This window comes from Toxotes jaculatrix, chromosome 16 (genome assembly GCF_017976425.1).
Source record: "Toxotes jaculatrix isolate fToxJac2 chromosome 16, fToxJac2.pri, whole genome shotgun sequence".
Taxonomy (NCBI): domain Eukaryota; kingdom Metazoa; phylum Chordata; class Actinopteri; family Toxotidae; genus Toxotes; species Toxotes jaculatrix.
In genome coordinates this window covers 2019166-2163344 of record NC_054409.1, presented here as the reverse complement: position 1 = coordinate 2163344, position 144179 = coordinate 2019166, and the positions used below count along the sequence as shown (strand labels likewise).

Below are 144179 nucleotides of genomic sequence, written 5' to 3'. Positions count from 1 at the left end.
TTAGTTTGTCATAGGTGCATGAAAATTGGTACACATGTTGATCATACCGAGACACACCAAAAAGTCTCTTGACACCATGACCTCAACCCAACAGGAAGTCCGCCATTGTGGTCGGAAGTTGGCGATTTTGGCGAATTACACCATTGGTATGCGGACGAACTCGTGCTAGGGATTTCACCCGATCCACTTCATATTTGGGGGACCTCACCTCAAGACCATGATGATCAAAAGTTATAACAGAGTTTTCTCTAAGTTAAAGGGCGTGGCCTCTGTGGCCCGCCAAAGTTTGGTGGCGTTTGGTGAATTTGCCATGACATTTTGAATGGCTCTCACGTCCACATACTTTATCCAAACATCTTCAAACTTTATGAGCATGATCAGGGCTCTGCCCTGAACGCCTCCATATGTCAAACTCCCGCCTTACTCGTGGCGTCCCCTGCTGGTAACAGGAAATGACCTATTTTTACTCTGAAGTGTACTGCTCCTTAATAGTTGACACCATCGGCTTGGTTTCTGCTCTACAACCTTCCCAACTACTTGGTGAAGCTACATTATAAAGGCCGTGAAGCTGGGTGCAATGGCATCTGTGTGGCGGCGCGGCAACTGACGATCCCTCGCCGTGAAATTACGTTTGGATTTGTAATGACCTTAACGACCTCCTATGATCATAAAAATTCATACACACGTTCTTGGGGGCTGGTCCTAGACTCTGATGGGGTTTTTGTAATTGGGCGGGGCAAAATGGCTCAACGGCGCCCCCTTGAAGATTTAAAATACCCCTCTCCATATGGGTTTTTTTGGAATACAAAGATGAAAATCGGTACACATAAAGAACACTTCGGGACGCACAAAAAAGTCTCTTGACACCATGACCTCAACCCAGCAGGAAGTCAGCCATTTTGTTTTTGGCGGCCAAATTTGAGTGCTTTCCACCATTGGTATGCGGACGAACTCGTGCTAGGGATTTCACCCGATCCACTTCATATTTGGTGGACCTCACCTCAAGACCATGATGATCAAAAGTTATAACAGAGTTTTCTCTAAGTTAAAGGGCGTGGCCTCTGTGGCCCGCCAAAGTTTGGTGGCGTTTGGTGAATTTGCCATGACATTTTGACTGGCTCTCACGTCCACATACTTTATCCAAACATCTTCAAACTTTATGAGCATGATCAGGGCTCTGCCCTGAACGCCTCCATATGTCAAACCCCCGCCTTACTCGTGGCGCCCCCTGCTGGTAACAGGAAATAACCTGTTTGTACTATGACGTGTACTGGGGAGAAGAGGAGAGGACATAGGATGACTCTGGTACTTGGCTGCGCTGGCTGCGACTCCCGCGGGTCGCAAGGGGTGCGAGGGCCCGTCATCGCTGCTTGCAGCTTTAATTAGGGCCCGAGCACCGAGTGGTGCGAAGGCCCTATTGTAATTCTAATGTTTATTATTATTATTATTATTATTATTATTATTATTATTATTATTTGTCCTCCCAAACAACTGCATTTTTCAACCCCTTCCCATGCTCTAAAACGCCTGAAATTTTGCACACTTATCAAGTCTGGTGAAAAATTTGATATTTTGTGGTCGTTGTAAATGGGGGGGGCAAAATGGCTCCGCAGCGCCCCCTTGAAATTTTCAAAACCCCCCTCCCATTGGGCTTAGTTTGTCGTAGGTGCATGAAAATTGGTACACATGTTGATCATACCGAGACACACCAAAAAGTCTCTTGACACCATGACCTCAACCCAACAGGAAGTCCGCCATTGTGGTCGGAATTTGGCGATTTTGGCGAATTACACCATTGGTATGCGGACGAACTCGTGCTAGGGATTTCACCTGATCCACTTCATATTTGGTGGACCTCACCTCAAGACCATGATGATCAAAAGTTATCACAGAGTTTTCTCTAAGTTAAAGGGCGTGGCCTCTGTGGCCCGCCAAAGTTTGGTGGCGTTTGGTGAATTTGCCATGACATTTTGAATGGCTCTCACGTCCACATACTTTATCCAAACATCTTCAAACTTTATGAGCATGATGAGGGCTCTGCCCTGAACGCCTCCATATGTCAAACTCCCGCCTTACTCGTGGCGTCCCCTGCTGGTAACAGGAAATGACCTATTTTTACTCTGAAGTGTACTGCTCCTTAATAGTTGACACCATCGGCTTGGTTTCTGCTCTACAACCTTCCCAACTACTTGGTGAAGCTACATTATAAAGGCCGTGAAGCTGGGTGCAATGGCATCTGTGTGGCGGAGCGGCAACTGACGATCCCTCGCCATGAAATTACGTTTGGATTTGTAATGACCTTAACCACCTCCTATGATCCTAAAAATTCATACACACGTTCTTGGGGGCTGGCCCTAGACTCTGATGGGGTTTTTGTAATTGGGCGGGGAAAAATGGCTCAACGGCGCCCCCTTGAAGATTTAAAATACCCCTCTCCATATGGGTTTTTTTGGAATACGAAGATGAAAATCAGTACACATAAAGAACACTTCGGGACGCACAAAAAAGTCTCTTGACACCATGACCTCAACCCAGCAGGAAGTCAGCCATTTTGTTTTTGGCGGCCAAATTTGAGTGCTTTCCACCATTGGTATGCGGATGAACTCGTGCTAGGGATTTCACCCGATCAGCTTCATATCTGGTGGACCTCACCTCAAGACCATGATGATCAAAAGTTATCACAGAGTTTTCTCTAAGTTACAGGGTGTGGCCTCTGTGGCCCGCCAAAGTTTGGTGGCGTTTGGTGAATTTGCCATGACATTTTGAATGGCTCTCACGTCCACATACTTTATCCAAACATCTTCAAACTTTATGAGCATGATGAGGGCTCTGCCCTGAACGGCTCCATATGTCAAACCCCCGCCTTACTCGTGGCGCCCCCTGCTGGTCACAGGAAATAACCTGTTTGTACTATGACGTGTACTGGGTAGAAGAGGAGAGGACATAGGGGGACTCTGGTACTCTTGGCTGCGCCGGCTCCGACTCCGCTGGGTCGCAAGGGGTGCGAGGGCCCGTCATCGCTGCTTGCAGCTTTAATTATTATTATTATTATTTGTCCTCCCAAACAACTGCATTTTTCAACCCCTTCCCATGCTCTAAAACGCCTGAAATTTTGCACACTCATCAGGTCTGGTGAAAAATTTGATATTTTGTGGTCGTTGTAAATGGGGGGGGCAAAATGGCTCCGCAGCGCCCCCTTGAAATTTTCAAAACCCCCCTCCCATTGGGCTTAGTTTGTCATAGGTGCATGAAAATTGGTACACATGTCGATTATACCGAGACACACCAAAAAGTCTCTTGACACCATGACCTCAACCCAACAGGAAGTCCGCCATTGTGGTCGGAAGTTGGCGATTTTGGCGAATTACACCATTGGTATGCGGACGAACTCGTGCTAGGGATTTCACCCGATCCACTTCATATTTGGTGGACCTCACCTCAAGACCATGATGATCAAAAGTTATCACAGAGTTTTCTCTAAGTTAAAGGGCGTGGCCTCTGTGGCCCGCCAAAGTTTGGTGGCGTTTGGTGAATTTTCCATGACATTTTGAATGGCTCTCACGTCCACATACTTTATCCAAACATCTTCAAACTTTATGAGCATGATCAGGGCTCGGCCCTGAACGCCTCCATGTGTCAAACTCCTGCCTTACTCGTGGCATCCCCTGCTGGTAACAGGAAATGACCTATTTTTACTCTGAAGTGTACTGCTCATTAATAGTTGACACCATCAGCTTCGTTTCTGCTCTACAACCTTCCCAACTACTTGGTGAAGCTACATTATAAAGGCCGTGAAGCTGGGTGCAATGGCATCTGTGTGGCGGCGCGGCAACTGATGATCCCTCGCCGTGAAATTACGTTTGGATTTGTAATGACCTTAACCACCTCCTATGATCATGAAAATTCATACACACGTTCTTGGGGGCTGATCCTACACTCTGATGGCGTTTTTGTAATTGGGAGGGGCAAAATGGCTCAACGGCGCCCCCTTGAAGAATTCAAATACCCCTCTCCATATGGGTTTTTTTGGATTACGAAGATGAAAATCGGTACACATAAAGAACACTTCCAGACGCACAAAAAAGTCTCTTGACACCATGACCTCAACCTAGCAGGAAGTCGGCCATTTTGTTTTTGGCTGCCAAATTTGAGTGCTTTCCACCATTGGTATGCGGATGAACTCGTGATAGGGATTTCACCCGATCAACTTCATATCTGGTGGACCTCACCTCAAGACCATGATGATCAAAAGTTATAACAGAATTTTCTCTAAGTTAAAGGGCGTGGCCTCTGTGGCTCGCCAAAGTTCGGTGGCGTTTGGTGAATTTGCCATGACATTTTGAATGGCTCTCACGTCCACATACTTTATCCAAACATCTTCAAACTTTATGAGCATGATGAGGGCTCTGCCCTGAACGCCTCCATATGTCAAACCCCCGCCTTACTCGTGGCGCCCCCTGCTGGTAACAGGAAACAACCTGTTTGTACTATGACGTGTACTGGGTAGAAGAGGAGAGGACATAGGGGGACTCTGGTACTCTTGGCTGCGCCGGCTGCGACTCCGGTGGGTCGCAAGGGGTGCGAGGGCCCGTCATCGCTGCTTGCAGCTTTAATTAGGGCCCGAGCACCGAGTGGTGCGAAGGCCCTATTGTAATTCTAATGTTTATTATTATTAGGGCCCGAGCACCGAGTGGTGCGAAGGCCCTATTGTAATTCTAATGTTTATTATTATTATTATTATTATTATTATTCCTCCCAAACAACTGCATTTTTCAACCCCTTCCCATGCTCTAAAACGCCTGAAATTTTGCACAGTCATCAGGTCTGGTGAAAAATTTGATATTTTGTGGTCGTTGTAAATGGGGGGGGCAAAATGGCTCCGCAGCGCCCCCTTGAAATTTTCAAAACCCCCCTCCCATTGGGCTTAGTTTGTCATAGGTGCATGAAAATTGGTACACATGTTGATCATACCGAGACACACCAAAAAGTCTCTTGACACCATGACCTCAACCCAACAGGAAGTCCGCCATTGTGGTCGGAAGTTGGCGATTTTGGCGAATTACACCATTGGTATGCGGACGAACTCGTGCTAGGGATTTCACCCGATCCACTTCATATTTGGTGGACCTCACCTCAAGACCATGATGATCAAAAGTTATCACAGAGTTTTCTCTAAGTTAAAGGGCGTGGCCTCTGTGGCCCGCCAAAGTTTGGTGGCGTTTGGTGAATTTGCCATGACATTTTGAATGGCTCTCACGTCCACATACTTTATCCAAACATCTTCAAACTTTATGAGCATGATCAGGGCTCTGCCCTGAACGCCTCCATATGTCAAACTCCCGCCTTACTCGTGGCGTCCCCTGCTGGTAACAGGAAATGACCTATTTTTACTCTGAAGTGTACTGCTCCTTAATAGTTGACACCATCGGCTTGGTTTCTGCTCTACAACCTTCCCAACTACTTGGTGAAGCTACATTATAAAGGCCGTGAAGCTGGGTGCAATGGCATCTGTGTGGCGGCGCGGCAACTGACGATCCCTCGCCGTGAAATTACGTTTGGATTTGTAATGACCTTAACCACCTCCTATGATCATAAAAATTCATACACACGTTCTTGGGGGCTGGTCCTAGACTCTGATGGGGTTTTTGTAATTGGGCGGGGCAAAATGGCTCAACGGCGCCCCCTTGAAGATTTAAAATACCCCTCTCCATATGGGTTTTTTTGGAATACAAAGATGAAAATCAGTACACATAAAGAACACTTCGGGACGCACAAAAAAGTCTCTTGACACCATGACCTCAACCCAGCAGGAAGTCAGCCATTTTATTTTTGGCGGCCAAATTTGAGTGCTTTCCACCATTGGTATGCGGATGAACTCGTGCTAGGGATTTCACCCGATCAACTTCATATCTGGTGGACCTCACCTCAAGACCATGATGATCAAAAGTTATAAGAGACTTTTCTCTAAGTTAAAGGGCGTGGCCTCTGTGGCTCGCCAAAGTTCGGTGGCGTTTGGTGAATTTGCCATGACATTTTGAATGGCTCTCACGTCCACATACTTTATCCAAACATCTCCAAACTTTATGAGCATGATGAGGGCTCTGCCCTGAACGGCTCCATATGTCAAACTCCCGCCTTACTCGTGGCGCCCCCTGCTGGTAACAGGAAATGACCTGTTTATACTATGACGTGTACTGGGGAGAAGAGGAGAGGACATAGGGGGACTCTGGTACTTGGCTGCGCCGGCTGCGACTCCGGCGGGTCGCAAGGGGTGCGAGGGCCCGTCATCGCTGCTTGCAGCTTTAATTATTATTATTATTATTTGTCCTCCCAAACAACTGCATTTTTCAACCCCTTCCCATGCTCTAAAACGCCTGAAATTTTGCACACTCATCAGGTCTGGTGAAAAATTTGATATTTTGTGGTCGTTGTAAATGGGGGGGGCAAAATGGCTCCGCAGCGCCCCCTTGAAATTTTCAAAACCCCCCTCCCATTGGGCTTAGTTTGTCATAGGTGCATGAAAATTGGTACACATGTTGATCATACCGAGACACACCAAAAAGTCTCTTGACACCATGACCTCAACCCAACAGGAAGTCCGCCATTGTGGTCGGAAGTTGGCGATTTTGGCGAATTACACCATTGGTATGCGGACGAACTCGTGCTAGGGATTTCACCCGATCCACTTCATATTTGGTGGACCTCACCTCAAGACCATGATGATCAAAAGTTATCACAGAGTTTTCTCTAAGTTAAAGGGCGTGGCCTCTGTGGCCCGCCAAAGTTTGGTGGCGTTTGGTGAATTTGCCATGACATTTTGAATGGCTCTCACGTCCACATACTTTATCCAAACATCTTCAAACTTTATGAGCATGATCAGGGCTCTGCCCTGAACGCCTCCATATGTCAAACTCCCGCCTTGCTCGTGGCGTCCCCTGCTGGTAACAGGAAATGACCTATTTTTACTCTGAAGTGTACTGCTCCTTAATAGTTGACACCATCGGCTTGGTTTCTGCTCTACAACCTTCCCAACTACTTGGTGAAGCTACATTATAAAGGCCGTGAAGCTGGGTGCAATGGCATCTGTGTGGCGGCGCGGCAACTGACGATCCCTCGCCGTGAAATTACGTTTGGATTTGTAATGACCTTAACCACCTCCTATGATCCTAAAAATTCATACACACGTTCTTGGGGGCTGGTCCTAGACTCTGATGGGGTTTTTGTAATTGGGCGGGGCAAAATGGCTCAACGGCGCCCCCTTGAAGATTTAAAATACCCCTCTCCATATGGGTTTTTTTGGAATACAAAGATGAAAATCAGTACACATAAAGAACACTTCGGGACGCACAAAAAAGTCTCTTGACACCATGACCTCAACCCAGCAGGAAGTCAGCCATTTTGTTTTTGGCGGCCAAATTTGAGTGCTTTCCACCATTGGTATGCGGATGAACTCGTGCTAGGGATTTCACCCGATCGATTTCATATCTGGTGGACCTCACCTCAAGACCATGATGATCAAAAGTTATAACAGACTTTTCTCTAAGTTAAAGGGCGTGGCCTCTGTGGCTCGCCAAAGTTTGGTTGCGTTTGGTGAATTTGCCATGACATTTTGAATGGCTCTCACGTCCACATACTTTATCCAAACTTCTTCAAACTTTATGAGCATGATCAGGGCTCTGCCGTGAACGCCTCCGTATGTCAAACTCCCGCCTTACTCGTGGCGTCCCCTGCTGGTAACAGGAAATGACCTATTTTTACTCTGAAGTGTACTGCTCCTTAATAGTTGACACCATCGGCTTGGTTTCTGCTCTACAACCTTCCCAACTACTTGGTGAAGCTACATTATAAAGGCCGTGAAGCTGGGTGCAATGGCATCTGTGTGGCGGTGCGGCAACTGACGATCCCTCGCCGTGAAATTACGTTTGGATTTGTAATGACCTTAACCACCTCCTATGATCATAAAAATTCATACACACGTTTTTGGGGGCTGGTCCTAGACTCTGGTGGGGTTTTTGTAATTGGGCGGGGCAAAATGGCTCAACGGCGCCCCCTTGAAGATTTAAAATACCCCTCTCCATATGGGTTTTTTTGGAATATGAAGATGAAAATCAGTACACATAAAGAACACTTCAGGACGCACAAAAAAGTCTCTTGACACCATGACCTCAACCCAGCAGGAAGTCGACCATTTTGTTTTTGGCGGCCAAATTTCACTGCTTTCCACCATTGGTATGCGGATGAACTCGTGCTAGGGATTTCACCCGATCAACTTCATATCTGGTGGACCTCACCTCAAGACCATGATGATCAAAAGTTATAACAGACTTTTCTCTAAGTTAAAGGGCGTGGCCTCTGTGGCTCGCCAAAGTTTGGTGGCGTTTGGTGAATTTGCCATGACATTTTGAATGGCTCTCACGTCCACATACTTTATCCAAACATCTTCAAACTTTATGAGCATGATGAGGGCTCTGCCCTGAATGGCTCCATATGTCAAACTCCCGCCTTACTCGTGGCGCCCCCTGCTGGTAACAGGAAATAATCTGTTTGTACTATGACGTGTACTGGGGAGAAGAGGAGAGGACATAGGATGACTCTGGTACTCTTGGCTGCGCTGGCTGCGACTCCCGTGGGTCGCAAGGGGTGCAAGGGCCCGTCATCGCTGCTTGCAGCTTTAATTATTATTATTATTATTTGTCCTCCCAAACAACTGCATTTTTCAACCCCTTCCCATGCTCTAAAACGCCTGAAATTTTGCACACTCATCAGGTCTGGTGAAAAATTTGATATTTTGTGGTCCTTGTAAATGGGGGGGGCAAAATGGCTCCGCAGCGCCCCCTTGAAATTTTCAAAACCCCCCTCCCATTGGGCTTAGTTTGTCATAGTTGCATGAAAATTGGTACACATGTTGATCATACAGAGACACACCAAAAAGTCTCTTGACACCATGACCTCAACCCAACAGGAAGTCCGCCATTGTGGTCGGAAGTTGGCGATTTTGGCGAATTACACCATTGGTATGCGGACGAACTCGTGCTAGGGATTTCACCCGATCCACTTCATATTTGGTGGACCTCACCTCAAGACCATGATGATCAAAAGTTATCACAGAGTTTTCTCTAAGTTAAAGGGCGTGGCCTCTGTGGCCCGCCAAAGTTTGGTGGCGTTTGGTGAATTTGCCATGACATTTTGAATGGCTCTCACGTCCACATACTTTATCCAAACATCTTCAAACTTTATGAGCATGATCAGGGCTCTGCCCTGAACGCCTCCATATGTCAAAGTCCCGCCTTACTCGTGGCGTCCCCTGCTGGTAACAGGAAATGACCTATTTTTACTCTGAAGTGTACTGCTCCTTAATAGTTGACACCATCGGCTTGGTTTCTGCTCTACAACCTTCCCAACTACTTGGTGAAGCTACATTATAAAGGCCGTGAAGCTGGGTGTAATGGCATCTGTGTGGCGGCGCGGCAACTGATGATCCCTCGCCGTGAAATTACGTTTGGATTTGTAATGACCTTAACCACCTCCTATGATCATAAAAACTCATACACACGTTCTTGGGGGCTGGCCCTAGACTCTGATGGGGTTTTTGTAATTGGGCGGGGAAAAATGGCTCAACGGCGCCCCCTTGAAGATTTAAAATACCCCTCTCCATATGGGTTTTTTTGGAATACGAAGATGAAAATCAGTACACATAAAGAACACTTCGGGACGCACAAAAACGTCTCTTGACACCATGACCTCAACCCAGCAGGAAGTCGGCCATTTTGTTTTTGGCGGCCAAATTTGAGTGCTTTCCACCATTGGTATGCGGATGAACTCGTGCTAGGGATTTCACCCGATCAGCTTCATATCTGGTGGACCTCACCTCAAGACCATGATGATCAAAAGTTATCACAGAGTTTTCTCTAAGTTACAGGGCGTGGCCTCTGTGGCTCGCCAAAGTTTGGTGGCGTTTGGTGAATTTGCCATGACATTTTGAATGGCTCTCACGTCCACATACTTTATCCAAACATCTTCAAACTTTATGAGCATGATGAGGGCTCTGCCCTGAACGGCTCCATATGACAAACCCCCGCCTTACTCGTGGCGCCCCCTGCTGGTAACAGGAAATAACCTGTTTGTACTATGACGTGTACTGGGTAGAAGAGGAGAGGACATAGGGGGACTCTGGTACTCTTGGCTGCGCCGGCTCCGACTCCGCTGGGTCGCAAGGGGTGCGAGGGCCCGTCATCGCTGCTTGCAGCTTTAATTAGGGCCCGAGCACCGAGTGGTGCGAAGGCCCTATTGTTTTTGTAATGTTTATTATTATTATTATTATTATTATTATTATTATTATTATTATTCCTCCCAAACAACTGCATTTTTCAACCCCTTCCCATGCTCTAAAACGCCTGAAATTTTGCACACTCATCAGGTCTGGTGAAAAATTTGATATTTTGTGGTCGTTGTAAATGGGGGGGGCAAAATGGCTCTGCAGCGCCCCCTTGAAATTTTCAAAACCCCCCTCCCATTGGGCTTAGTTTGTCATAGGTGCATGAAAATTGGTACACATGTTGATCATACCGAGACACACCAAAAAGTCTCTTGACACCATGACCTCAACCCAACAGGAAGTCCGCCATTGTGGTCGGAAGTTGGCGATTTTGGCGAATTACACCATTGGTATGCGGACGAACTCGTGCTAGGGCTTTCACCCGATCCACTTCATATTTGGTGGACCTCACCTCAAGACCATGATGATCAAAAGTTATCACAGAGTTTTCTCTAAGTTAAAGGGCGTGGCCTCTGTGGCCCGCCAAAGTTTGGTGGCGTTTGGTGAATTTGCCATGACATTTTGACTGGCTCTCACGTCCACATACTTTATCCAAACATCTTCAAACTTTATGAGCATGATCAGGGCTCTGCCCTGAACGCCTCCATATGTCAAACTCCCGCCTTACTCGTGGCGTCCCCTGCTGGTAACAGGAAATGACCTATTTTTACTCTGAAGTGTACTGCTCCTTAATAGTTGACACCATCGGCTTGGTTTCTGCTCTACAACCTTCCCAACTACTTGGTGAAGCTACATTATAAAGGCCGTGAAGCTGGGTGCAATGGCATCTGTATGGCGGCGCGGCAACTGACGATCCCTCGCCGTGAAATTACGTTTGGATTTGTAATGACCTTAACCACCTCCTATGATCCTAAAAATTCATACACACGTTCTTGGGGGCTGGTCCTAGACTCTGATGGGGTTTTTGTAATTGGGCGGGGCAAAATGGCTCAACGGCGCCCCCTTGAAGATTTAAAATACGCCTCTCCATATGGGTTTTTTTGGAATACAAAGATGAAAATCGGTACACATAAAGAACACTTCGGAACGCACAAAAAAGTCTCTTGACACCATGACCTCAACCCAGCAGGAAGTCAGCCATTTTGTTTTTGGCGGCCAAATTTGAGTGCTTTCCACCATTGGTATGCGGATGAACTCGTGCTAGGGATTTCACCCGATCAACTTAATATCTGGTGGACCTCACCTCAAGACCATGATGATCAAAAGTTATAAGAGACTTTTCTCTAAGTTAAAGGGCGTGGCCTCTGTGGCTCGCCAAAGTTCGGTGGCGTTTGGTGAATTTGCCATGACATTTTGAATGGCTCTCACGTCCACATACTTTATCCAAACATCTTCAAACTTTATGAGCATGATCAGGGCTCTGCCCTGAACGCCTCCATATGTCAAACTCCCGCCTTACTCGTGGCGTCCCCTGCTGGTAACAGGAAATGACCTATTTTTACTCTGAAGTGTACTGCTCCTTAATAGTTGACACCATCGGCTACGTTTCTGCTCTACAACCTTCCCAACTACTTGGTGAAGCTACATTATAAAGGCCGTGAAGCTGGGTGCAATGGCATCTGTGTGGCAGCGCGGCAACTGACGATCCCTCGCCGTGAAATTACGTTTGGATTTGTAATGACCTTAACGACCTCCTATGATCCTAAAAATTCATACACACGTTCTTGGGGGCTGGTCCTAGACTCTGATGGGGTTTTTGTAATTGGGCGGGGCAAAATGGCTCAACGGCGCCACCTTGAAGATTTAAAATACCCCTCTCCATATGGGTTTTTTTGGAATACGAAGATGAAAATCAGTACACATAAAGAACACTTCGGGACGCACAAAAAAGTCTCTTGACACCATGACCTCAACCCAGCAGGAAGTCAGCCATTTTGTTTTTGGCGGCCAAATTTGAGTGCTTTCCACCATTGGTATGCGGATGAACTCGTGCTAGGGATTTCACCCGATCGACTTCATATTTGGTGGACCTCACCTCAAGACCATGATGATCAAAAGTTATAACAGAGTTTTCTCTACGTTAAAGGGTGTGGCCTCTGTGGCTCGCCAAAGTTCGGTGGCGTTTGGTGAATTTGCCATGACATTTTGAATGGCTCTCACGTCCACATACTTTATCCAAACATCTTCAAACTTTATGAGCATGATGAGGGCTCTGCCCTGAACGGCTCCATATGTCAAACTCCCGCCTTACTCGTGGCGCCCCCTGCTGGTAACAGGAAATAACCTCTTTGTACTATGACGTGTACTGGGGAGAAGATGAGAGGACATAGGGGGACTCTGGTACTTGGCTGCGCCGGCTGCGACTCCGGCGGGTCGCAAGGGGTGCGAGGGCCCGTCATCGCTGCTTGCAGCTTTAATTATTATTATTATTCCTCCCAAACAACTGCATTTTTCAACCCCTTCCCATGCTCTAAAACGCCTGAAATTTTGCACACTCATCAGGTCTGGTGAAAAATTTGATATTTTGTGGTCGTTGTAAATGGGGGGGGCCAAATGGCTCCGCAGCGCCCCCTTGAAATTTTCAAAACCCCCCTCCCATTGGGCTTAGTTTGTCATAGGTGCATGAAAATTGGTACACATGTTGATCATACCGAGACACACCAAAAAGTCTCTTGACACCATGACCTCAACCCAACAGGAAGTCCGCCATTGTGGTCGGAAGTTGGCGATTTTGGCGAATTACACCATTGGTATGCGGACGAACTCGTGCTAGGGATTTCACCCGATCCACTTCATATTTGGTGGACCTCACCTCAAGACCATGATGATCAAAAGTTATCACAGAGTTTTCTCTAAGTTAAAGGGCGTGGCCTCTGTGGCCCGCCAAAGTTTGGTGGCGTTTGGTGAATTTGCCATGACATTTTGACTGGCTCTCACGTCCACATACTTTATCCAAACATCTTCAAACTTTATGAGCATGATCAGGGCTCTGCCCTGAACGCCTCCATATGTCAAACTCCCGCCTTACTCGTGGCGTCCCCTGCTGGTAACAGGAAATGACCTATTTTTACTCTGAAGTGTACTGCTCCTTAATAGTTGACACCATCGGCTTGGTTTCTGCTCTACAACCTTCCCAACTACTTGGTGAAGCTACATTATAAAGGCCGTGAAGCTGGGTGCAATGGCATCTGTATGGCGGCGCGGCAACTGACGATCCCTCGCCGTGAAATTACGTTTGGATTTGTAATGACCTTAACCACCTCCTATGATCCTAAAAATTCATACACACGTTCTTGGGGGCTGGTCCTAGACTCTGATGGGGTTTTTGTAATTGGGCGGGGCAAAATGGCTCAACGGCGCCCCCTTGAACATTTAAAATACCCCTCTCCATATGGGTTTTTTTGGAATACAAAGATGAAAATCGGTACACATAAAGAACACTTCGGAACGCACAAAAAAGTCTCTTGACACCATGACCTCAACCCAGCAGGAAGTCAGCCATTTTGTTTTTGGCGGCCAAATTTGAGTGCTTTCCACCATTGGTATGCGGATGAACTCGTGCTAGGGATTTCACCCGATCAACTTCATATCTGGTGGACCTCACCTCAAGACCATGATGATCAAAAGTTATAAGAGACTTTTCTCTAAGTTAAAGGGCGTGGCCTCTGTGGCTCGCCAAAGTTCGGTGGCGTTTGGTGAATTTGCCATGACATTTTGAATGGCTCTCACATCCACATACTTTATCCAAACATCGTCAAACTTCATGAGCATGATGAGGGCTCTGCCCTGAACGCCTCCATATGTCAAACTCCCGCCTTACTCGTGGCGCCCCCTGCTGGTAACAGGAAATAACCTGTTTGTACTATGACGTGTACTGGGGAGAAGAGGAGAGGACATAGGGGGACTCTGGTACTTGGCTGCGCCGGCTGCGACTCCGGCGGGTCGCAAGGGGTGCGAGGGCCCGTCATCGCTGCTTGCAGCTTTAATTAGGGCCCGAGCACCGAGTGGTGCGAAGGCCCTATTGTAATTCTAATGTTTATTATTATTATTATTTGTCCTCCCAAACAACTGCATTTTTCAACCCCTTCCCATGCTCTAAAACGCCTGAAATTTTGCACACTCATCAGGTCTGGTGAAAAATTTGATATTTTGTGGTCGTTGTAAATGGGGGGGGCCAAATGGCTCCGCAGCGCCCCCTTGAAATTTTCAAAACCCCCCTCCCATTGGGCTTAGTTTGTCATAGGTGCATGAAAATTGGTACACATGTTGATCATACCGAGACACACCAAAAAGTCTCTTGACACCATGACCTCAACCCAACAGGAAGACCGCCATTGTGGTCGGAAGTTGGCGATTTTGGCGAATTACACCATTGGTATGCGGACGAACTCGTGCTAGGGATTTCACCCGATCCACTTCATATTTGGTGGACCTCACCTCAAGACCATGATGATCAAAAGTTATCACAGAGTTTTCTCTAAGTTAAAGGGCGTGGCCTCTGTGGCCCGCCAAAGTTTGGTGGCGTTTGGTGAATTTGCCATGACATTTTGAATGGCTCTCACGTCCACATACTTTATCCAAACATCTTCAAACTTTATGAGCATGATCAGGGCTCTGCCCTGAACGCCTCCATATGTCAAACTCCCACCTTACTCGTGGCGTCCCCTGCTGGTAACAGGAAATGACCTATTTTTACTCTGAAGTGTACTGCTCCTTAATAGTTGACACCATCGGCTTGGTTTCTGCTCTACAACCTTCCCAACTACTTGGTGAAGCTACATTATAAAGGCCGTGAAGCTGGGTGCAATGGCATCTGTGTGGCGGCGCGGCAACTGACGATCCCTCGCCGTGAAATTACGTTTGGATTTGTAATGACCTTAACGACCTCCTATGATCATAAAAATTCATACACACGTTCTTGGGGGCTGGTCCTAGACTCTGATGGGGTTTTTGTAATTGGGCGGGGCAAAATGGCTCAACGGCGCCCCCTTGAAGATTTAAAATACCCCTCTCCATATGGGTTTTTTTGGAATACAAAGATGAAAATCAGTACACATAAAGAACACTTCGGGACGCACAAAAAAGTCTCTTGACACCATGACCTCAACCCAGCAGGAAGTCAGCCATTTTGTTTTTGGCGGCCAAATTTGAGTGCTTTCCACCATTGGTATGCAGATGAACTCGTGCTAGGGATTTCACCCGATCAACTTCATATCTGGTGGACCTCACCTCAAGACCATGATGATCAAAAGTTATAACAGACTTTTCTCTAAGTTAAAGGGCGTGGCCTCTGTGGCTCGCCAAAGTTCGGTGGCGTTTGGTGAATTTGCCATGACATTTTGAATGGCTCTCACGTCCACATACTTTATCCAAACATCTTCAAACTTTATGAGCATGATGAGGGCTCTGCCCTGAACGGCTCCATATGTCAAACCCCCGCCTTACTCGTGGCGCCCCCTGCTGGTAACAGGAAATAACCTGTTTGTACTATGACGTGTACTGCTCCTTAATAGTTGACACCATCGGCTTGGTTTCTGCTCTACAACCTTCCCAACTACTTGGTGAAGCTACATTATAAAGGCCGTGAAGCTGGGTGCAATGGCATCTGTGTGGCGGCGCGGCAACTGACGATCCCTCGCCGTGAAATTACGTTTGGATTTGTAATGACCTTAACCACCTCCTATGATCCTAAAAATTCATACACACGTTCTTGGGGGCTGGTCCTAGACTCTGATGGGGTTTTTGTAATTGGGCGGGGCAAAATGGCTCAACGGCGCCCCCTTGAACATTTAAAATACCCCTCTCCATATGGGTTTTTTTGGAATACAAAGATGAAAATCAGTACACATAAAGAACACTTCGGGACGCACAAAAAAGTCTCTTGACACCATGACCTCAACCCAGCAGGAAGTCGGCCATTTTGTTTTTGGCTGCCAAATTTGAGTGCTTTCCACCATTGGTATGCGGATGAACTCGTGCTAGGGATTTCACCCGATCAACTTCATATCTGGTGGACCTCACCTCAAGACCATGATGATCAAAAGTTATAACAGAATTTTCTCTAAGTTAAAGGGCGTGGCCTCTGTGGCTCGCCAAAGTTCGATGGCGTTTGGTGAATTTGCCATGACATTTTGAATGGCTCTCACGTCCACATACTTTATCCAAACATCTTCAAACTTTATGAGCATGATGAGGGCTCTGCCCTGAACGCCTCCATATGTCAAACCCCCGCCTTACTCGTGGCGCCCCCTGCTGGTAACAGGAAACAACCTGTTTGTACTATGACGTGTACTGGGGAGAAGAGGAGAGGACATAGGGGGACTCTGGTACTCTTGGCTGCGCCGGCTGCGACTCCGGTGGGTCGCAAGGGGTGCGAGGGCCCGTCATCGCTGCTTGCAGCTTTAATTATTATTATTATTATTATTATTATTATTATTTGTCCTCCCAAACAACTGCATTTTTCAACCCCTTCCCATGCTCTAAAACGCCTGAAATTTTGCACACTCATCAGGTCTGGTGAAAAATTTGATATTTTGTGGTCGTTGTAAATGGGGGGGGCAAAATGGCTCCGCAGCGCCCCCTTGAAATTTTCAAAACCCCCCTCCCATTGGGCTTAGTTTGTCATAGGTGCATGAAAATTGGTACACATGTTGATCATACCGAGACACACCAAAAAGTCTCTTGACACCATGACCTCAACCCAACAGGAAGTCCGCCATTGTGGTCGGAAGTTGGCCATTTTGGCGAATTACACCATTGGTATGCGGACGAACTCGTGCTAGGGATTTCACCCGATCCACTTCATATTTGGTGGACCTCACCTCAAGACCATGATGATCAAAAGTTATCACAGAGTTTTCTCTAAGTTAAAGGGCGTGGCCTCTGTGGCCCGCCAAAGTTCGGTGGCGTTTGGTGAATTTGCCATGACATTTTGAATGGCTCTCACGTCCACATACTTTATCCAAACATCTTCAAACTTTATGAGCATGATCAGGGCTCTGCCCTGAACGCCTCCATATGTCAAACTCCCGCCTTACTCGTGGCGTCCCCTGCTGGTAACAGGAAATGACCTATTTTTACTCTGAAGTGTACTGCTCCTTAGTAGTTGACACCATCGGCTTCGTTTCTGCTCTACAACCTTCCCAACTACTTGGTGAAGCTACATTATAAAGGCCATGAAGCTGGGTGCAATGGCATCTGTGTGGCGGCGCGGCAACTGACGATCCCTCGCCGTGAAATTACGTTTGGATTTGTAATGACCTTAAAAACCTCCTATGATCCTAAAAATTCATACACACGTTCTTGGGGGCTGGTCCTAGACTCTGATGGGGTTTTTGTAATTGGGCGGGGCAAAGTGGCTCAACTGCGCCCCCTTGAAAATTTAAAATACCCCTCTCCATATGGGTTTTTTTGGAGTATGAAGATGAAAATCGGTACACATAAAGAACACTTCCAGACGCACAAAAAAGTCTCTTGACACCATGACCTCAACCCAGCAGGACGTCGGCCATTTTGTTTTTGGCGGCCAAATTTCAGAGCTTTCCACCATTGGTATGCGGATGAACTCGTGCTAGGGATTTCACCCGATCAACTTCATATCTGGTGGACCTCACCTCAAGACCATGATGATCAAAAGTTATAACAGACTTTTCTCTAAGTTAAAGGGCGTGGCCTCTGTGGCTCGCCAAAGTTCGGTGGCGTTTGGTGAATTTGCCATGACATTTTGAATGGCTCTCACGTCCACATACTTTATCCAAACATCTCCAAACTTTATGAGCATGATGAGGGCTCTGCCCTGAACGGCTCCATATGTCAAACTCCCGCCTTACTCGTGGCGCCCCCTGCTGGTAACAGGAAATGACCTGTTTATACTATGACGTGTACTGGGGAGAAGAGGAGAGGACATAGGGGGACTCTGGTACTTGGCTGCGCCGGCTGCGACTCCGGCGGGTCGCAAGGGGTGCGAGGGCCCGTCATCGCTGCTTGCAGCTTTAATTTACGTTTGTTTTCGTGGAGCTGGGGCTTCTGGGAAACGCATCGGGTTGCCCTCGTTCATTTAGAGAATAAATATAAACTCATGAAACAGAGAAGTATCGTCACGTAATCCATTGATTTCAACAATGTAACTGTATTCTGAATACTATCTATTTAAACTGTAACTGTAATGGAATACAGTTACTCAGAATGTGTATTCTGAATACGTAACGCCGTTACATGTATTCCGTTACTCCCCAACACTGCGTATGGAACTGGTTTGAGTTTTCTCCAAACGACAAAGCGAAAACACAACGAACCTCTTTAACCACCTGAAGAGGCAGCATCCGAAACAATTAGCTGAGAGCCAAGCAGCGAGGCCAACCACACATCAGCCAGTGGTAACGGCTAAAGACATTACACAGAAACAACCAACTATAACACAAGCCTTTGATAAAAGCACGCTGTGTGAGAGAAGTAGCAAACGATGGAAAGAGGTGACTCTTTTATCTTTAGGGCTAAGTTTTTACATAGAGAATAGTTTGGTTCTAAATTAACTTTACTGTAAAAATGAACTGATAAAATCGTGATCGTGATTTTACAATTAAAAAAATCGTGATGTGATATTTTTGCCATATCACCCACCCCTAATTTCTCCTAAAGACAGATCACATCTCTCTGATCACATCATGTTGAAAAGAATTCAACCTTATTGGTTTGTTAATTGTGTTTGTGCTCGATCAGTTTTGTGTTGACGACAAATCATTATTCAGTCGTCTGCCACGCTCGTCTAAATATTTCATCCTTTATATTTAAATATGTGCAGCTCTGATATTGTCAGTCCATTAGTTTCATTTGTACCTTTTGGTAAAAGTCAGCCCATGTTGCAGCTAATGGACGTGAAGCTAACAGCAGCAGGTAGCTCACAGAGAGAGATCATCTTTAGCAGCTGTCACTGTTCACTGAGCTCAACTGGAGAAAAATATCCTGGAGTCAGAGAAAAATCCTGGACAGTAAAAATGTTTTTCTAATGGAGACGGCCTCATGATAACTTAGTGGAGTCAGATCAGAGTTCTCAGTTATTCCAAATGGTTTTCCTTATGGCTCCAAATAAAAGTCAAAGACTTGAGCAGGGTTTATTTAAAGGGCGACAGGAGCAGAGTCATGATGGGGACATGTTGGACAGGACAGTTTTTCAGCTTCCAGAGGTTGATGTTGTGGTCCATCAGTCAGTGAAGGTGAGGCTGTAGAGTGTGTGAGGGACATGAATTCTTCTGGAGCTTCTGGAGAGGAGAAAGGACTCTCTGTTGTAATGACTACAAAAAGAAGGCAGCTGAGACCAGTCACAGTGTTTGGGATTTAGAGCAGGTACACACTGGATATAGATGTGAAAAAGCTGCTGTTTCCTAACAAATCCCACTTTATTTAACAATCATCTGACTGTTGAATCTCTGAGAAATCAAACATGGAGTGAACGAAGAGATCTTTGGATGACAGAGTTTAGGAAAGTTTTCAAAGCTCTGTGATGAATGAAAACCACTTTGTGCTCAGTCTCTGTTGAGTTGAATGAATGTTTTCGTTGTGGATCCAGGAAATAGACTCTACACATGAGAGACATGATAGAATGTGTTGAACTGCTCCTTCCTCCACCAGCCTATGATACCAAACTGCAGTGAGGACAAGCTCAGCGGGAGTCTGTTCTCTGAGCAACTAATTCCAGTAAGAGCAGTTTCCAATGAGCAGATCTCACACACTGACAAACTACAGTCTCCATGACTGGAGCATCTGGGGTCAAAGGTCAGAACCACCCTCAGGACTTATTACAGAAGACAGTCAGTAAATGTTTACCACACTCCATGAAGATCAAACTGCAGCAAAAGCTCAGATCTTCTGCTACAGCTGCTCATTTCTACCTGTCAACAGGTGCAGAGCTCTTCAACAAACAGGTTTTACACCTGGTTAAAGTCATAGAGGTGATGATGATGAACGGCACCATCAAATCTGATGTTTGGAAAAAGGCTGGAAGCTGTTTCCAAACAGAGCTGTGAAGCTGAGAGTTGAAGGATGACACCAACAACTCCTTTAATCTGCATCTGACATCTGACTGTTGTTTTCAGATCCAGCTGTGAACATGTGGACTTCTCATTTTAACTGCACAAACCTACTGAGCTACTAAATATATTGATCCTCTAATGACAGACCTGACTGATATGAATCTGTGTTGACATGAACAGGTGTGTGAATGTTGTGGTGACATGTGGATGATGTGTGTAGAAGGCTGACATGATGATGATCCACAGCAACAGAAGGACAAAGTCACTCTGCTCATGTTAGAGAGAAGCTCATTGATTAGGACACATCTGATTGGATTATCAATGATTTTCATCTTCATCTGTTATCATTTATTCAGGTTGAGTTACTGCAGGTTTTCAGAGATCAGCTGTGCTTCTCTGGCCTCAGCTCTGAAGTCCAACCCCTCCCATCTGAGAGACCTGGACCTGAGTGAAAACGACCTGCAGGATTCAGGAGTGAAGGATCTGTGTGGTTTTCTGCAGAGTCCAGACTGTGGACTGGAGACTCTGAGGTCAGACTCCATTGTTTACTTGTGTGCTGAGATGAATATGATGTGAAAGTTGTGCTTTATTCAGTATTTATTAGGTCAAATCTCCTTCAGAATTTCTAACATTCAAAGTGTGAAATGGTTGAAAGGAAGTTGTGAAAGTGCTGACTCTGATTTTCAAAGTGATTTTTAAAGCTTTGAAAATGATTTGGATTCTGACTCTTACAGTCCACATTGACAGTGTCAGCAGTTTGACTGAGTTGAGCTTGTGTTATTCACAAAGTCTCATTGAGATCAGGATGTTTGACAAGAACTGATCTGTACAACACGTGTGAGCAGGTCTGAAGGCACAAGTGTTCATAGCTGCTCCCAATGGCCTCACTCACAGGCACAGTGAAAAGCCTGCTGTCACAGAGAGGACACGTCACCATGGTTTAAATACGGAGAGGACATTTTCACACAGTGTCTCCTGAAGACATTCATAGAGATACACTCAGCTGCTGAGCTGAACAGGGACACAAATATTTGTGGAACCAATGAAAACAGAGCAGAGAGAGAAGTTCAAACCCTGGCTCCTTTCTCAGCTCCACACAGCCGACCAATCACTGAGCCCACTGGGTGTCAACGTCCCACTGTGTCTTTGTCACAGGGACACAAACTGTGGGACGCTGACAGCCACCAGGAAGGTGGGGCCAGGAATCCCAGAATGCAATGCTGAAACAGCAGATTCAAATGTGTGAGCAGAGAGTGTTGGATGAAGCTGAACTTGCTTTGGACCAAAGACACATGACTGGAATGTGATGAAATGTCTCATTCAACACACTGCACATGTGCTGAATGTCTGCAGCTTCTCAAACTCTCAACACAAACTTCAGTCACACTCAAAACATCAAAGGCTCAAACTATTATTTCACACAATATGAAAGATTTCATTTGAAACCTTAGTGAACACTTTGAAAACTTTCTTCCAAACTGTTAAACCTGAGTGTGAATGTGGGACTTTTTGAAGGAGATTTGAGCTCAGAGATTTGATGCTGATCCACACTGAGCATCTTGTTCAGCTTCATATTTCAAACTCATTGAATGAAGATTCAAAATCCAACACTTGCTAATTGACTCTTTACTTTGGAACAATTTCATCTTCACCTTCAGTTGACTTTTATATTTCTTCACATACAACGCAAATATTCCACATTAAGACAGAAAGAAATGTTTCTTCACTCTTTGCTTTATGATCTGTGATGTTTATAGTGACTGAAGTTAATGAGAGCTGTGTTTGACTTTTAGTATCTGACTGTTTTTAAGCTGCATCCTGTTGGTTCAGGTGTTTGGAGTTTCCATTTTCCAAACTTGTACATTCTCAACCTTCTTCAGCTCTGAACAGATGATGAAACACTCAACGCTTTCAAGCAGGAACTTTGTCTCCTAAACTCACATCTTTTATTCTTTATTCAGGTTGAGTTCCTGCAGGTTGTCAGAGATCAGCTGTGCTTCTCTGGCCTCAGCTCTGAAGTCCAACCCCTCCCATCTGAGACACCTGGACCTGAGTGGAAACAACCTGCAGGATTCAGACCTGAAGGATCTGTCTGATCTTGTGCAGAGTCCAGACTGTGGACTGGAGACTCTGAGGTCAGTAGAGGGTTGGAGTCAGTCCATGCTGCTTTCATCAGTATTGTACTAAACACAGTTTGTATCAAAGCAAAGATCCAGTGTCTCCTGTAAACCTCCAACCTTCTCAGTGGCTGCTTTCCTCATTGAAGCTGTGAGAGGATAACAGGGACAGGCCTCAGGATGGGACAGAAAGACAGAGACACAGAGGACAGTCAGCCAATCACAGCAGCCACAAGCTAATTGTGATCTGTTGTTGTTGTTGTTGTTGTTGTTGTGTTCATGTCAACAGGAAATAAAGCTGGATCACAGCTGACAGCCTCACAGGATGTGTAGAGACAGTTGTCCTCATTGGTCCAACTGTCCTTCCATCACATCTAATCTGAGACTGTTTGTTGTCTCATTTCAACACTAAAGAATTGATGAGTTTGATCTTTGTCACAGCTCTGAGATCAGTCTGACTGCAGCCTGCAAATCACTGGCTCTGATTTCAGAGAAGCATCATGACATTTTGTAAGCATGTGGTCTGATACAGAGCAGAACCTCTGCTGAAGTCCAGTGATCACATCTGTATATCTGTCCATCTGTCAGATACTTTCAGTGACAGCCTCCATGTTTATTTGTCAGCTGATATTTCAGAAGCAGATCAGATGTTCATCAACACACAGAGACTCTTTCTTTAAATGGAACATGAGTTGACATGTAACAGCAGTGAATCCATCACTAAACTGTTTGTACAGTAATGAAGCTTCATGACTCAGCAGTTTATTTCCACTGTGGACTTGAGTGAAATGTTCAGAGTAAACAGACTTGATGCTAAAAGTCTCTGCAGGTGTGTGAGCTTCCAGCTCAGTGTCTTCACTCCAATACGTTAACATGAGAGCTGAGAGGAAGCTGCTACACTACACAGCTGCTCCACTTCTGCTCTGAACAGGACTGAAGTCCCTGCTGCTCTTTATACTGGATGTGCTGCATCAGTGACTGACAGCTGATGAAGTGAGTCTCTGTAAACACTGATTTATCACCTCTCTTGTCTGTCTTCTTCTCTCAACAGCTGGAGGAAGTGATCTTTCTAAAGGAGAGAGTGAAGAGGACAGTGTGTGTGTTGAGAGAGGACGAGCTGTGTCCTGATGATCCAGAGAGGTTGAAGCAGCAGCAGCTTGTGTGTAGAGAGGCTCTGATTGGTCCATGTTACTGGGAGGTAGAGTGGAGAGGAGAGCTTCATCCAGCAGTGACTGACAGAGGAACCAGAAGAAGTGGAGAAGACTCTCAGTGCTGCAGTCTGAACTGCTCTGAGAACAGCTCCACTGTCAAGTCCACCATCATCCCTGTGTGTTCCTCTGGATCTGAAAGAGAATCATCAGTGTATCTGGACTGCTCTGCTGCTGCTCTGTCCTTCTACACCGTCTCTGCAGACACACTGAGACTCCTCCACCCTCCACCTGGACTTTATTTGATCTTTTTTTCTTCATTCACAGAAGCTGAACCCAAAGTGATAAATCAGATTAATCAGCTCCATCATGTGGTGTAATGGAGCAGATCTTGCAGGTTCAGAGTTATGCAGTAAGTTGAGGCATCATTATGTGTCTGCTGTACAAAGTACACAAGACATATATTAATATTCACCATATGTCTTCTTCTTCTTTAGTCCCAATGAACGATCTGTATATGTTTCAGAAGATGTCCACATTAGTAAACACAGAGCTGTGTGTGTTCCCCCTATTGAACACACTCTGGTACTGCAGATAACATTTAATCCAATTTTCTGATTGGCTGAGGCTGGTGAATTTTGTGATTGGCCATTTCATTCATGTGAGAACATGACTGGAACTTGTACAGGATCAAATTCTCAACCTGAAGCAGGCAGAACATTTAAACTGGAAAAAACAATGGAGCCTTTCTTCAGATATAATAATTCAATTATACTACAAACTGCATTATAGTATAACATGTTATTGGAATGACATAAACAGTAATAGAGACGAATAGAGACCAAAAACAAAAGATGTACCAGGCTGTAAATATGTTTTTTTAGCCTGTAAAGTTGGTTATTTTAACATGGGGGTCAATAGAGAACTGCTCACTTCTGGAACCAGCCCCCAGCGGCAGCCGAGGAACTGCAGCTTTTTGAACGAGGAAGTGATCCTCACTGCTGAAACCTACAACTCCCCCCTTGGTAAAATGCAGAGAGTAATTTCCCCAGGAGGGATCAATAAAGTAATTAAAATATATATATATATGGCACAGCCCCAACACTGAGACAACCCATTGCGTGAGTACTTTTACTTTAAAAAATACTTTTATATTTGTGCTTTTACTTTAGTACTAAGTGTGGTGGAAAAACACTTTCCACCTGATGAGAAGTGAAATAAAATTCCCTAGACAATCTTTGTCTTTTGAGGTTTTATTACAAAATAAAATCTTCAGAGTAATCAATTTCTGCAGAAAGGACAGAGCTCACGCAGCAACACCATGCTACAGAGGTCTGACCCCGAGCTCCATGTTCCCAGGGCTTTTAATGTCTCTTTCTCACATACCAGGATTGCAGGGATGGCAGGCAAAGAATACAAGCTCGAGGTCAAGTGATAAAATTAATGAGCAACTGAGATAAAGTGTAAGTTATGCTCAGAGACACCGGACAGCAACAAAGATAAAGAATAGACAGTCTTTGTCCAAGACGTAAGCAGGTGTCCTCACAAAGCACAATGAACAGCATACTCAGCACACTAGGTCACTTCAGGTCAAGTTATATGTACTTCACACAGAATTGAATATACGAGTTTATGAGAATATACGAGTGTATGATAAGAGAATATATGGCTATATGATAAATTGGCATTACAATTCCCCCTTTGGCCATAAAATGGCCACACGAAAGTATATACAAATTTATCATATCATCAGTGACTACATTCCTTTAGGTTTAAGTAGACACATCATTAGCTGATAAATGTTAAAATATGCATTTAGCTGTTTTTGTAGGACACAGACATCCTTAAGTTGATAGCAAGCTGGGGAAAATACAAAAACTTAAAACCTAAACATCATCTTCATCATCATCATCATCATCATAAAAAGGAGGAATCCAATCAGTGGGGTTTTCAACATCTGACAGGAGATGGGTCTCAGCCAGAGAGGCCATCTGGTGTGTGATTGACCTATCAATAGACCTTACAATGAGACTTCTAATGCAGGGAATAATACAACATCCAATCAGACTGAACACACTTGCACCAATAAGTATACCAGTGATAGCAGATACGATAATTGATTTCCATTTACCAAACTTACTGTCAAACCAGTCCATCATCCATGTGTCAGTACCTGCATTGTTTTTTTTTTTTAACTCTACTGTAAGGGCTTCTAATTTGGTCAGTGCCCGTGTAAAGCTACCATTGGAGGCCGTATTGTTGGGAATGAATGTACAACAGGATTCTCCAAACATAACACAAATGCCACCTCTTTCAGCCAGCAACATGTCCAGTGCTATACGATTTTGCCAAGCTATTAGGGACGTGGCATGTAGTTGTTCTCCTAGGGCTTTAAAGGAGTCTCTAGTGTAGTTGAAAAAACGCTGTTGATTGTAATAGATATAATTGATCCAGTCGACATTTTTGTTCATCGTTACCCAGATAAAAATGGATTCAAACCCTGCGGCTATTTGATTTCTAGCCTTAAATTCATTAGGCACACCACGGGGAACGCCAATCTCATCAATGTATATGTTAGGGTCCATTCCAAATACATGGAACTGCCGGTGACGGTCAGTGGCTGCAAGGAACCTTTGTTCAGGAATGACAACAATTTCCTGTACCAGCATTACATGACTACACAAACCTGTCCAATTAAAAGGCAGGACAGAACGCAATTTATTATCTCCACAAACCCTGAAAACATCAGGAACTAGATAGATTTGCTTACCTATCCACTCGTACCATACCAGGGCTTGCAGTTGTTTTTTATTCAGGACAAAGTCGCTAGAGATGTTCTTTTGTGCCACTACAATTTGAGTACACGGCCCCGTCCAATTTCCGACGGACTGGTTACCGGTGGGGCGATAATAACAGACAATGTGTGTGTTGTTTAAAGGTGGTGGAGCTGTCCTTGTGGGCGGCGGGAGTCTTCCTGCGGTGGATCCTAGATTACATGAGGACCAAGAGGAGGCTCTAGAGCAGGCTCCTCGAGCTAGTAAACAGTTGTGCTTACACAAATTAGTACTGGTGGAAACACAATCATCTCCTTCAAAAGGAATACCTATCGTAAGCAATCTGGGTCTGCCTGCTGCACACATAAAACAGGACGTATTACCTCCATACAGTTGTTGAGCTGTGAAATTTAGCCACGATGTTCACAGATTAGTTTCATATAAATCAACAGAGCGTGGAGTGCGCATGTGCGCTCGGAATTGTGACACATTAGGATGTACAGTGGTTAGGTTATGAGCATTAGCTGGTGGTGTATGATGTGTGAAAACAATAACAAATACCACAAATACAGCTAAAAGTATAAGTAAAGCTGTTGAACCTCTGAGACCGCACCATCCTGGCCCCCTGAAGGGATGCCATGGTCTGGGCTCCATTGTTGCTCTTGTTGGTGACACGGAGCTTGTGGTCACTTCGTTGGAGCTTGGCACGCTACTGGTGGAGGAGGGCGCTTTTTCACCCCTCACTCTTATATTGCAGATGGTTCCAACGCAGCTGCAGGTTAGGGGCAGCGCACGGCGTACACCCCAGTTGTCTTCCTCAACGTCTAGATGAGTCAATTGTATTCTTAGACCATTATTCTGGGTCTAGAGGTGAATTTGTGTCAGCTCCTCAGCTTTACTCCTCTGGTGTCTAGATGTCGGCTGTTGGTTCAGGAACCTGTTTGCAGTGGCTGGCGTGTACCCATGCGGCCTTCTCCGCAACCTTTACAGCTGTCTCAGTGGTCAGCAGAACCTGGAACGGGCCCTGGAATCGCCTTTGTTTCCAGTGACGGCGTCTGTGATCTTTGATGAGAACCCAATCTCCAGGCTGTAAGTTGTGGAGGACTGCTGTGGCTGCAGATGGCAGGGCACTCTTCACCTGTGAATGCAATGCTGACAAGGTTGTAGACAAGTTGGCACAGTATCTCAACATAGCATCATCACATGCACCTGTGGTAAGGGGAGGATGCCTAACTGGACCTACACCTGTCTGAGGGGGTCTGCCAAACAAGATTTCAAATGGACTCAAGCCATATTAGTTTCTTATTCGCGTGCACATGTGGAAAAGCACCAGTGGAAGTGCTTTAACCCACGAAAGACCAGTTTCATCACAACATTTAGCAAGTTTTGCTTTAATGGTGCCATTTTCTCTTTCAACAGCACCTGCACTCTGTGGATGATATGAACAATGATGACGTATGTCAAACCCAAGATAGTCTGACACTTCTTTCAGGGCTTGGTTGACAAAACCTGGTCCATTGTCACTGCTGATGACTGAAGGAATTCCCCACCTAGGAATAATTTCAGTTAGCAGTGCTTTAGCCACAGCTCCAGCATCCTGTTTGGAAGAGGGGAAAATTTCAACCCATTTGCTGAACATGTCAACAATTACAAGACAGTATCTTTTCCCTTCACTTGGTGTTAGTTCAATGAAATCCATCATTAAATGATCAAAAGGTTTGTCAGGTGGTGGATGACCAGCAGGTGGCATATGAATAGCCCCTGATGCATTGTTGGATGCACAAATTAGGCATTTCCTGCAAAAATCCTGTGCAAAAGTTGAAAAACCACGTGTGTACCATGATGAATTAACAGCAGCACACATTCCCCCTTTGCCCACGTGGTCTCTCCCATGGGACAGTTTAGCATAACAGTGGAAAAGAGCACGTGGCAAACAAGGTTTGTTATCTGGACCCATCCACACTGAGTCTTTAAATGTGGCACCTGATTTTGACCACATGGTGCGCTCTTGAGGAGTGGAAAGAGACTGCAGAACAGAAACATCAGCAGATGAGCAAGTATCAGAAGTGTTAGACACAGTTAACTGTGAAAGGTGAACCAGACAATGCTGCAGCTTTAGCGGCTGCGTCTGCTGCAGCATTTCCTGTAGAAATAGAGTCAGAACTGTTAGTGTGAGCTTCACATTTGATCACAGAGATGGATGCTGGAAGGAGGATGGCATCTAGCAATGCAGACACAAGTTTATGGTGTGAGATGGGCTTGCCAGAAGATGTAAGAAATCCTCTATGTCGCCAGAGGGCCCCAAAATCGTGCACCACTCCAAACGCATAACGCGAGTCTGTGTAAATATTCACAGTTTTACCTGAAGCCAGTTTACAGGCTTCAGTAAGAGCTACAAGTTCTGCAGCTTGTGCTGAAAAATGTGATGGCAGTTTGCCACTGAGCAAAATGTCGTGTGGTGTCACTACTGCAAAACCCACTTGAGCAGCACCTGTGTCCACGTTGCGAGACGCCAAACCATCCACAAACAGCTCCATGTCTGCATTTGGTATGGGCTGCGTAGAAAGATCTGGTCTGGGTGTACAAACTTCATCAAGAATCTGAAGACAGTCATGTGCTTCTCCATCTGCTGCAGTTGGGAGAAGAGTTGCTGGATTAAGTACACTGCATCTTTTAACAGTAATGTTAGGCATATCAAGCAAAGTAGTGTGATATCTTAACCAGCGCTGTGCAGAGAGATGAGAGGTCTTCTGTGTGTGCAGAATATGAGCAACAGCATGAGGAACCATGAGTGTCAAATCTCCATAACCCACAATGTCACGTGATGCAACCACAGCCTTCTCTGCTGCAGCTACAGCACGCAGACAGAGAGGGAGACATGTGTGCTGCTGTTAAGCAGGTGTCCTCACAAGGCACAATGAACAGCATACTCAGCACATTAGGTCACTTCAGGTCAAGTTGTATGTACTTCACACAGAATTGAATATACGAGTTTATGAGAATATACGAGTGTATGATAAGAGAATATATGGCTATATGATAAATTGGCATTACATATATCAAGTGTAACAATCAGTCATATATTTTCAGTCTCCTCAGCTCAACATCCAGTGAACAGCAGATGTGTGGTGCCTTCTGTTAATGAACTAGATACAACTATGACACGTGCTCACAATCAAATGAGAGCAAAACACAAACTACTTGTGTTCATTGGCTCATATTGTTTAACACCAGCCTAATTCCAACCTGCTACATCCTTGGTATCATCTAATCCCACTTAGCCAGATGTTTGACTGACTGTAATATTCTCAACATGATGAAACTACTCATAAAGTCAATCTAACATTTGATTGTGTGCTCAACGGCTACTGACATTTACCAGCAACTATTAAGGTGGAATGTTTTCTTGCATGTTACTCAATGCATGCACTGACGTTTTGAACGAATCAATACACCTTAAATGTCGATATGACAAATATGAGCATTGGATTTATTGGCTCTCTCAGACTTTAGTAATGATTGTATAATAAATATACAGTAATGAACATAATGTATGTAACTTTCAACTGGATCATGCAAACTGCAGATGTTGTGTGTTTTCACTTGGGAAACACCTTTGGTAAACAGGCAAACCTGAGTGATGATGTGTCCTTTTCCCAAAGCTCATTACAGCTCCACTGAATCATCTGCAGATGAACTGTGTTTGATTTAAAAGCAGAGAAGAAAACTCAGACAGCACAAGTACAAAGCAGGAGAATGGATGATTTCTTCATTTATCTTTTTTCAGTTACCTTGTAAATGTGGAGATACTGAAGCCTCCGTAATGTTTCAAAGATTCAAGATTCAAAGGGTTTATTGTCATTTGCACAGTAAGGAAACAGGTTTCCCTGTACAATGAAATTCTTACTTTGCTCTTCACCCAGAATGCCATACAAAACGTTGTAAGTAAAATAAAATAGATAATAGTATTTACAAAATATTAACAAGAGCATAAGTGAAAAAAAGTTACATAAAATATAAACTGTACTGATATATACAAATCAGCTGTTGTGCAAATTCAGCTGAGAGTGAAGTGAAGACTGTGCAAAAGAACTGTTATGTGAACAGTGCGGTATGTGTGCAGTTATTAAGGTGCAGAACAGTAATAAATAATAACAGTCAGTATGTGCAAAAGTTGCAGCCTGTTGTTACAGACTCCTGTCAGCTGTTGAGGAGTCTGATGGCAGACGGGAAGAAAGAGTTTTTAAGTCTGGTGGTCCTGCACTTCACACTCCTGTACCTCCGGCCTGAAGAGAGGAGAGTGAACAGACCTTGTTGTGGGTGGGTGGGGTCCTTGATGATGGAGGCAGCTCTCCTGTGGACTCTGCGCTGGTAGATGCTCTGCAGAGAGGGCAGAGGAGTCCTGGTGATCTTAGACGCAGTCTTCACCACTCTCTGCAGGCGTTTGCGGTCCATGGCAGTGGAGCTGCCGTACCACACAGTGATGCAGCTGGTCAAGATGGACTCAGCAACGCAGCTGTAGAAGTTCCTGAGGATCTTTGGTGACATGCCAAACTTCCTCAGCCTCCTCAGGAAGTACAGCCGCTGCTGAGCTTTCTTCACCAGCTGTGTGGTGTTGAGTGTCCAGGTGAGGTCGTGGCTGAGGTGGACCCCCAAGTATTTAAAGCTGCTCACCCTCTCCACTTCCAGACCCTGGATAAGTAGTGGCTGATGAGGGCTCCTCTCCTTCCTCATGTCCACTATCATCTCCTTGGTCTTGTCTGTGTTGAGGGTGAGGTTGTTGTCCTCACACCATGTCACCAGAGTGGCCACCTCCCTCCTGTAGGCTGCCTCGTTCCCGCCAGTGATGCGTCCTATCACGGCGGTGTCGTCCGCAAACTTCAGGATGATGTTGTCCTTGTGAGAGGCCACACAGTCGTGGGTGAACAGGGTGTAGAGGATGGGACTGAGGACACAGCCCTGTGGCGTGCCGATGTTCAGCCGATGCATCGGTGCATCCCTAATTTCTACCAGCAGTCAGCAGACAAACACTCATGAGAGCACCTTTACACCTCACTCTGACAAAAGAGACACAGCCCAGTTCAGCCTCTGCACAGCTCTGAAGGACAAACACTGCTGTGACTGTATTTAAGAGGCAACATACTGTGATTCACATTAACAACTGACAATCATATCACTAATAAAACATTCAATTCAATACCTAATTAAAAAGCCAACAGGAGAACGCTGTTTCTTTTACAGGTTGTTGGTATAAGATTTGAAGGAGAACAATGATTGAGACCTTAAGTGAGATTAGTTTCTTTGTGAGCTCATTATCAAGTCTGTCGAGGGCACAGGATGAAGCGGGATGAACGGTTTGTAGTTTTAGGTAAGAAGTTTTTGGCCACAATCCCAGTTGTCATTTAAAGCACAGACTCATCACTCTGCCTCCACAAAGGCTCTAATCTAGTCACACACTGCTTCACAGTCAAAGAGAGAGAAACAAATAAGTAAAACAATAAGAAGAGCAGATAAAATACAAGAGAGGAGCAGATATAGAACACAAATGTAAACAGAAAATACTACGTTACCTAAAAACCTGTCTGAACAGATGGATTTGTATCTGCTTTGTGAAAGAGTCCACAGAGTCCACACACCTCAGACTTACTGGGAGATTATTCCAAAGTTTAGAGGCTGCAAACTGGAAAGCACAATCTTCCTGAGTCTTAAAACATGTCTGAGGTACATTTAGAAAGTCCTGACCTAAGAGATCAGCTCATGGTGTGGGGCTGCAGAAGGTCCATGGTATACTGTGGAGCCTGGACATGTAACAGTCACTTCTGCACAATGAACTTCAGTGATGGTTTTCAGTGATTATACAGGGACAGTGATACACCTGGATGTGTTTCATCCAAAATAAAAATACTACCTTCTTCAACTAATACTGTATGTCAGCTTTCAGGGAGTCTGAAGACACCAACCACCAACAGTGTGAGCTGCACACTGAATGTGATATTTCAGTGTTAGAGATAGAAATAGGATTTTCCATTGTGTTGGTTGTAGTCACATCAAGTCATGATATGAATGGTCACTAACACTCAAACTGTGCTGGAACAGTGAAAAAAGTGTTTTTCCACTTTACTGCACAGCAAATGAAGTTGTTGATCTGAGTGTGGCGAGCGAGGGAGATGAGATAGATGATAATGGGGTTGTAGCAGATAGCGGATGGTGTCGATCACTACAACACCCAACTAAGAGCAACCTACGAAGCCAGACAACACCACTTTGGGAATTTCGCCCAAGGAAATAGTTTCAGTCAACTGTACCAACTCCAAGGCACCCGGGTTCGTTTTACAACGGGCAGAGACGTAGTTCCAGAGCAATAATCAATATACTTTATTTCAAAATAACTTCAGTATGTCTTTAAACATTAGAAAACACCATTCACACACAGAGTATTAAAATACTATAAAACATCATTCACACACAGGGGACGTGAGGGGAAAGGGGGGAGACCCTATCAGGGCTGAGGCTTACCAGGGGGCCAGCTCGAGGAGAGGGGTGAGGGATCCCAAATAATATACAAAAATTATCACCCCAGCCACACGTGACAGCCACACACACCCACGCACACGTAGTGAAAGGAACCCAGGACCAGAGGAGGCACATGACACAGGAAAGAGGGGGAAACCACCACCCAGCAACACGACCACCACCACCTTCGGCTTTCAGCCACTGAACAGGGGACAAGGAAATAAAATTAGTGGAAAACACAGGAAAATAAATAACCAATATACAAATACTAACAAAAGAAAACAATAAATCAATGCTTACAAATTAATCAAAGCACTAAGAATATCAGTAACTAAACAAAACATAAAATTCTTGTCACAAGCAAAAGAAACAGTCAAGGAACAAAAAAAAAAAAAAAAAAAAAAAAAAAAAAAAAAAAAATCCAACTGAATATCAGGGCTAATTGAATCACAGAACGTCAAAAAATAAGCAAGAAAAGAAAGAAAAAGAAAATAAAACAAACCAGCACAGGACCTAGTTAAACAGGATATTTAATAAATCAAATAACCTAACCTAATAGAAATAAAGCTATAAAAAAAAAACAAAATAATCAGAACAATAACCCAAAACCCATTCTAACTAAATGCAACAAAGGAAATGGGGACATTAAATAAAGAGCAACCCCACCGTGCATTCATTCAATTTTTAAAAGTCCAGGCCCAAGGCAAACGAAACTGCCCATTCAATACTCGCGTAGGTAGGGGGTGATTGCGTTGTTCACCTGCGCAGCCCGACGGCAGCAACACCGGAGCGACCGAGCGACCGGCAGAACCGCAGCGGAGAACCGCGGCAGAAACACCCCGGTAAGGTAGAACAAGGCAAAGCAGCAGTATTTCTTCTCCGTGCAGGACAAAGCAGCTGGCAAATAATTCTCGATCAGGCTACGTGTGATCACCTGAGGGAGAGAGAAGCTGAGCGTGTCCACTCAGCAACAGTGGAGGCTAGCAGCAACCTGAGGCTAATTTACAGACTGACTTGTCAATAATTGTGCAGAAATATCTGAGTGCTTCTTTCTTCCTAAATCATGAGCAAGTCCTGTCCAGTCCAACTGTTTCTGCTCCTGTTTGACTTCTGAACTTGTCTCTGGCTGTGTGTCCACTTACTGCAGCCTGTGACATCAGACTGTAGAATGTTGATACATCAAAGGCATCAAAGGACAAACTCTCTCTCTCTCTCTCACGCACACACACACACACACATTGTTGTCTTAATATAGTTATGAGGACACATCATAACTGAAAGCCTAACACTAACCAAAACTAACCCATAATGCTTTGAACCAAAAAATGGAAACCTAAGTTGACAATATGAAAATAAATAAACTGAACATGTACTGAAACCTTTGGGCTGAAGTTCTTGTGTGATTAGACATCGTGCAATTTAACAAACACATCCCACTGAACTGAAACACTGACATCAACTAACTGAAAACCTTCCAAGTGATCTGGACCTTCCTTGTCAAGTTTTAAGTTTAAGTTTTAATCCTGTATTAATCCCTTCTCTGCATTTTACCCACACAAAGTGAACGAAAGACACACACAAGCATGCACATGCACTAGAGACACTGTGGCAGGGGGCTATCCTAGAAGGAACCCGGGGATCGAAGAGATCGGTGGCTCAGGGGCACAACTGCCATGGTCACATAGGTGGGGGGGGGGGGCATTTCCTTCATGACCACCCATATCCATTGTGCGTATCAATTGTGCTTGGTTGAGGAATTGAACCAGCGACCCTCCGATCTCCGGGCGGTCCAAAGTCCAAAGCCGCACACTTAACATGCCGCCGCCCCCAAAACGAACGCCCAAACAGGGACTTGAACCCTGGACCCTCAGATTAAAAGTCTGATGCTTTACCGACTGAGCTATCCAGGCTCAATGATTAGGCAATAAATGTGCTTCTTTCTTCCTAAATCATGAGCAAGTCCTGTCCAGTCCAACTGTTTCTGCTCCTGTTTGACTTCTGAACTTGTCTCTGGCTGTGTGTCCACTTACTGCAGCCTCTGACATCAGACTGTAGAATGTTGATACATCAAAGGCATCAAAGGACAAACACACACACACACACACACACACACTCTTGTCTTACTATAGTTGTGAGGACACATGTTGCCTAACCTTAACCATCATAACTGAAAGCCTAACATTAACCAAAACATAACCCATACTAATGATATTCAATCTTCTCAAAAATACCAAATGAATTACAACAATAAACACTCAGGACCAAAGTACTAAAATTTGGAGTCAGGCAAAAAAGTGTGAAAGAGTTACATTTCTGGAGTTTATTTTATAACTCTGACTACAGTTTGTGTTAAGGTGTACACCCAGGCCGAGTTGAATTTTGGACTTTATTCCCTGGTGTTCAGGATCTGGTTTTAACTCTGTCCCTGGAGTTCACGACGCATTTTATCGCGGCATGAGCAGCACAAGGAACGTCGTCACAAGGCTGGTAAGAGCATGATTTTTATCAGAAAGTACTTTAAATGTGTGATATTTTGTCATTGTTCTCACTTTAACTACTTACATAGTACCGCTAATGACTGCGAACTTGATGTTGAACGTAACCCCATTGCTTTTACTCCATTATTTAGAGCAAGTAGCTCCCGCAGCATTAGTTAGCTAACTGTCCTTAGCTGCCATTGTGGAGCTGTTAGCTTTCACTCAAACGTTAATGTCGGCCATACTGTCTGTGGCGTGTGATGTGTCTGTATGACGGTAATGACAAACTGTTTGATAAGCTTCACATATTAATGACGACGCGCATCTTGAAGGTAATTAATACTGTTTTGGAAATAACCATCCAACAATGCAACCGCATGTCGGTGTTTTAAGAGTATAATTTCCGGCTCAACGGCGCAGACGCAGCTGAAAAGTTAGTTTGGGCTAGCATGCTAACAGTTGAGCTTATAAACTGTAGCCTTGCTGTTTTGAACAGTGGTGAGAAACGAGTATTTTAACAGTGTGTAGTTGGGATAAACTTTAACTTGAACATGTTATTAGCAAACAAGTTGATCAAAGTACAACATGGAGGGAAGAAGAAGTACATTAAACTGAAAGAGGCTTGTTTCTCAGATTTTCTCAGTGCAGGTCAGTCAGATGTTTAGTATTAAATGAATAAAGATGTAAACATGTTGTAACGTGGAGTTGTTATGGTATAGTCCAGCAGAAGTTTCTTATCCCAGAGACTACAACACTGAAAGTCACAGATCAACAGGGAGCAGAGGTGGATGAGGATGTTTCAAAGATCTGTGTTTTTTCATCTACAGTGATGATGGTAGGACATTTAAAAATTCCTATTTTGCTGCACTTATATTTTTAGAGATTTGTATCTTGACACAGACAAAAATATGTGATTGTGAGAAGTGGATGATAAGAATTCCAAAGTACAGTATTTAATCAGTTCATATTAAGCTGTATGTGTTGTCTGCATTTCAGACCTCCCATCTACTGAAGCACCTATGAACCTGGCTGATCGTTCAGACCTGACAGAATATGTGACCCTCACTACTTGTGGTAAGCAGAGTTATAGGTAATGGTAATGTTTTGTCTTGAGACAGGTGATATCCAGCCAGGTATGTGATATAGTTTTAATGTGCTGGACTTTAGATTTTATTTGCCTTATACTTGTGTGTGTGTGTGTGATCTTCAGATCTAAGTGTCCTGCAGCAAGGGTGTGAAGGCTCCTCCTCTCCAAGTCTGACAGATACACTGTCAGTCTCAAGCACTTTAAGCAGAGACACAAGTGATTCTGGATGCCAGCCTTTGATGGACAGTGTGCTTGCAAAAAATGTAATTGTTTTCCAACTTGTATACAACTAGATTTTAATCATTATTTATTAGACAATATTCCTAATTCCTTGAGACAGCTTTTTTCTTTCAGGAACTCTTCTATGATATTCAAAGCAACAAAGGCCCTAACCCTTTCTTGAGTGGCACATGAAGACAAATCCAAAAGCACCTCTTCATCCCAGAGTAGAGTGGAGCTAAAAGGAGGTCCCACATCATCCAGAACATATGATGATCAGCCAATCAGAGATGAATGCATGGAAGCCATATCTCTTCTTGACCACACAGCTGATCCTGACTTAGTGTTACAGAAGATGAGAGAAACCTTCTACTACCATCAGCAGATTCTTCTTGACCCACAGTGGTCAGCTGATGTATTCCACACGTTTCTTGGATGTCAAGGGACTGGTTAGTATTAAATATATTTTTTAAAGTAAAAAATGTTGTTTTTCTCTTTTTATTTAGATTTTCCAAGACTTCTCACTGATGTTTGGAGCAGAAGTTGCTTCAAGGTTACTTGAAAAATGGAACAGCAGTTTTAAAGATAAAGTTATCAAGGAGGCAGGAACCTGAAAGAGACGTCTCTCTTAAAACAACAACTGAAAGCTGCTCTGAATGAAGGATCTGACACTGCTGATGAAGCAGGTACAGTTATCATCAGAATAGTAATGCAGTTATGTGAGTCGTCCAACAGTCGTCAGTTTATTGTGTTTTTATTGATTTATTTTACAAAAGCATCTCTGAGTCTAAATAGGCCACTTAAGTCTGCAGTTAAGATTCAGTGTGAGGGCTGAACATTGCTTTGCTCTGCAGCACAGATTTATAATGACTGGGCCATTAATAGTTGTTATATGTGTATATGTTTAAGATCATAGTAAAACCATTAGAACAATGCACAGAGCAATATCATAAACACACTACTTAATATATATATTGAGTGTAAAAGTACTTTTCACTCTGTCCCCAGAGTGGGACAGCAACATGGCTTCTCTTCTGGTGCTGCTTCATCTTCTCACTCCACAACCAGCTGGAAGAAAGCGTCCCACAAAGATCAGCGTCGGAGAGACAACGGATCATCTGGTAAAATTTCAGAAGGTTTGTCAAAACTTCCAAATACTGTAGATGTTGCTGAGTTTTATAAACACATTTTTGTAAACATATTTCTCTTGTTTCAGTCGTCCCAAAGCCTTGAGGATCATCTCCTGACCACTGAAGGAACCCATCAGCCATATCTTCTTTCTACAGAAACTTCAAAGACCCAGATTTTCACCTTTTATATTGTCTTGGACAAAAAGCTTCTGTCATGTCAGTCATGTACATCCTTTGGTGCTTTTGATGAGCTGTTCAAGTCACATTTTGTTTTCAGTGTGAAGTATGATGACGCTCTCTCCAGCCTGTACACATTTTTGCAGACAGCTCTGTACAATATTGATACAGGTACGACTGAATAAAGAGGAGGAGGAATTTATCAAGCAGGTTATCAAGCAGCTATCACTGGGAATGCCTGTCCTTAAAAACAGTTGAGTCTGGTCCAGTTAAAATGTGTTCAGTTGAAACACTGGATTTTTCTGAAGATATAACAGCATCTCTTCACCTTGATTGTGAAGCCATCGTCTGTGTCACACAGTGGGTGAAATGCTGTGGAGCTGAGTATCGTGTTGGACTCTTTGTGTGCACTGGTACTGATGAACATGCCACTGTTGCTTTCCAAGTGAGTGACACTACACAGAGTGAACTGATTCTAGAAAGAGAGAGATTAAGATATTTCAAATGGTTTGATGCTCAGATGTCATATGGTTGTGATTCATAATGTTATGTTGTATCAGACAGTTGTATAATCTGATTTCTAATCTGAATTAGTTCTCTTACTGTTTTATACTTGAACTGTAAAGTGAGTAGTCGTCTACCTCAAATCAAATCAAAGAACTTTATTTGTCTCCTGGGGGGCAATTCAAGGCACATGAACAGTTTACACAGTCCACACAATAATAGCATGGGGGGGGGGGTGGTAGGGAGTTGAGGAGCAGAACAGCTCTGCAAATGAAGGTTGTTCTTCTCCTCTGAGTCCTGCATGTGCTGTCCTCAGTGTCTGCTGCTCACACACTGTTCAGTGATCTAAGTGGAAGACCAATGACTTTAGAGCAGAGCTTGTCTGTGCTCTGCAGATGGTTCCTGTTCTGAAGAGAGATGGAGTGCAACCAGCAGGTTATAGAGAATGTCATGACACTCTCTATGAAGGAGCGACAGAATGTCCTCAGAATGGTGCTGTTGACCCACGGCTTCCCGTGGATTGTGCTGACAGATGTTGTAACCAGCTCCCTCTGCTTTCTAGAGAAGGTCACCACCATCTGCTTTGTCTTCTCCACATTCAGCTCTGCGCTGGAGTGCTGGGCCCAGGTGGTGAGAGCAGCCAGAGAGCAGGGACAGGAGAACTGGGTCATCAGCGTATTTAACCAGATGACACTGGGTGGGTGGACCTGCAGTCATCAGTGTATAGAATGAAAAGCAGAGGAGAGAGGACACAGCCCTGAGGGGAACCGGTGGAGGTGAAGATGAGGTCTGAGAGGTTGTTACTGACCAGCACTCTCTGTGATCTGTTGGTCAGGAAGTTTATGACCCAATGGATTAGTTGCTCCAGCAGGTGGAAACGATGGTGTAGTTTCTCTGCAAGGATGTGTGGCTGCAGGGTGTTGAATGCAGAGGAGAAATCTGGAACAGCAGCTGCAGCACACCTCCCAGCTGCTCTGCACAGTGCCGTAAGACATGTCCACTGATATTGTCAGGACCAGGTGTTGTGGTTGTTTTGGTCCTCTTCAGAGCTCTTACCACCTCCACTGTGCTGAAGGATAATTCCACTTCAGCATTAGTGAGGGAGGAGATAAAGGTTTCTGTTTTGGAGGTGTTGTCTGTTTCAAATCTGGAAAATAAGGAGTTGAGGTCGTTGGGAGGGGGTCTTCCACCTGGGGTGTGTGTGTGGGGTGTCTTCCTGTGAGTGGTGTGTATTTACAGCAGCCATGTTCTTAATCCCCTGCCAAGCTGAGCGTAGATTTCCTTCAGTGAATTTTGCCTCCACCTTAGTCTTATACTCTGTCTTGGCTTTTCTGATGGCAGCTTTCACCTCTCTGTTCACCAGTGAAGAAGATTCTTTTTGTTGAGGATTTCCTTGAGCTCTTTGGTTATCCAGGGTTTGTTGTTGGGGAAGATGGTGACCTGTTTGGAGGGAATGATATTGTCCACACAGAAAGAAATGTATGATGACACAGCATCCACTTGCTCGCTGATGTCACTGGTGGATGCCAGGATGTTGTCCCAGGCTGTGGTTTCAAAGCATCCCTGCAGAGTGGCAATGCTGTCATTAGTCCATTGCTTGATGTTTTTGACAGTCCTCTCTATTCTCCTTATGACCAGGATGTAGGCTGGTGCCAACAGGATGGTGTGGTGGTCTGTGGAGCCCAGAGGAGGAAGAGCAATAGACTTATATGCATTGGGGATAGATCCATAACATTTATCCAGTGTTTTCTTTAGTTGGATCGTGCAGGTGATGTACTGCTGAAATCCTTTCAGGGATTTGTCAACTGTGCAGTGAATGAAGTCACCCAGTATGAATTTAGGAGAGTCTGGTGACATGAGTTCTAGTCTGTTTACAGTGTCCTTTATGTGTTCAGCAGCTGCAGTTGCATTTGCTCTGGGATGAATGTAAACCAGGATGAAGAAGAGCTGGGGGAACTCCCTTGGAAGATAGAAGGGGCGAAGAGAGACGGTCAGAAGCTCAATGTCTGCATTGCACAGCTCCTCTCTGACGACGACCGTGGAGCACCAGCGTGTGTTTACGTAGAAACACACACCTCCGCCATGTAGCTTCCCGGTGCGTTCTGTGTCCCGGTCGAGTCGGATCCGGGGGCAAAGCCGTCGATGTGCAGCGTGTCATCACTGTCATTATTGCCAAGCCAAGTTTCTGTGAAAGCGAGCACTGATGCAGTTCTATATCCGTGCATGTAGTTAACATTGGGCTGCAGCTCGTCCACCTTGTTGCTCAAAGAGCGCACATTCACCAGGATGACAGACGTGAGCGCACGATATCTGCATTTCTCCCTCTTCAGTCTAGCTCTAATTCCGCCCTTTTTCTTCCTCCTCCTGGTTTCCTTCTTTTTCGTGTTGTTTGTGGAGTCAAAGTCCCGTCGGATTTCCTCAGGGAATGTGTCTTTGTCAGTGGGCTCGATAGAGGCAGTGAGAGCCGCAGTAGAAAGTCTCTGGAGTAAGTGACTCGTTGTCCGGCTGGGAGATTGTGATGGCTGTGGTTTGCCATTATCGTGTCCGCTGATAACCACAAAAATACAAAAGCAGAGTCCATAATAATCCACAGCTGTCCATGTTGCGATCCTTGGTTTGCTCAGAGCTCGTTGTAATCCGTGGGTACGGTGAGCAGGGATCCAGCAGCGTAACCAGGCAACGTGTAAACAAGGGAGAAAAATGGTCACTACTCACTTTGTAGTTAGCGGGATAAAACAAAGGTATTAGCCAACGTCCAACGAAAAAAGAGAAGAAACGATTGGCGATGATATTAAGCAGTCTGTAGGACTAAGCTTATAAGAATCTATATACAAAGTGCAAATATTACAAAAACTGCCTCACGATCTACAGGTCGACCGCACGAGCAGCGACCAAAAAAAAAAAAAAAAGTTACACAATGCACTACAGAGAAATGTGTCAGTTTTTTATACATTTGCAGACATTTTATTATGCAGTAATGTGTTGTTTACAATGTTTTGTGCAACTTCACAAATGTTTTTCATTGGCATTATTTGCTGCCTGTGTGCTGTTAAATTTTACAGTTTTAAGACAGCAGTTATTTCAAAGTGTCATGTATTGAATTTTTCAATGTATTTTTCACAAATAAAAGCAAAAAAAAAAAAATCAACAGGTTGGTGTTTGGTGGTCATTTTCCCATAAAACTGAATAATGTAATAATGAATACATTTTAATTCTGAAAACTGTAAATGAAACACATTTTGAGTGTGAGGTGTCAACACTGGAGAAGAGTTTATATTGAAATTAACTAAATTTTAGAGTTACACTCAGTGAGGGATGAGTATTTTAACACCAGGAGGAGTTCAAGTTAACTCTGTTTCAGAGTTAAAAATTCAGCTCCAGGAACAGAGTTATTTTAACTCACTCAGAGTTTATTCCAGAGGCTAAAATTAGCTGTGTGTGCAGTATTTCCAGCTTTACACATGAACTTGTACAAACATAAACACTTCTGTAGTGATGAAGAAAAGTGTCCATGTAACATTTAGGGCTTGACCATGGTTCCTGGCCCCTAAACAGAGGAGGAGCAGAGAAAATGTGGGCCAATAGGAGCTGTTTTAGAGTACTGAGTAAAGCTGATCATTTTGAATGTGATTTCCAGAAATGTCATCTCTATATTGTTTCCAAACCTCTTTGCACTCACCCCACCAGGGATGGCAGCTGAGATGTTCAGATAAACAGAAGTGAACCATAAAGCACGTGCTGGGTTAAACATCATCACTGGCTGACAGATGAAGTCCAGGGTAAGAAAGCTGAGAGCAGAAGAGGAACTAATTCAGAAAGTGTGATATCATAGAGAGCAGTGGTGGAGGAAGTACTGAAGCTTAGTACTAAAGTAAAAGCACAAATATAAAAGTATTTTTTAAAGTAAAAGTACTCACGCAATGGGTTGTCTCAGTGTTGGGGCTGTGCCATATATATATTTTTAAATTACTTTATTGATCCCTCCTGGGGAAATTACTCTCTGCATTTTACCAAGGGGGGAGTTGTAGGTTTCAGCAGTGAGGATCACTTCCTCGTTCAAAAAGCTGCAGTTCCTCGGCTGCCGCTGGGGGCTGGCTCCAGAAGTGAGCAGTTCTCTATTGACCCCCATGTTAAAATAACCAACTTTACAGCCTAAAAAAACATATTTACAGCCTGGTACATTTTTTGTTTTTGGTCTCTATTCGTCTCTATTACTGTTTATGTCATTCTAATAACATGTTATACTATAATGCTGTTTGTAGTATAATTGAATTATTATATCTGAAGAAAGGCTCCATTGTTTTTTCCAGTTTAAATGTTCTGCCTGCTTCAGATTGTGAATTTGTTCCTGTACAAGTTCCAGTCATGTTCTCACATGAATGAAATGGCAAATCACAAAATTCACCAGCCTCAGCCAATCAGAAAATTGGATTAAATGTTATCTGCAGTACCAGAGTGTGTTCAATAGGGGGGACACACACAACTCTGTGTTTACTAATGTGGACATCTTCTGAAATATATACAGATCGTTCATTGGGACTAAAGAAGAAGAAGACATATGGTGAATATTAATATATGTCTTGTGTACTTTGTACAGCAAACACATAATGATGCCTCAACTTACTGCATAACTCTGAACCTGCAAGATCTGCTCCATTATACCACATGATGGAGCTGATTAATCTGATTTATCACTTTGGGTTCAGCATCTGTGAATGAAGAAGAAAAGATCAAATAAAGTCCAGGTGGAGGGTGGAGGAGGTGGAGGAGTCTCAGTGTGTCTGCAGAGACTGTGTAGAAGGACAGAGCAACAGCAGAGCAGTCCAGATACACTGATGATTCTCTTTCAGATCCAGAGGAACACACAGGGATGATGGTGGACTTGACAGTGGAGCTGTTCTCAGAGCAGTTCAGACTGCAGCACTGAGAGTCTTCTCCACTTCTTCTGGTTCCTCTGTCAGTCACTGCTGGATGAAGCTCTCCTCTCCACTCTACCTCCCAGTAACATGGACCAATCAGAGCCTCTCTACACACAAGCTGCTGCTGCTTCAACCTCTCTGGATCATCAGGACACAGCTCGTCCTCTGTCAACACACTCACTGTCCTCTTCACTCTCTCCTTTAGAAAGATCACGGCCTCCATCTGTTGAGAGAAGAAGACAGACAACAGAGGTGATAAATCAGTGTTTACAGAGACTCACTTCATCAGCTGTCAGTCACTGATGCAGCACATCCAGTATAAAGAGCAGCAGGGACTTCAGTCCTGTTCAGAGCAGAAGTGGAGCAGCTGTGTAGTGTAGCAGCTTCCTCTCAGCTCTCATGTTAACGTATTGGAGTGAAGACACTGAGCTGGAAGCTCACACACCTGCAGAGACTTTTAGCATCAAGTCTGTTTCCTCTGAACATTTCACTCAAGTCCACAGTGGAAATAAACTGCTGAGTCATGAAGCTTCATTACTGCACAAACAGTTTAGTGATGGATTCACTGCTGTTACATGTCAACTCATGTTCCATTTAAAGAAAGAGTCTCTGTGTGTTGATGAACATCTGATCTGCTTCTGAAATATCAGCTGACAAATAAACATGGAGGCTGTCACTGAAAGTATCTGACAGATGGACAGATATACAGATGTGATCACTGGACTTCAGCAGAGGTTCTGCTCTGTATCAGACCACATGCTGACAAAATGTCATGATGCTTCTCTGAAATCAGAGCCAGTGATTTGCAGGCTGCAGTCAGACTGATCTCAGAGCTGTGACAAAGATCAAACTCATCAATTCTTTAGTGTTGAAATGAGACAACAAACAGTCTCAGATTAGATGTGATGGAAGGACAGTTGGACCAATGAGGACAACTGCCTCTACACATCCTATGAGGCTGTCAGCTGTGATCCAGCTTTATTTCCTGTTGACATGAACACAACAACAACAACAACAGATCACAATTAGCTTGTGGCTGCTGTGATTGGCTGACTGTCCTCTGCGTCTGTTTTTCTGTCCCATCCTGAGGCCTGTCCCCGTTCTCCTCTCACAGCTTCAATGAGGAAAGCAGCCACTGAGAAGGTTGGAGGTTTACAGGAGACCCTGGATCTTTGCTTTGATACGAACTGTGTTTAGGACAATACAACTGAAAGCAGCATGGACTGACTCCAACCCTCTACTGACCTCAGAGTCTCCAGTCCACAGTCTGGACTCTTCACAAGATCAGACAGATCCTTCACTCCTGAATCCTGCAGGTTGTTTTCACTCAGGTCCAGGTGTCTCAGATGGGAGGGGTTGGACTTCAGAGCTGAGACCAGAGAAGCACAGCTGATCTCTGACAACCAGCAGGAATTCAACCTGAATAAAGAATAAAAGATGTGAGTTTAGGAGACAAAGTTCCTGCTTGAAAGCGTTGAGTGTTTCATCATCTGTTCAGAGCTGAAGAAGGTTGAGAATGTACAAGTTTGGAAAATGGAAACTCCAAACACCTGAACCAACAGGATGCAGCTTAAAAACAGTCAGATACTAAAAGTCAAACACAGCTCTCATTAATATTAATGACAACATGCTGCTGCTTCAATAAAGACATAGTGACTTCAGCTCTTAAACTCTTCCAGCTCCACCAGTGGCTCCATCTATACAAACTCATGTTGTTGACATTTGTTTCAGATTCTACTAAAGATCCTAAAGTTTTGACAGAGAACAAACATGTCAGGCTGAAGTTTGGAGGAAAGGCAACAAATGATTGAGACAAAATGGAAAAGATTTTCACTTCATGTAACGGTGACGACATTTAACAAACATGCTGAGTTTGCTCTGAATATCTGAGTCACTTGGACTTTAGTCTCATCACTTTCTAGTCGTGTTGGAAGAAGAAAATACTGAATATATATTTGTTGATGTGAGTGTGGAAAAAACTTGGATGTGATTTAAAGAGTGAAGCTTTTTTCTTGTTAAATGAAGCTTTGAAATCTGTAGCTCAACATTGCTCTGCCACAGTCAGTGGACTAAACCAAAGAAGAAGATCCTCAGTGTGGATCAGTATAATATCAGTGTGATGTCTGCACTTTACTGTCAGCACAACTTTCACATCATATTCATCTCAGCACACAAGTAAACAATGGAGTCTGACCTCAGAGTCTCCAGTCCACAGTCTGGACTCTGCAGAAAACCACACAGATCCTGCACACCTGAATCCTGCAGGTTGTTTCCTGTCAAGTCCAGGTGTCTCAGATGGGAGGGGTTGGACTTCAGAGCTGAGGCCAGAGAAGCACAGCTGATCTTTGACAAACTGCAGGAACTCAACCTGAATAAAGAATAAAAGATGTGAGTTTAGGAGACAAAGTTCCTGCTTGAAAGCGTTGAGTGTTTCATCATCTGTTCAGAGCTGAAGAAGGTTGAGAATGTACAAGTTCGGAAAATGGAAACTCCAAACACCTGGCCCCACCTTCCTGGTGGCTGTCAGCTTAGGGGGGGTCTGTGTCCCACAGTTTGTGTCGATGTGACAAAGACACAGTGGGACGTTGACACCCAGTGGGCTCAGTGATTGGTCGGCTGTGTGGAGCTGAGAAAGGAGCCAGGGTTTGAACTTCTCTCTCTGCTCTGTTTTCATTGGTTCCACAAATATTTGTGTCCCTGTTCAGCTCAGCAGCTGAGTGTAGCTCTATGAATGTCTTCAGGAGACACTGTGTGAAAATGTCCTCTCCGTATTTAAACCATGGTGACATGTCCTCTCTGTGACAGCAGGCTTTTCACTGTGCCTGTGAGTGAGGCCATTGGGAGCAGCTATGAACACTTGTACCTTCAGACCTGCTCACACGTGTTGTACAGATCAGTTCTTGTCAAACATCCTGATCTCAATGAGACTTTGTGAATAACACAAGCTCAACTCAGTCAAACTGCTGACACTGTCAATGTGGACTGTAAGAGTCAGAATCCAAATCATTTTCAAAGCTTTAAAAATCACTTTGAAAATCAGAGTCAGTACTTTCACAACTTCCTTTCAACCATTTCACACTTTGAATGTTAGAAATTCTGAAGGAGATTTGACCTAATAAATACTGAATAAAGCACAACTTTCACATCATATTCATCTCAGCACACAAGTAAACTATGGAGTCTGACCTCAGAGTCTCCAGTCCACAGTCTGGACTCTGCAGAAAACCACACAGATCCTTCACTCCTGAATCCTGCAGGTTGTTTCCCCACAGGTCCAGGTGTCTCAGATGGGAGGGGTTGGACTTCAGAGCTGAGGCCAGAGAAGCACAGCTGATCTTTGACAAACTGCAGGAACTCAACCTGAATAAAGAATAAAAGATGTGAGTTTAGGAGACAAAGTTCCTGCTTGAAAGCGTTGAGTGTTTCATCATCTGTTCAGAGCTGAAGAAGGTTGAGAATGTACAAGTTTGGAAAATGGAAACTCCAAACACCTGAACCAACAGGATGCAGCTTAAAAACAGTCAGATACTAAAAGTCAAACACAGCTCTCATTAATATTAATGACAACATGCTGCTGCTTCAATAAAGACATAGTGACTTCAGCTCTTAAACTCTTCCAGCTCCACCAGTGGCTCCATCTATACAAACTCATGTTGTTGACATTTGTTTCAGATTCTACTAAAGATCCTAAAGTTTTGACAGAGAACAAACATGTCAGGCTGAAGTTTGGAGGAAAGTCAACAAATGATTGAGACAAAATGGAAAAGATTTTCACTTCATGTAACGGTGACGACATTTAACAAACATGCTGAGTTTGCTCTGAATATCTGAGTCACTTTGACTTTAGTCTCATCACTTTCTAGTCGTGTTGGAAGAAGAAAATACTGAATATATATTTGTTGATGTGAGTGTGGAAAAAACTTGGATGTGATTTAAAGAGTGAAGCTTTTTTCTTGTTAAATGAAGCTTTGAAATCTGTAGCTCAACATTGCTCTGCCACAGTCAGTGGACTAAACCACAGAAGAAGAAAACAGACTTTACCATGAAGATCCTCAGTGTGGATCAGTATAATATCAGTGTGATGTCTGCACTTTACTGTCAGCACAACTTTCACATCATATTCATCTCAGCACACAAGTAAACAATGGAGTCTGACCTCAGAGTCTCCAGTCCACAGTCTGGACTCTGCAGAAAACCACACAGATCCTTCACTCCTGAATCCTGCAGGTTCCAGTTTCCACTCAGGTCCAGGTCTCTCAGATGGGAGGGGTTGGACTTCAGAGCTGAGGCCAGAGAAGCACAGCTGATCTCTGACAAACTGCAGGAACTCAAACTGAATAAAGAATAAAAGATGTGAGTTTAGGAGACAAAGTTCCTGCTTGAAAGCGTTGAGTGTTTCATCATCTGTTCAGAGCTGAAGAAGGTTGAGAATGTACAAGTTTGGAAAATGGAAACTCCAAACACCTGAACCAACAGGATGCAGCTTAAAAACATCATCATCATCATCATTATCTGCCGCTTATCCGGGGCCGGGTCGCGGGGGCAGCAGTCTAAGCAGGGACGCCCAGACTTCCCTCTCCCTAGCCACTTCCTCCAGCTCTTCCGGGGGAACCCCGAGGCGTTCCCAGGCCAGCCGAGAGACATAGTCCCTCCAGCGTGTCCTAGGTCTTCCCCGGGGCCTCCTCCCGGCGAGACATGCCCGGAACACCTCCCTAGGGAGGCGTCCAGGGGGCATCCTGAATAAATGCCCGAGCCACCTCAACTGGCCCCTCTCGATGTGGAGGAGCAGCGGCCGCACTCCAAGCTCCTCCCGGATGACCGAGCTCCTCACCCTATCTCTAAGGGAGCGCCCAGCCACCCTGCGGAGGAAACTCATCTCGGCCGCTTGTATCCGAGATCTTGTCCTTTCGGTCATGACCCAAAGCTCATGTCCATAGGTGAGAGTAGGAACGTAGATCGACCGGTAAATCGAGAGCTTCGCCTTTCGGCTCAGCTCCTTCTTCACCACGACGGACCGGTACATCGACCGCATTACTGCGGAAGCTGCACCGATCCGCCTGTCAATCTCACGCTCCGTCCTTCCCCCACTCGTGAACAAGACCCCAAGATACTTAAACTCCTCCACTTGAGGAAGGAACTCTCCCCCAACCCGGAGAGGGCAAGCCACCCTTTTCCGGTCGAGAACCATGGCCTCGGACTTGGAGGTGCTGATTCTCATCCCAGCTGCTTCACACTCGGCTGCAAACCTCCCCAGTACGTGCTGAAGGTCTTGGTTTGACGGAGCCAACAGGACAACATCATCCGCAAAAAGCAGGGATGAAATCCTGTGATCCCCAAACCGGACTCCCTCCGGCCCCTGGCTGCACCTAGAAATCCTGTCCATAAAAATTATGAACAGAACCGGTGATAAAGGGCAGCCCTGCCGGAGTCCAACATGCACTGGAAACAGGTCTGACTTACTGCCGGCAATGCGAACCAAGCTCCTGCTCCGGTCGTACAGAGACCTGACAGCCCTTAGCAGAGGGCCCCGGACTCCATACTCCCAGAGCACCCTCCACAGGACCCCACGAGGCACACGGTCGAATGCTTTCTCCAGATCCACAAAACACATGTGGACTGGTTGGGCGAACTCCCATGAACCCTCGAGCACCCTATAGAGAGTATAGAGCTGGTCCAGTGTTCCACGACCAGGACGAAAACCGCATTGTTCCTCCTGGATCCGAGGTTCGACTATTGGTCGAATCCTCCTCTCCAGCACCCTGGCATAGACTTTCCCAGGGAGGCTGAGAAGTGTGATCCCCCTATAGTTGGAACACACTCTCCGGTCCCCCTTCTTGAAAAGAGGGACCACCACCCCTGTCTGCCACTCCAGGGGTACTGTCCCCGACCGCCACGCGATGTTGCAGAGGCGTGTCAGCCAAGACAGCCCTGCAACATCCAGAGACTTGAGGTACTCGGGACGGACCTCATCCACCCCCGGTGCCTTGCCACCAAGGAGCTTTTTGACCACCTCCGTGACTTCAGCTTGGGTGATGGATGAGTCCGCCACCGAATCCCCATCCCCTGTTTCCTCAACGGAAATCGTAACAGCGGGATTGAGGAGATCCTCAAAGTACTCTTTCCACCGTCCAATTATGTCCCGAGTCAAGGTCAACAGCTCTCCACCTCCACTGTAAATAGTGTTGGTAGAGTACTGCTTCCCTCTCCTGAGGCGCCGGACGGTTTGCCAGAATCTCCTTGAGGCCGACCGATAGTCCTCCTCCATGGCCTCACCGAACCTCTCCCAGATCCGAGTTTTTGCCTCTACAACCGCCCGGGCTGCGGCCCTCTTGGCCTGTCGGTACCTGTCAGCTGCCTCGGGAGCCCCACGAGCCAACCAGGCCCGATAGGACTCCTTCTTCAGCTTGACAGCATCCCTTACTTCCGATGTCCACCACCGGGTTCGGGGATTACCGCCACGACAGGCACTGGAGACCTTATGACCACAGCTCCGGACGGCCGCATCAACAATAGATGCAGAGAACATGGTCCACTCAGACTCAATGTCCCCAGCCTCTCTCGGTATCTGGTTGAAGCTCTCCCGGAGGTGGGAGTTGAAGACCCCCCTGACAGAGGGTTCAGCCAGACGTTCCCAACAGACCCTCACAATACGTTTGGGCCTGCCGAGCCTGTCAGGCCTCCTCCCCCGCCAGCGGATCCAACTCACCACCAGGTGGTGATCAGTTGACAGCTCAGCCCCTCTCTTTACCCGAGTGTCCAAGACATACGGCCGAAGGTCAAACGACACGACCACAAAGTCGATCATCGACCTTCGGCCTAGGGTGTCCTGGTGCCATGTGCACTGATGGACACCCTTATGCTTGAACATGGTGTTCATTATGGACAAACTGCGACTAGCACAGAAGTCCAACAACAGAACACCATTCGGGTTCTGATCGGGGAGGCCGTTCCTCCCAATCACGCCCCTCCAGGTGTCACTGTCGCTGCCCACGTGGGCGTTGAAGTCCCCCAGCAGAATGACAGAGTCCCCGGTTGGAGCACCATCCAGTACCCCTCCCAGGGACTCCAAGAAGGTCTGGTACTCTGCACTGCTGTTCGGCCCATAGGCCGAGACAACAGTAAGAGACCTCTCCCCAACCCGAAGGCGCAGGGAGGCGACCCTCTCATTCACCGGGGAAAACTCCAACACATGGCAGCTGAGCTGGGGAGCTATAAGCAAGCCCACACCAGCCCGCCGCCTCTCACCGCGGGCAACTCCAGAATAGAAGAGAGTCCAGCCTCTCTCAAGGAGTTGGGTTCCAGAGCCCAAACTGTGCGTGGAGGTGAGCCCGACTATTTCTAGTCGGTATCTCTCAACCTCCCGCACCAGCTCAGGCTCCTTCCCCCCCAGTGAGGTGACATTCCATGTCCCGAGAGCCAGTTTCTGTGCCCTGAGATCGGGTCGCCGAGGCCCCTGCCTTCGACCACCGCCCAATTCACACTGCACCCGCCCCCTATGTTTCCTCCCGCAGGTGGTGGGTCCACGGGAGGACGGCCCCACGTCGTTCCTTCGGGCATTGCCCGGCCGGGCCCCGTAGGGAGAGGTCCGGCCACCAGGCGCTCGCGTGCGTGCCTCAACCCCAGGCCTGGCTCCAGGGTGAGGCCCCGGCTGCGCCATACCGGGCGACGTAGCTGACCTTGTTTTAAATATATTCATGGGAGGTTTGTGAACCGTTCTTGGTCTGACCCGTCCCCCAGGACCTGTTTGCCTTGGGAGACCCTACCAGGGCAATTTGCCCCGACAACATAGCTCCTAGGATCATTCAGGTACTCAAACCCCTCCACCACGATAAGGTGACGGTTCAAGGAGGAGCTTAAAAACAGTCAGATACTAAAAGTCAAACACAGCTCTCATTAACTTCAGTCACTATAAACATCACAGATCATAAAGCAAAGAGTGAAGAAACATTTCTTTCTGTCTTAATGTGGAATATTTGCTTTGTATGTGAAGAAATATAAAAGTCAACTGAAGGTGAAGATGAAATTGTTCCAAAGTAAAGAGTCAATTAGCAAGTGTTGGATTTTGAATCTTCATTCAATGAGTTTGAAATATGAAGCTGAACAAGATGCTCAGTGTGGATCAGCATCAAATCTCTGAGCTCAAATCTCCTTCAAAAAGTCCCACATTCACACTCAGGTTTAACAGTTTGGAAGAAAGTTTTCAAAGTGTTCACTAAGGTTTCAAATGAAATCTTTCATATTGTGTGAAATAATAGTTTGAGCCTTTGATGTTTTGAGTGTGACTGAAGTTTGTGTTGAAAGTTTGAGAAGCTGCAGACATTCAGCACATGTGCAGTGTGTTGAATGAGACATTTCATCACATTCCAGTCATGTGTCTTTGGTCCAAAGCAAGTTCAGCTTCAACCAACACTCTCTGCTCACACATTTGAATCTGCTGTTCCAGCATTGCATTCTGGGATTCCTGGCCCCACCTTCCTGGTGGCTGTCAGCTTAGGGGGGGTCTGTGTCCCTGTGACAAAGACACAGTGGGACGTTGACACCCAGTGGGCTCAGTGATTGGTCGGCTGTGTGGAGCTGAGAAAGGAGCCAGGGTTTGAACTTCTCTCTCTGCTCTGTTTTCATTGCTTCCACAAATATTTGTGTCCCTGTTCAGCTCAGCAGCTGAGTGTAGCTCTATGAATGTCTTCAGGAGACACTGTGTGAAAATGTCCTCTCCGTATTTAAACCATGGTCACGTGTCCTCTCTGTGACAGCAGGCTTTTCACTGTGCCTGTGAGTGAGGCCATTGGGAGCAGCTATGAACACTTGTGCCTTCAGACCTGCTCACACGTGTTGTACAGATCAGTTCTTGTCAAACATCCTGATCTCAATGAGACTTTGTGAATAACACAAGCTCAACTCAGTCAAACTGCTGACACTGTCAATGTGGACTGTAAGAGTCAGAATCCAAATCTTTTTCAAAGCTTTAAAAATCACTTTGAAAATCAGAGTCAGCACTTTCACAACTTCCTTTCAACCATTTCACACTTTGAATGTTAGAAATTCTGAAGGAGATTTGACCTAATAAATACTGAATAAAGCACAACTTTCACATCATATTCATCTCAGCACACAAGTAAACTATGGAGTCTGACCTCAGAGTCTCCAGTCCACAGTCTGGACTCTGCAGAAAACCACACAGATCCTTCACTCCTGAATCCTGCAGGTTCCTGTTGTAACTCAGGTCCAGGTGTCTCAGATGGGAGGGGTTGGACTTCAGAGCTGAGGCCAGAGAAGCACAGCTGATCTTTGACAACCTGCAGCCCCTCAACCTGAATAAAGAATAAAAGATGTGAGTTTAGGAGACAAAGTTCCTGCTTGAAAGCGTTGAGTGTTTCATCATCTGTTCAGAGCTGAAGAAGGTTGAGAATGTACAAGTTTGGAAAATGGAAACTCCAAACACCTGAACCAACAGGATGCAGCTTAAAAACAGTCAGATACTAAAAGTCAAACACAGCTCTCATTAACGTCAGTCACTATAAACATCACAGATCATAAAGCAAAGAGTGAAGAAACATTTCTTTCTGTCTTAATGTGGAATATTTGCTTTGTATGTGAAGAAATATAAAAGTCAACTGAAGGTGAAGATGAAATTGTTCCAAAGTAAAGAGTCAATTAGCAAGTGTTGGATTTTGAATCTTCATTCAATGAGTTTGAAATATGAAGCTGAACAAGATGCTCAGTGTGGATCAGCATCAAATCTCTGAGCTCAAATCTCCTTCAAAAAGTCCCACATTCACACTCAGGTTTAACAGTTTGGAAGAAAGTTTTCAAAGTGTTCACTAAGGTTTCAAATGAAATATTTCATATTGTGTGAAATAATAGTTTGAGCCTTTGATGTTTTGAGTGTGACTGAAGTTTGTGTTGAGAGTTTGAGAAGCTGCAGACATTCAGCACATGTGCAGTGTGTTGAATGAGACATTTCATCACATTCCAGTCATGTGTCTTTGGTCCAAAGCAAGTTCAGCTTCATCCAACACTCTCTGCTCACACATTTGAATCTGCTGTTCCAGCATTGCATTCTGGGAATCCTGGCCCCACCTTCCTGGTGGCTGTCAGCTTAGGGGGGGTCTGTGTCCCACAGTTTGTGTCCCTGTGACAAAGACACAGTGGGACGTTGACACCCAGTGGGCTCAGTGATTGGTCGGCTGTGTGGAGCTGAGAAAGGAGCCAGGGTTTGAACTTCTCTCTCTGCTCTGTTTTCATTGGTTCCACAAATATCTGTGTCCCTGTTCAGCTCAGCAGCTGAGTGTAGCTCTATGAATGTCTTCAGGAGACACTGTGTGAAAATGTCCTCTCCGTATTTAAACCATGGTGACGTGTCCTCTCTGTGACAGCAGGCTTTTCACTGTGCCTGTGAGTGAGGCCATTGGGAGCAGCTATGAACACTTGTACCTTCAGACCTGCTCACACATGTTGTACAGATCAGTTCTTGTCAAACATCCTGATCTCAATGAGACTTTGTGAATAACACAAGCTCAACTCAGTCAAACTGCTGACACTGTCAATGTGGACTGTAAGAGTCAGAATCCAAATCATTTTCAAAGCTTTAAAAATCACTTTGAAAATCAGAGTCAGCACTTTCACAACTTCCTTTCAACCATTTCACACTTTGAATGTTAGAAATTCTGAAGGAGATTTGACCTAATAAATACTGAATAAAGGACAACTTTCACATCATATTCATCTCAGCACACAAGTAAACAATGGAGTCTGACCTCAGAGTCTCCAGTCCACAGTCTGGACTCTGCAGAAAACCACACAGATCCTTCACTCCTGAATCCTGCAGGTCCCAGTTTTCACTCAGGTCCAGGTGTCTCAGATGGGAGGGGTTGGACTTCAGAGCTGAGGCCAGAGAAGCACAGCTGATCTTTGACAACCTGCAGTGACTCAACCTGAATAAAGAATAAAAGATGTGAGTTTAGGAGACAAAGTTCCTGCTTGAAAGCGTTGAGTGTTTCATCATCTGTTCAGAGCTGAAGAAGGTTGAGAATGTACAAGTTTGGAAAATGGAAACTCCAAACACCTGAACCAACAGGATGCAGCTTAAAAACAGTCAGATACTAAAAGTCAAACACAGCTCTCATTAATATTAATGACAACATGCTGCTGCTTCAATAAAGACATAGTGACTTCAGCTCTTAAACTCGTCCAGCTCCACCAGTGGCTCCATCTATACAAACTCATGTTGTTGACATTTGTTTCAGATTCTACTAAAGATCCTAAAGTTTTGACAGAGAACAAACATGTCAGGCTGAAGTTTGGAGGAAAGGCAACAAATGATTGAGACAAAATGGAAAAGATTTTCACTTCATGTAACGGTGACGACATTTAACAAACATGCTGAGTTTGCTCTGAATACAGCTCTGGAAAAAATGAAGAGACCACTGCAAAATGATCAGTTTCTCCGTTGTTACTATTTATAGGTATGTGTTTGAGTAAAAAGAACATTTTTGTTTTATTCTATAAACTACTGACAACATTTCTCCCAAATTCCAAATAAAAATATTATCATTTAGAGCATTTATTTGCAGAAAATGACAAATGGTCAAAATAACAAAAAAGATGAAGTGTTCTCAAACCTCACATAATGCAAAGAAAACAAGTTCATATTCATTTTTAAACAACACAATACTAATGTTTTAAGTTAGGAAGAGTTAAGAAATCAATATTTGGTGGAATAATCCCGATTTTCAATCACATCTTTCAAACATCTTGCCATGCTCTCCACCAGTCTTTCACGTTGCTGTTGTGTGACTTTATGCCACTCCTGATGCAAAAATTCAAGCAGCTCAGGTATATTTGATGGCTTGTGACCATCCATCCTCCTCTTGATCACATTCCAGAGGTTTTCAATTGGGTTCAGGTCTGGAGATTGGGCTGGCCATGACAGGGTCTTGATTTGGTGGTCCTTCATCCACACCTTGATTGACCAAGCTGTGTGGCATGGAGCATTGTCCAGCTGGAAAAAACAATCCTCAGAGTTGGGGAACATTGTCAGAGCAGAAGGAAGCAAGTTTTCTTCCAAGATAACCTTGTACGTAGCTTGATTCATGCGTCCTTCGCAAAGACAAATCTGCCCGATTACAGCCTTGCTGAAGCACATCACCCATCCTCCACCAAATTTCACAGTGGGTGTGGGACACTGTGGCTTGTAGGCCTCTCCAGGTCTCCGTCTAACCATTAGATGACCAGGTATTGGGCAAAGCTGAAAATTGGACTCATCAGCGAGGATGACCTTACTCCAGTCCTCTATGGTCCAATCCTTATGATCTCTCTGCAAACCTCAGCCTGGCTCTTCTTTGCTTCTCATTGATGAAGGTCTTATTTCTAGCTTTACACGACTTGAGCTCTGCCCCTAGAAGCTTGTTTCGAGCCGTTCTCACCGTGCACTTCACCCCAGCTGCCATTTCCCATTCTTTTTGTAGGTTACTTGATGTCATCCTACGGTTGCTGAGTGACATTCGCATGAGTTGACGGTCATCCTGGTCAGTGGAGAGTCGTTTCGCCCTCTGCCAGCCTGTAGCTTTGTTGTCCCCAGTGTCTGCTGCTTGACCTTGTTCTTATGAACAGCCATCTTAGAAATTTAAAGGATGGAAGCAACCTGACGCTCACTGTATCCCTCTGCCAGTAAAGCCAGAATTTTCCTCTTTTTTCTTTCTTTTCCTCAAACAAAACTTTTCTTTTCAACTGTTTTGGCATGGTCAATAGTTATTTTTTTGATTGCTATTACTTTTGAGGTACTACCAGCACTGTTTGTGCCACCCATCCAGTCCTATTGCAAGAGCATAGTGATGACAACAGCAGTGGTTTTTATACTTTTCCTCATTAAATAGGATTTGGTTCAGGTGATCACCTAATCAGTACCTCATTAAGTAGACTGAGGTGTGCTTGTGTTGGAATTCAACATACACAGGAATGGAATGGCTGTCATACCTGTAGAGATATTGATTTCAGAAGAATTTGCAGTGGTCTCTCAATTTTTTCCAGAGCTGTATCTGAGTCACTTTGACTTTAGTCTCATCACTTTCTAGTCGTGTTGGAAGAAGAAAATACTGAATATATATTTGTTGATGTGAGTGTGGAAAAAACTTGGATGTGATTGAAAGAGTGAAGCTTTTTTCTTGTTAAATGAAGCTTTGAAATCTGTAGCTCAACATTGCTCTGCCACAGTCAGTGGACTAAACCACAGAAGAAGAAAACAGACTTTACCATGAAGATCCTCAGTGTGGATCAGTATAATATCAGTGTGATGTCTGCACTTTACTGTCAGCACAACTTTCACATCATATTCATCTCAGCACACAAGTAAACAATGGAGTCTGACCTCAGAGTCTCCAGTCCACAGTCTGGACTCTGCAGAAAACCACACAGATGAGTCAGTCCTGAATCCTGCAGGTTGTTGTAACTCAGGTCCAGGTCTCTCAGATGGGAGGGGTTGGACTTCAGAGCTGAGGCCAGAGAAGCACAGCTGATCTCTGACAACCTGCAGGAACTCAACCTGAATAAAGAATAAAAGATGTGAGTTTAGGAGACAAAGTTCCTGCTTGAAAGCGTTGAGTGTTTCATCATCTGTTCAGAGCTGAAGAAGGTTGAGAATGTACAAGTTTGGAAAATGGAAACTCCAAACACCTGAACCAACAGGATGCAGCTTAAAAACAGTCAGATACTAAAAGTCAAACACAGCTCTCATTAACTTCAGTCACTATAAACATCACAGATCATAAAGCAAAGAGTGAAGAAACATTTCTTTCTGTCTTAATGTGGAATATTTGCTTTGTATGTGAAGAAATATAAAAGTCAACTGAAGGTGAAGATGAAATTGTTCCAAAGTAAAGAGTCAATTAGCAAGTGTTGGATTTTGAATCTTCATTCAATGAGTTTGAAATATGAAGCTGAACAAGATGCTCAGTGTGGATCAGCATCAAATCTCTGAGCTCAAATCTCCTTCAAAAAGTCCCACATTCACACTCAGGTTTAACAGTTTGGAAGAAAGTTTTCAAAGTGTTCACTAAGGTTTCAAATGAAATCTTTCATATTGTGTGAAATAATAGTTTGAGCCTTTGATGTTTTGAGTGTGACTGAAGTTTGTGTTGAGAGTTTGAGAAGCTGCAGACATTCAGCACATGTGCAGTGTGTTGAATGAGACATTTCATCACATTCCAGTCATGTGTCTTTGGTCCAAAGCAAGTTCAGCTTCATCCAACACTCTCTGCTCACACATTTGAATCTGCTGTTCCAGCATTGCATTCTGGGATTTCTGGCCCCACCTTCCTGGTGGCTGTCAGCTTAGGGGGGTTCTGTGTCCCTGTGACAAAGACACAGTGGGACGTTGACACCCAGTGGGCTCAGCGATTGGTCAGCTGTGTGGAGCTGAGAAAGGAGCCAGGGTTTGAACTTCTCTCTCTGCTCTGTTTTCATTGGTTCCACAAATATTTGTGTCCCTGTTCAGCTCAGCAGTTGAGTGTAGCTCTATGAATGTCTTCAGGAGACACTGTGTGAAAATGTCCTCTCCGTATTTAAACCATGGTCACGTGTCCTCTCTGTGACAGCAGGCTTTTCACTGTGCCTGTGAGTGAGGCCATTGGGAGCAGCTATGAATACTTGTGCCTTCAGACCTGCTCACACGTGTTGTACAGATCAGTTCTTGTCAAACATCCTGATCTCAATGAGACTTTGTGAATAACACAAGCTCAACTCAGTCAAACTGCTGACACTGTCAATGTGGACTGTAAGAGTCAGAATCCAAATCATTTTCAAAGCTTTAAAAATCACTTTGAAAATCAGAGTCAGTACTTTCACAACTTCCTTTCAACCATTTCACACTTTGAATGTTAGAAATTCTGAAGGAGATTTGACCTAATAAATACTGAATAAAGCACAACTTTCACATCATATTCATCTCAGCACACAAGTAAACAATGGAGTCTGACCTCAGAGTCTCCAGTCCACAGTCTGGACTCTGCAGAAAACCACACAGATCCTTCAGGTCTGAATCCTGCAGGTTGTTGTCACTCAGGTCCAGGTGTCTCAGATGGGAGGGGTTGGACTTCAGAGCTGAGGCCAGAGAAGCACAGCTGATCTCTGACAACCTGCAGCCCCTCAACCTGAATAAAGGATAACAGATGAAGATGAAAATCATTGATAATCCAATCAGATATGTCCTAATCAATGAGCTTCTCTCTAACATGAGCAGAGTGACTGTGTCCTTCTGTTGCTGTGGATCATCATCATGTCAGCCTTCTACACACATCATCCACATGTCACCACAACATTCACACACCTGTTCATGTCAACACAGATTCATATCAGTCAGGTCTGTCATTAGAGGATCAATATATTTAGTAGCTCAGTAGGTTTGTGCAGTTAAAATGAGAAGTCCACATGTTCACAGCTGGATCTGAAAACAACAGTCAGATGTCAGATGCAGATTAAAGGAGTTGTTGGTGTCGTCCTTCAACTCTCAGCTTCACACCTCTGTTTGGAAACAGCTTCCAGCCTTTTTACAAACATCAGATTTGATGGTGTCATTCATCATCATCACCTCTATGACTTTAACCAGGTGTAAAACCTGTTTGTTGAAGAGCTCTGCACCTGTTGACAGGTAGAAATGAGCAGCTGTAGCAGAAGATCTGAGCTTTTGCTGCAGTTTGATCTTCATGGAGTGTGGTAAACATTTACTGACATGTATCTGTACACTGATGAATCACTGTTGCACTGTCTTCTGTAATAAGTCCTGAGGGTGGTTCTGACCTTTGACCCCAGACGCTCCAGTCATGGAGACTGTAGTTTGTCAGTGTGTGAGATCTGCTCATTGGAAACTGCTCTTACTGGAATTAGTTGCTTAGAGAACAGACTCCCGCTGAGCTTGTCCTCACTGCAGTTTGGTATCATAGGCTGGTGGAGGAAGGAGCAGTTCAACACATTCTATCATGTCTCTCATGTGTAGAGTCTATTTCCTGGATCCACAACGAAAACATTCATTCAACTCAACAGAGACTGAGCACAAAGTGGTTTTCATTCATAACAGAGCTTTGAAAACTTTCCTAAACTCTGTCATCCAAAGATCTCTTCATTCACTCCATGTTTCATTTCTCAGAGATTCAACAGTCAGATGATTGTTAAATAAAGTGGGATTTGTTAGGAAACAGCAGCTTTTTCACATCTATATCCAGTGTGTACCTGCTCTAAATCCCAAACACTGTGACTGGTCTCAGCTGCCTTCTTTTTGTAGTCATTACAACAGAGAGTCCTTTCTCCTCTCCAGAAGCTCCAGAAGAATTCATGTCCCTCACACACTCTACAGCCTCACCTTCACTGACTGATGGACCACAACATCAACCTCTGGAAGCTGAAAAACTGTCCTGTCCAACATGTCCCCATCATGACTCTGCTCCTGTCGCCCTTTAAATAAACCCTGCTCAAGTCTTTGACTTTTATTTGGAGCCATAAGGAAAACCATTTGGAATAACTGAGAAGTCTGATCTGACTCCACTAAGTTATCATGAGGCCGTCTCCATTAGAAAAACATTTTTACTGTCCAGGATTTTTCTCTGACTCCAGGATAATTTTCTCCAGTTGAGCTCAGTGAACAGTGACAGCTGCTAAAGATGATCTCTCTCTGTGAGCTACCTGCTGCTGTTAGCTTCACGTCCATTAGCTGCAACATGGGCTGACTTTTTTGGATCAGTATAATATCAGTGTGATGTCTGCACTTTACTGTAAGCACAACTTTCACATCATATTCATCTCAGCACACAAGTAAACAATGGAGTCTGACCTCAGAGTCTCCAGTCCACAGTCTGGACTCTGCAGAAAACCACACAGATCCTTCACTCCTGAATCCTGCAGGTCCCAGTTGTCACTCAGGTCCAGGTCTCTCAGATGGGAGGGGTTGGACTTCAGAGCTGAGGCCAGAGAAGCACAGCTGATCTCTGACAACCTGCAGCCCCTCAACCTGAATAAAGAATAAAAGATGTGAGTTTAGGAGACAAAGTTCCTGCTTGAAAGCGTTGAGTGTTTCATCATCTGTTCAGAGCTGAAGAAGGTTGAGAATGTACAAGTTTGGAAAATGGAAACTCCAAACACCTGAACCAACAGGATGCAGCTTAAAAACAGTCAGATACTAAAAGTCAAACACAGCTCTCATTAACTTCAGTCACTATAAACATCACAGATCATAAAGCAAAGAGTGAAGAAACATTTCTTTCTGTCTTAATGTGGAATATTTGCTTTGTATGTGAAGAAATATAAAAATCAACTGAAGGTGAAGATGAAATTGTTCCAAAGTAAAGAGTCAATTAGCAAGTGTTGGATTTTGAATCTTCATTCAATGAGTTTGAAATATGAAGCTGAACAAGATGCTCAGTGTGGATCAGCATCAAATCTCTGAGCTCAAATCTCCTTCAAAAAGTCCCACATTCACACTCAGGTTTAACAGTTTGGAAGAAAGTTTTCAAAGTGTTCACTAAGGTTTCAAATGAAATCTTTCATATTGTGTGAAATAATAGTTTGAGCCTTTGATGTTTTGAGTGTGACTGAAGTTTGTGTTGAGAGTTTGAGAAGCTGCAGACATTCAGCACATGTGCAGTGTGTTGAATGAGACATTTCATCACATTCCAGTCATGTGTCTTTGGTCCAAAGCAAGTTCAGCTTCATCCAACACTCTCTGCTCACACATTTGAATCTGCTGTTCCAGCATTGCATTCTGGGAATCCTGGCCCCACCTTCCTGGTGGCTGTCAGCTTAGGGGGGTCTGTGTCCCACAGTTTGTGTCCTTGTGACAAAGACACAGTGGGACGTTGACACCCAGTGGGCTCAGTGATTGGTCGGCTGTGTGGAGCTGAGAAAGGAGCCAGGGTTTGAACTTCTCTCTCTGCTCTGTTTTCATTGCTTCCACAAATATTTGTGTCCCTGTTCAGCTCAGCAGCTGAGTGTAGCTCTATGAATGTCTTCAGGAGACACTGTGTGAAAATGTCCTCTCCGTATTTAAACCATGGTCACGTGTCCTCTCTGTGACAGCAGGCTTTTCACTGTGCCTGTGAGTGAGGCCATTGGGAGCAGCTATGAACACTTGTGCCTTCAGACCTGCCTTCAGACCTGCTCACACGTGTTTTACAGATCAGTTCTTGTCAAACATCCTGATCTCAATGAGACTTTGTTAATAACACAAGCTCAACTCAGTCAAACTGCTGACACTGTCAATGTGGACTGTAAGAGTCAGAATCTGTCACATTCTGCTCTGTCCCTCTCCTGCCCTGCTGCTCAGCCACACCCCCTCATCTGCCCAACTACTTCCACCTGCTCACCAATCAACCCAGTATATATGCAGCCTTATCCCCTCACTCTTTGCCAGATTGTCTTCGCTCACATGTCTGACTCTCCAGCACTTATTTCCGGACTGCTTACCTGTTATCGACCCGTTTTGCTCCTGACCTTGCTTCACGTCTCTGTCCCGGTAACCCACCAGCCTTCTGTCTTTGACTACGACTACTGCCTGCCTGTTCTCCATCCTTCACCTGCCTGTGGCTGCTCGGCACTCAGCTTCACCTCCCCGGCTCAGCCCCTCTGTCCTCAGCTCCTCCGGATCCACGCCAAGCCCTTATTCTAACCACCTTCCAGCAAGACTTCACCAGCAGTGAGTTAGAGACATTTCTCTTCCCTGAACTCGTTGAGCCTGTTAAGAACTGTTGGACTGATTACCTGCTCACGAGTCTCCCATACTCCCTGTCTGCCCCGTTGGTCCTGTGGTTTAGTGCTTGCCTAGCACACGGGAGACCCGAGTTCGAATCCTGTTGTACTCACCTGGTTAGAGTGTACTTGCTGAATAAAGACTGTTTATGCAGATTTGTGCTGCAATTGGGTTCATTCCATACCCGTTACAGTACAATCTGGCCAGCTATGGACCCAGCACACAATCCTACACCACTGCCTTGAGACCATTGAGGGTGTCCTGCAGCAACATGCTATGATGACCATGTCTGCTGCTGAAGCCAGACAGTCAGCTGCTGAAGCCAGACAGGCTGCTGAGGCTCAGGAACGAGCACTAGCGGCATTAGCTGGACAGATGCAACAACTAGCAGCCCAACTTTCTCAGTTCTCCTCATCCACTGGAGCTGCCCGTCCTCCTGAAGCATTGGCTTCTGCTCCTGCACCTGTACCAGCCTCTTCTCCGCCCAGAGATGCTCCTGAGCCCCGGGTGGGAACCCTGGAGCGTTACGATGGTGATCGAGAGACTTGTGGCCCCTTTCTCACTCTTCTGTTTGCCCTGCAGCCCCGCACCTTCGCCTCTGAACCAGCGAAGGTAGCGTTTGTCATCACCCACCTGACAGGCAGAGCTCGGCTCTGGGGAACAGCGGAGTGGGAGAGGCGGTCTCCAGCCTGTGCCACCTTTGACCTGTTTGCTGCCGAGCTTCGCAAGGTTTTTGGCTTTGAGAATTGTGGTTTAGAATCTGCAAGGGGACTAATGGGACTGAAACAAGGTGAGCGAACAGTGGCAGACTATTCTATTGATTTCTGCACCAGAGCCAGCCAAAGCACTTGGAACAGTTCAGCCCTCTGCGATGCTTTCCTTCATGGTTTGGCTGACTACATTAAAGATGAACTGATATCTCATGACACCCCCAACACCTTGGACGGGGTGATTGACTTAGCCATCCGCACTGACCTCCGTATCCAGACTCGTCGACGAGAGAAGCGTCAAGGGGGAACCCAACGTCTCCATCCACCTCGTTCCCGTGGGGGTGCTGCTGCAGTCAACTCCGCTCCTTTGGGTCAGCAAATGGGGGATCCTGAGCCCATGCAGTTGGGTCGCACCTCCCTCTCCCTGGAGGAGAAGGAGCGCCGCCGCAAGTTCAATCTCTGCCTCTACTGTGGGGCAGCGGGACACTACATCTCCAACTATCCAGCAAAAGCCAGAGCTCACCAGTAGTTGGGGAGATCCTGGTGAGCTCAACTGCCCTGTCCGCTCCCCAAAACCAAAGACCCCTGCTTCAAGGCCGCCTCCTCCTTCAAGATGGCCCCCACACCTTGGCTATCTTCATTGACTCTGGGGCTGATGCCTGTATTATTGATGAGGAGGTGGTCCTCCAGCTGGGGCTCAAGCGGGTTCCGTTGCCTCATCCAGTTCCTGCTAGAGCTTTAGATGGACACCTCATGGGCACCGTTACACATCAGACCTCTCCTGTTCACCTGCTGCTTTCTGGTAATCATCATGAAACAATCCAGTTCCACATCCTGAGATCTTCCTGCCTGCCACTCATCCTGGGGTATCCATGGCTCCGCCTTCACAACCCTCATATTGACTGGACCACTGGGGCCGTTCTGGAGTGGAGCTCCTCCTGTCATCTGAGGTGCCTGCAGCAAGCCTCAGCTCCGCTTCACTCCTCCAGCTCCGGATTTTCACCTGACCTCACCGGGGTGCCTCCTGAGTACCATGATTTCCACCAGGTCTTCAGCAAGGCCAGAGCCACATCTCTGCCCCCACATCGCCCCTATGACTGCGCCATAGATCTCCTGCCGGGTACGTCACCTCCCAAGGGGCACCTGTACTCCCTGTCTGAGTCCGAGAGAAGAGTAATGGAAACCTACATCAATGACTCCTTGGCCGCAGGCATCATTCGCCCATCTTCATCACCTGCCGGAGCTGGGTTTTTCTTTGTTGAAAAGAAGGATAAGACATTGAGACCCTGTATTGACTACAGAGGACTTAATGAAATCACTACAAAGAACCGTTACCCACTGCCACTCATCTCCACTGCCTTTGAACTGCTCCAGGGAGCCACCATTTTTTCCAAGCTTGATCTGCGCAACGCCTACCACCTCATCCGCATCAGAGAAGGAGATGAGTGGAAGACAGCATTCAACACCCCAACCGGACACTACGAATACCTCGTAATGCCGTTCGGCCTCACCAATGCCCCTGCATGTCTTCCAGGCTCTGATAAACGATGTGCTCTGAGACATGCTCAACCGATATGTCTTTGTTTATCTGGATGATATACTCATCTTCTCCCAGTCCAAAAAGCAACATGTTCACCATGTCCAGTCTGTTCTCCAGCGCCTCCTGGAAAATTCCCTGTATGTAAAGGCCGAAAAGTGTGAGTTTCATGTCCCTTCAGTGTCTTTTCTGGGGTACATTGTGGCACAAGGCAACGTTCAGATGGACCCAGCCAAAGTCTCTGCTGTCACCTCCTGGCCTGTTCCTGAAAACCGCAAACAGCTTCAGCGCTTCCTGCTTCAGCCTCTTCTTGTTCCTCACCGCCCATGGTCTCACATATCCCTGGACTTTGTTACTGGTCTTCCCACCTCTGATGGCCACACTGTCATCCTGACCATCGTGGACCGCTTCAGTAAGATGGTCCACTTTGTACCTCTGCTCAAGCTACCCACTGCTAAAGAGACCGCTCAGTTGGTTCTGCTCCATGTATTCCGCCTGCATGGCCTCCCTGTTGACGTGGTGTCGGACCGTGGTCCCCAGTTTTCTTCTGTGTTTTGGAGGAAGTTCTGCAGTCTGTTGGGTGCCACCGCCAGTCTGTCCTCTGGATTCCACCCCCAGACCAATGGGCAGACTGAGCTTATGAACCAAGAACTGGAAACAGCCCTGCGGTGCATGGCCTCTCGGAACCCCTCTTCGTGGTCGTCACACCTACTGTGGGCTGAATATGCTCACAACTCCCTTGTCTGCTCCGCCACAGGCCTCTCTCCATTTCAGTGTGCATACGGCTATCAACCACCACTGTTCCCAGTCCAAGAGAAGGAGATTTCCTGTCCGTCTGTTCAAGCCTTCATCCGTTGCTGTCGCAGGACATGGGTCCAAGCTCGCTCCACTCTCCTTCGTTCTGTGGGTCGCTATGCTGCCACTGCCAACCGTCGCCGTACTACTGCACCTACCTACTGAGTGGGACAGCAAGTGTGGCTCTCCACCCAAGACTGGGTGGAGTCCAAAAAGATGGCACCGAAGTTCATCGGACCATTCACCATCCAGAGAGTCATCAATCCAGTGGCAGTCCGGTTGAGGCTCCCCCGTTCCATGAGAGTTCACCCAAACTTCCATGTCTCCAAGATAAAGCCAGTCCACAACAGTCCCTTGGTCCCTGCAGTACCACCCCCTCCACCTCCACAAATGGTCGATGGTGGTCCTGTGTATGCCGTGCGTCGCCTGATCCGCTCTCGTCGACGGGGTAGAGGTCTCCAGTACCTTGTGGACTGGGAAGGTTATGGTCCTGAAAAGAGGTCCTGGGTCCCTGCTCGCCATATTGTGGACCCCAACCTCATGGCCGACTTCCATCGGCAACACCCCGACCAGCCAGCCAATATGTCGGTTCATCGTGGTACCCAGACCTTGCCCCCATCTGTCCAGGATGTTCAGGACCGTTCTATGGCGGCTCACCCCCTCTGTCCTCAGCTCCTCCGGATCCACGCCAAGCCCTTATTCTAACCACCTTCCAGCAAGACTTCACCAGCAGTGAGTTAGAGACATTTCTCTTCCCTGAACTCGTTGAGCCTGTTAAGAACTGTTGGACTGATTACCTGCTCACGAGTCTCCCATACTCCCTGTCTGCCCCGTTGGTCCTGTGGTTTAGTGCTTGCCTAGCACACGGGAGACCCGAGTTTGAATCCTATTGTACTCACCTGCACTGGAGCCTCTGGTTAGAGTGTACTTGCTGAATAAAGACTGTTTATGCTGATTTGTGCTGCAATTGGGTTCATTCCATACCTGTTACAGAATCAAAATCATTTTCAAAGATTTAAAAATCACTTTGAAAATCAGAGTCAGCACTTTCACAACTTCCTTTCAACCATTTCACACTTTGAATGTTAGAAATTCTGAAGGAGATTTATCCTAATAAATACTGAATAAAGCACAACTTTCACATCATATTCACCTCAGCACACAAGTAAACAATGGAGTCTGACCTCAGAGTCTCCAGTCCACAGTCTGGACTCTGCAGAAAACCACACAGATCCTTCACTCCTGAATCCTGCAGGTCCCAGTTTTCACTCAGGTCCAGGTCTCTCAGATGGGAGGGGTTGGACTTCAGAGCTGAGGCCAGAGAAGCACAGCTGATCTTTGACAAACTGCAGTGACTCAACCTGAATAAAGAATAAAAGATGTGAGTTTAGGAGACAAAGTTCCTGCTTGAAAGCGCTGAGTGTTTCATCATCTGTTCAGAGCTGAAGAAGGTTGAGAATGTACAAGTTTGGAAAATGGAAACTCCAAACACCTGAACCAACAGGATGCAGCTTAAAAACAGTCAGATACTAAAAGTCAAACACAGCTCTCATTAACTTCAGTCACTATAAACATCACAGATCATAAAGCAAAGAGTGAAGAAACATTTCTTTCTGTCTTAATGTGGAATATTTGCTTTGTATGTGAAGAAATATAAAAGTCAACTGAAGGTGAAGATGAAATTGTTCCAAAGTAAAGAGTCAATTAGCAAGTGTTGGATTTTGAATCTTCATTCAATGAGTTTGAAATATGAAGCTGAACAAGATGCTCAGTGTGGATCAGCATCAAATCTCTGAGCTCAAATCTCCTTCAAAAAGTCCCACATTCACACTCAGGTTTAACAGTTTGGAAGAAAGTTTTCAAAGTGTTCACTAAGGTTTCAAATGAAATCTTTCATATTGTGTGAAACAATAGTTTGAGCCTTTGATGTTTTGTGTGTGACTGAAGTTTGTGTTGAGAGTTTGAGAAGCTGCAGACATTCAGCACATGTGCAGTGTGTTGAATGAGACATTTCATCACATTCCAGTCATGTGTCTTTGGTCCAAAGCAAGTTCAGCTTCATCCAACATTCTCTGCTCACACATTTGAATGTGCTGTTCCAGCATTGCATTCTGGGATTCCTGGCCCCACCTTCCTGGTGGCTGTCAGCTTAGGGGGGTTCTGTGTCCCTGTGACAAAGACACAGTGGGACGCTGACACCCAGTGGGCTCAGTGATTGGTCGGCTGTGTGGAGCTGAGAAAGGAGCCAGGGTTTGAACTTCTCTCTCTGCTCTGTTTTCATTGCTTCCACAAATATTTGTGTCCCTGTTCAGCTCAGCAGCTGAGTGTAGCTCTATGAATGTCTTCAGGAGACACTGTGTGAAAATGTCCTCTCCGTATTTAAACCATGGTCACGTGTCCTCTCTGTGACAGCAGGCTTTTCACTGTGCCTGTGAGTGAGGCCATTGGGAGCAGCTATGAACACTTGTGCCTTCAGACCTGCTCACACGTGTTGTACAGATCAGTTCTTGTCTAACATCCTGATCTCAATGAGACTTTGTGAATAACACAAGCTCAACTCAGTCAAACTGCTGACACTGTCAATGTGGACTGTAAGAGTCAGAATCCAAATCATTTTCAAAGCTTTCAAAGGAGATTTGACCTAATAAATACTGAATAAAGCACAACTTTCACATCATATTCATCTCAGCACACAAGTAAACAATGGAGTCTGACCTCAGAGTCTCCAGTCCACAGTCTGGACTCTGCAGAAAACCACACAGATGATTCACTCCTGAATCCTGCAGGCTGTTTTCACTCAGGTCCAGGTGTCTCAGATGGGAGGGGTTGGACTTCAGAGCTGAGGCCAGAGAAGCACAGCTGATCTCTGACAACCTGCAGTCACTCAACCTGAATAAAGAATAACAGATGAAGATGAAAATCATTGATAATCCAATCAGATATGTCCTAATCAATGAGCTTCTCTCTAACATGAGCAGAGTGACTTTGTCCTTCTGTTGCTGTGGATCATCATCATGTCAGCCTTCTACACACATCATCCACATGTCACCACAACATTTACACACCTGTTCATGTCAACACATTCATATCAGTCAGGTCTGTCATTAGAGGATCAATATATTTAGTAGCTCAGTAGGTTTGTGCAGTTAAAATGAGAAGTCCACATGTTCACAGCTGGATCTGAAAACAACAGTCAGATGTCAGATGCAGATTAAAGGAGTTGTTGGTGTCGTCCTTCAACTCTCAGCTTCACAGCTCTGTTTGGAAACAGCTTCCAGCCTTTTTACAAACATCAGATCTGATGGTGTCGTTCATCATCATCACCTCTGTGACTTTAACCAGGTGTAAAACCTGTTTGTTGAAGAGCTCTGCACCTGTTGACAGGTAGAAATGAGCAGCTGTAGCAGAAGATCTGAGCTTTTGCTGCAGTTTGATCTTCATGGAGTGTGGTAAACATTTACTGACATGTATCTGTACACTGATGAATCACTGTTGCACTGTCTTCTGTAATAAGTCCTGAGGGTGGTTCTGACCTTTGCCGCCAGACGCTCCAGTCATGGAGACTGTAGTTTGTCAGTGTGTGAGATCTGCTCATTGGAAACTGCTCTTACTGGAATTAGTTGCTCAGAGAACAGACTCCCGCTGAGCTTGTCCTCACTGCAGTTTGGTATCATAGGCTGGTGGAGGAAGGAGCAGTTCAACACATTCTATCATGTCTCTCATGTGTAGAGTCTATTTCCTGGATCCACAACGAAAACATTCATTCAACTCAACAGAGACTGAGCACAAAGTGGTTTTCATTCATAACAGAGCTTTGAAAACTTTCCTAAACTCTGTCATCCAAAGATCTCTTCATTCACTCCATGTTTCATTTCTCAGAGATTCAACAGTCAGATGATTGTTAAATAAAGTGGGATTTGTTAGGAAACAGCAGCTTTTTCACATCTATATCCAGTGTGTACCTGCTCTAAATCCCAAACACTGTGACTGGTCTCAGCTGCCTTCTTTTTGTATATATTGTAATTTGTGTATATTGTAGATATATATACACATTCACTCTTTATGTCTTTATACTTTGTTACACTGTATTTTGTAGAGATGCTAAGTGCTGCCAGTTAGCTGTCAACTTGTCCTTTCCTTTCTTTTTGTGACTGTTTTACTTGCTGCTGTAACAACAATTTCCCCCTGAGGGATGAATAAAGTCTATCTATCTATCTATATATCTATAAACCAACAGTGTGGTCCTTTAAGTCTTTGCTCCTTAACACGTTTAACAAGTCAATTCAACTCAATGAGAAAAGACCACAATTTACCACACTTCATTTAGAAAACATTAGTCTGCTGACTGTGACAAATACGAGTGTGTGAGTTCTGAAGGTTTCATTGAAGTCAACAGACGTTATTCATGACAACTGACTGAAATGAAGTGAAACTGAAGGAATAATTCTTAGTCTGAGAAAAGTCACAATATGGAACAACTATTTCAAATCTCATTCATTCATTCATTCAAGATGAATGGATTCAAGTTCTGGATGAAGATAAACCAGGTTCAGTTGTGGATTAAAGATATAAGATCTACAACAGTAACAGACAGTGAACTGACCTCAGACTCTCCAGTCTACAGTGTGGACTCTTCAATCCAGCAGACAGAAGCTTTACCCCTGAATCCTGCAGCTTGTTGTCACTCAGGTCCAGGTGTCTCAGACTAGAGGACTGGGAGCTGAGAACTGAGGACAGAGCTTTACAGCTTCTCTCTGAGAGGTTACATCTGCTCAGTCTGAAGAGGAAACAATGAAGAAAAAGTCAAATAACATTTGTGTTGAAAGGACAATCAAAGGAACAAAACTCTCAGTTTGCTCTGCAGCTCACAGCAAACTAACAGACCTGCATTTGAAAACTGGGCCAAACATCAAACACAGATTTGTTGAGTGAAGCAGAAATATCAGCTCTTTATCCACCTGCTAACCAATGAGGAGTCTCTACATTGATGATCATCTTTCATTGACTCTGATTCAAATCCTTTCTGTTTTATACTCAACAAGTTGGAGACATGACAGTTAAATATGACACAATCAGTAATAAACAGACATGTACAGACAAGGCCGTAAGTATTTGGACAGTTAGACATGATATGTTATTTGGGATCTCAGCACATTCACTTTAAAATATAATAATGGATACTACAGTCAATGACTGCAAAGGATTTTACTCTAAATATTAAATCTGATGAGTTTGTTTCATGTGTATTTGTCCAGTTACTTTTGAACCACTAAAAGGGCTGAATCTCCCACACAGTTCTTTCTATACTGATGTCAACCTGCTCAAATTAAAGCTGAGACTTGGCTCTTTAATGTAGGATCCATTATTTTAATTCGGATTCAATGTGATGAAGCTCAGAGCTCAGAGATGATGATAAGGAATTAAAGCAGAGAGGAATTTATTTTCCCTCCTGCTGAATAAAATAACAGAGTCTTTATATAATGATGAATAAATCCAACTATCTATACACTTACAGAGCTTTGTTAGAGGCTTTGACAACTGGCAGCAGCTTCAGAAGAGCCTCCTCTGAAGCAGAGTATTTCTTCAGGTCAAACACGTCCAGATCTTTTTCTGACGACAGTAAGATGAAGACCAGAGCTGACCATTGAGCAGGAGACAGTTTATCTGTGGAGAGACGTCCTGAACTCAGGGACTGTTGGATCTGCTCCACTAGAGAACGATCATTCAGTTCATTCAGACAGTGGAACAGGTTGATGCTTTGCTCTGCAGAGGGAGTCTCTTCAATCTTCTTCTTGATGTACTGGACCGTTTCCTGATTGGTCTGTGAGCCACTTCCTGTCTGTGTCAGCAGACCTCGCAGGAGAGTCTGATTGGTCTGCAGTGAAAGACCCAGGAGGAAACGGAGGAACTTCTTTTTGTAGTCATTACAACAGAGAGTCCTTTCTCCTCTCCAGAAGCTCCAGAAGAATTCATGTCCCTCACACACTCTACAGCCTCACCTTCACTGACTGATGGACCACAACATCAACCTCTGGAAGCTGAAAAACTGTCCTGTCCAACATGTCCCCATCATGACTCTGCTCCTGTCGCCCTTTAAATAAACCCTGCTCAAGTCTTTGACTTTTATTTGGAGCCATAAGGAAAACCATTTGGAATAACTGAGAACTCTGATCTGACTCCACTCCAAGTTATCATGAGGCCGTCTCCATTAGAAAAACATTTTTACTGTCCAGGATTTTTCTCTGACTCCAGGATATTTTTCTCCAGTTGAGCTCAGTGAACAGTGACAGCTGCTAAAGATGATCTCTCTCTGTGAGCTACCTGCTGCTGTTAGCTTCACGTCCATTAGCTGCAACATGGACTGACTTTTACCAAAAGGTACAAATGAAACTAAAGGACTGACAATATCAGAGCTGCACATATTTAAATATGAAAGGATGAAATATTTAGACGAGTGTGGCAGACGACTGAATAATTTGTCGTCAACACAAAACTGATCGAGCACAAACACAATTAACAAACCAATAAGGTTGAATTCTTTTCAACATGATGTGATCAGAGAGATGTGATCTGTCTTTAGGAGAAATTAGGGGTGGGTGATATGGCAAAAATATCACATCACGGTTTTTTAATAGTAAAATCACGATCACGATTTTATCAGTTCATTTTTACAGTGAAGTTCATTTAGAACCAAACTATTCTCTATGTAAAAACTTAGCCCTAAAGATAAAAGAGTCACCTCTTTCCACCGTTTGCTACTTCTCTCACACAGCGTGCTTTTATCAAAGGTTTGTGTTATAGTTGGTTGTTTCTGTGTAATGTCTTTAGCCGTTACCACTGGCTGATGTGTGGTTGGCCTCGCTGCTTGGCTCTCAGCTAATTGTTTCGGATGCTGCCTCTTCAGGTGGTTAAAGAGGTTCGTTGTGTTTCCATCCGAAGCTCGAACCTTCTCTGTGCAAACTTTACAAATGACAGTTGTTTGCGCTTTGTCGTTTGGAGAAAACCCAAACCAGTTCCATACGCAGTGTTGGGGAGTAACGGAATACATGTAACGGCGTTACGTATTCAGAATACACATTATGAGTAACTGTATTCCATTACAGTTACAGTTTAAATAGATAGTATTCAGAATACAGTTACATTGTTGAAATCAATGGATTACGTGGCGATACTTCTCTGTTTCACGAGTTTATATTTATTCTCTAAATGAACGAAGGCAACCCGATGCGTTTCCCAGAAGCCCCAGCTCCACGAAAACAAACGTAAATAAACGAGCTATTCGCCTGATCAGTCGGTCAGAATGGAGTCGGACGAGGAGCAGCAGGAGCGAGAGCTTGAGCCGCAGCCGGCAAAACAGAGCCGAGACAGGAATGTGTTGGCCAAGACAGAAACGGCGTTACATGAACTCCGTTACTCCCCAACACTGTCCATACGACTGAAGTGGAGTTCTTTTTGGGGACCAACTCCAAGCTTTCACTTTCGTTGTCGGCCAAGGCTACCCGCTACAGCTTGACTAAAACAGCGAGGCTAGTAAAAAAAAAAAAAAAAAAAAAAAAATCTGCACTGCTCATACTTCGCCATGATTGGTTGGTCATGTTCACGTGAAGCGGGCTGTTAGTTGCCCAAGGCAAAAAAAACCTTCTCGTGCGTCTGTGCGCAAGCATAGAGCTGCAATTAATAGAATGTGCCCTATAGACGATAATACGATCTCTCTCCTCTGGCAGATCGTCAACACTTTCTAATCCTTCACGATCTAATATCGTCATATCGCACACCCCTAGTATATGTATATTATGTGTACATAACTATACACTGCTGCACAACTGTACATACCACCATTAGAGAACCATGGTTCTATTTTTCTATTATAAATGTACACACTGCACACCTGACAGGTTATATTTTTACAACATTGTATATATTATTGTACATATTATTCTCCTCCCTGTTTTTATTTTTTTTTAATTTTATTTTATTATTAATTATTGTTATCTTTCTTGTTATATATATTTATATATACATTCACTCTTTATGTCTTTATACTTTGTTACACTGTATTTTGTAGAGTTGCTAAGTGCTGCCAGTTAGCTGTCAACTTGTCCTTTCCTTTCTTTTTGTGACTGTTTTACTTGCTGCTGTAACATAACAATTTCCCCCTGAGGGATGAATAAAGTCTATTTATCTATCTATCTATCTATAAACCAACAGTGTGGTCCTTTAAGTCTTTGCTCCTTAACACATTTACACATTTAACAAGTCAATTCAACTCAATGAGAAAAGACCACAATTTACCATACTTGTGTTAAATATAAAAACACACACACACACACACACACACACAGTGTGTATTAGTTGTGAGGATCTTCTGTGTTGTGATAAAAATGACTTTGAACAACTCACACTGGACATTTTCTACACTTCATTTAGAAAACATTAGTCTGCTGACTGTGACAAATACGAGTGTGTGAGTTCTGAAGGTTTCATTGAAGTCAACAGACATTATTCATGACAACTGACTGAAATGAAGTGAAACTGAAGGAATAATTCTTAGTCTGAGATAAGAAAAAGTCACAATATGGAACAACAACTATTTTAAATGTCATTCATTCAAGATGAATGGATTCAAGTTCTGGATGAAGATAAACCAGGTTCAGTTGTGGATTAAAGATATAAGTAACAGACAGTGAACTGACCTCAGAGTCTCTAGTCTACAGTGTGGACTCTTCAATCCAGCAGACAGAAGCTTTACTCCTGAATCCTGCAGCTTGCTGTCACTCAGGTCCAGGTGTCTCAGACTAGAGGACTGGGAGCTGAGAACTGAGGACAGAGCTTTACAGCTTCTCTTTGAGAGGTTACAGCTGCTCAGTCTGAAGAGGAAACAATGAAGAAAACGTCAAATAACATTTGTGTTGAAAGGACAATCAAAGGAACAAAACTGTCAGTTTGCTCTGCAGCTCACAGCAAACTAACAGACCTGCATTTGAAAACTGGGCCAAACATCAAACACAGATTTGTTGAGTGAAGCAGAAATATCAGCTCTTTATCCACCTGCTAACCAATGAGGAGTTTCTACATTGATGATCATCTTTCATTGGCTCTGATTCAAATCCTTTCTGTTTTATTCTCAACAAGTTGGAGACATGACAGTAAAATATGATACAATCAGTAATAAACAGACATGTACAGTCAATGCCGTAAGTATTTAGACAGTTAGACATGATATGTTATTTGGGATCTCAGCACTTTCACTTTAAAATATAATAATGGATATTACAGTCAATGACTGCAAAGGATTTTACAATAAATATTAAATCTGATGAGTTTGTTTCACTTCATGTGTATTTGTCCAGTTACTTTTGAACCACTAAAAGGGCTGAATCTCCCACACAGTTCTTTCTATACTGATGTCAACCTGCTCAAATTAAAGCTGAGACTTGGCTCTTTAATGTAGGATCCATTATTTTAATTCAGATTCAATGTGATGAAGCTCAGAGCTCAGAGATGATGATAAGAAATTAAAGAAGAAAGGAATTTATTTTCCCTCCTGCTGAATAAAATAGCAGAGTCTTTATATAATGATGAATAAATCCAACTATCTCTACACTTACTGAGCTTTGTTAGAGGCTTTGACAACTGGCAGCAGCTTCAGAAGAGCCTTCTCTGAAGCAGAGTATTTCTTCAGGTCAAACACGTCCAGATCTTCTTCTGATGACAGTAAGATGAAGACCAGAGCTGACCACTGAGCAGGAGACAGTTCATCTGTGGAGAGACGTCCTGAACTCAGGGACTGTTGGATCTGCTCCACTAGAGAACGATCATTCAGTTCATTCAGACAGTGGAACAGGTTGATGCTTTGCTCTGCAGAGGGAGTCTCTTCAATCTTCTTCTTGATGTACTGGACCGTTTCCTGATTGGTCTGTGAGACACTTCCTGTCTGTGTCAGCAGACCTCGTAGGAGAGTCTGATTGGTCAGCAGTGAAAGACCCAAGAGGAAGCGGAGGAACAAGTCCAGGTGTCCATTTGGACTCTGTAAGGCCTTGTCCACAGCCCTCTGGTAGAGCTGTGTTGGATCAGGTTTGTATCTGAACAGTTTAGACCAGTTGGAGGTTGATTGTTCTTCTGACAGCAGATTGACTCCAGAGTTGATGAAGGTCAGATGGACATGAAGAGCAGCCAGAAACTCCTGAAGACTCAGATGGACGAAGCAGAACACCTTGTCCTGGTACAGTCCTCTCTCCTCTTTAAAGACCTGTGTGAACACTCCTGAGTACACTGAGGCTGCTCTGATATCGATGCCACACTCTGTCAGGTCTGATTCATAGAAGATCAGGTTTCCTTTCTGCAGCTGCTCAAAAGCCAGTTTTCCCAGAGACTCAATCATCTTCCTGGTCTCTGGACTCCAGTGTGGATCTGTCTCAGCTCCTCCATCATACTTAACATTCTTCAGTTTGGACTGAACCACCAGGAAGTGGATGTACATCTCAGTCAGGGTCTTGGGCAGCCCTCCTCCCTCTCTGGTTTTCAACACATCCTCCAGAACTGTAGCAGTGATCCAGCTGAAGACCGGGATGTGGCACATGATGTGGAGGCTTCGTGAAGTCTTGATGTGGGAGATGATCCTTCTGACCTGCTCCTCCTCTCTGAACCTCTTCCTGAAGTACTCCTCCTTCTGTGGGTCAGTGAACCCTCTGACCTCTGTCACCATGTCAACACATTCAGGAGGGATCTGACTGGCTGCTGCAGGTCGTGTGGTTATCCAGAGGCGAGCAGAGGGAAGCAGTTTCCCCCTGATGAGGTTTGTCAGCAGCACATCCACTGAGGTGGACTCTGTAACATCAGTCAGGATCTCAGTGTTGTGGAAGTCCAGAGGAAGTCGACACTCATCCAGACCGTCAAAGATGAACAGAACCTGGACCTCTTCAAACCTGCAGAGTCCTGCTTCTTTGGTTTCAGTAAAGAAGTGATGAACAAGTTCCACCAAGCTGAACTTTTTCTCTTTCAGCACATTCAGCTCTCTGAATGTAAATGGAAATATGAAGTGTATGTCCTGGTTGGCTTTGTCTTCAGCCCAGTCCAGAGTCAACTTCTGTGTTAAGACTGTTTTCCCAATGCCAGCCACTCCCTTTGTCATCACTGTTCTGATTGGTCCATCTCTTCCAGGTGAGGCTTTAAAGATGTCTTCTTGTCTGATGCTTGTTACTGGTCTGGCTGGTTTCCTGGATGCTGTTTCAATCTGTCTGACCTCATGTTCATCATTGACCTCTCCAGTCCCTCCCTCTGTGATGTAGAGCTCTGTGTAGATCTGATTCAGAAGGGTTGGGTTTCCTGCTTTAGAGATCCCCTCAAACACACACTGGAACTTCTTCTTCAGAGCAGATTTAAGTTTATGTTGACAAACTGCAGCAACATGTCCTGAATGAACAAACAAGAAACAACATCAATGACTGATTCATAAAGAAAACATGACATGTTCATCCCCCTAAAGAACACACATGAACATATTTCCCTCCACGTCTTGAGACGTTAGTAAATGTCCCATTTGTCCATCATGTTGAATCTTTAGAGAAATCCTCTTACTGCTGTGCAGACAGTCAGCCAGCTCCTCCTGCTTCATTCTCCTCAGGAAGTTCACTGTGATCTTCACAAAAGCCTCTCTGCTGCTCCTCCTCTGCTCTTCATCCTCACCGTCCAACACCTCCTCATCCTCCCTCTGACTCTCTGAGGATTCTGGGTAATCTGGACTCACAACCTTCTGGATCTTCTTCAGCTCCTTCTTCACAAAAGTGACAATGTTCTCCTCCAGCAGCTGGAACAGAAAACTATATGAATGACACAATCAAAGTAAAACCATGGAGCCAAACATCAGATCCATGTTGGACACACTGACAATCCACTGCTCTAAAAAGTGCAGCATGGAGATTATTGTCAACACAACAGATGTCAAAGTAGTTGTTGTCCATGTACAGACCATAAATATGGAGTCCAGGTGTGTTTGATGCTGCTGGGCAGACTGAGCACTGGGAACCTCTGAGCTCTCCTGGTCCACTCTGTGGAGGAATCATGAAGAATTAGCTCACATTATGTTTGCAGCATCTGTGAGTGTTTTATGCTTTGTACACAAACAACAGCTGCTTTTATGTTCTGTGGTGACTGTCCTGATTAAATCAAACACTACTGTGCTGTGACATTCTCAATAAGAGGAAACAAGCAATCAATTCTGTACCTCATGACCTAGAGTCATCACAACAAGTCCACCTTTTAAATGATGAGTTTTAAGGACTCACACTGGGTTTGACAGAAGTCTCACCTCTGCTACAGGACACTAACACAAACACTGGAACTGGATAGGTGCTGAGTTACAGGGAGTTTTAGTTCTGATCTGAATGACACATATAAGAACATAAGAAGTGCTTTTCTTGAAAAGAGAAACATCAACTTTGCCACTAAAGCCTGTGTTTCAGCCTGATCATGTTCATATACTGTGTCATTCATGAAGCCTGGAGACAAAACACAATCACTTCATCTTTCATAGAAGACCAGTTATACAGGGCAGCTGTCTGATACATTTTAAACTCAGCTGCAGCTCACTTCTTTGCAGCAGACGGAGGCTGTCTTTTGAAATCATAGAGGCGATCAATTGACTTGTCACTCTTCATGGACACACAGCTGGGCTCAGGTCCATGTTCAGGTCCAGGTCCAGCAGAGTCTGGTGTGTGCTGCTGCTCTGGCCTTCAACACAACACACACAGAGCTTTGAGTGTGAATAATGATGGTGCAGTGATGTGAGTGCTGAGCTCTGACATGGAGAAGAGTCATGGACAGTTAGAGATCCTCATCTCACCTCTGAGCTTTGGTCTGGATCTCATGGTCCCCACACAGACTGCTTTTAGGGGGAGGGGCTCCCTCCTCTCTGTCCTCACACTGATTCATGATGCTGAATTCACATCATCATCAGCTCACACACACTTTCTACCTTCATCTGCAGAGAAAACACAAATCATTCATCTGCACATTAACTGAAATTATCTTCAGGTTCAGGTTCATGTTCCTTTATTTGTACCTGTAGGTAGATTTGTTTTGCAGTCAGATGATCAGATGATGACGTCCTTTTGACACATATACACAAAACACAAAGAAATGTAACACAAAACCAACACAGCTGACTATAAACATGATGAGAAAAGTAAAAGTGCTTAAGGCTCCACCAATCAGGATCAAAGAGAAAGAAGGGTCAATAAAGAATAACTCTGGTAAAAGGTAAAATAATAAAAAAAACTCTGGACTAAAACCAAAGTTAAGAGAAGCTGAAAAAGACAAAGAAGTTAAAAACTTAATAAAAAATAAATTTAAATCCCACATAATAAATAAATAGGAAATAAATACATAAATAAGTCAGTATGTGCAATGTATCGCTGCAGCTTGTTCAACTCTGTGACAGCAGCAGGAACAAAGCTGTTTTTATATTTCTGGGTTTTACATCTTGGGACGATAAACCTCCGCCTGGAGGGAAGAAGCTGAAAGTGGCAGTGCAAAGGGTGGAGTCATCATTTAAAATGGAGGTCGCTGTCCTCTGTACCTGTCTGCTGTACAGGGACAATGGGCTTGGCTGGGACTCACCAAGTAGACGACAACACCACTTAATTATTTGGTCTGAGGACTTCCTCTGTTTTAAAGTTGTGTGACTGAACCATGACACTAAAGAAAATGATAAAATGGATTCTATAAAAGAGAGAGAACATGCTCATTATGGTTCAGTCAGTGTGAAAATGTACAAGTTTCCTTAAACAGTGTAAACGTTGCTGAGCCTTTTTACAAACCACTTCACATTTTCTTCAAAAGTCAATTTGCTGTCAATGATAGTCCCAAGATATTTGTAAGACTGCACATACTCAGTGGTCTGACCTTTAATTAAAGTGACTTGGTTCCTGTGGGGTTTCCTCCTAAAATCAATGAGCATATCTTTGGTTGTTGTAGCATTTAGCTGCAGGTAGGATTCCTCACACCACTGAACTAAATCATCAATGACTGGTCCATGGCTGCTCTCACCGTCCTGGAGGAGACTAACAATAACTGAGTCATCAGCACTTTATGATGCTTCTGCTGTCATGTCTGCTCTGACACACGTTTGTGTTTAAAATGAACAATAGTGGTGACAACACACACCCTTGAGGAGAAACAGTGGAAGAACACCTTTGGTCAGACAATGTACTGTTGACCCTCACTCTCTGTGTCCTGTTGGTTAAAACATCCAGAATCCAACCCACCAGATTATTATTTAAATCAAACTGTTGTAGGAGCCTTTCAATTCAAATGTGAGGTTGGATTGTATTAAAAGCAGAAGACAAGTCCACAAATAAAAGCCTGGTGAGTGTCCCATTAAAATCCAGATGTTTAAAAAGCATGTTGAGCAGAGTCACTGTAGCATCCTCCACTCCTCTGTGAGGCCTGTATGCAAACTGCAGAGGATCCAGTGCATGTTCAGTTTGCTTCAGGACCTCAGATCTGACCAGTTTCTCTAAAGCTTTCATTCAAATTGAAGTCAGGGCGACTGCTCTAAAATCATTCAGTGTTTTGGGACATCTAAAAAGACACAAGTACTGCACTCCGTGCTCTGAAGGCCTGCAGTAGTTTTCATGCTTGCCCAGGCTGAACCAAGTTTGTTTGCTGCCATCTTGTTTTCTAGTTCTGACTTGTAATCCTGTTTTGACTGATTTGTTAAATTTTAAAGTTTGTTGTTGGGAAATATTTTAACACACTTACAGGGAATGATCATATCCCTGCAAAAGACCATGTATGAGCATGTTATGTCTCCCTCTTTACAACAGTTTTATATGTGGGCAGCAAATCCACACAGTTGTGATCAGAGGAGCCAAAAGGAGGGAGAGGAAGAGATTTATAGGCCCCCTGTAGAAAATGACTTGATGAAACTAGCTGCAGGTGATTATTCCACACAAAACAACTGAGACTCAGTTCATTTCTCCTCAATATTATTCCAGGGGCCCTTTTATTTGGGGCCCCAGCACTTTCCTGCCTTTTCTAATCGTAAAGTCTGAACTATATGAAGCAGCAACAGCAGAGACACAGATATACATCAATAAAAACAGCAAATATGTCCTGACAGACAGTTTTTCTGTTTGTACTGTGACCAGCCACAGAGATATAATCACCTATCAGAGCTGCTGAGATGCTTTATTGTGAGAGTATTTATGGATTTGGGTCTTTATCATCTAATTCATCAGGTAGAGTTTGTCCTGATAGGACCAGGAGGCCTCTGACTCTGTGGATGGAGTGTTAACTGTCTCTCTGAAAATCACATAGAGCCTGAAAAACCCTGTCAGTCCCTCTGAGCTCAGTCCCGTAGAGTTCATCTAATGACAGAGAAAGTCAGAGCTGTTCTCCAGCCGCTGTCCGGCCGAGCTCAGACCGCATTTAGCGGCTCAGACTGCGGGAGAGCAGCGGCTCAGGTCCGCCTCCTCCACAGGCTGATTCAGGCAGGAAAAGCTGCCTTCAGTCAGCAGTAAGTGGAGCCACAGACTAACAAAGGCTCCGTGTTCAGCTACTGACCATCAGCTCACTCTGCTTCTAATCTGACTCCACCGCTCCTACCGCAAATATCCACACAACATGGCGGATAAAAAAACAAACAAAAAACTGAATAAAACACTACAAAAACACACAACATACGACAAACTCGAACATCAGATAATTCAGGTAACTACAGGAAGTGTTGACGAGTAAAACATTAAAAGTGCGGACATTTACCTTCAGACAGAGAAAATCATCAGCGCCACAAACTTCGGTCAAAGTGAAAGTAAATTTTCAGCAACCGTGGAGTACAGTGATGGGAGTTCCGGGTCTTTTAAGAAAACCGGTTCTTATGGCTCGGCTCACTAAAAAGAGCCTGATCTTGTTCGTGAACGATCGGAAGTCGGCATGTTTTCGTTACAAGCAGATACACTGTAAAACATGTGACAACTTAAAGGATCACTGTAAAGTGATAAATAGGAGATGCACTGTAAAAAAAAAAAAAATAATCTAACATTGATTATCAGGAAGTACACTGTAAAATAATTTAATGGAGGCTGTGCACTGTGTAAAATGGTATCAAAAGATGACAGGATATACAGGGTTCCCGCGGGGTCTTAAAAAGTCTTAAAAGTATTGAATTTACAAATTTAAATTTAATACCTTAAAAAAGTCTTTAAATGTATTAAATTTGATGTCATAGGTCTTAAATTATGTTGTCATAAACTCGCTCGTTGTATTGTGTTTAAATGTGTGGGAAATCTCCAACCCGCAAAGAAAGTAACGTCATTTCCACCTGTTCCAACCTGACAATTTGAGTTCAAATTAGCATCAAGGTGTGGCTAACTCTGCAGCCCACCATTGGATGTGATCGCAGAACACTCGGCCCAACAGTGACGTCAGGAGGTGGTGTGTGAAGAGGAGATAGAGTGGTTTAAAGTACGGAGGTGTCCTGATTAAAGAACACGCCAGACGTCCAGTTGAGTTGGTTGATTTATTCTGTACTTCCTTTAATGCGTGGGTATGTGTGAATGAAGGAGTGTAAGAGCGAGGGGGTGAATGAGGGAGCGAGTGAGTGATTGAGTGATTGAGAGTGTGTGTGTGTGTGTGTGTGTGTGTGAGTGTGTGGGTGAGTGGTCTGGAACGACAATACATAATAAACGGTAAGTGTAACATGCAGTAAAGTTCAATATTTATAACTGAAGTAAGTAAAAGCATATGAACGGACTGTAAACATAAACGGAGCGTATTAGCGTTACAACAAGCTAACATATAGCCTCGTACGGCTCATAGCCGTTATCAACAGGCTACTAAACAAGGGAATGACTCTCAAATGAACATTACACCCACCTTTTATGCATGTACACACTAAACACTTCAGGGTACACATTTGAAGTTAATAAGCGACACTATAACGGCCGCTCATGCAAAGGAAAAGAACTAGTGTATGTAAGTTTGCTGTACATCCGCAATCGAGGTGCGTTTACGGACAGTTAGGGAATTATATTAACGTACAATTACTAACAGTATGAATACAACTATTATTTGTAAATAGGCTTTCTAACAGTGTGTGTCTTATGATTCATAACAACTGGTGTGACAGTAAGAGCGTAGTCACTCTTAAACAGTCCTCACACACAACACACACACACACCCCCGGTGAGTGTCGATGCCTCTCTGGTTGAAGAACTGAATAACTTGTTTGCACGCTTTGAGTCGGGAAAGTGACTGTGAGCAGTGCAACCAGCCAGAGGGGAGGAGACACTCACTGTGACAGAGCGAGATGTGAGGAGGGTGTTTAGAAGTGTAAACACCAGGAAAGCAGCGGGACCAGACAGGACCGTCGCCCAGATGGACACTGGTAAGGGGAATGTGAGAGTGCTCTTTGTTGATTACAGCTCAGCATTTAATATCGTACTCCCCTCAAGACTGTATGGCCTGGGCCTGGACTCCTTCCTGTGAAGGTGGGTCTACAGCTTCCTGACCAACAGAACACAAGTGGTTTGGCTGGCTTGCCACACCTCATCCCCCCTTACCCCCAACACTGGATCCCCCTAGGGCTGTGTGCTCAACCCTCTGCTGTACTTGCTGTACACCCACTTCAGACTCCAGTGTCATCATTAAGTTTGCTGACGACACCACTGTTGGGACTGATTTCCCACAATAACGAAGCTGCCTCCCAGGAGGGAGGTCTCCCACCTGGAGGACTGGTGCCGGGAGAACCACCTCCTGTTGAACGTCAACAAAACAAAGTAACTGATAGTGGACTTCAGCAGGAAGCAGCAGAGGGACTTTCATCCACTTTTCATCAGTAGCTCTGAGATGTAAAGTGTGGCCACTTTCAAATATCTGGGACTGACCTGTCTTGGTCTCAGCACATCAACAACGTTGTGAAGAAGGCCAGAAAGCGCCTGTAACTCCTCAGACGACTGAGAGTTTTTAAGCTCTTTCTCAAGGCGCTCAAGAACTTTTACATTTGCACCACTGAGATCATCTTGTGTGTGAGTATCACCACCCGGATGGGAAACTGCACAAAGCAGGACTTCTTAACCCTTAAAAGTGTCCGTTCAGCCATGTGGGCTGTCAGAACACCCCTCTCCAACCTCCAGAAATTCTCTCTTCTCACTACTGCCATCAGGCCAGCGATTCTGCTGCCTGAGGACTAGGACTGAGAGGATGAAGAAGAGTTTCTTCCCCCAAACCATCCGCCTGCTGAACTCTGAACCTTAAACAGGATTTACATTCCAATATGCACAAGAACCAATTTACTGCACATTATATATTTTGTATTTTATTTTATCTGTATCTTATTTTTATTTTTTATATTATATGCTGAGAGCCTGGCCCTGAGAGGGAGACACACACACAACCATGTGGTTGGACCCATTTACAAACAGCAGCTGAGCAAGTTTCAGGTAAGATGTAGCACTGAGACTGGTTATTATCATCTGCATTCCTCCTCTGCCCAACACTCATCAGTTCTTCACCGAACCCTCAACAAACCACGGTGAAAACCCAAAGTCAAGGGCTGCAATAAACAGCTGATTTCACCTGAGGATTACCTGATCACACAGCCTACAGCAAACACACCACGTACACACATCTGAAAGTCAGTGGTAGTCTGTGGAATAAACTGTCAGCACAGTGATGACAATGCTGATGTTTGTGATTCCTTTCAGACCTTCTGTGGCTCTTTGAAGAGGACCATCATCCTGGATCAAATCATGGACATCAAGGACATCATGGATGATGAGGACCTTCAGGACCACCTGGAGATCCACATCCAGAAGCCCAGTTACTGGGGAGGTGAGACAGAGAGCATCATGTACATCTCTGGGGGAACAGCTCTGCAGGCCTTTTTCTGTGAAGACACGGAAGAGAGAGACGACTGAGTTTAACCAGCAGGAGCCAAACAGCTCCAACGTGTAAGGACGGTCCTCCTGTGCCTGCTCTTCAATGACTTTACTTCTACATTTAATACCATCATCCCCCACACCCTAGTGCAGAAACTCCACACACTGGGACTGAGCACCTTGCTCTGCTACTTAGTGCTGGACTTCTTAACCACAGACTGTAAGGATCCACAGCATCTCCTCTTCCCACGTCCCTTCCCACTCCACTCCCCTCAGGGCTGCGTGCTAAGCCCCCTCCTGTTCACCCTGCTGACGTATGACTGCTCCTCAAAGAATTCTAGCTGTCAGATAGTGAAATTTGTGAATGACACAGCAGTGGTGGGATGCATCACCAATAATGAATCTGAATACAGAGAGGACGTGGAACAGCTGGAGGGCTGGTGCACCCCCACATTTCTTTATTTTATATGTTTGTTTTTATTTTTGTTTCTTATTATATTTGTATATTTTTATTGCTACTTTTCTTTTTTATTGCTACTGTCTAGTAATATCTTGATATTACCTGTTCTTGTTGGCTCTACCAGGCCATCAGTAACCAATTTAGCTTTTCTTCACATTAAATGTGTAATAGAAATGACAATAAATCTCCTTGAATCCTACTGTATATTCTTTGAAGTGCAATAAGTAAATTCATGAACAAAAGAAGTATGTAGAACTAGCGAGTGCAAACCTATACAGTGGATGCAGGAGTGGTCCAGTCTAAAGCCTGTGTTACATTCACACATGGTGCCCAGGAGCGGACACAGCAGCCATTTGCACAGCTACATTCATCTGAATCCTCCTCTGAGCTGTCACCTTTTTATGGACAAACATGGGGTAGGGGTAAATACAAAATGTGGGAACAGAAAAAGAGAAGGAAATAAGGGTGACGTGATTGTATATTGACAGCAAAGATGGTGTAGATGGTTCTACCTGGGTTGTAGTTGGTGAAAGCAGCCAGGAAATCCTGCTCCCCATCAGACTCAGTCTCCAGGTGCATCTCACACAGATGACTGAACATGTCTGAACACAAAGAATAAATGAATTCAGATACTTTGATTTGCATTACAGTATAGTACAAGATAACATAACACTTTATTGATCCCACAGTGGGGAAATTTACTTGTTAGGCAGCTCACAAGAAAAACAGGAAAAAGGAGAAAGGAGAAAGAAAAACGAGAAGTGTGCATGAAATTCAAGTACAAGAAAAGGTGTTTTAAAAAAAGCGTATTTACAATCTAAAAAAAAGTTCAGTTACAAAACCTGTATGCAAAATACAAAAACGGTAAAAACTGGCTATATACAAATTTACATGATGATGGAGGGGTGATGAGTAGGATACTGTGGGAAAGAGAAAAAAAATATTGCACAGTCCTGCCATGGACAGATGAAAAGTTAGGCCTGACCGGAGTACAACTGTTTAGTTGTACTCTGGTCTGGTCCTCTGACAGCAGAGGGAATGAAGGACCTGTGGCAGCGCTCCTTACACTGTGGATGTCTAAATCTGTTGCTGAAGGAGCTGCTCAGCGCCTCCACAGTCTGGCGCAGGGGGTGAGAGGTGTTGTCCATAATGGAAGTCAGCTTAGCTAACATCCTCCTCTCACCCACCTCCTCCACAATGGGCAGACAGCCCAAGACACAGCTGGCCCTCCTGACCAGCTTGTTCAGTCTCTTCCTGTCTTGGTCTGTACTGCCTGCTCCCCAGCAGACCAAGGCACAATGGACAGATGAGGCTACCACAGAGTCATAGAATGTCTTTAGAAGAGGCCTGCACACTCCAAAGGACCTCAGTCTCCTCAGAAGGTGGAGGCGACTTTGGCCCCCTACAAGCACCAGAAGCCACATTCAGACCTGAGTTCTAAGATGAATTATGTATTCTCAGTAAAACAGTGTTATGCAAGCCAGTGGAGAAAGTCCACACACAAAAAACCCTCTGATATTTATAATGATACAACTTCAAAACATATACAACATTTGGCTTGAAGGAAAATCTTCACTTCACACTGTTTGCAACATGATGGATGTTGGTCACATGTTAGAATATCTCAGCAGCTTTTAGATTATGAAAACCACTTATTATTAAGTGAATAATCAGAGGCAGCAAGAACCAGTAAGTACATAAAATGTATCCATCCATTTATTATCTGTGTTTGCTTGTTACAATCAAGACTAACAGAAGTCAGGAGCCTGTACAAGTATGTTGGACCACCCCATATTACACTAGGTACCTGTATAGCACACACTTTTTTCAGCTTGCTATGTCATACAATATAATCCCTCTGTAAGTAATAGATACAGTAAAAGAACTAAATTCACTATATTGAAGTTGTATATAACTTACAACTATTAGAATCTACAGACAAATGATGAAGTTACCAAACTCAAAATAATGCCATTTATACAAATAAGAACCAGTTTTACAACACCATCATACTTTAAGTCATGTCATGTCTATACCACTTCATTGTGTAGAACATGTACGTATGTATGTATGTATGTATCTATGTTTGTATGTGTGTACTAATATATAGTTTATCTGGGAGCCTGATAATTATCTGCAGTGACAGGTTGATCACCTGAAGAGGGAGCTGGCTACAACATCTGTCAGCACAGTCCACGGGAAGCCAGTAGAGATAGTGGAGGAGTACAAAATAAATATAAGATTCAAATAAAATTCAGTGCACAGTTCCGGAGGCTACATGTGTATTATACAGTCTGATGGCCTCAGGTAGAAAGTGTCAGGAACGTGGAAGTAGTGAAAAGGACACAGGCGCAGAGTCAGAGTACATAGAATCAGAAAACGGTTTAATCAGTCCAAGTTCGTTACACGGTGAAACAGTCCAAGAAAGCAGAGGTACCACAGAGAGAAGGCTAACTCGAAATCCAGAAGTCCGGGCAGGGGTCATACACACTCAGAACACACTCAAACTTGAAACGATAAGGAACACTGGAAAGCTTGGCAGAAACACACAAGACAATCTGGCGACGAGTGCAGGGAGGACAGGGACTAAATACATGAGGGGGAAGGAAGACAATCACACACAGGTGAAACACATTACAGGAGGAAGGGTAATCAGGAGGTGGAAGGAGCACACGGGGAGAGGGAAGTCAAGACACCTGGAACGAGAGGAAAAACAGTGAACAACCAGAAACTGAAACTTTACCAAAATAAAACAGGAAATACCAAATAAACAAAATAAGACCACCCAGGCTGCCTGGGCGAAACCTGACAGAAAGGACTTGCTGTAGCACTCCTTAGAACATCTGGGCTGCAGCAGTCTGTTGCTGTGGCAGCTCCTCAGACTGTCCAAGATGCTGTAAAGGGGGTGAGAGACATTGTCCAAAATTGCTCTGATCTTTCCAAGCATTCTGTCTCTCATCACCACCTCTAATGGAGCCAGGCTGGTGCCAACAACTGACTCAGCCTTTTTTACGAGTTTATTTAGTCTGTTTGCGTCCTTTGCTCTAATTCCTGCCCCCCCAACACACCACAGCAAAGAAGATGGTACTGGCCACTACCGACTGGTAGAACATGTGGAGCATTTTATTGCAGAAGGAAGTTGAAGGAAATAAATAATGTCAACTCAGGCCCTTTTTATAGAGCACCTTGGTGTTTGTGGACCACTCCAGCTTGTAGTCCAAATTAACACCGAGGTACTTGTATGATGTTACCATCTCCACATCTGGAGACAGCTCTGCAACCTCACAAACTGAGGTCTGCCCATCAGATAGCTGGTGATCCAGGTGACAAGGGAAGTGTCCACATCTGTGCTCTCCAACTTTTCCTTCAACAGTCTTGGTTGGATGGTATTGAAGGCAGACGAAAAGTCAAAGAACATAATCCGAACAGTGGTGTTAGGTCTGTCCAGGGAGGAATAGGCCCTCTGCAGTAGGTATATAATTGCATAATCTACCCCCACACAGGGCTGGTACGCAAACTGCAGTGGGTCTTGAGCTGCACACACCAACATGCTCAGGTGTTCCAAGACCAACCTCTCCAGGACCTTCATTATGTGGGAGGTCAGAGCTATGGGCCTGTAGTCCTTCAGTCTTGCAGGGCGTCGTTTCTTAGGCACTGGGACCAGGCATGATGTTTTCCATAGCTCCAGGACTTTCTGGTGGTACAAGCTCATGTTGAACAGGTGTTGCAGGACTCCACACAACTGGCTCCCACATGCTTTCAGTACCCGTGGGCTTATTCCATCCGGTCTACGTGCTTTTCCGGGATGAAGCGTCTCTAACTCTCTCCTCACCTGATCAGCAGTATAACTTAAAGTGGCTGTAAGGTTGTAAAAAAGGATGGTTGATGGTTTTAATTGATAAATGACTTTAATTCAATTCAATTTTATTTTATTTATATAGCGCCTTCCACAATCAAAATTGTCTCAAAGCGCTTTATAGAGACCCAGAGCCTGACCCCAGAGCAAGCACTTGAGGCGACAGTGGCAAGAATAAACTCCCTTTTAACAGGAAGAAACCTTGAGCAGAACCTGGCTCAGATGGGGGACCCTCCTGCCGATGGCCGGGCTGGGTGAAAGGAGGAAAAGGAGGAAGATAGGACAGCTAGAAATGGAGGAGAGGGGGAGAAGGACATGCAGCATAATACAGACAATGGACAATGTTAGAGGGTCAGCATTTACATTACAGTTAGTGAACAGTTATTGGATAATGTGTGCTCAGCAGATTACAGTTATGATAGAAAACAGAGCACAGAGGCAAAAAGCTGTCATGACTGGTAATTATTTACATTACAGTCTGCAAAGAATGTTAATCCAATATTTATCTGTAGCAGAATGGAACATTAAACGTGTAAGAAATGGATCATTGTAAACCAGGGGTTTTCAAAGTGTGGGGTAGTGAGCCCCCTTTTAGCATCTATATGTTTTCAACACATTTTTTCAACACATTTTAACACCTTTATGTTTTCAACACATTTCTTAAACACATTTTAACACCTGTATGTTTTCAACACATTTTTCAACACATTTTAACATCTGTATGTTTTTAACATGGATGGTGTTGTCAGACATCAGGATGGCATCCAGCTTGGCAGCAGTAGCTTCGCCCAGTAGTGCTGAACACATATCATTAGCAGCAGGGAGGAGCAATGTCTCACCAATGTTGTGGGCTTTCCCCGCCTTCGCAATGCGTAACGCTACGCGGTATGATGCTTCGGTTGCCTTGGTAGTCACCAAACTCTTCGATGACTTTCTTCTGTGACCACAATTCATTAAGTTTCCGATGAAAAAACTCCCACGGCTTGGTCGTTAAACTTTGGTGCTTGGTTTCAATATGACCTGCCCGTCAATGTTTACACTCTTTTTCTGTCTTTTCAGGTTTATTTTTTCTCTCGCCGCGCCTCCCCTGAATCCATCTGGCGCCTCCGCGCCTCACAAAACCGCTGTTGTAAACAATAAACAGCAGCAGGTGGGTGGAGCCAGGACCACAGAACATGCAGCTCCGGAGCCAGAGACACCTGCAGAAAGGTACAGAGAAAGAGAGACCAGAGAGAAACAAGCACAGGACTACGGGACAGAGAGGACACAGAGTTAATGACATGTAATAAAGGTTAATAAATTTGAGAGTGGGTCTGAGGAGAGAAAGAGAAAGAAGAAGAAGTGCGCAGTAGATCATGGGATGTCCCCCAGCAGCCTAGGCCTATAGCAGCATAACTAAGGGATGATTCAGTTGCCTGAGCCAGCCCTACTAAGGGCTATATCCTTAACTGTAACAGTGTCTATAGAGAAAATTGTGACTAACTATAAGTTTAATAAATAACTAGGACTGTAACTACAACTAATTATAAACTTTGTCAAACAAGAAGGTTTTAAGCTTCGTTTTAAAATTAGAGAGGGTGTCTGCTTCCCGAACCCAAACTGGCAGTTGGTTCCATAGGAGAGGGGCCTGATAGCTAAAGGCTCGGCCTCCCATTCTACTTTTAGAGATTTTGGGAACCATAAGCAAACCTGCATTCTGGGAACGAAGCAATCTGTTGGGATAGTATGGTACTATCAGCTCTTTGAGATATGAAGGAGCCTGGCCATTGAGGGCCTTATATGTAAGGAGAAGGATTTTAAAATCAATTCTGGATTTTACAGGAAGCCAATGAAGAGAAGTTCGTACAGGAGTAATATGATATCTCTTGCTAATTCCAGTCAGTACTCTCGCTGCAGCATTTTGGATCAGCTGGAGGCTTTTTAGAGAGTTAACTGGACATCCTGATAATAGGGAATTACAGTAGTCCAGCCTAGAAGTAACAAAAGCATGGACCAATTTTTCAGCATCACAGCAACAGAATGTTCCTAATCTTACTGATATTGCGCAGGTGAAAGAAGGTGGTCCTAGAGACTTGTTTTATATGTGAGTTAAAGGACCAATCCTGATCAAAAATAACTCCAAGGTTCCTCACAGTCGTACTGGAGGCTAAATTAATGCCATCCAGAGTAACTATATGGTTAGGTAAACTGTTTCTGAGGTGTTTGGGACCAAACAAAATAACCTCAGTGTTGTGAGGCAGCTCGGCTGCCTCTGGGGTTTTTGGTTGTTTTCTCTTTTTGTTTTCCTCTCTGTGTGCTTGTGTGTTTTTGTTGGTAGATTCCTGGGCGGCTCCTCCCCACTCCTGCCTCCGGCTCTGGCTGATTGCGCACACCTGGGCGCATTCAGTCTGCTCTAGAAGTATAAGAGGCTCGGCGTTCCTGTCCCCCACATCATCATTCATCGCCGCTCCAGCCGACTCTTCCCCACCGCCCAGGAATCTCTTCTCCGTCCCTTTTCGTCTCATCGACTGATCCTTTGTTTGCCAAGTGCTAAAAATAAACTGGTTAAATCCTTTACCTTCCTGCCTGTCTGCTTTTGGGTCCACGGCTCGATTAATAGACTATCATAACACTCAGTTTTGTCTGAACTCAGAAGAAGAAAGTTACAGGTCATCCAGGCCTTTATGTCTTTAAGACATGCCTGAAGTATGGCTAACTGATCTGTTTCGTCTGGCTTCATAGATAAATATAGCTGGGTATCATCCGCATAGCAATGGAAATTTATTCCATGCTCCCTGATAATATTGCCTAGGGGAAGCATGTATAAGGTGAACAATATCAGTCCAAGCACAGAACCCTGTGAAACTCCATGACTTACTCTGGTATATATGGAGGGATCATCATTAACATGAACAAACTGGTATCTGATAGATATGATTTAAACCAGCCTAGTGCTGTTCCTTTAATCCCAATAACATGTTCCAATCTTTCCAATAGGATACTATGATCAATAGTGTCAAATGCAGCACTAAGATCTAGCTGGACAAGTGTTGGTAACTTTCACCAGTGCTGTTTCTGTGCTATGATGAACTCAAAATCCTGACTGAAATACTTCAAACAAACCGTTCCTATGTAGATGGTCACACAACTGAGTTGCAACAGCCTTTTCAAGAATTTTAGAAGTAAAGGGGAGATTGGATATAGGTCTGTAGTTTGCCAGAATGTCAGAGTCCAGAGAAGGCTTTTTAAGTAAAGGTTTGATAACTGCAACCTTAAAAGCCTGTGGAACATATCCTGTTACCAAAGAGAGATTTATCTGATCTAATATGTGAGTGCCAATCAAAGGCAATACATCTTTAAGAAGTCTGGTTGGGATAGGATCCAAAAGACATGTTGATGATTTAGATTTAGAAACTATTGAAGTCAATTCAGCGAGATCTATGGGAGAGAAATAGTCTAACGACAAATCAGGACTGGCAGACATTTCTAAAGATGCTGTTCTCGACATACCTACATCATTAACAGTTGTAGGCAGGATAAGATGGATTCTGTCTCTAATGTCTACTATTTTGTTGCTAAAGAAGCTCATAAAGTCATTACTAGTGAGAGCTAGAGGGATGGATGGTTCAACAGAGCTATGGCTCTTTGTCAGCCTGGCTACAGTGCTGAAAAGAAACCTAAGGTTGTTCTTGTTTTCCTCTATTAATGATGAGTAATAGGCAGTTCTTGCCTTACGAAGGGCTTTTTTATATATTGTAAAGCTGTCTTTCCAGGCTAGGCGGAATTCCTCTAAATTAGTGGATAACATTTCCTTTCCAGCTTTCGTGATATCTGCTTTAAAGTACGTATTTGTGAATCGTACCATGGAGCTAGCTTCCTCTGATTACTGACCTTCTTTTTTACCTACTTTACCAAGCATCTCAGCATCAACCAGGACCAATTTCTCTAGTGTTTCCTCATACAAAGGTTCTGTGTTGATTGAATTTGTATGCTTACACTGAGATCATTTTCATCTGATAGTATGTTTCATTTTTGAAGTGGACTCTAAAGTCTTCACATTTGAAGCTATTAGACAGACTGCCAGCCTTCATAAAGGCAGGATTAATTAGATGATCCATGGTTGAGAAGAGGATTTTGGGGTATTTCCGGTCGTCAGTTATCAATTAGTAACAGTAAAAAAGACATAGAAGTGATCAGATAAGTCTGAATCCACAACTGAAGAAATATTAGCAGACAGGCCATGGGTAATACATAGATCTAAAATGTGGCCTTTGTTATGGGCAGACTGTGAAACATGTTGAATTAAATTCATACAGTAAAGCAAGTTTGAAAATGAAAAAGTAGCTGACCAAAATCTTTTGACCTAAATTAAACAGATTTGTAAAATCACCAGTCTAAAACCTGAGGAATAAAAAGTGGATTAAAACTGGATAAAAATATTGATGAGTCACAGAACTCCTTCCAAAGATTCAAAACCACCAGATCCAGTTGTCATGAATAATGTCTGTTGACTTCAATGAAACCTTCAGAACTCACACATTCGTATTTGTCACAGTCAGCAGACTAATGTTTTCTAAATGTGTAGAAAATGTCCAGTGTGAGTTGTTCAAAGTCCATTTTTATCACAACAATATACAGAAGATCCTCAGAACTAATATATGTACTAATCAATTGAAAAACACTTCTTTCCTTTGAAATTCATGTCAATGAAGTGTCAGGACTAATGTCAGGTCTTTAGTGTTTTGTTTTTCCCTGTTGTAAAGTTTCGCTATGTGTTTGGAAAGACAACAACAAATAAAATGTATTATTATATTTATTTTTTAAATTTTTATTATTATAGTAGTAGTAATAGCACTATTAAATTGTATATATTTGCTGCCAACTTTTTTCCAAAGCTTTCCATGAGCTTTTCCATGAGCTTTCACTATCTTTTATAAATAGTGAAAGCTCATTGATTAGGACATATCTGATTGGACTAGAAATGATTTTTATCCACATGATTTATTCTTTATTCAGATTGAGTTCCTGCAGGTTGTCAGAGATCAGCTGTGCTTCTCTGGCCTCAGCTCTGAAGTCCAACCCCTCCCATCTGAGACACCTGGACCTGAGTGAGAACTACCTGCAGGATTCAGGAGTGAAGGATCTGTCGATCTTGTGAAGAGTCCAGACTGTGGACTGCAGACTCTGAGGTCAGTAGAGGGTTGGAGTCAGTCCATGCTGCTTTCATCAGTATTGTCCTAAACACAGTTCATATCAAAGCAAAGATCCAGCCTTCTCAGTGGTTGCTTTCCTCAATGAAGCTGTGAGAGGAGAATGGTGACAGACTTCAGGATTGGACAGAAAAACAGAGAGACAGACAGCAGTCAGCCAATCAGCTCAGCCACAAACCTGATTGTGATCGTGTTTGGGTGATGTGAATACGACTGTTGTTGTATTCATGTGTACAGGAAGTAGAGCTGGATCACAGCTTACAGCCTCACAGGATGTGTAGAGACAGTCTTTCTTTAAATGGAACATGAGTTGACATGTAACAGCAGTGAATCCATCACTAAACTGTGCAGTAATGAAGCTTCATGACTCAGCAGTTTATTTCCACTGTGGACCTGAGTGAAATGTTCAGAGTAAACAGACTTGATGCTAAAAGTCTCTGCAGGTGTGTGAGCTTCCAGCTCAGTGTCTTCACTCCAATACGTTAACATGAGAGCTGAGAGGAAGCTGCTACACTACACAGCTGCTCCACTTCTGCTCTGAACAGGACTGAAGTCCCTGCTGCTCTTTATACTGGATGTGCTGCATCAGTGACTGACAGCTGATGAAGTGAGTCTCTGTAAACACTGATTTATCACCTCTGTTGTCTGTCTTCTTCTCTAAACAGATGGAGGTAGTGATCTTTCTAAAGGAGAGAGTGAAGAGGACGGTGTGTGTGTTGAGAGAGGACAAGCTGTGTCCTGATGATCCAGAGAGGTTGAAGCAGCAGCAGCTTGTGTGTAGAGAGGCTCTGATTGGTCCATGTTACTGGGAGGTAGAGTGGAGAGGAGAGCTTCATCCAGCAGTGACTGACAGAGGAACCAGAAGAAGTGGAGAAGACTCTCAGTGCTGCAGTCTGAACTGCTCTGAGAACAGCTCCACTGTCAAGTCCACCATCATCCCTGTGTGTTCCTCTGGATCTGAAAGAGAATCATCAGTGTATCTGGACTGCTCTGCTGCTGCTCTGTCCTTCTACACAGTCTCTGCAGACACACTGAGACTCCTCCACCTCCTCCACCCTCCACCTGGACTTTATCTGGTCTTTCCTTATTCATTCACAGATGCTGAACCCAAATAAATGATAAATCAGATTAATCAGCTCCATCATGTAGTGTGATGGAGAATTGCAGCTAATTTGCACATTATTTTTTTTAGTGCAGAGACTGACGATACATAGAGATACTTTACTAATCCCTGTGGGGAAATTCGTTTGTAGCAGCAGTAACAAGGAGACAATAAATACAGTCTATAAAGGAAAAAATACAGGAGGGGGTCTTATATACACATACAGACACACACACACACATAGCAGCAGACAATTGCACATATATATATATATATATATATATATATATATATATACACACACACATATATACACACGTACATGTATATATACATATACAATATATATATAACAGATATATACAGTTAATGTAACTGAGATTTATAGTGCACCCTAGTTGATGCATTAGTTCAGGTTTGTGAGCACAGACACAGATGTGTTATAGTGTCTGATGGCAGACGGCAGGAATGACTTCCTGTACCGTTCCTTAGAGCACCGTGGTAGCAGGAGTCTGTTGCTGAAGCTGCTTCCCAGATTGTTCACAGTTTCATGGAGTGAGTGGGAGGGACTGTCCATGATTGTCCTCAGCTTTGACAGCATTCTGTCCCTCGCCACCTCCTCCAGGTTGGCAAGTTTTAAGCCAACAACAGACCCTGCCTTTTTAATGAGTTTGTCCAGTCTGTTGGCATCCTTTGCTTTAATGCCAGCACCCCAGCACACCACAGCAAAGAAGATGGTGCTCGCCATTACAGACTGGTAGTACATGTGGAGCATCCTGCTGCAAACACTGAAGGACCTGAGTCTCCTCAGGAAGTAAAGTCTACTCATGGCCTTCCTGTAGACAGCATCAGTGTTTGTGGACCACTCCCACTAATACAGACAGGTGAGGGTGGGGACTGACTCCTACTAAAGTCCACCACCATCTCCTTTGTCTTGGCCACGTTCAGCTGCAGGTGATTCTCCCCACACCACCTGACAAAACTCTCCACAAGGCCCCTGTACTCATCCTCCCGTCCTCTCTCCACACACTCGACTATGGCTGTGTCATCCGAGTACTTCTGGAGGTGACATAACTCAGAAGAGTACTAGAAGTCGGCCGTGTAGGTGGTGAATAGAAAGGGAGACAGCACAGTTCCTTGGGGAGCCCCCGTGTTGCTCGTCAGGAGAAATATATTTATATATATTATTATTCACCATACGTCTTATTCTGCTTATTCCACTTCTTCTGTACAGATTCCAGCTTCCTGCAACTTTGAGAAAAAACAGGCAAACGACATCAAAATGTAGTTTGACAGCCTGATTGCTTAGTTATACATGTTTATACACGTTATAATTTATGTGAAATATACATTTCACATAAAAACATGGTTGAAACCTGAAATAAGTCACAAGACTTTACCTTTACCAAGAGTTTACAAGACTACTTTTTACCTTTTTATGAAATCACAGTTTGTTATATTTTTTATTTTTATTTTTTTCACTGTCTCAGATTTTATAATGGGTGTGTACTGTATGAAATGTTCAGAGCTGGAGTGACTGACATCACCCACACTCTGTCTGACATCTATTAAAATTTTCCCTAAAAGCTTCTTTCAACTTCTTCATTCTCACAATTACCAACTTTCAGGGACAAATAATATATGACAGTGTATAGAAAGTTGTCCTATCTCACCCAGTGTTACTCTCATTGTCACATGACCCACAGTTTTTAAGTAAATCCCCTCCATACTGACCAAAACTCCCATAGACTGCCACGTTAAACTGAGCTCTGAACTTCTCATCGTGAACAGAGATGATAGGAGGATTTAAACTGTGACAGCTCGTACACCATAAACAGCAGGGACATATAAAATACATCACAAGGCTTTACTGAAACCTTGTGATGCTCATGGTGAAAATAAAAAAATGATAGGAATTAAATGTTTCCAACTATCAGGGCGTTTTTGATGACATGTTCTGTCCTACTGCTGGGGAGCCCACTACCCTGCACTGCTGACTGCAGCAGACTTTACAAGGTCTAGAAAAGACTTTGAAGCTCCCCTGTGCCCCACTACTGCAGACAGCACCCTAGTGGGCGAATGAGAGCTGCAAAGTCTATGTTCACCGCCACCGTCTGCAGTAAGTGAACCTTCCATTGTGTCTGTGGTCCTTTTAAACCCATCGTTTTTGGGAAAAAAAAGGTATTTAAATCTTTATCTGTAACAACTTTCCTTTTTAAAGGGTCATTTGAATCTTTCTATAGGATTATAAATAAGAAGATTTTTAAAGATGCCCCATGGAGCACTCATACAGAGTGCTGCATCTCTTCACCTAACCTAACCTCATCATCCCCAAATCTATCTATCTCAATCTATCACTCATATGTGTAAAAAATAAAAAGGGTTTGTAGTGTTTTATTATGTGTATAATATAAAGAGCTTAGATGAAGCTCCATGCTTTCAATATCTGTCTTATGGGGAATCTAAATATGCATACTGTTCATTTTTGTTTGCTTTATGTCACTTTTGTTTTTGCACATTGTGTAAAAGTGTATGTACATGTGTGTCCTAGAGTGTGTGTGTCACCTGGAGAAGGGGACTGGAGCAGGAAGAGACAGTCTTTTAACCTCACATCCTGGATTCCTGGCTGCTGTAGACTTTTACATTAAAAGACATCATGAATCTCTGAGTTTCCCTTGTGTGCGTGTGTTTGAGTACAACATGTATATAATCCTAAACCTGAGGGCAGTAGACACCAGACATGAACTGCATCATGTTAAAATCAGAGCAAAGCAGCAACGATTACAAAAAGACAGAAAGTCAAACATGTGAGAGCACGATTGAATGTGGAGGAAGAGACAGAGATGATGGTTCTACTTCAGTCCAGCTGCTGAAAACTGTTTCCACTGCAGTTCTACTCCAACGTGGAAAAATGCAGAATATTACCTGACACTTCTAACAGACAGGAGCTGAAAACTTCACACAGAAAATACATGTGTCCCTGAATAACAAAGAGAGGAACGAGAGGAAGAGAAAGTGGGTGGACAAAGAGAAAAGAAGGAGCTGAGAGAGAGCAATGGAGGAGAGAAACTTTAAAGTCCAACAGTGATTCATCATAGTTTGTGAAAACTATCTGATACTTGTCCTGAGTGTTCAGTCAGTGAAATAAACCATGAAAACAAAGCTGATTCTTCATTTTACATTTATCATGAATGACTAAGGGACTTTTTTTTTGGATCACTTGATTATTCATCTGAGAAAAGCAGTAAGTTCTTTGAGTTACTGAGTCACTGCAGTGTGTTCAAAACAACTATACTTATAGAAATGAAGGCACTGATCACACAGTCTAAAACATAAGCTTCAGAAAAAAATGAATACATTTCATATGCTGAAGGAAATGTTAGGTTTGTGTCATGTCCGACAGTCGACAATCAACCAAATACCCAACAAATCTAAGTCATTTAGCTTTGTAGCTCTGCACACATCCTTCTTCAAACACTGTGGTTTATGACACAGCCAGTTAAGTCTGGACTTCAAACCAGTTCAAACACAGTCATGCAGCATGTAGATGCAGAATGTAAATCATTTTCTCAAACATCTGCACCAGCACTGAGGAATAAACATCAATGATAATTCATCATGATTTATGAAGTTTAATGTTTCTGTTGTTTTACTGTTTGAAAGAGGAGAAACAATGTTTGTATATTTGAAGACTAAAATCAGCTGTGAAGAAGATTTTCCTTTTTCTTCTTTTCAGAGGTTTTTGAAAAACAGATAAAATGAATCAGTGGATGTGTCAGAATATGGAGAGAATCTTTATCGACTACAAACTTGTGACTTTTGGAAATTTCCCAAAGCAAAACTCTGTTCATGTGACTCAAACCAGTAAATGTCTGGTTTCAGCTAATTTAACCTTTGGGCTGATGAATGAACGACTACCTGCTGCATAATCAGACTCATCACTACATTATTCACTGCACAAGCAGCTGCACACTGGTTCACACCTGAGAGAATAACGTCTGTCACTGTTCAGTTAGAAGAGCAAAGAAGAAGCAGGTGGTAGAAGAAAAACTGATGAGAGGAGGAAACGGAGGAGGGTGAGAAAAAGATGAATAATTACTGAACCTGCAACATCAACAGACGCCTGTCAGTGCCAAAGAAATGACTCTTATCAAGAAAGGCAGAGATTAAAGCAACTAGCTTCATCTTCATGTTCCAGATGCTCACACAGTTTTTGAAAAGTAAAGTAAACCAGATGGAAATAAATCATTCATGATTTGACTCAAGATGAAGAAAACATATCTCTTTACCTGGATGCATGAAATAAAAGTAATAAATCAGTGAAGGTTCAGAATGGTTTCAGTAAAATATCACAGATCTTATTTAAAGCTCTGTTACTCTGTCACAGCAGACAGCAGGACAATGACAGTGAGAAGACTAAAGGAGACATGGAGCTTTGTCCTGGTTTGAAGGACAGAAGACGGAGGACAGTCTGTGTGTGGCTGCTCTGTCTGGGGAGACTGGTGGAGAAGAGACTGAGGTCCAAACTCTGACAGGACACAAGAGAGCAGCTCCAGCCCTCTGACAGAAGACAGGCTGGGAGGGAGGACAGCTGTCCAGCTGTGGATCAGCTACTGGACACTGACGGGATATACACCAGGCTGTCCCACAGAACAAACCTTGACTTCATATCAGGTGAGGATGTGTCCTTCATTTAAACTGAGGACTACAGGAAAAGTATAAGCTTCATTTGTTCAGAAGCTGTTTCCAGTTATTGGAATTTTAAAATAAATAAAATCTCAGTTTGATCACAAACAAAACAGATTCTATAAATTCCCTCGACAGAAGTAAAAACCAATCTCATTTCTATTATCAGCTGATTAAATGTTCATTTTCTCAGCTCACTATCTGCTGGGCTACAGAGCTGATCAGCACAGCAGACGTGTTGTGATCTAATAGGATCAGACAGGTGGAGACATGAAGGATGAAAACAGCTCTGCTCCAATGAAGGAAGCAGAACTAGAAACAGGCAGAGACACCTGCTGTACTGATTTCATCAACACTAACAGAGAAACACAGAGATGGAGTGAAGTTTCATTCATGCATCTTAGTTTAATATTTAAAGTTTATTCTGGAAAATGGAAAATAAAAGCCCCAGAAAAAGCTGGTACTCCTGACATCGGGAATGAATTTTAAAATGACTCATGAGCTGATTTAAAAATATCAAATGTTTTGATGTGCATTTAAAAATATAAAGTATGAGGGAAAACTGTTGAAAACTCACCACTTCAAGCTTCTCCTGCCTCCACCTGTTTCTCTCCCTCCTTTCATCTGTCTCTATGTAGACTCACTCCTTCCTGTACTGTCTCTCTGCATCTCCTTCATTTCACCTTCAGCTTTACTTTTCATGTCAGTATCATCCACATACAGAGACGATAGAAGCAAATGGGTCATTTAGCAAAGACGAACACATCAAAGATAAAACACAAACTTTCTACATGCTCCTAAAGTCAGAAACACACTCAAACACCAAAATTCTCTTGTTGTTTCTCGGGCAAACACATGCACACCCTCCTACAGACTGTCCACACTGCTGCTCTCTGTGTCTGTGAGATCACTCGTCACCACTTTGTTCCTCCAAATATAACAGTGATAATATTTGTGTCTGTGAAAGGACACATATACACACACTGTTACACATTCTCCACCTGCTTTGTGGTTGTGTGAGGAGTGTGTGAAGTGTGGAGGCGAACGTCACAATGACTGACTTCTCCTCTCTGCTTGGTTCCACTCAGCTGCCTGTCACTGACTCTTCAGAGCAAAGTGTTGGAGGTTAAAAATCTATTTACTGAAGCTGGAGCTTTTAACAGGCCACATTCGCATTCACATTCAAATTCACAGGGGTCAGCACAGCAACACAGCCAGGTAAGTATGAGCTGCAGTTGTATATGTCAGCTTTTACAGTCTGTCCACAAAGCCACAAGTCAAGCTGTCTCTTGGGAAAGAAAGCAAAGGCCCACGTGGTACACTTTTCTTGTCTCTGCAATGCCAGGTCGATGCGTGGAGTGAGCGGAGCAAGCTCCTGTTTCAGCTCCCTCTGCTAAAAACGGGTTTAATACGTTACACCCATATAGGGGACATATCAGATATTAAACTGATAAGAACAGATACCACACTTGATCTTAGCCAAAAGGCCGAGAAGCAATGAGCCCCAAGCCTTTGACGTCCAAATAAAGCTCTTGGTACAAGCGTCACTTGTCGCGGTGTCCCGTTTGTAAGCCAGCTTATCAATTGCCGCCACTTAGCAACTCCGCCCATCTGTCTGCCGTGTACTTTTCCCTGCCGCTATACAAAGATGTTTGACCTTTCACCAACTCAAAAGGCTCAGCCATACGGCAAAGCCGGCCAAAAATAGCTTCAACTCATTGGTGTTCCACACCAAAGCCTGGAAATAAAGCATACTAGAACAACATCTAGCACACATTTCTTCCACAAACAAGCAGCAAAGTCGGACAGGAGAGCTCACACTTCATTTTGTCATGGAAAGGCCACGCCCACTTCCCCAATTCCAATGGGAACACGGGGAATTGTCATGACTAAACACGCCACTCTGTAGCGTACGCCAGAGAGCTTCTGCAGAGCAACACTGCCGCTCTGTGGACAGACTGCAAAAGCTGACATGTAACTCCAAATCAACAAAGCCACTTCACAAAATGGAGAGTCTTCAACAGGTTAGCACATGGGCATTCCTGACACATTGTGTTTTCTTCTACACGCACGCAACAGGGGAGAGCGCGAACGCAGTCCCCCACTACCAGAAATTATGCAGTCGAGATTCCCGCATTTGGGGAATTCGCAGGGGTCAGCACAGCCGGAGTGCAATGGCTGAGCCTCACCCTCAGAGAGCTTCTGCAGAGCAACACTGCCGCTTTGTGGACAGACTGTAAAAGTTGACATATAACTCTAAATCAACAAAGCCACCTCACAAGATGGAGATGAACCACACTAGTTTAGGGATGATTTTTGTTTATTCTGAATCAAAAATGGAGATAAAAGGCTTATAGCACCTAGCATTCCCAGGTGGTGTCCCATCCAAGTTCTAACCAGACCCTACTCTACTTATCTTTCGAGATCAGGCGAGATCGGGCGTGCCCAGGGTTGTATGGCCGTAAGCAACACCAACCCATATAAAAAGTCTATTTATACATGCTAAAACACCACTAATAAATCCAATGTTTAATAGAGACAATAATCATCTCGATTTCTCTACAAATCCAAGCACCAGAAGCCATGAAACATGACCTTATCCACCTGACGAGAATTCTCTGACTATCCATCATCTGATAAAGGCTGTTACTGAGTCTGATCACTTATAGGTCCATTCCTGTCCAACACTGAGTAAGATGTAAGATGTAAGATGGAAATATTTAAAACAGCTACTTTTTGTGTGTTTGCCAAAACACTTTTGGGCTGAACATCGTGTTCTTGTGTGCTTAAATATCACATCAAGTTAACAAACAAATCATCTGAACAAAACATTTCACTAAATAAACTAAACACTGACATGAACAACTAATATCTATTGACTTACTGAAAACCTTGGAGCTGATCTGGACTTTCCTGTGGTTTCCTCTTGTCCTTGTAACAGCAGTAGCTCCTCCCTTCCTTGTCAATAATTGTGCAGAAATATGAGTGGTTCTTTCTTCCTAAATCATGAGCAAGTCCTGTCCAGTCCAACTGTTTCTGCTCCTGTTTGACTTCTGAACTTGTCTCTGGCCGTGTGTCCACTTACTGCAGCCTGTGACATCAGACTGTAGAATATTGATACATCAAAGGCATCAAAGGACAAACTCTCTCTCTCTCACTCACACACACACACACACGCACACACATTGTTGTCTTAATATAGTTATGAGGACACATCATAACTGAAAGCCTAACACTAACCAAAACATAACTCATACTAATGATATTCAATCTTCTCAAAAATACCAAATGAATTACAACAATAATCACTCAGGACCATTCAGCTGGGTTGGTGAATTCAGCACCAAGGACAGCGGCAGCTGAACTGTACACAACTACATGTACTAACACACAGCAAATTCACAAAGTACTAAAATCTGGAGTCAGGCAAAAAAGTGTGAAAGAGTTACATTTCTGGAGTTTATTTTTTAACTCTGACTGCAGTTTGTGTTAAGGTGTACACCCAGGCCCAGTTGAATTTTGGACTTTATTCCCTGGTGTTCAGGATCTGGTTTTAACTCTGTCCCTGGAGTTCACGACGCATTTTATCGCGGCATGAGCAGCACAAGGAACGTCGTCACAAGGCTGGTAAGAGCATGATTTTTATCAGAAAGTACTTTAAATGTGTGATATTTTGTCATTGTTCTTACTTTATCTACTTACATAGTACCGCTAATGACTGCGAACTTGATGTTGAACCTAACCCCATTGCTTTTACTCCATTATTTAGAGCAAGTAGCTCCCGCAGCATTAGTTAGCTAACTGTCCTTAGCTGCCATTGTGGAGCTGTTAGCTTTCACTCAAACGTTAATGTCGGCCATACTGTCTGTGGCGTGTGATGTGTCTGTATGATGGTAATGACAAACTGTTTGATAAGCTTCACAAATTAATGACGACGCGCATCTTGAAGGTAATTAATACTGTTTTGGAAATAACCATCCAACAATGCAACCGCATGTCGGTGTTTTAAGAGAATAATTTCCGGCTCAACGGCGCAGACGTAGCTGAAAACTCAGTTTTGGCTAGCATGCTAACAGCTGTGTAGTTGGGATAAACTTTAACTTGAACATGTTATTCTCAGACATATGACATTTTCTTCCTTTATGTCAAACCAACATGTTGATCAAAGTACAACATGGAGGGAAGAAGAAGGACATTAAACTGGAAGAGGCTTGCTTCTCAGATTTTCTCAGTGCAGGTCAGTCAGATGTTTAGTATTAAATTAATAAAGATGTAAACATGTTGTAACGTGGAGTTGTTATGGTATATTCCAGCAGAAGTTTCTTATCCCAGAGACTACAACACTGAAAGTCACAGATCAACAGGGAGCAGAGGAGGATGAGGATGTTTCAAAGATCTGTGTTTTTTCATCTACAGTGATGATGGTAGGACATTTAAACATTCATATTTTCCTGCACCTATATTTTGAGAGATTTGTATCTTGACACAGACAAAAATATGTGATTGTGAGAAGTGGATGATAAGAATTCCAAAGTACAGTATTTAATCAGTTCATATTAAGCTGTATGTGTTGTCTGCATTTCAGACCTCCCATCTACTGAAGCATCTATGAACCTGGCTGATCGTTCAGACCTGACAGAATATGTGACCCTCACTACTTGTGGTAAGCAGAGTTATAGGTAATGGTAATGTTTTGTCTTGAGACAGGTAATATCCAGCCAGGTCTGTGATATAGTTTTAATGTGCTGGACTTTAGATTTTATTTGCCTTATACTTGTGTGTGTGTGTGATCTTCAGATCTAAGTGTCCTGCAGCAAGGGTGTGAAGGCTCACACAAGACAAAAATGTAAGAGATTTTTTTCCCACTTGCAGGAGAGCTGTTAGTAAAGCAACAAAAGAGTTTCATGCCCTCAGGATTGTTTCACTTTTCCCATCTTTGAAAGACCCATACTCCAAAAATAATATGTAAGTTTAACTGCCTTGTTTGCATATAAGCAACATACAGTATTTGTTCTTGAGACAGCTTTTTGTCTTTCAGGAACTTTTCTATGATATTCAAAGCAACAAAGGCTCTAACCCTTTCTTGAGTGGTGCATGAAGACAAATCCAGAACCACGTCTTCATCCCAGAGTAGAGTGGAGCTAAAAGCAGGTCCCACATCATCCAGAACATATGATGATCAGCCAATCAGAGATGAATGCATGGAAGCCATATCTCTCCTTCACCACACAGCTGATCCTGACTTAGTGTCCCAGAGGATGAGAGAAACCTTCTACTACCGTCAGCAGATTCTTCATGACCCACAGTGGTCAGCTGATGTATTACTCACGTTTCCACGTTTCTTGGATGTCATGGGACTGGTTAGTATTAAATATATTTTTTTAAGTAAAAATATTGGTTTATTTTAAACGATTGAAAATGTTGTTTTTCTCTTTTTATTTAGATTTTGCAAGACTTCTCACTGATGTTTGGAGCAGAGGTTGCTTCAAGGTTCCTTGAAAAATGGAACAGCAGTTTTAAAGATAAAGTTATCAAGGAGGCAGGAACCTGAAAGAGACGTCTCTCTTAAAACAACAACTGAAAGCTGCTCTGAATGAAGGATCTGACACTGCTGATGAAGCAGGTACAGTTATCATCAGAATAGTAATGCAGTTATGTGAGTCGTCCAACAGTCGTCAGTTTATTGTGTTTTTATTGATTTATTTTACAAAAGCATCTCTGAGTCTAAATAGGCCACTTAAGTCTGCAGTTAAGATTCAGTGTGAGGGCTGAACATTGCATTGCTCTGCAGCACAGATTTATAATGACTGGGCCATTAATAGTTGTTATATGTGTATATGTTTAAGATCATAGTAAAACCATTAGAACAATGCACAGAGCAATATCATAAACACACTACTTAATATATATAATGAGTGTAAAAGTACTTTTCACTCTGTCCCCAGAGTGGGACAGCAACATGGCTTCTCTTCTGGTGCTGCTTCATCTTCTCACTCCACAACCAGCTGGAAGAAAGCGTCCCACAAAGATCAGCGTCGGAGAGGCAACGGATCATCTGGTAAAATTTCAGAAGGTTTGTCAAAACTTCCAAATACTAGGGATGTCCCGATACAACTTTTTCACTTCCGATACGATACCGATATTGCAGCCTTGAGTATTGGCCGATACCGATATCGATCCGATACGATATCAGCACAAATCATACATACTTTTATTACTTACTTTGTAGTGTGTAATGTTGAAAAGGCTTGATCAAGAGATGTTACTCAAACAGAGAACAACAGTCAGCAACAGTAGGTATGAGAAAAACTGACCCATTTATTATTAACCAATTAGTTACATAAATTTTAACCTTCAACATAATATCTACAGTATTCTACAATTGAATAAAATAAATAAAAAATAAATTAGTAGACCCTGAAAATAACCTAAATAAATCCAATAAAAACAAAGTATACCTTTAAAGTGCAAACAATTCAAGTTCAGTTATTTTTTACTGTCAGTATATGGTGGGAACAACTGAGGGCGGGGACAAAAACAACAAAAACAACACAATATTGTCCACTGTCCAACTGCTCAAAGAGTTCACAGCTCCAGTTTCACTGACTGTGCCCAAAACAATGTGATCATTGCTCTTCACTAAAAGAAATAGTGTAAACAAAATAAACATATCACTCTAATAATAACAGCAGAAAACAAATAATAATCAGTCAGTTAACTAAACTGCTGACTACCCTTACTACTCCTCCATCTCCACTTTCTGCAGCCCGAGCATGATGTGGAGATTTTTTTAAGAAGAGGCATGCTCTGCTGTCAGCCTGCTCCTGTGCTCCTGTGAAGCTAACAGCATTTGCTTTCTCCACATGTGCGACAATAGACTTTTGATCTTCTTTATGCATCTGGGGTATAGTTTTGTCGACAATGTAGTGGCGGCTAGGAATAATGTAGCGAGGCTCGAGGTGCTCAATTAAGCGTTTAAACATTACTCACCACCGACAGGGGTGGTCATCAAGCACAATAAACTGGGCTGGGTTTTCTGTTATAGCCAGTGCCTTTTTGCCGTCACATGGGAGTTTGTCACGCTTTGCAAATGTTTCGGCCAGCGTTGGTTGTTTGAGGGAGCCAGAGGTTTGTTGTTTCTTCGCCTCGGTGATCTTGCGAAAATCCTCATGCTGTTTTTTGTGATGCTACTTCAAATGCTCGATAAGGTTGGTCGTGTTAAATTTTCCCGGTTCTGTGCTACCACGGGAAACTTGTGCATGACAAGTGTTGCACTCAGCTGCAACGTCTTTGTCCGAGTTTACGGTAAAATCTTGCCACACGGCCGACATCCCACAGTAGCGCACACACGTTGTTGTTGTTGTGATCACGTGGGCTCTGCATGCTGGATCAGAGACGCTCTATTGGCTGGAGCCGGGTGCTCTTCTTCTTTGGCATTTCTGGCGGGTGGCACCAACGTTAAGGTGCATTACCGCCACCTACTGTGTTGGAGTGTGAACCAGAGTCGCCTATGGATAGAAGTGCTGGAGCAGAAAATGGACTGCTTATCGGAGCGCTTATATCGGAGATTTTAGATGGAGTCCGATAAAATCCGATAGTCGTGTTTTGGCTGTTATCGGACAGATATCCGATATTAATATCGGATCGGGACACCCCTACCAAATACTGTAGATGTTGCTGAGTTTTATATTTTATTTAACACATTTTTGTAAACATATTTCTCTTGTTTCAGTCATCCCAAAGCCTTGAGGATCATCTCCTGACCACTGAAGGAACCCATGAGCCATATCTTTCCACAGAAACTTCAAAGACCCAGGTTTTCACCTTTTATATTGTCTTGGACAAAAAGCTTCTGTCATGTCAGTCATGTACATCCTTTGGTGCTTTTGATGAGCTGTTCAAGTCACATTTTGTTTTCAGTGTGAAGTATGATGATGCTCTCTCCAGCCTGTACACATTTTTGCAGACAGCTCTGTACAATATTGATACAACTGAAGAATCTCCCAGAGTAAAAGAGCTCAGAGCAAAGCTGTTCAGTTATAGCCAAGCTTTTGGGGTGTGGTAGAGGAATTTGTCAAGCAGGTTACCAAGCAGCTATCACTGGGAATGCCTGTCCTTAAAAACAGTTGAGTCTGGTCCAGTTAAAATGTGTTCAGTTTAAACACTGGATTTTTCTGAAGATATAACAGCATCTCTTCACCTTGATTGTGAAGCCATCGTCTGTGTCACACAGTGGGTGAAATGCTGTGGAGCTGAGTATCGTGTTGGACTCTTTGTGTGCACTGGTACTGATGAACATGCCACTGTTGCTTTCCAAGTGAGTGACACTACACAGAGTGAACTGATTCTAGAAAGAGAGAGATTAAGATATTTCAAATGGTTTGATGCTCAGATGTCATATGGTTGTGATTCATAATGTTATGTTGTATCAGACAGTTGTATAATCTGATTTCTAATCTGAATGAGTTCTCTTACTGTTTTATACTTGAACTGTAAAGTGAGTAGTCGTCTACCTCAAATCAAATCAAAGAATTTTATTTGTCCCCTGGGGGGCAATTCAAGGCACATGAACAGTTTACACAGTCCACACAGTAATAGCATGGGGGGGGTGGTAGGGAGTTGAGGAGCAGAACAGCTCTGCGAATGAAGGTTGTTCTTCTCCTCTGAGTCCTGCATGTGCTGTCCTCAGTGTCTGCTGCTCACACACTGTTCAGTGATCTAAGTGGAAGACCAATGATTTTAGAGCAGACCTTGACTGTGCTCTGCAGATGGTTCCTGTTCTGAAGAGAGATGGAGTGCAACCAGCAGGTTATAGAGAATGTCATGACACTCTCTATGAAGGAGTGACAGAATGTCCTCAGAATGGTGCTGTTGACCCACGGCTTCCCGTGGACTGTGCTGACAGATGTTGTAACCAGCTCCCTCTGCTTTCTAGAGAAGGTCACCACCATCTCCTTTGTCTTCTCCACATTCAGCTCCGAGCTGGAGTGCTGGGCCCAGGTGGTGAGAGCAGCCAGAGAGCAGGGACAGGAGAACTGTGTCATCAGTGTATTTAACCAGATGACACTCTGGGTGGGTGGACCTGCAGTCATCGGTGTATAGAATGAAAAGCAGAGGAGAGAGGACACAGCCCTGAGGGGAACCGGTGGATGTTATTGACCAGCACTCTCTGTGATCTGTTGGTCAGGAAGTTTATGACCCAATGGATTAGTTGCTCCGGCAGGTGGAAACGATGGTGTAGTTTCTCTGCAAGGATGTGTGGCTGCAGGGTGTTGAATGCAGAGGAGAAATCTGGAACAGCAGCTGCAGCACACCTCCCAGCTGCTCTGCACAGTGCCGTAAGACATGTCCACTGATATTGTCAGGACCAGGTGTTGTGGTTGTTTTGGTCCTCTTCAGAGCTCTTACCACCTCCACTGTGCTGAAGGATAATTCCACTTCAGCATTAGTGAGGGAGGAGATAAAGGTTTCTGTGTTGTCTGTTTCAAATCTGGAAAAGAAGGAGTTGAGGTCATTGGGGAGGGACGCTGGGCTGCTGCCTTCCACCTGGATGGTCCTGTGAGTGGTGTGTGTATTATTTACAGCAGCCATGTTCTTAATCCCCTGCCAAGCTGAGCGTAGATTTCCTTCAGTGAATTTTGCCTCCACCTTGGTCTTATACTCTGTCTTGGCTTTTCTGATGGCAGCTTTCACGTCTCTGTTCACCTCCTTTTTTCAGATTCAGTACCAGTGAAGAAGATTCTTTTTGTTGTGGATTTCCTTGAGCTCTTTGGTTATCCAGGGTTTGTTGTTGGGGAAGATGGTGACCTGTTTGGAGGGAATGATATTGTCCACACAGAAAGAAATGTATGATGACACAGCATCCACTTGCTCTCTGATGTCACTGGTGGATGCCAGGATGTTGTCCCAGGCTGTGGTTTCAAAGCATCCCTGCAGAGTGGCAATGCTGTCATTAGTCCATTGCTTGATGTTTTTGACTGTCCTCTCTATTCTCCTTATGACCAGGATGTAGGCTGGTGCCAACAGGATGGTGTGGTGGTCTGCGGAGCCCAGAGGAGGAAGAGCAATAGACTTATATGCATTGGGGATAGATCCATAACATTTATCCAGTGTTTTCTTTAGTCGGGTCGTGCATGTGATGTACTGCTGAAATCCTTTCAGGGATTTGTCAACTGTGCAGTGATTGAAGTCACCCAGTATGAATTTAGGAGAGTCTGGTGACATGAGTTCTAGTCTGTTTACCAGTGTCCTTTATGTGTTCAGCAGCTGCAGTTGCATTTGCTCTGGGATGAATGTAAACCAGGATGAAGAAGAGCTGGGGGAATTCCCTTGGAAGATAGAAGGAGCGAAGAGAGACGGCCAGAAGCTCAATGTCTGCATTGCACAGCTCCTCTCTGACGACGACCGTGGAGCACCAGCGTGTGTTTACGTAGAAACACACGCCTCCGCCATGTAGCTTCCCAGTGCGTTCTGTGTCCCGGTCGAGTCGGATCCGGGGGCAAAGCCGTCGATGTGCAGCGTGTCATCACTGTCATTATTGCCAAGCCAAGTTTCTGTGAATGCGAGCACTGATGCAGTTCTATATCTGTGCATGTAGTTAACATTGGCCTGCAGCTCGTCCACCTTGTTGCTCAAAGAGCGCACATTCACCAGGATGATAGATGTGAGCGCACAATATCTGCATTTCTCCCTCTTCAGTCTAGCTCTAATTCCGCCCTTTTTCTTCCTCCTCCTGGTTACCTTCTTTTTCGTGTTGTTTGTGGAGTCAAAGTCCCGTCGGATTTCCTCAGGGAATGTGTCTTTGTCAGTGGGCTCGATGGAGGCAGTGCGAGCCGCAGCAGAAAGTCTCTGGAGTAGTGACTCGTTGTCCGGCTGGGAGATTGTGATGGTTGTGGTTTACCATTATCGTGTCCGCTGATAACCACAAAAATACAAAAGCAGAGTCCATAATAATCCACAGTTGTCCATGTTGCGATCCTTGGTTTGCTCAAAGCTCGTTGTAATCTGTGGGTACAGACATTTTATTATGCAGTAATGTGTTGTTTACAGTGTTTTGTACAACTTCACTAATGTTTTTCATTGACATTATTTTCTGCCTGTGTGCTGTTAAATTTTACAGTTTTAAGACAGCAGTTATTTCAAAGTGTCATGTATTGAATTTTTCAATGTATTTTTCACAAATAAAAGCCAAAAAAAAAAAAAAAATCAACAGGATGGTGTTTGGTGGTCATTTTCCCATAAAACTGAATAATGTAATAATGAATACATTTTAACTCTAACACGTATAAATAAAACACATTTTGAGTGTTAGGTGTCAACACTGGAGAAGAGTTTATATTGAAATTAACTAAATTTTAGAGTCACACTCAGTGAGGGATGAGTATTTTAACACCAGGAGGAGTTCAAGTTAACTCTGTTTCAGAGTTAAAAATTCAGCTCCAGGAACAGAGTTATTTTAACTCACAGAGTTTATTCCAGAGGCTAAAATTAGCTGTGTGTGCAGTATTTCCAGCTTTACACATGAACTTGTACAAAAATAAACACTTCTGTAGTGATGAAGAAAAGTGTCCATGTAACATTTAGGGCTTGACCATGGTTCCTGGCCCCTAAACAGAGGAGGAGCAGAGAAAATGTGGGCCAATAGGAGCTGTGTTAGGGTACTGAGTAAAGTTGATCATTTTGAATGTGATTTCCAGAAATGTCATCTCTATATTGTTTCCAAACCTCTTTGCACTCACCCCACCAGGGATGGCAGCTGAGATGTTCAGATAAACAGAAGTGAACCATGAAGCACGTGCTGGGTTAAACATCATCACTGGCTGACAGATGAAGTCCAGGGTAAGAAAGCTGAGAGCAGAAGAGGAACAAATTCACAAAGTGTGATATCATAGAGAGCAGTGGTGGAGGAAGTACTGAAGCTTAGTACTAAAGTAAAAGCACAAATATAAAAGTATTTTTTAAAGTAAAAGTACTCACGCAATGGGTTGTCTCAGTGTTGGGGCTGTGCCATATATTTATATATTTTTTAATTACTTTATTGATCCCTCCTGGGGAAATTACTCTCTGCATTTTACCAAGGGGGGAGTTGTAGGTTTCAGCAGTGAGGATCACTTCCTCGTTCAAAAAGCTGCAGTTCCTCGGCTGCCACTGGGGGCTGGCTCCAGAAGTGAGCAGTTCTCCATTGACCCCCATGTTAAAATAACCAACTTTACAGCCTAAAAAAACATATTTACAGCCTGGTACATTTTTTGTTTTTGGTCTCTACAGGTCTCTAATATTGTTTATGTCATTCTAATAACATGTTATACTATAATGCAGTTTGTAGTATAATTGAATTATTATATCTGAAGAAAGGCTTCATTGTTTTTTCCAGTTTAAATGTTCTGCCTGCTTCAGGTTGTGAATTTGATCCTGTACAAGTTCCAGTCATGTTCTCACATGAATGAAATGGCAAATCACAAAATTCACCAGCCTCAGCCAATCAGAAAATTGGATTAAATGTTATCTGCAGTACCAGAGTGTGTTCAATAGGGGGAACACACACAGCTCTGTGTTTACTAATGTGGACATCTTCTGAAACATATACAGATCGTTCATTAGGACTAAAGAAGAAGAAGACATATGGTGAATATTAATATATGTCTTGTGTACTTTGTACAGCAGACACATAATGATGCCTCAACTTACTGCATAACTCTGAACCTGCAAGATCTGCTCCATCACACCACATGATGGAGCTGATTAATCTGATTTATCACTTTGGGTTCAGCATCTGTGAATGAAGAAAAAAAGATCAAATAAAGTCCAGGTGGAGGGTGGAGGAGGTGGAGGAGTCTCAGTGTGTCTGCAGAGACTGTGTAGAAGGACAGAGCAGCAGCAGAGCAGTCCAGATACACTGATGATTCTCTTTCAGATCCAGAGGAACACACAGGGATGATGGTGGACTTGACAGTGGAGCTGTTCTCAGAGCAGTTCAGACTGCAGCACTGAGAGTCTTCTCCACTTCTTCTGGTTCCTCTGTCAGTCACTGCTGGATGAAGCTCTCCTCTCCACTCTACTTCCCAGTAACATGGACCAATCAGAGCCTCTCTACACACAAGCTGCTGCTGCTTCAGCCTCTCTGGATCATCAGGACACAGCTCGTCCTCTCTCAACACACACACCGTCCTCTTCACTCTCTCCTTTAGAAAGATCACTTCTTCCAGCTGTTGACAGAAGAAGACAGACAACAGAGGTGATAAATCAGTGTTTACAGAGACTCACTTCATCAGCTGTCAGTCACTGATGCAGCACATCCAGTATAAAGAGCAGCAGGGACTTCAGTCCTGTTCAGAGCAGAAGTGGAGCAGCTGTGTAGTGTAGCAGCTTCCTCTCAGCTCTCATGTTAACGTATTGGAGTGAAGACACTGAGCTGGAAGCTCACACACCTGCAGAGACTTTTAGCATCAAGTCTGTTTCCTCTGAACATTTCACTCAAGTCCACAGTGGAAATAAACTGCTGAGTCATGAAGCTTCATTACTGCACAAACAGTTTAGTGATGGATTCACTGCTGTTACATGTCAACTCATGTTCCATTTAAAGAAAGAGTCTCTGTGTGTTGATGAACATCTGATCTGCTTCTGAAATATCAGCTGACAAATAAACATGGAGGCTGTCACTGAAAGTATCTGACAGATGGACAGATATACAGATGTGATCACTGGACTTCAGCAGAGGTTCTGCTCTGTATCAGACCACATGCTGACAAAATGTCATGATGCTTCTCTGAAATCAGAGCCAGTGATTTGCAGGCTGCAGTCAGACTGATCTCAGAGCTGTGACAAAGATCAAACTCATCAATTCTTTACTGTTGAAATGAGTCAACAAACAGTCTCAGATTAGATGTGATGGAAGGACAGTTGGACCAATGAGGACAACTGTCTCTACACATCCTGTGAGGCTGTCAGCTGTGATCCAGCTTTATTTCCTGTTGACATGAACACAACAACAGATCACAATGAGCTTGTGGCTGCTGTGATTGGCTGACTGTCCTCTGCGTCTCTCTCTTTCTGTCCCATCCTGAGGCCTGTCCCCGTTCTCCTCTCACAGCTTCAATGAGGAAAGCAGCCACTGAGAAGGTTGGAGGTTTACAGGAGACACTGGATCTTTGCTTTGATACGAACTGTGTTTAGTACAATACTGATGAAAGCAGCATGGACTGACTCCAATTCTCTACTGACCTCAGAGTCTCCAGTCCACAGTCTGGACTCTGCAGAAAACCACACAGATCCTTCACTCCTGAATCCTGCAGCTTGTTTCCACTCAGGTCCAGGTGTCTCAGATGGGAGGGGTTGGACTTCAGAGCTGAGGCCAGAGAAGCACAGCTGATCTCTGACAAACTGCAGAACTCAACCTGAATAAAGAATAAAAGATGTGAGTTTAGGAGACAAAGTTCCTGCTTGAAAGCGTTGAGTGTTTCATCATCTGTTCAGAGCTGAAGAAGGTTGAGAATGTACAAGTTTGGAAAATGGAAACTCCAAACACCTGAACCAACAGGATGCAGCTTAAAAACAGTCAGATACTAAAAGTCAAACACAGCTCTCATTAATATTAATGACAACATGCTGCTGCTTCAATAAAGACATAGTGACTTCAGCTCTTAAACTCTTCCAGCTCCACCAGTGGCTCCATCTATACAAACTCATGTTGTTGACATTTGTTTCAGATTCTACTAAAGATCCTAAAGTTTTGACAGAGAACAAACATGTCAGGCTGAAGTTTGGAGGAGAGGCAACAAATGATTGAGACAAAATGGAAAAGATTTTCACTTCATGTAACGGTGACGACATTTAACAAACATGCTGAGTTTGCTCTGAATATCTGAGTCACTTTGACTTTAGTCTCATCACTTTCTAGTCGTGTTGGAAGAAGAAAATACTGAATATATATTCGTTGATGTGAGTGTGGAAAAAACTTGGATGTGATTTAAAGAGTGAAGCTTTTTTCTTGTTAAATGAAGCTTGAATGATTTCCTGTGTCGCTCTGTTGTGCAGCGTGGAACAATGAGTCTGTTGCTGAACGAGCTTCTGTAACTGATCAGCACATGGTGGAGAGGGTGTGAAGGAGAGTCCAATATTGTCCTAACTTTGGACAACATTCTCCTCTCCAACACTGTGTTCAGTGAGTCCAGATCCTCTCCTACAACATGGCTGGCCTTCTTGATGATCTTATTGAGTCTGTTAGTGTCCTTCACCCTCAGGCTGCTGCCCCAGCAGACAACAGCGTATAGGATGGCACTGGCCACCACAGACTCATAGAACATCCGCAGCATCGTCCGGCAGATGTTAAAGGACCTTAGTCATCTCAGAAAATAGAGACGGCTCTGGCCCTTTCTGTAAACAGTGTCCACGTTTTTGGACCAGTCCAGTTTGTGATCAAGGTACACCCCCAAGTACCTGTACTCCTCCACCATGTCCACATTGACCCCTTGAATGTTGACAGGGGTCGCTGTAGCCTTGGTCCTCCTCAAGTTCACCACCAGTTCTTTTGTCTTCATCACATTGAGCTGCAGGTGGTTTCTCTTGCTCCATGTGACAAAGTTGTCTACAACCGTCCTGTACTCACTCTCATCACCACCTGAAATACATCCTACTACAGCAGAGTCGTCAGAAAACTTCTGAAGGTGGCAGGTCTCTGTGCAGTAGCTGAAGTCTGTGGTGTAGAGAGTGAAGAGGAAGGGAGAGAGGACGGTCCCCTGCGGAGCCCCGGTGTTGCTGACCACCCTGTCCGACGTACAGCACTGCAAGCGCACATACTGTGGTCTGCCAGTCAGGTAGTTTACAATCCAGGACACCAGTGGGGCATCTACCTGCATCGCTGTCAGCTTCTCACCCAGCAGAGTCGGCCTGATGGTGTCAAACGCACTGGAGAAATCAAAAAACATGACCCTCACAGTGCTGGCCGGCTTGTCCAGGTGGGTGTAGACACTGTTGAGCAGGTAGATGATGGCGTCGTCCACTCCGAGACGGGGCTGGTAGGCGAACTGAAGGGGGTCCATGAATGGTTGGACCATGGGCCGGAGCTGCTCCAGGATGAGTCTCTCCAGAGTCATGATGTGTGACGTCAGTGCAACAGGCCTGTAATCCCTGAGGTCGCTAGGGCGCGATGTCTTCGGTACAGGGACAAGGCATGACGTCTTCCACAGCATTGGGACCCTCTGAAGACTGAGACTCATGTTGAAGACATAATGAAAAACTCCACATAGCTGGGGGGCACAGGTCTTCAGGGCCCTTGGGCTCACGCCATCTGGGCCAGCAGACTTGCCTGCATGGAGTCTGTTCAGCTGTCTTCTCACCTGGTCAGCAGTGAAGCTCAGTGTGGGGGAGTCAGGTGGGGGAGGGGTGTGTGTGCTACCTTGATAAGTGCAGTCAGGGGATTCAGAGGAGGAGGTGGGAGTGAGATCTTCATGTGGAGATGAGGGAGAGCAAGAAGAGGAGGGGGGAGGGAGAGAGAGTGGAGTTGATGGTTGCCCTTGTGCTGCAGAAGAGTCTATTTGAGGGTGAGCTGGGGTCACTTCGTCAAATCTGTTAAAGAACAGGTTCAGCTCATTCGCCCATTCCACACTTCCATCAGCTCCTCTGCTGTTTCTTGGTTTGAAACCAGTGGTGGTTGTCATGCCACTCCACACCTCTCTCATGTTGTTATGCTGAAGTTTCCCGCACAAAACAGACTTTACCATGAAGATCCTCAGTGTGGATCAGTATAATATCAGTGTGATGTCTGCACTTTACTGTCAGCACAACTTTCACATCATATTCATCTCAGCACACAAGGAAACAATGGAGTCTGACCTCAGAGTCTCCAGTCCACAGTCTGGACTCTGCAGAAAACCACACAGATCCTTCACTCCTGAATCCTGCAGGTTGTTGTAACTCAGGTCCAGGTCTCTCAGATGGGAGGGGTTGGACTTCAGAGCTGAGGCCAGAGAAGCACAGCTGATCTCTGACAACCTGCAGCCCCTCAACCTGAATAAAGAATAAAAGATGTGAGTTTAGGAGACAAAGTTCCTGCTTGAAAGCGTTGAGTGTTTCATCATCTGTTCAGAGCTGAAGAAGGTTGAGAATGTACAAGTTTGGAAAATGGAAACTCCAAACACCTGAACCAACAGGATGCAGCTTAAAAACAGTCAGATACTAAAAGTCAAACACAGCTCTCATTAATATTAATGACAACATGCTGCTGCTTCAATAAAGACATAGTGACTTCAGCTCTTAAACTCTTCCAGCTCCACCAGTGGCTCCATCTATACAAACTCATGTTGTTGACATTTGTTTCAGATTCTACTAAAGATCCTAAAGTTTTGACAGAGAACAAACATGTCAGGCTGAAGTTTGGAGGAAAGGCAACAAATGATTGAGACAAAATGGAAAAGATTTTCACTTCATGTAACGGTGACGACATTTAACAAACATGCTGAGTTTGCTCTGAATATCTGAGTCACTTTGACTTTAGTCTCATCACTTTCTAGTCGTGTTGGAAGAAGAAAATACTGAATATATATTTGTTGATGTGAGTGTGGAAAAAACTTGGATGTGATTTAAAGAGTGAAGCTTTTTTCTTGTTAAATGAAGCTTTGAAATCTGTAGCTCAACATTGCTCTGCCACAGTCAGTGGACTAAACCACAGAAGAAGAAAACAGACTTTACCATGAAGATCCTCAGTGTGGATCAGTATAATATCAGTGTGATGTCTGCACTTTACTGTCAGCACAACTTTCACATCATGTTCATCTCAGCACACAAGTAAACAATGGAGTCTGACCTCAGAGTCTCCAGTCCACAGTCTGGACTCTGCAGAAAACCACACAGATCCTTCACGTCTGAATCCTGCAGGTTGTTTTCACTCAGGTCCAGGTGTCTCAGATGGGAGGGGTTGGACTTCAGAGCTGAGGCCAGAGAAGCACAGCTGATCTCTGACAAACTGCAGCCCCTCAACCTGAATAAAGAATAAAAGATGTGAGTTTAGGAGACAAAGTTCCTGCTTGAAAGCGTTGAGTGTTTCATCATCTGTTCAGAGCTGAAGAAGGTTGAGAATGTACAAGTTTGGAAAATGGAAACTCCAAACACCTGAACCAACAGGATGCAGCTTAAAAACAGTCAGATACTAAAAGTCAAACACAGCTCTCATTAACTTCAGTCACTATAAACATCACAGATCATAAAGCAAAGAGTGAAGAAACATTTCTTTCTGTCTTAATGTGGAATATTTGCTTTGTATGTGAAGAAATATAAAAGTCAACTGAAGGTGAAGATGAAATTGTTCCAAAGTAAAGAGTCAATTAGCAAGTGTTGGATTTTGAATCTTCATTCAATGAGTTTGAAATATGAAGCTGAACAAGATGCTCAGTGTGGATCAGCATCAAATCTCTGAGCTCAAATCTCCTTCAAAAAGTCCCACATTCACACTCAGGTTTAACAGTTTGGAAGAAAGTTTTCAAAGTGTTCACTAAGGTTTCAAATGAAATCTTTCATATTGTGTGAAATAATAGTTTGAGGCTTTGATGTTTTGAGTGTGACTGAAGTTTGTGTTGAGAGTTTGAGAAGCTGCAGACATTCAGCACATGTGCAGTGTGTTGAATGAGACATTTCATCACATTCCAGTCATGTGTCTTTGGTCCAAAGCAAGTTCAGCTTCATCCAACACTCTCTGCTCACACATTTGAATCTGCTGTTCCAGCATTGCATTCTGGGATTCCTGGCCCCACCTTCTTGGTGGCTATCAGCTTAGGGGGGGTCTGTGTCCCACAGTTTGTGTCGGTGTGACAAAGACACAGTGGGACGTTGACACCCAGTGGGCTCAGTGATTGGTCGGCTGTGTGGAGCTGAGAAAGGAGCCAGGGTTTGAACTTCTCTCTCTGCTCTGTTTTCATTGGTTCCACAAATATTTGTGTCCCTGTTCAGCTCAGCAGCTGAGTGTAGCTCTATGAATGTCTTCAGGAGATACTGTGTGAAAATGTCCTCTCCGTATTTAAACCATGGTGACGTGTCCTCTCTGTGACAGCAGACTTTTCACTGTGCCTGTGAGTGAGGCCATTGGGAGCAGCTATGAACACTTGTACCTTCAGACCTGCTCACACGTGTTGTACAGATCAGTTCTTGTCAAACATCCTGATCTCAATGAGACTTTGTGAATAACACAAGCTCAACTCAGTCAAACTGCTGACACTGTCAATGTGGACTGTAAGAGTCAGAATCCAAATCATTTTCAAAGCTTTAAAAATCACTTTGAAAATCAGAGTCAGCACTTTCACATCTTCCTTTCAACCATTTCACACTTTGAATGTTAGAAATTCTGAAGGAGATTTGACCTAATAAATACTGAATAAAGCACAACTTTCACATCATATTCATCTCAGCACACAAGTAAACAATGGAGTCTGACCTCAGAGTCTCCAGTCCACAGTCTGGACTCTGCAGAAAACCACACAGATGATTCACTCCTGAATCCTGCAGGTTGTTTCCTCTCAGGTCCAGGTGTCTCAGATGGGAGGGGTTGGACTTCAGAGCTGAGGCCAGAGAAGCACAGCTGATCTCTGACAACCTGCAGCCCCTCAACCTGAATAAAGAATAAAAGATGTGAGTTTAGGAGACAAAGTTCCTGCTTGAAAGCGTTGAGTGTTTCATCATCTGTTCAGAGCTGAAGAAGGTTGAGAATGTACAAGTTTGGAAAATGGAAACTCCAAACACCTGAACCAACAGGATGCAGCTTAAAAACAGCCAGATACTAAAAGTCAAACACAGCTCTCATTAACTTCAGTCACTATAAAAATCACAGATCATAAAGCAAAGAGTGAAGAAACATTTCTTTCTGTGTCTCAGTCTGACCTCAGAGTCTCCAGTCTACAGTGTGGACTCTCCAGAAAACCACACAGCAGCTTCACTCCTGAATCCTGCAGCTTGTTGTCACTCAGGTCCAGGTGTCTCAGATGGGAGGGGTTGGACTTCAGAGCTGAGGCCAGAGAAGCACAGCTGATCTCTGACAAACTGCAGGAACTAAATCTGAATAAAGAATAAATCATGTGGATAAAAATCATTTCTAATCCAATCAGATATGTCCTAATCAATGAGCTTCCACTAACATGAGTAGAGGGACTTTGTCTTTCTCTTATTGTGGATCATCATAATGTCAGCCTTCTACACACATCATCCAAATGTCACCACAACATTCATACAACTATTCATGTCAACACAGATTCATAACATGCTGCTGAGCTCAGTCAAGTCTGGAATTAGAAGATAAAGATCAAATCAGACATGTTGGACTCAAATCCTCTTCATCATTGAAGTTTTTACATGACCTTCTTTTTCCTGAACTTTGTGTCATTAAACAACATTAATGGATAAATTCACATTTCTTGACTTCAACCAACAGTCAGATGTCACACGTTGATTTAAAGAGTCTTTGGTGGCAGTCGTCCTTCCTGTGTCCACACTGACTGTGAAGTGGTCTCCTCCTAACACAACTACACTGTAAGAAATGACTTCATGAGTTCAGCTGTAGCTGAATGAAGCTGAAGGTGTGTGTTTCCTGATTCTACTCTCCTCTACACCAGGAGAGAAAACACCTGACTCTGACTTATTTAACACAAAATATGGAAAGACTTTAAAGGAGAAGTGTGGAGGATTTAGGGGGATCTAATGGCAGAAATGGAAGATAATATTCATAATTATGTTTCAAGTACAGTTTAATCATCTGAAAAGTGAATTTGTGAAAACAAAAAGACTCAATATAACATGAATAAATGAACAAATGAATGTAAAATCTAACACTTACTAATAAACAGAAAAACTTAACAGCAAAAATCACAACCAACTGAAAAATCTCCATTTGACAAACACAACATTTAAAACATCTCCAGAAAAACACACATCTGACCTAAAGATTATAAAACTATTATGAGAATAATGAGAATAATCTCATACTGTGTATATTTGAAAAAACTAAACTACTAATCTACACTGACTGATAATGTTAAAGATCATGTCTGGACTTACACTGCCTTTCTGCAGTTCCCCACAGCTGGGATCAGTCTCCGTCGTACCTCCTCTGATGTGTTGTACTTCTTCAGGTCCAACTCATCCAGAACCTCCTCTGACATCTGCAGAACGTAGGCCAGAGCTGAACAGTGGATCTCAGAGAGTCTCTTCTCTGATCTGTTCTCTGACTTCAGGAACTCTTGGATCTCCTGATGTACTGAGCGGTCGTTCATCTCCATCAGACAGAGGAAGATGTTGATGCTTCTGTCAGGAGAGATATCATCTCTGTTCATCTTCTTCAGGTTGTTGATGGCTCTCTGGATGATTTCTGGTCTGTTCTCTGTCTGACCCAGAAGGCCTCCCAAGAGTCTCTGGTTGGACTCCAGAGACAGGCCATGAAGGAAGCGAACAAACAGGTCCAGGTGGCCATTTTTACTTTGGAGGGATTTCTCCATGGCATCACTCAGGAGGACATCGAGTGATGGGTAGCTGCTATTGTTATTTCCAAAATACGCCGTGTTCCAGCTAAAAGGTTGTGAATCCCAGTGTTTGTCATCTTGTCCCAGGAAAGTCCTCAGCTCTCTTGTCTTCCTCTCTGTGTAACAGTGGAACATGTAGACTGCAGCCAGAAACTCCTGAATGCTCAGATGAACAAAGCAGTAGACTGTTTTCTGGGAGATCACACTCTCTCTTTTAAAGATCTCTGTACAAACTCCTGAGTAAACCAAGGCCTCTGTGACATCAAGACCACACTGCTCCAGGTCTTCTTGGTAAAACATGATGTTTCCTTTCTCCAGATGTTCAAACGCCAGCCTCCCCAGCTTCAGAAGAACTTCCCTGTCAGCCTTCGTCAGCTCCGGTGGACTTGTCTCATGTCTTTCATTATACTTGTACTTCTTCCTCTTTGTCTGAACCAGCAGGAAGTTTGAGTACAGGTCAGTCAGGGTCTTGGGCAGCTCTCCTCTCTGCTCTGTGGTCAACATGTGCTCCAGAACTGTAGCAGAGATCCAACAGAAGACCGGGATCTGACACATGATGTGGAGGCTCCTGGATGTCTTGATGTGTGAGATGATTCTTCTGGACAGCTCTTCATCACTGGATCTCCTCCTGAAGTACTCCTTCTTCTGGGCATCAGTGAAGCCTCGTACTTCTGTTACCCTATCAACACATGCAGGAGAGATCTGATTGGCTGCCGCAGGTCGGGAAGTTATCCAGACCAGAGCCGAGGGAAGTAGATTTCCCTGGATGAGGTTTGTCAGCAGCACGTTGACAGGTGACTTCTGTGAGACATCAGACATGACGTCCCTGTTTCTGAAATCCAGTGAAAGTCTGCTTTCATCCAGGCCATCAAAGATGAACAACACTTTACAGACAGCGAGCTTCTCTGCTGTGACCTTTTTTAATGTTGGATGGAAAACGTGGAGCAGCATGAGAAGACTGTACTGCTCATCTTTGATCAGGTTCAGCTCCCTGAACGAAAGCAGAACCAGCAGACTGACGTCTTGGTTTTCAGAGCCCTCTGCCCAGTCCAGAGTGAACTTCTGCACTGAGAAGGTTTTTCCAACACCAGAGACACCATTCGTCAGAACGACTCTGATGCATCTCTGTTGGTCAGGTAAGGCTTTAAAGATGTCGTGGCACTTGATTGGAGTGTCATGGAGGGTCTTCATCTTGGAAGCTGTCTCCAGCTGCCTCACTTCATGTTGGGTATTAACCTCTTCACTCTGTCCCTCTGTGATGTAGAGCTCAGTGTAGATCGTGTTGAGGAGGGTTTCACTTCCTGTACCATCAGTTCCTTCAGTCACACGTTCACATCTCCTCCTCAGACTGATCTTATGTTCATCTAAAACCTCCTGCAGACCACTATCTGCTGAAAATCTGCTGACACAGAAGAGTAAATGTCAGAGTAAAGAAAGAGAATCTGAGAATCTGCTCATTTCTTTCATCAGCTGCATAAAAACTAAAGACAAGCAAAGAAAAGCTTTTTCATTTTGTGGTATTTCTAATCATCTTAAATGCCAAAAGTGTATGATAGAACAAATGACTGTGTATTAAATCACAGGTCCCGTTTTCAGAGATGATGACATGAGCAGACAGATGTACAGTCTTACTTTGTACAGTGCTGCTGACTGACTGAATCTTTGAACTTACTGAGATACTCTTGGATGTTTTGGGTGGATTACTGTGAGATTGTTGGGATTCTCTCAGGCTCTGATAATGTATTTTATCTTGATGATGTATTAAGTCCTATCAGCTCATTGTCATGTTGGCCGTTTAACTCATGAAGACCCTGTAGGGTCAAAGCGTTTCCTTTTTCAGTCTGATTAAAGTTTTTTGGGAGCTACAGTCCAGTGTGAGGACATTCTGCTCCTTTCCAACAGTCATTAAATCCCAGAAACCTGACAACAAATGATTTTAGCAGCACGACCTGTGCTGAGACTAAATGTTCTGTTGATTGTTGTGAACAAATATCCAGATTCAGTTCACAATGTCTAGAAGCTGTTAAAGGCTCAGACGTGTAAATAATTAAAGTCGAACCTCCAACATGGAGACACTGTGTTTCTTCTTTGTCCTTCTTTTCATTGACAGGTCTATAGACTCTGGAAGTGGCAATCAGGCTCATGTTCATACATCAACTCTCACAATGACTGAGACTGATAAAACAGTAACATGAGAAAGCTCTGCTTTATAAATCTGCTGAAAAGAGTGCGTGTGCACATCTCTGTCTCCGTGTGGACACAGAGTTTTATGGATCTGGCCCCTGGTGTCTCCCTGTTTCCTTCAAATATGTCTGAGAACTGAATCATCCTCAGGTCAGTTTATACTAGAAACAGTCTCTTACTTTGTGTCTGAGGGTCCAGGTTCATTACTGTATGGAGGATTAAACTCTTTGGACCTTGCTCTCTTCATAGACAGACAGATGGATCCTGGAGACTCTGCTCTCAGTCTGTGGTCCTGACCTCTGAAAACACAAACACATTTTTATTCATATCACATCAATCACTGATAAATTGTCTGAGGACAAAGTCATTCTGGGAACTCTCAGCTAACATCCTGCAGCAACGTCAACATGTAGCACTGAACACTATACTGAAGGATGGAGGCAACACACCAGCATCCACGAACAACACTGTTGTGTCAGTTAATCATAAAATATGTGCAGTTTCCACGTGTTGATGACCTGACTCACATTAGCTCTAAAGAACTGTAGTGGGAATATTTTGATCTGTGGATTTATCTCCATTTGGTGCTGTGTGTGTGTAGGTGTATGTGTGTGTTGATGGAGATGAAGGAACATGTCACCCAGTGTAACAGTGTGGTTCACTGGTGTGTTTTAATATTTCCTGGCTCAGAGGAATCAGATCTATCAGGCTGTGATACACATTCTGTGTGGGTTTGACTCTGCACATGGGATTTATTGGTTATAAGAAAAATATGGAAAATCAGTGAAAGTAAAAATGTTCTTTAGTCAGATCATTTCAAAAGAAACAAGCAGCCTCAGCAGTCAGTATTAATACACTGATGAGCCAGAAGAACCAGGAATAACTGATTTTCTGTCCACACTACGGCAGCTGTTACAGGCAGAGACGACAACTGCAGGACCTCAACACACTAAACACTGTTATAGCCCAAAGTTTGGAGATTCACAGGTTTGTAGCAGTTCTCTTACTTTGTGTCTGAGGGTCCAGGTTCATTACTGATGTCTGGAGGATTCTCTTTGGACCTGTCACTCTTCATAGATAGACAGATGGATCCTGGACACTCTGCTCTGTCCTCTTCTTCCTCCACACAAACACTCATCTTCTGGACTTCAGTCAGTCTGAGAAGGAAACCAGTAAAACAGACTGTGAGCTCAGACACAAAGATTCAGGACACACAAGTCTGATCAAGAGTCACATGCAAGACTGAGAGAACAGGAGGCAACACACACACACACACACACACACACACACACACACACACAGACTAACAGAGTCCACAGCAGAGACAGACAGATATGTTTTTTTCAGGGCCGATACCGATTATTAGTAGTTAAGGAGGCTGATACCTGATATTTGGAGCTGATATTCATTTGCAGTAAAAGTGAAAATATTTGAATAATACAAAATCCAACACTCAACTTCGTTTAAATGCCTTTAAGCATATGTTTATTAAACAGCTTTTCAGATTTGCAACACATTAAAGGTTTTTTTTTAATCTTAGACAACAGACATCTTTATTTTAAAATTCTAACAAAAAGTGCAGGGAGTTCCCAGGGTCAGCAGCATCTCTTATAAAGTTAACTGAACATTTAAATAAATAGCTTCCTGAAGTTTTATAAAGTAATAAAACAAAGTTATTTAAAATTTGCACAGAAATGTGACTCTCAGATCAATTAGTAGTCCCAGTTGAGCAGCACCAGACTGTGGTGTTAAAAGCAGAGTTGTTCAGCGTGCTGTCTGAGGGCTTCGCTTGCTCTCATAAATTGCAGAGACTTCACTGAAGACTTCAGTCTGTCCATCTACAATGAGGGTTTGATAAAAAGAGAGAGAAAGTGGGGCCACATGCTGACATTTGTCCAACTCATCATTCTTCATTTATTACAGCATGTGTGAAGCTTGTAGGAGATTTTATTATGTAAATGTTATATTTTAACAACATGTGATAGCAGGGACCCTGTCATTCAAAACTAGGCTGCTACATTACTAATGATTAATGTTACTATAGCTGAAAACATAGTACAATAGCAATAGGAGAGACTGTTCATCCCTGAACACTGTGCAGTTCAATTTATGACACAGTTACATTACATCTTAAGTCTTGAACAGCAACATCCTGCTCCTCTCTACAAGAAACGGTCAAACTGTCAAAGAAACTATCACAGAAACAATCACAGAAACTATCAAAGAAACTATCACAGAAACTCTCACAGACAGCTTCACGACACACTTCATCTAACAATATGTCATTTTCTGCTGCTTCTCTAATGTCTGCGTAGTGCCGGTGCGTATACAGGTGAATTGTCTGTCAATACCATATATACCAATGCACACACAAACACACACACACACACACAAACACACTATTCTCTAGCCATCTCCTCAACGTACTTCCTTTCAATAAAACTGAATTTTACTCTCTCTCTCTCTCTCACACACACACACACACACACTTGTTACTATTATCACGGACTGTTTCTCTATCAATATTATCAACAACCTTGTTTCAAGTGATTAAACCGTTAAAAACACTAAACAGCCTACAGCATCTTCACTAATAATCAGTGTTTATCATAGGAACAGACAGCTGCAGCTAACGTATTGGGCCTCACAGTAACGTTAGTAGTCGTGAGTTGTAGAGTTTCTCATGTAGCTTCCACACAAACACACACTATTCTCTACCATAACACACATTCTCCTCATTGCTACAGTCTGCTGAGCGTCTAGACTCCAGACGCTTTTTAGATTGTAAAAAGACACGAGTATTGAGCTCTGTGCTCTGAAGGCCTGCAGTAGTTTTCATGCTTGCCCTGAACCAAGTTTGTTTGCTGCCATCCAGTTGATTTGTAATTCTGCTTTGACTGATTTGGTAAATCATGGTTTGTTGTTGGGAAATATTTTAACACACTTACAGGGAATGATCATATCCCTGCAAAAGACCATGTACGAGCATGTTATGTCCACAAATGAATCCAAATCATCCCCACAGGACTGTGTGAAATCATCCCAGTCTGTGCAGTTAAAACATCCCTGGAGGCAGAGACCTCATCTGTCCAGACCTTTATGTCCAAGATCTTTTTTTTTTTAATTTTAATTACTTTATTGATCCCTCCTGGGGAAATGACTCTCTGCATTTTACCCACACCAAGTGAACGAAACACACACACAAGCATACACATGCACATGCACTAGAGACGCTGGGGCAGGGGGCTGCCCAGTGAGGCACCCGGGGAGCTGGGGTGGATTGCCGCCTTGCTCAGGGGCACCACAGCCATGGTCGCAGAGGCAGGGGAGGCGCGTCTCCTTCACCACCACCCACGACCCTCCGATCTCAGGCCGGTCCAAATCCAAAGCCGCACTCTTAACTTGCTGCGCCACGGCTGCCCCCTTTTTCTTCTCCCTCTTTAAAACAGTTTTATATGTGGGCAGCAAATGCACACAGCTGTGGAAGAGATTTATAGGAGGAAGAGGAAGAGATTTATAGGCCCCCTGTATAGACCCATAGCACAGGTCCAGTGTCTTTTCCCACCTGGTTGGACAGGGGACATACTGATTGTTTTTAAATGTCTCCATCATTTGTCCTGTAGAAATATCAGCTGCTCCTCCACTGATTGGCTCTTCTTTCCTCTTTCATATCTTTCACACACGATCCAGAGACGACCATTTCCATTCACTGACACACAGATGGACTGAGATCCACTGATTTTATCTGACAATCTGTTTGTCTGCAGTGTTTCTGTAGAAAATGACTTGATGAAACAAGCTGCAGGTGATTATTCCACACAAAACAACTGAGACTCAGTTCATTTCTTCTCAATATTATTCCAGGAGCCCTTTTAGTTGGGGCCCCTGGCACTTTCCTGCCTTTTCTAATAGTAAAGTCTGAACTATATGAAGCAGCAACAACAAACCAAAACCAAACCAAACAGCAGAGACACAGATAGACATCAATAAAAACAGCAAATATGTCCTGACAGACAGTTTTTCTGTTTGTACTGTGACCAGCCACAGAGATATAATCACCTATCAGAGCTGCTGAGATGCTTTATTGTGAGAGTATTTATGGATTTGGGTCTTTATCATCTAATTCATCAGGTAGAGTTTGTCCTGATAGGACCAGGAGGCCTCTGACTCTGTGGATGGAGTGTTAACTGTCTCTCTGAAAATCACATAGAGCCTGAAAAACCCTGTCAGCCCCTCAGGAAGTCAGAGCTGTTCTCCAGCCGCTGTCCGGCCGAGCTCAGACCGCATTTAGCGGCTCAGACTGCGGGAGAGCAGCGGCTCAGGTCCGCCTCCTCCACAGGCTGATTCAGGCAGGAAAAGCTGCCTTCAGTCAGCAGTAAGTGGAGCCACAGACTAACAAAGGCTCCGTGTTCAGCTACTGACCATCAGCTCACTCTGCTTCTACTCTGACTCCACCGCTTCTACTGTGAATATCCACACAACATGGAGGATAATAACGGTCCTCTTCCTGCCTCATCCCGACTTTACAGTGACAACTCAGAGTCTACACAACTAAACACCACAACGCAGTATGAAAAAAATGGAACAACATCCAAAAAACTCGACCATCAGATAATTCAGGTAACTACACGAAGTGTTGACGAGTAAAACATTAAAAGTGCGGACATTTACCTTCAGACAGAGAAAATCATCTGCGCCACAGACGTCAGTGAAAGTGAAAGTAAACTTACAGCAACCGTGGAGTACAGAGATGGGAATTCCGCAGGGGCGTAACAAGCTTTTCAAACGTGTGGGGGATGTGTCCAGCTCACTAAAAAGAGTCGACTCTTTCCCCTCCAAGTGGCTTGCCAGATTTTTTTTTTTTTTTTTTTTTTTTTTTTTGGTGCTTAAATTAATTTATTACTAAAATAATGTTAAATTATGTGTAAAATGAATTGCACTGTAAAAAAGAACCTAAGCAATAAGTCAACTTCTATGTTTAATTTACTCCCACTTAACATAATGAGTTATGCTTTTGTAACTAAGGTTCCTAAGTTATCAGCATGTAAACTCATGTTTATAAGCCAAATCAATTAAATGAAAAATTGAATAAGCCAGATACACTTAAAACTGTAAGTTTTAATTATGGATGTGTCTAACTGTCCAACTATGTATACACACATTAAATAGTCTTTAAAATTATTTTTTTCTTGAACCATGGTTTCACCAATATGGCTTTTACAACCACAATATAAAACTTTTTAATACGTCAGCAGATGATGATAATGCTCCCCTTGATTGTAATTTACCGATAAAAAAAGAGGAGAAGTAATGCAGCGGCGCAACGACAGAGAACTAAGTGGTCGGCGGAAGAATATGCTTTTTCACAGCGAGGCCAGTGAACGTGACCTGACAACATGCCTGGTCACTCCTGTCATTTCAGATGGGTTAGCCCAGTGGAAAGCAGGTATTTTCTCAGAGCAGAGTTCAAAAAAATCATCACCACAGACCTTGTTGAAACCTTTTTTGATGGGCTTGATGGGGTGGTCCCAAAACTGCTGGAGGTGTACAAAGCAGCAACCAGAACTGGAAAGAAGCAGTCACTCAAAGACATTTTGACATTGAGAGAGATGTAAGTGGATTCTTTTACTATAAATTAGACAGTATCTGTAATGTTTGTTATATTTTTATCTTACTGCACATTCACTTGTCTTGCAAGACACCAATGGGAGGAGAAAAACACTCCTCACTTCAAACAAGTTCTGAATCATATTCTGAATTTCTCAAGTCGAACAATTACTTAATTTCTGTTTCATATACAAAAGAAGTGTTCCAGTATGTTTTAGTGAGTTAAAGACAAACAAACACACTGTTCTTGCTTAATTTTCTTAACTGCTCTCTGCTCAGACACTTTTTACAATCTGTTTTGTAAATGTCTGTAAACGGACTGACACACTGTTTATAATAAGGATTTCAATAAATGTTATTTTAGATGTCAGAAGTTGATTTATTGTGAAGCTGGGGGAAAACTGGCAAACTTGTTTTTATTAGTTTAGATCAGGGATAGAAATTAAAAATATTTGTCCACTTAATTTGAAAACATAAGTTCAATTGCTGCCTTAAAAATATGAGTAGACCTAACTTTAACTGTCATTTAGAATGAATATAGTTAATAGTTCTTTTAACTTGATTATGTGAGTTAAAATACTTTAGAATTACATGTTCTTTTAACACAATGAAGCTAGTCTTTGTGACTAATGTCACAGTAAATGTAACTTTGAGGACCAAGTTGAAACAACAAATAGGTTCAAGTTAAGCTAGTTTTTTACTTGTCTTTTTGGGTTTAAATAAAGCTTCTCTTCAGGTTGAGCTTACTTACATTTTTAAGGCAGCAAATTAACTCACATTTTTAAGTTGAACCACATTTTTTTTACAGTGTACTGTCTGCAACAAGATCCTTTCTAAAGAAATTCTAATGGAAATGATGGAGCATAAAATCCACAGTCCCTGTCCTGTGGAAAAGTTGACTTCCAGAGTTGAAAAGAAGCAAACATGAGGCTTCAACAGTCTGAGTAGATCAAGTTTCTATCTTCCAGGTATTTGAGGGCTCAACCACAGACCACTCTATAAATTCTCAGCAAAATGAAGGATTTCAAGAAAGTTGAGTCAACAAAGACTTTGTGACTCATTGTTCTGTAGCTCTGACCTTATCTGTGTAGTCATGTTGTACAGTCTGGTCACTGCTCAGATGGACTGAATCTGTGTTTAACATCACAACATTGACCTCAGCTTCTCAGCTTCTCAGCTTTGTGTCCGTTCATTCTTCCAGTCTGAATTCAGATGAGACCAGAGACACTCTGTCGGTGGACTGTGTCAGTCCTGATTGGACTTTCACAGGGTGCTCATGTCCTCTGTCCTCTGTCTTGGCTCTTTACAGTCAGAACAGACCAAACTCTGGTAGATAACACACTGCTGAGTCAGCTCTACACTGCTAAACAACACCTGTGTGTATGTATGTATGTGTATGTGTGTACATATATATATATATAATCTCTCTGTGTTTTGTGACCCTTTCACCAGCTGATTCTTTTAGCTGGTCTGTGTTTTGTATTGTGATAGTCCAGACTTTCATGTCATTAACAGAAACTGCCTGACAAGCAGCTCCATTTTTATTAAGCAGCATTTCAGCAGCACCATAAAATCTGGGCAGAGGCCTCCAGAATATCATACCTGTCCGTTAACTGGGACCTTTCAAAACAAAGAGTAGCTTCATCTCTGGCAGCAGTTTCACAGTGTCCAGACATCAGACCTCTATAAGTGTAAAGAGAGAAAAGTCAGGGAACAGACTCCAGGAAACTAAGATGCCCTGTGGCCCATTCAAACTTTTGGAGACTCTTTCTCACAGAAGTGAGCCATTTATTCACTTTTCACCTGATGTGCTAAGAATTTAGCATCTGTTAACTTTTCCATTCAACCTCTTGTTGAAGGTTCTTATTTTAATTCAAACCAGGATCTTTCTCTAAACCAAGTAGTTTTTGTGTCTAAACTAAACCAAACCATGTCTGTTCAACATGAACCATGTGTTGATTATTATTACCATGATGAGGAAGGTGCTGTACACTTGCTGCTGAGCTCCAGGTGAATTATTGTATCATCTTTTCAGAGGGAATGAGCTTTTTATCTGCTGTGACATAAAACATGATAACATTGTTAAATTCACTGTGTTTCACTGCCTTTAAGTACTGAGAGGATCAAAGCCAAGCTGATTGGATATTTTTGTATGAAGCAGGTTGTTTTGAAGTCGAGTTCTAACGATCTGTAAGTCTGGTAAACACTGATGTGAGCTGTGCTGAAGGACGTCTGTGGAGCTCTATGATATGTTACTGTTATGGAAAAAATGAGTGGAGTAGAAAGATCTCAGTGTTTATGGACTGAATTCATCTGATATGATTGTCAGCTGTTAATATGAATCATTTATGTTTCCTCTTAAAGTCACAGCAGAACTGTGCTGAGGCTGAACTGGGCTGTGTCTCTTTTGTCAGAGTGAGGTGTAAAGGTGCTCTCATGAGTGTTTGTCTGCTGACTGATGGTAGAAATGACTGGAAAGTGTCTTTCTGTCTCCTGTCAGTCCATAACATGTCCTCTCACCTTCACAGAATCTCTTAATGAACCTAAATGAAAGTCTGCACTGGCTGTTCAGTTTGTTGTACAGTTTACACATTAGATTGAAGCCTTTAAGCTTCACCTTTTCTCCGTCATTGACTTTTTTGTCCTTCTCAGTTAAAACATGTCACTTACATCACTTCCTTTGCACATTTTCCTGCGTCCTTCCATTACAGAATTTAAAATTCAAATAAGCTTTTGCTTTTTCATGCAAATCATATAGAGACAGACCCCCTGCATCCTCAAACAGCCTCACACTTACACACCTTCACAATGCAGGTAGATGTATCATGTGTGAGGAGGAATATGAAAAGAAATCAAAGAGTGGTTTCAGTGGGTTCTTCCTCTCTCTGCTCTTTCTGTGCTTCACACATTCCAGGTTTCAGAGGAGTTTTTGTTCATCAGTTGTGAGTTTCTCTGGGTTTTGGTGAATAATGTGATCTTTCCTCTCACTCTCTATTTCTCTGTGGCTTTCTGTCTCTTCTACTCTGAGCAGTTTTCTGTGTGAAGTGTTCTCTCTGCTGGATGTTGGTCTCTTCTCTGCATCCCACTGAGCATGAAGCATGAAGCTGCTCAGACTCCTTCTGCTAATATGACCAAGCTCTCTTCACCTCATCTCAGGCCTGACCTCAGACCAGCCTCTCTCATGCTGCCATGATGCCAGGCAGACTTGGCACACACACACTTCCTCAGCCTGGCATGGATCAGATCCGGTCAGCCTCTGTTTCTACAGGAGACATCAGCTCAGTTGTCCATAATAAAGGACACTTAGGCAGATGAGTTTTCAGCAGCAGGATTGGCTGGACTGAAGCAGAAACCCTGATCATTTTATAGATTTCTAGTTTGCAGCTGAAAGTTGATTTTACAGTAACTCTCTGTTGGGAGAAGAATCCATGCAGAAAGTGCATCTGCTTTCTAGGCTTTTATCTCTGATCACTTCTGGATCTGAGCTCATTCTTGTACCATCAGCACTAAAATAATCAGCCCTGATGAGGAGTATTACTTCCCATCTTTTATACAGTACATGAAGTTTTCACCTCATTTTAATATAAGCTCAGAGAACTTTTTAATACTGTTGCACCTTTGACAGTTAAAATACACCTTGAGATCACAGTTATACCTGTAATCTGAAAAGATGGAGTAGGAAGCAGATGGTGAAAGTTAAAGATGAAACTATATCATCATATTCTGGGACACAATACTTTCTTTGTTTGATTCTACATCTGTTTATAAGTTTGTGTTTTAACTGTATTTTTCTTTCTCCCACTTTTTTGGGGTCTCCTGTCTCCTGATCTCCTTTGTCCTGGATCTTCTTCTTTGGATCCAGAAAATGCAGGTAAAACATGACTTGTTTTTTTCATCTGGCTTTCAGCAAGTGTCCTCACAAAGACATAAGTACCAGTATGTGTGTGTGAGCGTGTGTGTTTGTCCTTTGATGCCTTTGATGTTTCCATCTCTGCTCATGTTGACGGTGTGAAGTGGCATGAATTGATGTAGTGTCAGTTAAACCTTGCTGAAAATCGTTGGTACATGTGCTGAGTTTGACATTGAGGAAACTTGATTTCACTTCAGCTCTGGTGGTACAACACTCAACATATGAAGTAACTCCTAATAATTTATTGTGGTAGAATGACTGTTCATGCCTGTCTTGCTCTAAGCTTTGCTGATTTTTTCTCTGCTGTTGTTTAATAGCAACAAGCTGAATTCTGCTGAGGAGATTAGGTTGAGTGTGAGTCTTAGAGTCTGCATGACTGCATCTATCTATCTATCTATCTATCTATCTATCTATCTATCTATCTATCTATCTATCTATCTATCTATCTATCTATCAGAGGCTTCAGCAGTCTGACTTATATTGTTGAAACAGGCGTCCTCCAAGTCTTTTTTATCATTTATGTTGAAGATCAACCAGCAGTGCTTTGCATGTGTAACTGTGAGTTTCTGAAACACAACATCCAGAGACAGTTAAAATTTAGGCAGCACTGAAAGACAATACAGTAAATTGGATGAAATCAGTCTCAGGTGTTAAGATGCTCTTCATCTTAAAGATGGACGTCTGTGCTCACTCATCTTTTATCTCTGCTCCTGCAGACGAGCCACAATAAAGCTGTCAGCTTCATAGCTGCTCCCTAATAGAGTGAGTGAGGTTGGAGGGAGGCATTGTGGGACACAGAGGTCGTCCATATTAACTATAGAGGGATGAGAAATGGGAGGATATGAAACAGCTCAAATACGAACAAACACTGACAGACAATGAAACACTATTGTTCATGATTCAGTTCCAGTTCCCAGAGGCCTGAGGGCTTTAAGATATTACTGTTTCAGCAACAAGCAGTGAAGGATCAATGATTCTGATTTTCTATCAGTCACTTTACAGGAAACTGGGGATCCATAAACCTCAGTTATTGAAGCTGTATTCACATTGTGTAGGGACCTGAGCCAATTATCAAATAACCACAGTCCATTTGATTCTAATGTTAAATTCAGGTCTCATAACCCACAGCCTCTCTCTCTCTCAGGAACATCAATCAGAGATTTTTAAGATACACATAGTGTGAATGTAGATAATAATGATGTTGCTCAGTCTGTCTGTGCTGTGATCCAACACTTGGATGGATTTTACTGTCACTCCTTCCTGTGCAGGCTGCACAAACACAATAGTTCATCATGGAGAAAAAGCTGTTTGTAATTTGTCAGTGAAGTTCTCTCATTGCTTCAGGATTATAAACTATTTTCAACCAAGAAGATGGACAAAGGGGCTCAAAAGGTTTTTGCCTGTAGACGTGTGATGGTTTTAATATTGAAATATATTATGCCTTTAAGTTTGTGACAGTGGGATTAGTCAGGATCAGGGTCTGTTCATGGTCCAAGAAGAAGAAATGCAGTCCTTTAGCTGTGATAATGTTTCCACATGTTCATGATTTGCTTGACTCTGTCATTTCTCTTCCTCCATTGTCTCTCATCCTAAAGGTGTAACTGTTTTTCTGGCCCAGCAGGAAGTCATTTTTAAGTAACCAGTACTAACCACTGACCCTCCTCCTCCACTGTTGATTGAATGAAACTCAGTGAGAGTGGGTGGTGTTGGAAATGGACAAAAACTTTAAATCCTGTTTATCTTTCTGCTTCATATCACTGGAGACATTTTGGTTTGGACTGGTGTTATGGCTGAGGTGTTCTTGATGAGGGCAGTTGAACAGTTTTGCCACTGAGCCACTGTCAGGCCGTTTACTTAGAGATATAATGAAATGTAATGTTAAAGGCGTAGAGTGATGTAGAAAGTGTGCTTCAGCTTTAGTTATGTACAGACAGACTGCAGAACTCAGGCCATGTTAAAAACCTTGTTCTGCTTTACTTTCATCCTCCACTGGGCTCTCACTTTGGAAAACTGCCAACTATTCAGTGTGATGAGAAATTCTCTGAACATGTTCAGAAAACATGCAGCTTTTTCTCTGGATGCTTTTCTCTTATTTTATAGTCTAATATAATCTGCATCATATGAAACCTGCTGTAAAACAAAAGTCTGTGTGCTTTTCTCTTTTTCAGTAGATTACTTCCATAATTAACTTCAACATACACAGATCACATGAAATCATTTTCTGTGTCTTTGCATTGTACAGTGAACTTCTCCTCCATCAGGACAAGCCAGGGACACATATGTCCACCGTCACCTCTCACCCATCAATAGATCATGTTAATGTTTGTGTAGCTTTTTTAGCTGGAGAGACAGAAGACACTGCTGTGGAGAAAGAGTTTGAAGAAAGTATTTGCTCAGGGTTTTGGTTTCATGGACACTGTGCATTTGAATTCATTTCTCAGTTTGGTGCTCATGCTGATTTCCTGAGGGTTTGTCTGCCATTTGTTCTGCAAGCCTGGTACAGTTTGTATTCATACATATGCAATTTCTATGCTAAAGAAAACATTTTGAATTGTTGTCTTATTATGGCAAAACAGAAGTTTCATTATTTTAATCAGATTTGTTGCCATAATTTATTGCTGTTGTTTTAAAGCTGCTGCATATTATATATTATTTTCTTGAAGTGTGTGTGTGAGGTGAAGCTGATTCATCCATGTTGAGTCTGAGTCTATGTCTGACCACATGTTATAAAACTATAAGACTCTCTCTCTTCCTGTGTCCCTCAGTGACTCAGTCTTCAGTACTCAGTTCAGGAGAATCCACTCTCCAGTGAAAACACACTGTTGTATTACTGTTTTGAAATGTAATGTAATGCAATGTTTCTCTATTGATCAGTTGATGAGTCAGTTCTTTGGCATGATTGAGTTCAGCCTCAGAAAGGTTTAAGAAATTCAGTTTAAAGTCTTCAGTGTGTTTCAGGTGTGGGTGACTGATACACAGCTGTAATAACCTGCAGACACAGTAGACAAAGCTTCTGTATGGCTCTAATACTTTGTGATGAAATGCCTCCATCAGTCTAATGGCTCTGTCTGTGTCTGATGTCTGTGGAGTCTGAACTGTGAAATGAATACACGGCCTGTCAGTTTATCTGTACACTGGGCTTTTCTCACTCTAGCTGTCGTTTTATAAACATTGAAAATAAATTGTGTTCTCATCCATTACTAAAGTCTTCCAGACTCAAAGATGAAGATCAGGATCTGAGAGTTTATTCTCCCTCTCAGGTTTTTGTACTGTTGAAAATCAGCATCATTTTCCAGCATGTTTCAGTGTAATAGGAAGGTCAGGCTGAGTTAGAAACACCTGCATGGCTGTAGACTACAAGGTGATCAGATATTGTATGGGCCAGTTTTCCTTTAAACACTTAAACATTTATACCACACTCATTTGCACTGGAGACTGTTTCTATCACAGATGGATGTGAGCTGCTGTCAAGGTCATTATGTCTGTTGTGTGATTGATGTGGAAATTTTAAACTGGAGCAGAAAGTTAACAGAGTCTGATGCAAATAAATCATTCAAATGTTTCAGTGCAGGAGATGAAGACGTCGTCTTGCTGTTGAAATAGTAAAACATTCGATTTCTTTTCTGTTTTCTTTCTGCTGCCAATGACCTTCAGAAGAAAAAAGAACAAGGGAAACAGATTCAGCCAAAGATCCTCGACTATCTTCAGCAGCATTTAGTGGGTTTGTTATTCTTTGTATCTACAATGATGAGAGAAGTGTATCCAGAGGGCTGCTGCTCAGATGATAATGGTAGGACACAGACTTTATTTACAGATACATTTCCTCTGTTGTTCCACACAAACATGGAGGAGGATCTTAACAGGAAGAACCAGCAGCTCTGCTTGGATCTCAGTGTCAACCAATCCTTCCAAAAGTTCTATAAATAAAATGTTGATGTGACTTTGAGTAATTAGGTTCATCACTTTCACAGTTCCCTGACAACAGAACCCTGCAGTGTTGACCTTGTGTTGTAGCTGACAGATGAAGCTCTGTGTTAGCAGACTGGTAGGACTGGATGCTCATATTTTACTGACAAACCTTCAGGCTAAAACACTGGAGAAGGTTTGACTTTGGAGAGAGAGAGTGTGTGTGTGTGTGAGTGTGTGTGTGTGTGTGTTTGTCCTTTGATGCCTTTGATGTATCAACATTCTACAGTCTGATGTCACAGGCTGCAGTAAGTGGACACACAGCCAGAGACAAGTTCAGAAGTCAAACAGGAGCAGAAACAGTTGGACTGGACAGGATTTGCTCATGATTTAGGAAGAAAGAAGCACTCAGATATTTCTGCACAATTATTGACAAGGAAGGGAGGAGCTACTGCTGTTACAAGGACAAGAGGAAACCACAGGAAAGTCCAGATCAGCTCCAAGGTTTTCAGTAAGTCAGTACATGTTAGATTTTTTTTAATGCTGATCATGACTGTGAGATATTCTCATGGTTGCTCAGCTTCCTAACTTTGTTTTGGTGTGATGCACTGTAGTTTGTGTTAAAGGAAAGGATTTCTAGGAAGTCTGTACTGTCTGCAACAAGATCCTTTCTAAAGAAATTCTAATGGAAATGATGGAGCATAAAATCCACAGTCCCTGTCCTGTGGAAAAGTTGACTTCCAGAGTTGAAAAGAAGCAAACATGAGGCTTCAACAGTCTGAGTAGATCAAGTTTCTATCTTCCAGGTATTTTTAGTCCAAAATTCTCCTCTTTGTGTTTCTACACCTAATGTTTCCTTACAAAGCTGTGGTGGAGAGATGGCAACACAGAGAGGACATTCTGCACTAAAAGACAAACATTTGAAGATACACACTTGATTTTGTTGAACAATGCTGATGAATTTTGGAATTACTATTTGCACAGAAATAGGACTGTGGATTTTGTGGCCTATCGTTTACACAGAAATTGTTTAAAGAAGGGATCTCCTGGCAGCCAGTATGGACAGCAGGAAGAATTAGATCAAACACCAGTGCTTTGAATGTGGAAATGGGAATGTGAGTATATCAAAGTGATTTGGGGTTTTTATGCCTTTATTATGGACAGTAGAGAGATGACAGGAAATCAGGTGGAGGCAGCGGCATCAATGTTTCCAGTGGAAACTGAATTAGGGATGTTGTGGTAGATGTTCAGAAGCTTAAGGTTGTTACAGAGGTGCCCTGAAAAGTAGCATATTATGGGCTTTTTCCATTAGCACATAAGCTGTGATGGCATGCATTTCCATTACAGCCTCACAGGAGTTAGCAGGGTAGCTGTGCCAAATTGCACTGTGTTGGTCCTGCTTGGTAGCAGGGCTGACCATTGCCAACCTATGACATTCTCCTCCCTTTAGCTGTGTCTGTAGTCGCTACACTCCTGTGTGTCTATGCTGTAGACTAGAGAGAAAGCTCTGTTCTTAATTCTCTCTGTTTTCAGCTCTCAAGACTTTTGCAGCTTCTACCTGAACCTCTGTGATCTGGGGTTTACTCTCTGTTCCAGTTTGTACTTTCAGATATCAGCCTTATTTCACTGTTTACTGATCATTTTCAGCCACATCACAGCTGTTATGTTACTACTAATGCAAAGCAACATTTTGCTGTTTCTTTTAAACTAGGAAAAGGTTGTAAGAAAATGAAATGTGTTTCTCAGTGAGTTAGCATCACTTTATTAGTGGTTCAGATGAACAAATCAGTTTGCTGTGCAGTAAAGTGGAAGAAACACTTGCAGCGTTCCAGCACAGCTTTAGTGATAGTGGCTGTTCACAGCAAGGCTTAATGTGAGTACACCTCCACAATGGAAAACACTATTTGTTAGAATGAGGAGTATATTGATTTTAGATGTCACGTTTCCAGCCCACTCACCTTCCCAGTTTAGTATAAGGAAGCTGGTGTATTTGTTTGGAAAGCTTGCTCTGTGGTTTTGGAAGCCACGCCTCCTTGTCTCTTGTGGCCCCAGTCAAGTTCACTACATCCCAAACAATACGTTTCCTTTTGAAACCAAAATGAAAGTTTTGCATTCATGGTGATATATACATGGACAACTGGAAGTTATTACCAATCATCGTAACTTATTTGGAAACTTTTCTGTACATACATAGGGTCATTGGTAAATCTTTGGTCTAAGGTAGAAGGAGCCAATTTTAGAAAACCTGGGACATTTTTTGAGTCTTGAATGTAGAAATGTGAATGTTGCAGCAAGTTGAACACACAACTCTAAACACATCAGCCTGCTCAGTTCTAACTCTGTCTTTAGCTGTTTGCTCTTTTTCTGCTGCACATACATGAACCAAAGCTCGCAGCTTCAGTAGATATTTATTTGATTGTTGCTGTCATTGGCACAACTTCACCAGCCTGATGAATGATTCTGAATGAACGTGTGTGTACATCTCAACACAAAATGAGCCTCTGCTGCCTCAGTTAAGCTTTGGGATAAAAACAGTTCAATATAAACAGACTGACATTGACTGTAGCAGGTTGTTTTAAGATGAGATGCCTGATGGCAGGAGGACTGGTGTCTCAGGATTGTCCATCCTGAGACAAACTGATGCAGAGTCACTGAGGACAGATGTGTAGGTTACAGATGTGTTTCCTGTTTCTCACCTTCGTTTGCTGATGCTGTTTGTTGAACTCTTGCTTTCTGTAGTTACATTGTTTCTTCATCTTCTCCCTCAATTATTTTGTCTTTGATCCAAGAATAAGCAAAGTGTTGTTTTCAAACCCAGCATCGTCAGAGACAGAGAGAAATGAACTGCCCCAAATGAAATCTGCTTTTATCACAGTGTAAACACTGGATCATCAGAGCTTTACAGACAAACTGTCACAACATGAGCTGAACATTTTCCCACTTACATCCAAAATTTAGTTGAAGGCCAGAAATACAAAGATTTACCTGTGACGTCTTAAACACAGTGACAAAGTTATATTTAGTGATTATTCCTGTGGATCAGGAGCCAGCATTTGCCTCTGAGACCTGAACTGAGCTCAGACCAAGTCTCTGTTGTGTGGATCATTCACCCTGCTACTTATTTGACTCTGTGAGTGATCATCACCTGCTGAGTGTCATTGTAATCACACAGGTACAGTAACTCAGCGTTCCACCCACTCTGTCATCCTCTAACAAGGCCAGCTGAGAGGCTTCATGAAAGTCAACCCAGGAGGAGAAATAAAAAGAAAATATCCTCTGTTCAGGCATCAAACATTACGGAGGCTTCAGTATCTCCACATTTAGAAGGTAACTGAAAAAGGATAAATGAAGAAATCATCCATTATCCTGCTTTGTACTTGTGCTGTCTGAGTTTTCTTCTCTGCTTTTAAATCAAACACAGTTCATCTGCAGATGATTCAGTGGAGCTGTAATGAGCTTTGGGAAAAGGACACATCATCAGTCAGGTTTACCTGTTTACCAAAGGTGTTTCCCAAGTGAAAACACACAACATCTGCAGTTTGCATGATCCAGTTGAAAGTTACATACATTATGTTCATTACTGTATATTTATTATACAATCATTACTAAAGTCTGAGAGAGCCAATAAATCCAATGCTCATATTTGTCATATCGACATTTAAGGAGTATTGATTGGTTCACAACGTCAGTGCATGCATTGAATAACATGCAAGAAAACATTCCACCTTAATAGTTGCTGGTAACTGTCAGTAGCCTTTGAGCAGCACAGTGAGTTCAGTGATTTTTTCTACCTAGTTATTGTAACTGGTAACGATGAAAAGGCAGCGTAACATCCCTTCATTCATCATTCACTCTTCTGACTGTTTCTTCATTTGTGATGCATTTGCACAGAAACATTACAAAGCCAGTCTATTAAACTTGTTCAGCTTGTGCTGCATCCACAGCTGCTGGAGATCAAACCTCACTTGAGCTCCGTTTTCACTGCCTATCAGATGAACTTGACCTCTGCCTGCACTGAAACGTTTCCTCAGAGTGGATGTTTCCAATCAGTCCTCATTTGCTCGGCACAAGTAAATAATGAAATCATTCAAAACACAAACCACTTGTGTTCATTGGCTCATATTGTTTAACACCAGCCTAATTCCAACCTGCTACATCCATGGTATCATCTAATCCCACTGATTATTGAGCTGTAACACTGTATATATAAAGTGTTACAGGGCATTTCATTCTGTCTCAGCCACAAATCATTTCTATTTAAATAAGTCTACAGTGTTGTGACGACAAACATTATCTCCAGCCTCAGACAAGACTGTCATCATATCCACCTCATTTATCAATCAATAAAAGTATTAAAGGAAAAGTGAGTGAAAGAATGAAAATGGAAAAGTTGCTTTGTGGATCCATGAGTTGCTTCATGTCCACTTATCAAGTGATCTTCCTCATTCAGTCTCAGTTGACCTACAGTCATTGCTTCCATGAACAGTACAATGTCCACTGGATTAACTGTGTTATTATTCTTGATGTGGTTGGTAACTTTCTATGTCATTGTAAAAGCTGGAGGAGTTTTCTGGGTCCCTGCAGCAAACACTGAGGATTACGTCTACATATTTCCATATCATCATATGCTAATCCACATTCTTCACACACACACACACACAGCTATGATTTGAGAGGAATACACTGTGGAGGGTGTGTGGAGGAAAAACAAAGAAGTAGCGCCCTCAGAGAGGATCAGTGAAGAAATAATTGTGAAAGCAGGTCTGATAACTGCCGCTGAAACAATTATAAGTGTTATAACAGTCTGAACAAAGAAAAACCAATGGTGATCTCTGAAGAGAAAGCCAGCTGATTGTTTGTATAATAACCATCTGTGGTTATACACCTGAGAGCAGAATGATAAATGAATGACATCTACTTTGCACCTATGTTGCTGGGACAAAAGATGATGAAAGAATGATGAAGAATTATACCATGATCAGAATTATTTTCTTTCTGGTGAAGAACAGATTGAATATGGAGGCTCCATTGGACATAATAGCTGTTTATCAAAGGGCTGCTGGTGTCAATATTATGTGTTGATTTTTCTAAACATTGGTTTAACAAGAATATCTCTCTCTCTCTCTGTCTCTCTCTCTCTCTCTCTCTCTCTCTCTCTCTCTCTCTCTCTCTCTCTCTCTCTCTCTGAGTGGGTGAGTGAGTGGACAGAACGTTGCAATGTGTTAGTGTGACTTGTTGTTTCGTGTTGTGTTTTTCTATCTTTTTTCTTTCCTTCTGTGGTGGGGAATCCTCCCCTACCCTAGGTGGAGCTGCTGAGTGCAGCGTTGAGCTAGTCCCGCCTAACTCCTCTTAATCAGGAACAAGTTATCTAAGACACCTGTGATGTTTTGTCTCTCTCTTTGCCTCCTGCTCTGTCCTTGCTGTGGCTGTCCAGGTGCTGCGTTGCTTGTTCGGGGTTTTGATACTAGTTTTTAACATCCTGTGGTGAGTTGGCCTGAGACTGTTCAGTGTGAACTCTGTTAATGGTGTTTCTCCCCCTTCTTTTTAGGCTCACCGGCACTATTGTTGATTTTGCCCTTAGTTCACCTGTTTTGCCCTTGGTGAACTTTGTTGGACCTTAGTTTAACCTTTGTGTACTTGTTTAGATTTATCTTTTACATGTAGTTTTGGCTGATAGATTTAGTTTGACCTTTTGTTTTTGACTTTTGCCTTGAGTTTAGGTTACTGCATTTCTTTTCACCATGTTTTCATTTAATAGTTTAGTTCTTGTGCCTAATGAGTGACCAGGATTTATTTATCATTTATTTCTCTGTATGCACATGTAAATATAAAACAAGGAAGATTTTTTACATGAGAGGAGAAATGTTGAAGATATGAAATAAAATTAGAATTGTTTTGAATGTAAACATTTGGGATTTTACTGTGAGAGTCTTTCCTGGTGTTAATAATCTATATCTTTTTTAAATTGTCTTTAAATGAAATTTACCGGCTAAATTTACGGTTTTAATTTTTTTTTTTTTTTTTAAATGATAGCATATTTTCAGTTGGAAACTTTATTTCATTGTTTGCGTGTGTCCGGTTTAGTCCCCGCCTCCGCAACCCTCTAATTGGTTGGGCGGGTCTTTGTCCAAACATGCCCTATAAATACTCTTCACTTTCGATTGCTGGTGCGGTTGTCTCTGACAAACACTGATCGAGGCTTTTTGCTGAGATTTTCACTGAAGGATTCCTTTAGATTTTTTTTTTTTTTTACACACATACACTCACATATCACATATCACATTACACTCCACACGCACACCATTTTACACACATTTTTTCATGGTTTTGTTGCAGACATGAACTTCGCTCATGGTGAGTACTAAGCTCTGTGATCGGAGCTCGCTTGTGTTATGGTCATTTTTATAAATGTTAAGTAGAGTTTGTGAAACGTAACGTGGATATGTCTATGTGTAGGAATTATTGTTTGTTCTGACCAAATTCATTCTAATACATGTTCCTGTTTGTTAGAACATGTTAGTAGTGTGTGTTACCTCCAATGTTTTCATAGTAGCTCGAGTGAATGCGGTGTGTGTGTGTGTGTGTGTGTGTGTGTGTGTGTGTGTGTGTGTGTGTGTGTGTGTGTGAGAGAGAGAGGAACACACAAAGTCGTTTAGCAGTATATAAAAAAAAAGTGGTATATTTCAGTTGATAACGCTTTTGGAAGGCAACAATGTGTAAAGCAACGTACGAACCACCCATTAAACTGGAATACAAACAAATAAATATACACGGCTGTGCTTTTAGGAGTTTTCCATGTAGCATTTGTTTATTGTGTGATGTCACACTGAGTGTATCCTACCTCCATTGTTGTTTGGCTTTGTCTTGCTTGCCTTTATGTATTATGAGAGTTAACAAGCTAGTGTGTTTTCTACACCTGAAAGAAACATACATCGTGTAATACAGAGTACAGAGGTCATTGTTTTATTATACATGCATTGTCAGTAAAGGGATTCTTCCTAGCCATGTAATATTTTTAATGTTTGTGTTTACACACATCTGGATGCCACGTGGTAAGGGTTACCGTCGCTCCCAGGCAGGGAAGAGGAGGATGGAGCAACAACAGACTTGTTGTTGTTACACCTCAGTACAGTCAGGACGTGTTTTTTTTTAAGCTAGAATTTTGTGAAACAAAAAACAGGTCAAGGCAGTGGCTGGCGCCACAAACCGGAGCAATGGCTTTTGGGCATTTGGGTTAGGGTTTTTTGTTCTCAGTCTAACAGAAATGTTGTTTCTCCCTTTGTTGCAGTTTGTTCTTCTTGTAGGGGACTCCAGAGAATAAGGGTGTACCCTTATTCTCTGACTCCCATTTGCGATCCATTGCAGATGGTATTGGGAACATGCCAGGGGGTTGCCTGTCCTTTGGCGTCATGTCCACACCAGGAGCGTGTGCTGATATGCTCAGGACCAAAGTTGCGCATTCTGTGAGTCTTCTGATTCCTGATGCTGTCTGTCATAGCTCCTGGGAACAACCTGACAGCCAGTAGGACAGTTAATGAGGCAGGAGCAGCTTTTGCACAGTACCTGATAACTGTTTGAAGTAAATGGCCAAAGGTAGCTATTCATTTATTTATTTATTTCAATATAAGCAACGTCTGTAGGTGTAATATACTTTTGTAATGATGGCCGATTGTTTTCTGCAGGTATTTGTGGTTGATTTTGTGCCGCGCTTGACAATCCAAGCTGACTATCAGGAGTTGCTCCGACAGGAATTCCAATGTGTGGCA

At 43.3% G+C, this 144179-nt stretch overlaps 1 protein-coding gene, 3 non-coding genes and 1 pseudogene across 4 annotated transcripts; all 5 read right to left on the bottom strand.

The window, feature by feature from the left end:
• Positions 1 to 34693: 34693 nt before the first annotated feature.
• trnak-uuu lies at positions 34694 to 34766 on the bottom strand. The gene has a single exon. It is a non-coding gene; the product is annotated as a tRNA-Lys (tRNA).
• A 5741-nt stretch (positions 34767 to 40507) lies between these two features.
• LOC121195762 (NACHT, LRR and PYD domains-containing protein 14-like) lies at positions 40508 to 127691 on the bottom strand. The gene is made up of 11 exons (XM_041059420.1): positions 127662 to 127691; positions 123998 to 124143; positions 123178 to 123289; positions 120346 to 122192; positions 118733 to 118906; positions 116143 to 116316; positions 66326 to 66502; positions 60189 to 60365; positions 47526 to 47702; positions 44671 to 44788; positions 40508 to 40930 (listed from the first exon to the last, which is right to left on the bottom strand). Exons 2-11 carry the CDS (start codon positions 124126 to 124128, stop codon positions 40508 to 40510), a joined length of 3510 nt encoding a protein of 1169 aa, XP_040915354.1. The 5' UTR covers positions 124129 to 124143; positions 127662 to 127691.
• Positions 100624 to 100811, bottom strand: LOC121196707. The gene has a single exon (XR_005896144.1). It is a non-coding gene; the product is annotated as a U2 spliceosomal RNA (small nuclear RNA).
• Positions 101389 to 101545, bottom strand: LOC121196451. The gene has a single exon (XR_005895912.1). It is a non-coding gene; the product is annotated as a U1 spliceosomal RNA (small nuclear RNA).
• LOC121196591 lies at positions 101661 to 101779 on the bottom strand (annotated as a pseudogene).
• Positions 127692 to 144179: the final 16488 nt, after the last annotated feature.

Bases quoted from the DNA above. Each gene is read 5' to 3' on its own strand.
- LOC121195762 (XM_041059420.1), bottom strand. From the start codon at position 124,128: ATGAGTGTTTGTGTGGAGGAAGAAGAGGACAGAGCAGAGTGTCCAGGA. The intron at 118,907-120,345 runs GTAAGTCCAGAC...TTCTTTATTCAG, and splicing joins GGGAACTGCAGAAAGGCAGT to GTTGAGGGGCTGCAGGTTGT. The intron at 44,789-47,525 runs GTCAGACTCCAT...TTCTTTATTCAG, and splicing joins TGTGGACTGGAGACTCTGAG to GTTGAATTCCTGCTGGTTGT.